This window comes from Rutilus rutilus, assembly GCF_951802725.1.
Source record: "Rutilus rutilus genome assembly, chromosome: 11".
Classification (NCBI taxonomy): Eukaryota; Metazoa; Chordata; class Actinopteri; order Cypriniformes; family Leuciscidae; genus Rutilus; species Rutilus rutilus.
The window spans coordinates 37,526,272-37,670,450 of record NC_140216.1 but is presented as its reverse complement, the minus strand read 5'-3'; the positions used below and the strand labels follow the sequence as shown (position 1 = coordinate 37,670,450).

At 37.6% G+C, this 144,179-nt stretch overlaps 9 protein-coding genes and 5 long non-coding RNA genes across 22 annotated transcripts in view; 6 read left to right on the top strand and 8 right to left on the bottom strand.

The window, feature by feature from the left end:
* LOC311299514 (uncharacterized protein) overlaps positions 1-2,747 on the bottom strand; it is a 15,579-nt gene extending 12,832 nt beyond the window's left edge. The window contains exon 1 of one of the 2 annotated variants that reach the window (XR_014629137.1): positions 2,537-2,747. The gene's annotated coding sequence lies outside the window, so the exon portion shown is untranslated. The other variant, XM_084423112.1, reaches the window with a different exon arrangement.
* Positions 2,748-5,185: 2,438 nt separating this feature from the next.
* LOC311299507 (zinc-alpha-2-glycoprotein-like) lies at positions 5,186-8,044 on the bottom strand. Of its 2 annotated transcripts, none has more exons than XM_084423104.1 (6): positions 7,872-8,044; positions 7,492-7,740; positions 6,714-6,968; positions 6,314-6,592; positions 5,747-5,849; positions 5,186-5,613 (listed from the first exon to the last, which is right to left on the bottom strand). In XM_084423104.1, exons 1-6 carry the CDS (start codon positions 7,912-7,914, stop codon positions 5,517-5,519), a joined length of 1,026 nt encoding a protein of 341 aa, XP_084279230.1. In that variant the 5' UTR covers positions 7,915-8,044; the 3' UTR covers positions 5,186-5,516. The 2 variants fall into 2 exon arrangements, with proteins under 2 accessions (XP_084279230.1, XP_084279229.1); XM_084423103.1 differs by having other exon boundaries at positions 5,478-5,613; positions 6,302-6,592.
* Positions 7,953-24,762, top strand: LOC311300155 (uncharacterized protein). Its single transcript, XM_084424288.1, has 17 exons — positions 7,953-8,057; positions 8,549-8,632; positions 9,172-9,761; positions 9,876-9,971; positions 10,288-10,521; positions 10,613-10,751; positions 11,562-11,597; positions 11,753-12,298; positions 17,171-17,390; positions 19,972-20,000; positions 20,743-20,826; positions 21,356-21,927; positions 22,040-22,135; positions 22,455-22,688; positions 22,780-22,918; positions 23,739-23,765; positions 23,921-24,762. Exons 2-17 carry the CDS (start codon positions 8,560-8,562, stop codon positions 24,466-24,468), a joined length of 3,663 nt encoding a protein of 1,220 aa, XP_084280414.1. The 5' UTR covers positions 7,953-8,057; positions 8,549-8,559; the 3' UTR covers positions 24,469-24,762.
* Positions 24,763-28,077: 3,315 nt separating this feature from the next.
* On the bottom strand, positions 28,078-41,094 carry LOC311299501 (zinc-alpha-2-glycoprotein-like). The gene is made up of 9 exons (XM_084423090.1): positions 40,923-41,094; positions 40,344-40,592; positions 39,563-39,817; positions 39,163-39,441; positions 38,849-38,980; positions 38,379-38,481; positions 38,185-38,243; positions 29,675-29,777; positions 28,078-29,226 (listed from the first exon to the last, which is right to left on the bottom strand). Exons 1-9 carry the CDS (start codon positions 40,963-40,965, stop codon positions 29,097-29,099), a joined length of 1,353 nt encoding a protein of 450 aa, XP_084279216.1. The 5' UTR covers positions 40,966-41,094; the 3' UTR covers positions 28,078-29,096.
* Positions 40,987-71,280, top strand: LOC311300154 (uncharacterized protein). Its single transcript, XM_084424287.1, has 21 exons — positions 40,987-41,108; positions 41,572-41,655; positions 42,198-42,769; positions 42,884-42,979; positions 43,298-43,531; positions 43,623-43,761; positions 44,583-44,609; positions 44,762-45,304; positions 46,911-47,005; positions 53,677-53,731; positions 54,372-54,718; positions 56,410-56,641; positions 61,519-61,736; positions 62,491-62,601; positions 62,982-63,246; positions 67,901-68,253; positions 68,368-68,463; positions 68,778-69,011; positions 69,103-69,263; positions 70,029-70,090; positions 70,246-71,280. Exons 2-21 carry the CDS (start codon positions 41,583-41,585, stop codon positions 70,791-70,793), a joined length of 4,461 nt encoding a protein of 1,486 aa, XP_084280413.1. The 5' UTR covers positions 40,987-41,108; positions 41,572-41,582; the 3' UTR covers positions 70,794-71,280.
* LOC311299506 (zinc-alpha-2-glycoprotein-like) lies at positions 47,259-58,790 on the bottom strand. 3 transcript variants are annotated; one of them, XR_014629136.1, is made up of 9 exons: positions 58,704-58,790; positions 57,594-57,842; positions 56,808-57,062; positions 56,382-56,660; positions 56,082-56,216; positions 55,609-55,711; positions 55,411-55,473; positions 50,277-50,379; positions 47,259-49,682 (listed from the first exon to the last, which is right to left on the bottom strand). XR_014629136.1 is itself a non-coding variant. In XM_084423101.1 (7 exons), exons 1-6 carry the CDS (start codon positions 58,771-58,773, stop codon positions 55,632-55,634), a joined length of 1,068 nt encoding a protein of 355 aa, XP_084279227.1. In that variant the 5' UTR covers positions 58,774-58,790; the 3' UTR covers positions 55,344-55,473; positions 55,609-55,631. The 3 variants fall into 3 exon arrangements, 2 of the variants coding, with proteins under 2 accessions (XP_084279227.1, XP_084279228.1); XM_084423101.1 differs by lacking the exons at positions 47,259-49,682; positions 50,277-50,379 and having other exon boundaries at positions 55,344-55,473; XM_084423102.1 differs by lacking the exons at positions 47,259-49,682; positions 50,277-50,379; positions 58,704-58,790 and adding an exon at positions 58,196-58,253 and having other exon boundaries at positions 55,416-55,473.
* A 5,450-nt stretch (positions 71,281-76,730) lies between the features above and the next one.
* Positions 76,731-115,088, top strand: LOC311299490 (E3 ubiquitin-protein ligase TRIM39-like). 3 transcript variants are annotated; one of them, XM_084423071.1, is made up of 8 exons: positions 76,731-77,025; positions 91,810-91,893; positions 110,438-111,009; positions 111,124-111,219; positions 111,538-111,771; positions 111,863-112,001; positions 112,825-112,851; positions 113,007-115,088. In XM_084423071.1, exons 1-8 carry the CDS (start codon positions 76,764-76,766, stop codon positions 113,552-113,554), a joined length of 1,962 nt encoding a protein of 653 aa, XP_084279197.1. In that variant the 5' UTR covers positions 76,731-76,763; the 3' UTR covers positions 113,555-115,088. The 3 variants fall into 3 exon arrangements, with proteins under 3 accessions (XP_084279197.1, XP_084279198.1, XP_084279199.1); XM_084423072.1 differs by lacking the exons at positions 76,731-77,025; positions 110,438-111,009; positions 111,124-111,219; ... (2 more) ...; positions 112,825-112,851; positions 113,007-115,088 and adding exons at positions 90,972-91,121; positions 92,425-92,996; positions 93,111-93,206; ... (2 more) ...; positions 96,381-96,407; positions 96,565-97,411; XM_084423073.1 differs by lacking the exons at positions 76,731-77,025; positions 91,810-91,893 and adding exons at positions 108,954-109,080; positions 109,822-109,905.
* On the top strand, positions 79,112-82,093 carry LOC311299524. Of its 3 annotated transcripts, none has more exons than XR_014629141.1 (5): positions 79,112-79,244; positions 79,918-80,019; positions 80,730-80,851; positions 81,009-81,121; positions 81,768-82,093. It is a non-coding gene; the product is annotated as an uncharacterized lncRNA (long non-coding RNA). The 3 variants fall into 3 exon arrangements; XR_014629142.1 differs by having other exon boundaries at positions 81,006-81,121; XR_014629143.1 differs by having other exon boundaries at positions 80,956-81,121.
* On the bottom strand, positions 83,724-86,642 carry LOC311300477. The gene is made up of 3 exons (XR_014629328.1): positions 85,976-86,642; positions 85,199-85,300; positions 83,724-84,562 (listed from the first exon to the last, which is right to left on the bottom strand). It is a non-coding gene; the product is annotated as an uncharacterized lncRNA (long non-coding RNA).
* On the top strand, positions 102,695-106,423 carry LOC311299517 (uncharacterized protein). Its single transcript, XM_084423115.1, has 2 exons — positions 102,695-104,390; positions 105,113-106,423. The coding sequence occupies exon 2, from the start codon at positions 105,160-105,162 to the stop codon at positions 105,481-105,483; it is 324 nt and encodes a 107-aa protein (XP_084279241.1). The 5' UTR covers positions 102,695-104,390; positions 105,113-105,159; the 3' UTR covers positions 105,484-106,423.
* Positions 107,310-108,434, bottom strand: LOC311299529. Its single transcript, XR_014629151.1, has 3 exons — positions 108,306-108,434; positions 107,725-107,777; positions 107,310-107,415 (listed from the first exon to the last, which is right to left on the bottom strand). It is a non-coding gene; the product is annotated as an uncharacterized lncRNA (long non-coding RNA).
* Positions 115,089-119,743: 4,655 nt separating the features above from the next.
* Positions 119,744-122,541, top strand: LOC311299527. Its single transcript, XR_014629149.1, has 4 exons — positions 119,744-119,865; positions 119,945-121,508; positions 121,794-121,892; positions 121,969-122,541. It is a non-coding gene; the product is annotated as an uncharacterized lncRNA (long non-coding RNA).
* A 13,057-nt stretch (positions 122,542-135,598) lies between these two features.
* LOC311300153 (uncharacterized protein) lies at positions 135,599-136,903 on the bottom strand (the record flags this gene model as incomplete). The annotated part of the gene is made up of 5 exons (XM_084424286.1): positions 136,821-136,903; positions 136,582-136,683; positions 136,133-136,365; positions 135,831-136,009; positions 135,599-135,704 (listed from the first exon to the last, which is right to left on the bottom strand). Exons 1-5 carry the CDS (start codon positions 136,888-136,890, stop codon positions 135,599-135,601), a joined length of 690 nt encoding a protein of 229 aa, XP_084280412.1. The 5' UTR covers positions 136,891-136,903.
* A 179-nt stretch (positions 136,904-137,082) lies between these two features.
* LOC311299530 lies at positions 137,083-138,384 on the bottom strand. The gene is made up of 3 exons (XR_014629152.1): positions 138,194-138,384; positions 137,449-137,529; positions 137,083-137,210 (listed from the first exon to the last, which is right to left on the bottom strand). It is a non-coding gene; the product is annotated as an uncharacterized lncRNA (long non-coding RNA).
* Between the last annotated feature and the right edge of the window lie 5,795 nt (positions 138,385-144,179).

Below are 144,179 nucleotides of genomic sequence, written 5' to 3'. Positions count from 1 at the left end.
CAGGCCACAAACAAAGACATTTCGGCCTCACAGGTGGGAAAACAGTAAATCCAGGGGGGAGGGCTAAACCCATTGTCTTCACAGCAGGCTGAGAGGTTATCTAGCTTTGACCTCATCGGTATATGAGGACAGTAAAAGTCCAGGAGGGGTTTATTTGAAGAACTTTATTTGTATTAACCAGCTAGATCTGGTTTACTAAGGGGTTCACATTTGCTGAAAGCCATCGCACAGGTGGGAAGATAAATGTTGGGAGGACATTGGGTTTAATTGTGTGTATTGTTTGTATTTTAAGTGTGCTAATAACAAGAATTGTTTTGACAGGAAACGCCGGAGCAGATGTGGCAGCACAGCAGACAAAAGAAAACTATGTGACAATAACCTCAACATTTGTTTTTCTTTACAGAAGATGCAGACTTTTGCGCATGGCATGAGCAAAGTGAAGAAACAGTGCCTAACCCTGTGTAATGCCTAACTTAAAATTTTCATTTTGCAGGATGTCAGGATGGATTGAACCAAACAGAACTGATTCTGTATTGTTTTGTTAACATGAGCAACGTGGGTTGAATGTTTTTTTCAGGGGACAAGGACCCTGAGTGCTATTCAATGAGCAAGAAATTATCCGGTGATATGTTTCAGGTTGAAAATTTCACAGGTCACACCAAAGGGACGACAAGACACGCGCTCACTAACAAAATCACTTAAGGCCTCCATTCGCAGGTGACAGTAGACAGTAAATGACTCATTCCAGTGGGGGTGCGATCGTGATCTAAGGGAAAATCTTGTAAGGATTTGAAAATGATTGAAGGATGTTAGACCTGGGTCCGAGCATCTGACCTAAAACTATACCAACCAACATCAACAACCTCACACGCCAGCGCAAAGAATAAAGTGGAAGATCAAGGATATGCGCTAGAACATACCTCTCCTGCCAACGTTGGAAAAAGACCATTTCAACAGCACACAAAGTGTCATATTGGTGAAGATGGAACGTCCATGAGGCAACGAGATGATCAACATATCTGGAGAAAATGTTGACCAATTAATGGTTGAAGAAAAGTTTTGCGATTTTATTTGATTGAATCAAATTAGGGCTTAGTATTGATATACATGCTTAAAGATTTAATAGTAAAATGGGTTTGATTGATTTTAGAAAATAGAAATGAATTTTTATTATTTTATTGGTTATCAGAGAATGATAAACAGGGGGGAGATGTTAATGAAAAATTCATTGTTCTTGTGTCCATTCATTTAAAACTTGTTGATTTCATTTGAGTGTGTGTAAAAGCATTTCTAACAGCTGAATTGGGGGTAGGAAAGAGCAGATGTAATAAACCAGATAGCCCGGGGAGATAACAAACACCTAGGCACGAGAAAGAATCTTAGTCGAAGAATACAGGATGTCATATAGTAGGGTCCCAGGCCCCCTCCTGAGGAAAGCAGGAGGTCATTTAGATTGTAAATGAAGGCCTTTTGGCTTCTCAGGGACAAAGAACAGCATGACCTGCCCAGGGGGGGTAGAACCAGTCCATACTAGCTTGAGATATAAGATGTCTTTAAGGAAATTTACTGAAACTGGGAAAGGAGGAGTCAAGAGTGTCAGAAACCTGTATAAAATGTCTCAGTTTTATTATGTCAGTAGGCTTTCTGTTTCACATCTGGGTGGCTGCGGTTGCGAAAAGATTCCTCAAAGAATAAAGGCCTTTTCTTCTTTATTACAATTTTGCCTTTTGAGTGTTCCTTAACCCTGTGATGCTGTTTTTCCCAGTGAGATAAAAAATTGCTATTACAAGAGATACAACCACGATCGGATGATAAGAGCAAATCATTTGTGACTCTAACGAGAGCTGTCTCAGTACTATGGTACGGTCTAAATCCTGACTGAAAATCCTCGCAGATATCATTTCTTTCTAAAAAGGAACATAGTTGTGAGGATACTGCCTTTTCTAATATCTTTGACAGAAAAGGTAGATTCGAGATCGGCCTGTAATTGACTAATTCTGTAGGATCAAGTTGTGGTTTTTTAACAAGCGGTTTAATCATAGCCAGCTTAAAGTTTTTTGGTACGTATCCTAATGATAAAGACGAATTAATGATATTAAGAAGAGGATCTATGACCTCTGGAAGCATCTCTTTCAGTAGCTTAGTCGGTATAGGGTCTAACATACATGTTGTCGATTTAGATGATTTAACGAGTTTAGTCAATTCTTCCTCTCCTATAGCAACGAATGAATCAAATTTTTCCTCAGGGAGACTACAATGCACTTCCTGATGCGATACTGTAGTAGACGGTTGCATAGTTATAATTTTGTCCCTGATATTATCAATCTTATAAGTGAAGAAGTTCATAAAGTCATTACTGCTGTGCTGCTTGGAAACTTCTGTGTTTGAAGCTTTCTTTTTCGTTAGTTTAGCCACTGTTTCAAATAAAAACCTTTTGTTTATTTTCTTCTAATAGGGTTGAAAAATAAGCAGATCTAGCAGCTTTTAAAGCCTCTCTGTATGCAATCGAGCTCTCTTTCCATGAAATGCGAAATACCTCTAGTTTTGATTTCTTCCAGTTGCGCTCCATTTTTCTGGCTGCTCTCTTAAGGGCCCGAGTGTGCTCGTTGTACCACGGCGTTGGATTATTTTCTTTAATCTTCTTTAAGCGCAAAGGAGCAACTGTGTCTAAAGTGCTGGAAAAGAGAGAGTTAAAAGTTTCTGTTGCAATATCAAGTTCTTCTAAGCTATCCGGGATGCTAAGGTGATGAAACTGATCAGGAAGATTATTAATAAAGCAATCTTTAATGGCAGAAGTGATAGGTCTAACATATTTGAAACACGGAGTCGGCTTTGCAGCCTTGGCTAAATGTAATTTACACGAGACTAGATAATGATCTGAGATGTCATCGCTCTGCTGCAGAATTTCAACGGCATCAACATCTATTCCATGTGATAATATTAGATCTAGAGTATGATTACGACGATGAGTAGGTCCTGACACGTGTTGTCTAACTCCAATTGAGTTTACAATGTCTTTAAATGCCAAACCCAATGCATCTTTTTCATTATCGATGTGTATATTAAAATCACCAACAATTAGTACTTTATCTGCAGCCAATACTAACTCTGATAAAAGTCCGCAAATTCTTTGATAAAGTCTGTATGGTGCCCTGGTGGCCTGTATACAGTAGCCAGCACAAATCTCAAACGTGATTTATCATTTATACTATATATTTTTACATTAAGTACTAACACTTCAAAAGAATTATATTTAAAACTTGATTTCTTAGTGGTTTTGAAAATATTACTATAAATTACAGCAACTCCTCCCCCTTTGCCTTTCAGACGAGGCTCATGTTTATAACAGTAGTCTTGCGGGGTGGACTCATTTAAAGTAATGTAATCGTTTGGTTTTAGCCAGGTTTCTGTCAAACACAGCACATCTAGGTTATTATCTGAAATCATATCATTAACAATGAGTGCTTTTGAAGTAAGCGATCGAATATTCAGCAACCCAAGCTTTAGCATTTGCTCATCTGTATTATAGCTGTTTTTTATTTGTTGAACATCAATAAAATTTTTAACCTTAGATGGGTTTAAACGTTTTTTGGATTTCCAAATTCGGGGAACCGACACTGTCTCTATATGATGATATCTAGGTGAAAGAGGCTCTATGTGATGGGATTTATCTGACCTGGGTGACGCGAGGCCGCTAGCAGACGGTCGGTTTAGCCAGTCTGTCTGCTTCCTGACCTGGTGCCCAATTTGTCACTACCAGTGCCCGACTAATGAGAGTCTGACTCAGTGCCTGAAGAAGGTCAAGGAGGAACATGGTAAGACCCTCACACACACAGCCTGCAGGGGGCAGAACACACACACACACACACACACACACACACACACACACACACACACACACACACACACACACACACACACACATCAGCATATGATGGAGAACTCATGCATTTCACAAAACACTTATTCATAATGGACCATTACAAATAGATTCTCTCTAGGATTAATATGATAATAAAAGTAGCGCATAAGGTTTATGTATTTTATTCATCATTCAGGATCCTGTTTTTGGATGCATGATATTTCACTGGTAATTTTGTATGTGTTACTATGGCTAATACCATGGTATTTTTTAGTACCCTGGAGTACCATATAAACTTTTTTGTTTGTTTAATCCAGTTTTACTTAATTTATGTATTGTATTAAATATTTATAATTTATAAATGACTTTTTATTTTATTTATTTTTTATTTTATTTAGAGATTTTTAGTATAGTTATGCATTGAATTATGTATTGTAGTTAGTCATTCAGAATACTCCTTTTATATAAAGTAAATATGATTTTGGTGTCTACATAACATATATGATATGTTAATCATAAATGATTTCATCATTCCTATACCGGACACTGAATCTATAACCTTAATTTATAAAGTGACGTCCTTCACTGTTGTTTCCTTTATTATCGAGTACCCTCTTCATTTGAGTCTCACTTCCCCCCCGTTAGGGAACTGCTACATCAGTCTGGAGGTTAAAGGATATGACTTCACTCTGATGGTGAGGTCAGAGGCCGAAATCCCCACCGACCTGAAGATGACGAAAGACAACATCACCGAGCTGAGCAAAGCCACCAAAGCCATCATATCCGTGGCCACTAAACTCCAAGAGATGATCGACTGGCTTCTGAAGAAGGAGGACTCCATGACCACACAGCTGGAATCTACAGATCACAGTCACCAAGACAAGAAAAGGCTGCTGGACAACCTGAAGGAAAACCTCCGAGAGGCACGGAGAGCGAAAGAAACGAGTCCGAAGTACAGGAAGGAGGCCGGGAATCTTCTCAACGAGGCCGCTGTGCTGTCCGGGATCACACCGTGAAATATAGGAAGTATTCTTGTGTACAATATGAAGAAACGGACACAAAATGTGACCCTGGATCACAAAACCAGTCTCGCACGGGTATATTTGTGGCAATAGCCAACACATTGTATGGGTCAAAATTGTCCATTTTTCTTTTATGCCAAAAATCATTAGGATATTAAATAAAGATCAACACCATGAAGATATTTTGTGAATTTCCTAGCGTAAATATATAAAACATTTATTTTTGTGAGTGAATGCAGCACAATCGTGAACATAAATGGACAACTTTAAAGGAGATTTTCTCAATGTTTCTCATTTTTTTGCACTCTCAGATTCCAGATTTTCAATAGTTGTATCTCAGCCAAATATTGTCCTATCATAACAAACCATACATCAATGAAACGCTTGTTTATGCAGATTTCATGTGATGTATAAATCTCAATTCTGAAAAATTGACCCATGTGACTGGTTTTGAGGTCAAGGGTCACATATATGGTTCTGGTCGGAGGCTTTTGTAAATATTTCAATGTACTTGTGCATTAAGCAGCTGGTGCAACCGGCTCCATATAAAAAATAAAAAACTAATTGTAATCTATATTGACCACTAAAGCTTACAAATTATTTGGCCTGATCAGAGCGGTGAAATGAAATTCTTATTTTGAAACCCTGAGATGTGTTTTCATGGAAGAACCTGTTGTAGGAAGATCCTCTTCTGGCTTCACTGCTGTACATGAGCACAGATTCTTCGGCCTGCAGGAAAAACCCTGCATTAATGCCTTCTTGGACTTAAACTCCAGTATCAAATTTTGATGAACACCACTAAAAGGTGATCCACTTTTTTGAGTCTGAAAAAACTGTTTGCTCAAACGAAGTCCAAACTGACCCGAGTAGCCACTGAAACCGGTTTCGCTCAACAGGCTTCGGTCGTTCTGGAGACCCTGAGATGACGTTCTCTCTTCTGCTGGAGCCATTATAGTTCATCTGGCCTAGAGATTATAAAATACACATTAGACAAATTTAAGCTTAGCTCATGCTGACTTCATAATTATTCAGTTTTGTGTTTCATAATTCATAAGCTTTTATGGCACTGAATTTTAAAGCAGTTTATCTGCATCACTTCAAAAAATTATTAAAACGTTTATTAAAGGAAAATTAGTTATTTTGAAGAATGTGTTTTTCTTTAGTCCACACAATGAAAGTCAAATGTTATTTTGCACCCCATTGACTTCATTGCAAGGACAAAAGAATAATTCAGTTCTGGAGAAAAACAGAAAGTCATACAGGTTTGAAACAACATGAGGATGTAATTTTTAGGTGAACTACTTTAAATAGTTTTAAAAAAAAAACTTTAGAGAAATTAGAGAAAATTAGACTGAAATTTGATCACAAATACAGGTAAAGAGGTCACAAATTAAAGTTAACTTCTGACAGGACATACTCTCATATTTACCCCATTGTGTTATAAGTGTCTGTGTCAGACTGCTATGAGAGACGTGACACTCATAACTCTCTTCTTCATCTCTGTGAATCTCCACACTGATTCTCATCTGAAAGCTCTCGTCATCATTGGGTCTGACTCCAGTAGAGCTGAAGGGTTCAACGCTAGCGTTGTTCAATGTGATCTTCATCTCGATGTGTTTGGGGTAGAAGCCAGTGGCCAGACAGCTCAGATTCAGCTTGCTTCGGTCATGAGGAGCTTCAGAGGCAAACGTGTGAACATCTGGTGCATCTGCAATAAGAAACATCTTGAGTAAAGAATATTACTACGTCTAAAAAAAGACACTTGATTCTGAATACAAAGACATGAAACACTAAGTTCAAAAGACTGAAGTCATCAGATCAACACATACTGCTTATTGAATTATTAAACGTGGAGATCCAGTCCATGCAGGTCCTGAGGTATGACTGGACGACCAGTCTGCAAACTCTTTGATTGTTCCACTTCATTTTGGTTTCTTTTGCCTTTGGATTTTTCTCCATCCACTGCATCGTGTCAGAATTCAAGGCAATAAAATCCTCTCCATCATATCCGTACTCATCAAACGCTTTTACATTCATCACTGGATCCAGCTCACAGCCGACTCTCCTCTGTAGTGTATGGAGGCCTAAAAATCACAGCATATATACAGCAGTTGTATACTGGATAATCATAATCAAACTTTCAGTTTGCCTTATGTAGCGCATAAATTGAAGGTGTGATACCATGTATAAATAAATGATAATCATTTACATCATTTAGATTTCAGATGTAGTTGGGTTTATGGTTCACATTATAAGTCTTGAATGTGACATACGTTGTAATAACGAATGGCCAACGTGGAGGTGCAAGTTTCTCAGGTGCTCTTGATGGCAGAATTCATCACATTATCACATAAGTCAGTGTACTGTTTGTCATCATTTTTGTCTATAAACATTAGATCTAACAATCCTCTTTTTGTCAAATGTTTACTTGAAAAGTGTGCTACCACTTTCGAAGAAACACATTACACTTGATATGATATGTCATGTTATAGCTTTCAGATATTTTATGTGTGACCTAAACGTCCAGTTATTTTGTGCGCCACAGTAAGTCCACACTCATATTACAGGTCTGATCACTGATAAAACAGCTGAACTCAGCAGACTCACCGTCACATTTGGATCTTGTGCAGTTTGCCAGAGTATAAACCAGATTTATAAACCAGTCTTTGGATTCATCTGGTTCTTCAGTGTCTCTCCAGATCTCTGAACTCTGGCGGTCTCTTTTCCAGGTTTGTTCTTCATTACTGTAGTGAGAGATCCGTCTGTCATCATACAGACCCACTGCACTGAACTCAGGACCGGAGGATCCAGCAGGTTTGGAGAGAGCGCTGTAAACATACTGGAGAAGATGTCTCTCTGAAGAAAAATAAAAGCAAGACAAATAATTCTGAAAAGATACTGACAGGCCACACTGATCACTAAGTTACATTGGGCTTGAAAAAAAAGTAGGCTTACATCATGCATACACATACACTGAAGTAACGTACGCAGACATGTTCGATGTTTTATCCACACGGACCGCTCTGACATCACTGTAGTTCAGAGAGATTCAGAGAAAGTGAAACTAACTTGATCAACAACAATATGGACTCCTGAAACGATCAACCTCTTTAAACTACAGAATATTTATTGATCCGTTCAAAGAGTCTTGTGGACACATCTGATCCTCACAGGTAAGAGATAGAAATATAAGAGAGATTGTGCTGAACAGGTTTCTAATGGAAGTGATCTTTAGTTGGGGTTATGTCAAACTGGAATAAGTTGAACAGAACCAGGTTTAAGCATATCAAATACTTAACTATTTTAGTTGTTCACTGCACCGAAATGGTATCAGAATTGTATTTAAATATGCCATTTGATTGTTTGCAAAGCAAAGTTTGGTGTTTCTGTCATTTTGTCACATGGCAGAAAGACTAAAGAAACAGGAAGTAAATGAGCTGCAGATTCACTGAATACAAACCTGCTAAACTGCAGATGAAAATCACTTTTATAATAAACTAGATCAAAACTAAACTTGACCATATAATGTATTTTGTGAAGAGATATGTATATATATATATATGTTTTGTTGGAAATTATATATACATTAGGAGCAAATATAGGCTTAGATGTTTCTTATAAGTTCTTTGATCATTCAATAACATTTCTATTCTTGAAAACGAAGAGGGAAGAACAATGGCAGAATCTTCACCAACATCAACACAAGCAAGACAAACCAGGAGACGGAGTATTGAGTCTATACCTCCATGTAAGTCAATGAACAAAAAACAAAAAAAACAAGAAGAATGATTTTTAGTGCATGAATAACTTTAACTCTTCTCATATAATATTTAATATGTAGTTTAGGAGTGTACAGCAGCAGATGATAATCATTTCAATCAAGATTTCAAATCAATATTGCTCCTTCGTGTATATATTTATTTGGTACAGTAAGTGTTTGTGTAATGAGCTTCACATTAGGGTTCTGATCAGCTTGTCTGGGTTCATTTAGCAGTAATGACCAGCTGACTGTACATGATCTCTAATATATTTGAGTTTCCTCAAAGACGTCACTCTTTGTCTCTAGACATTCTTTACATTCAACCAACTTCATGAGGTGCATCATGGGAGTCTTTATAAACAGTATTAAATGAGCCCATTTATAATAATAAGGCTAATAATAATAATAATAATAATTATTGTTATTTAAGTCCTTCAAGCAAAAGCCATTAAATCAAAAAGTCAAATGTGTTTCCAAACTTTAGACTATTAGTGAAGGTGATTTATCTTCTTCATTTCTCTCTCCAGTGATGTCTTCCTCCAGCGGTCCACTGACTGAGGAGCTTCAGTGCTCTATATGTCTGGACGTGTTCACTGATCCAGTCAGCACTCCATGTGGACACAACTTCTGCAAGACCTGTCTGAATAAGTGCTGGGACAACAGCCAGACCTGCAACTGTCCATATTGTAAAGAAACATTCAAGCACAGACCTGATCTCAAGATTAACACCACACTCCGAGAGATCGTAGATCACTGTAAAAAGAAAAGTCCTGAGAAAAAAGCTGAAGTTCTGAAAAAAGCTGAAGTTCTGAAAAAAGCTGAAGTTCTGTGTGACGTCTGTGAGGAAAGAAAGCTGAAAGCCCTGAAGTCGTGTCTGGTGTGTCAGAGCTCTTACTGTGAAACTCACCTGGAGCCTCATTCGAGAGTGGCAGGTTTAAAGAAACACAAACTGATCAATCCTGTGAGTAATCTGGAGGACTATATATGTCAGAAACATGAGAGACCTCTGGAGCTGTTCTGTAGAGATGATCAGACATGTGTGTGTACGATGTGTGCTTTGAAAGACCACCAGAACCACAACACTGTTTCCCTAGAAGAGGAGAGTGAAGAGAAGAAGGTAGAAGTTACTGACAAACTGATTTTAAATGGCTCTTATCATGAGGAATCACATGTTCTTTAATATAAATGAATCAGTTATGAAAACATATTGTGTGTTGTTCTCTGTCTATAGACTCAACTGATGAAGACACAGAAAGACACACAGCAGATGATCCAGGACAGAATCAAGAAGATTCAAGACGTCAAACACTCAGCAGAAGTCAGAAAAGTGAGTTTAAAATAATTAAATTAAATTAATTTTAATATCTATCATTGTTTATTGAATTGCTGTATAAAAGCAATTTCACACACAGTCACACTGCTGGTCTGAATATCGACACGTCTGTGATTCCCTGATCACTTAGTAAAGTAATAACACATCTCTCCTCAACAACACACATGATTTGAGGAATCATTCAGTGCAAACGAGGCAGAATGAGGGATTTTGAAAACCGCCTAAAAACACTGAAGTATGAGAAATAATAACACTGATTCTTCTCTTCACAAACGCCACTAACAATGTGTTGATTGTCCTGGTTGAGCAGAGAAACACAGAGAAGGAGAAAGCAGCCCGTGTGGAGCTCTTCACTGATCTCATCCGCTCCATTGAGAGATGTCAGACTGAACTGCTGGAGATGATGGAGGAGCAGCAGAAAGCAGCAGAGAAACAGGAGGAAGAGCTCATTGAAGAGCTGGAGCAGGAGATCACTGAGCTAAAGATGAGAAACACTGAGCTGGAGCAGCTCTCACACACTGAAGATCACCTCCACCTCCTACAGGTCAGTCAACATCTCTCTGATCAATGATAATGCAGTATATGACACCATAACACTCCCCATGCTGAAGGATTTCTCCTCTCTCCTGCTGTAGATTTACTCATCCCTGTGCAGCTCTAGAAACACCAGGAACTGGTCTGAGATCAGTGTGAAGACTGATGAGAGTCTGGAGACTCTGAGGAGAGCTCTGACTAAACTGCAGGACTCTCTACAGGAGAAACTCACGCTAACTGGTACAGCAATATCAAATACACCGTACAGATACATATATTTATCATCTTTTAATATCAGTAATGAAGAATGAGTCTGTTAAAGCTGAAATAAGAGAAGTGTGTGATCATGTGTGTGTGTCTCATTATCATCACAGTTCTTCTTGAAGAGAGCAGGTCATATTCATCTCTAATTTCAGGAAACATGCAGTAAATTCATATTGTACTAGAAGCTTCATCACTGTAACCAGAACCTTGAGGCTTTAGTAAATCTGTGAACACTTTTAGATGAGAAACAACAGAAAGAAACATTCATTTTCTGCCATTTTCAGTCTTTTCAGCGGTTTCATCTAAATGTTGTGATTATGTGTCGGATAAAATCAGTTTAGCAGAAGAAAATCAAATCATAGACATCATGAATTTAAGATGCAGATTTGTTCTTTTTTAGAGGAATATTTCTGACCTGTATCAAACAGCTTCGCAGTGCTGGGCTTCATTTTCACTTTCTCTAAGGTTATTTTTATAGTGTTGTCTTTGCTGAATAACCACAACACTAATACACTCCAAAACTGAGATGAATAATATTAGGCATAACAATATCTAAAATAAACATGTCATAAAATGTTCACAAAACATTCCCAAAGATGCTCTAAAAAGGAGGAATATTTCGAGCTCAAACACAATAGGAGTTCAGGGATTCTCTAAATATCAGCAGAGAAACATTGATCAGATAAAACATGATGTTGTTCACAATTCTTTAAATATATCCTTAAATCTTGTCTATAATTCACACATAAACATGTCAAAGATCTGATGGTGTTTTATTGTCATTAGTCTCTACAGAACTGAAGAGGAGACAGCAGTATGCAGGTACAGTGTGCTGTCTGCACTACACTAGATTACATTCAGATACTCACAGCTTCATCACTGACCGACAGTATGATTAAACACTGATTACATATTACACACATCATCACTAAATATCTGTATTGTGAATTTGTGATTTATATTCTCTGTTTTCTCAGTGGATGTGACTCTGGATCCTGATACAGCTCATCCTGAACTCATCCTGTCTGATGATGGAAAACAAGTGAGACATGGAGACATTAGACAGAAACTCCCAGACAAACCACAGAGATTTGATCAGTGTCCCTGTGTCCTGGGAAAGGAGGGATTCTCCTCAGGGAGATTTTATTTTGAGGTGCAGGTGAAGGGAAAGACTGACTGGGATTTAGGAGTGGCCAAAGATTCCATTAACAGGAAGGGACAGATCACACTGAGTCCCAGTAATGGATACTGGACTGTGCGGCTGATGAATGGGAATGAATATAAAGCCGGTGCTGATCCTGCTGTCTCTCTGTGTGTGAGAGTGAAGCCGCAGCGGGTCGGTGTGTTTGTGGATTATGAGGAGGGTCTGGTCTCCTTTTATGATGTGGAGTCCAGCTCTCATCTCTACTCTTTCACTGATCAGTCTTTCACTGGGAAACTCTATCCATATTTTTACCCGGGCCTTAATGATGGAGGTAAAAACTCAACTCCACTGATCATCACACCTGTCAAACACAATAAATGAATTTACAGCCCTAATATGAAATACACAATGAAAATGATTTCTATAATTAAAAATCTAATCATGTTTTGCTATTTTTTCATCATTTGTTTTTCATTGTTAAAATCTATAATTCTAGCTATAATTGCAAATTAAAAATATATTGCTGGTTTAACAATTTTATTTTCAATTTTTCATAATTATTCATGCCGTTGTTTTCTCCCATCTCAACGTGACAAAGTGAAAGTGTCTGTATTTTTGTTTTTTACATCAAAATCAACCATATTATGATAATATTAATAAATTATCAAAGCTGTGTCTAATTGCTGTGATAAAAGCTGTGATAATACTGTGGTAAATCAGATGGTAATACCTCAATATATATCAGAACTGTATGATTACCATATTCATACACTACACTATGGATCTTCAAAGTATACATAAAAAACACCATGATATTATGATCATGGTAATAACAAAAAAATTAAAAAGGAGAAGAAGAAGAAGAAGAAGAAGAAGACATTGTAGGTCTATTACCAAGTTACCATGTCTAATGTTTAACCATAACAATAGAATAGAATAATAGACACATTTCAACACACATCAGATTCATTTAAATGCTAATTTTTTATTGATACAGTTATATACATATTCAAATAAAATATAGGACTGTTAAATATCTGATGGTGCTGATATGAAGTAATAAAATAAGGTCATCGTTTTGAGGAAAAGGAATATAGAAAGCAAGTCACATATTCTGGTCTTTTCACATTGTTCTGTGTCCTGAGAGAAAGAGTAGAAAACTTTATCTCTTTAAAGTAAACCAGTCACAGTCAAGAAACTCATAAATGATGACAGAATTATTATTTCTGTGTGAACTATCACTTTAAGATTCTCTGAGGCCTCTGTGCTACAGCATTACTGTAGATTATGTTCACTAGGTGGCGCTATATAGTTTTAATTTAATTTGTTCAGTCATTTTGTTTTATTTAGTTTACTTGGTTAAAATGTGTTCTTTGTGAGTGCTATGTCTGGTAAATAATTTTTGATTGTGCATCTTTAGTCCTAATGATGATCAATAATGATGCCTGCACCACTCATTAATGGATGAATATATTGGATCCACATTTTAATGCACTGTTTGTGTATTGAGTGTGTGTTGCAGTATTTAACACATGATGGATTGAGTGATTGTTAAGTTCTGATGGTTTTAACAGAGACGGCAGGACAAATGTTCTGTCCACTGAGGTTTAGGACACAAGATGAAACCAAAGACCCCAGAGAACGGCTTTAATGGGACCCGGAGTCTCTCCTGGGACAAAGACACAATTTTCATATTTCCATAAACAGAGTCGACTGCATCTAACGGAAGAGTCATGAGCATTTCTTAAACCAATGGCTGCAGATTATGTTTATAAAGGGGTTTGGAAAGATTATTTCTGCAATGTGATGTTTTTAATCCTCATATTTTGTGTAAAGTAGGTCTATTTGTACATCAAATGTATATGGCTGTCATTAACAAAATGTCAAACCAATAAGCTGCATTATCATTAAACTTCATTATCACAGACCTTAGCTTTTAAGGAACTCAGTGTCTCCATCAGTCCATCTTTTCCACTGGATGTGTGTGTGTCTGATCACAGTGATTGTGTCGTTCTTCAAGTATTGGCCTGTTGGATTCAGCAAATCCACACTAAAGTTCCTGAACTTCCTGATCTTTGAGCTTCAACATCCTGCAGTGAGAAACCTGTAATTCTGCCATCAGTCATTACCAATTACATGTTCCATCGTCATCTTTTAGTTTTACATGCCTTTATTTAAGGTAAAAAAATAAAATAAAATAAACTGTCAGAAATTTGGCATCTGGTAAAAATGAGTAAATTAAAATTACAATTTAAAACCTTCACATGAAGGGTTTATTCATGATTAGAGATGTTAGGGTTGAGTTATATAGGATATGCAGGATTTCCATAACCTTATATTCTTATATTAAACTGCATATTTTATCAGACATTTTGTCTCAGAAATGTATATACATGTATAGTTAAAACAAATAGAAACATAATTTTACTGAACCTCAAATATTTGAAAGTTGTTGTTTATTATGTAACAAACATTTTATGAAAGGAAACACAGGAGCAGTTTTACAGAAGCCATTCATATGTAAAAATACATCAAACATTTAAAAACAAAGTTAAAAGTATTCTTTTGAAAGCAACAGGATAGGAAGCCATCTGTTAAATCATAATTAATATGTGAATATTTCATTTGAGAATTATTAAAATGAATGGATAAAACACTAATTCATGTGCATTAAAATAGTGCACTGTAAAATTCACTGTTTAATACAAACAACATTTTCTGTCCACATTCTAATGCATCATTACATGATTCAATCCTGTCTCGCTGAACACACACCTCACATATTAACACTCAGTGTGTGTTTTGTTCAGATGTAAGTTTCATTGAGGAATGTTGCTGTTGGAGGGAATTTAAAGGCCTGATGTTAATGCAAACACATGGAAAATTACTCAAACGTAAAATCAAAACTGAGTCACTTTGGCACGAAACACGTTCGCTTCAAATGATTTGAGTTTATCATTTAAACTGTGAAATACATTTACACAATCTAATGTGTTGTTCTAGTTTAGAGATTTTTAACATACAGATTTGGGAGAATGAAACACCTAAATGTATATCATGTATATCATACATGGTGTCAAACGTTTCATAAATGTGTGTCTATCACACAGCGCTCTGTTCTTCAGCACATCTACTGAAGCAGTTTTGAATTATTTGGCATTGCAGTTTTTGCAGATAATCTTTGTCCCGTCGGGGAAGAATCCAGCGCCGACCAGAGACACCGAACACTCAGAACACTTAAAACACGACTGATGCCACTGACGATCCTCAAACGACACTTCCCTTCTCCAAAACCTGACAAAAACATTGAGAGGAGTTTCATTTTGAGCAGCCGTTTCTAAAATCTCTATAACAACATTATCATCATTTCATATGAACATCATTTAAATTGTTAATAAACATTGATAAGGATGCACTCTAAGAAAAGTCTGTAAAAATATGGCACAATGTGTTAATGAAGGAATATTCCTTATCAATGTTTCACAGTGTTTTACCCGTGTTTTGAATTATGCATTGCATTGTGTTGTGATGTGTGGTTAACAGAAATGTCTGTAAACTTAACTGTAAACAGAACTTTTCTCTTTTTTATGGATTTTTTTACAGCGTTGTTCTGCTAAAGATGACTTACTCAATGTTGTTCCAAACTTATATTGCTTACTTCTGTGCAACAAAAGAAGTTCTTATAGACATAATGAAAGTGAATGGGGACGGGAAAACGTACAAATTCTACGAGGTGGCTTATTCGTACGAATTCATACGAACTGACTCGTACGAATTAGTAAGATTTTTGCAAAATCGAACATATTTTACGAATTGGCCAATTCGTATGAATTCATTCGAATGACCTACCCCTGACCCCGCCCCTAAACCTACCCATCACGTGGGTTTAGACAAATCGTACAAATTCGTACGAGTGAGGTCGTACGAATTAGCCAACTTTTTATCATTCGTACGAATTGGTCGTGAGATAGCGTTGGCTGTGGACCTTTTTATAAATGACAAAAAAACAACAACATGGTTTATGCAACTTGTATGTTATGTTTAAGTCATGTTTTGCTTGACTACTTTTTTAATTTTTTTATGTGTGGAGCTTGACAGCCCCAGTCTCCATTCACTTTCATTAAATGAAAAAGAGCAACATGGACATTCTGCGTAATATCTTCTTTTGATTTCCATAGAAGAAGTCATTGGGGTTTGGACCGACATGAGGATGAGAAAATCTAAATAAATTGATGTACTATATATATATATAAACTTTTTAAATGGACATTTTTTTGGGGGGGATATGTGCTTTTTTTATGTCATATTCGACACGATTTTATGTCTAATAGTATGATTAGTGAGAATATGAAGCTCATATAGTTGTTGGAAAAAAAAAACACCTCAATTTTATTCAAAGGTCCAAACTGAGGAAAAACATGCAATTTGTTGTTGCTGATATTTATATGCCCCATAAATGGATGAAATTCTGATTGTTTGTAATGTAAATCATTGAGATCTTTATAACAGTATAGCGGACTGCATGAAATGCATGTAAAAATCAGTTGTCACTCAATATCTCCCAGTAATGTCTTAGTTAGATGATATTTAAATGCTTAGTTTTATGATCAAATCTCTGTAGTTTTTATTGTGGGAGGCAAAACGTATAATGCAATACAATGATGACTGAGAGATGAACAAATAAATGTAACAAATAAAAGTTGCTTCAGTCCAGTTTATCTTGAAATATTAATAACAATATAAACATTATTCTTACATTTACTTATTCTTAGATTTCACAGCAAAAAGACGTAAATCACGACCTGAAGGGGGACGTTATAGTTAAATTTACACTAAAAGGCCTTTTACTTGCTAAAATGTATAAACTATCACTCATACAATAGATGATGTAATAGATTGTGTACAAGTTTTCAGCAAAGTTTTGATAATGTTTTAGAAATGTGCGTATCAAATATGATACACTAAGGTTAAAACATATAAACAGTGAGATATTTGATATTGATATTTGAGTTAGATATTATATTCTCATAGGTCATGACCCGGTGGATGAGAGACTCTTGAGTCCCCGATGAACAAGCAGAACTTTATTCACACACACTCAACAGCCTCCAAACACACGACCCTGTTTATGTGCCAACTGTCTCTTGTTTCTGACAGTGTTTCTGTTCTCAGCTGAAGGAACTGCTAATGAAGAGCGCTCTTGTTATAAGGACACATTAACACACACTGACCTGTGATGGGTTTGTCGCAGGCGGCACATGTTTGGGCGTACAGGTTACTGAAGCACTTCACACAGAACGGATCTTCACCCTGCGTTGTGAAAGGCTGTCCGGCCAGCTGGACTTTACAACCCGAACACAAGAAACATTCTTTATGCCAGGGCTCGTCTCTGTACGTAACGCCACCCTGAACCAAGATCTGGAAGAGACGAGACCAAACACACTGTCATTCACTGCGTACAACTTAACGAGGTTGGCAGTGAAATAAAGCAGAAATACTCAGTTTTAGATTAATCTTCAGATGTGTGTAGTTTACACTCTTAAAAGTAAAGTTTCCAAAGGGGGTTTTCACAGTGAAAAGAAGAACCTTTGCCAAAGAACATTTCAGTGAACAATTCTGAAAGACACATAAATAGGGTAAAATTTTAACAATAATAAATATCACCATACTTCCTGTGTTGACTGATTACATTAATAATTCCAAACATTTTTGTAAGTTTTTTTGAAATATTATGTTTAAATATGCAAATGAGGCGTTTTCTAATTAACTATGCACTCATTTGCATAAATTCCAAAACAAAAATCTGAATATTGGATGAAGTCAGGTGCAAAATTCTTGTTTCATTTTGTTGACATTAGAATTAAAGGTTTTTAGAGAGGGGATTTAGGATTTCTCTTTTTATCACTCCATAAATCAGCCAATACTGTCAATAAATACATTTTCACCATGTTTTTAGGAATAAATTGTTGTAACATATCAGACAAATGATATATGAACAAACCTCTCTGTAAAAACCTTCAGAATATAGATATGAATAAAACTGTAATGTTTGGTGTGTGTAAGTGCTGCTGAACTGGAGGAGAAACTCATTTTAAAAAAGCAAATTTTAAAGATATGAATTGTAATTGAAATCTAGAGATTTAAATAAAGTCTACAATTAAAAGTGTATTTTGGATGTTTTCTTTCCACCACCTGACAGAAGACGTGATCAAAAATATTTCACTATTGTAAGTTAATGTTAAATAGAGAAAAACATTTTACATTAAAATAACTTGTACCGTATTCTACTTGGATGGACCTCGATCGTTATTGAAACACAAAATAACTAATACAATCTCAAGCACCAGAAGCAGCCCATACTAATCATCTAAGTTCTCTTTATCTGGAAAGTATGCTCTTTTCATTTATTTATAGCCGCATGGTTGCAGAAACATTTAGGCCTAGTTTTTATTTTTTTTATTTTTTTGCTGTAATTTCATAATTTCAAAGACGTTCAGTTATTGTGCTTAATTTTATGCCATCTATGTATCTTCCTGACAAGAAAAAAAAAAATAACTTTTATGTTTATTGTTTTGAATAGAGGTTGATGAAATAGCAAAATCTGTTGGTGTTGCTATATATTGAAAATGGGGAAAATTCAACAATTTGAACATGGAGCCACATTATATCTATGGGATTGAACAATATAGGGCCTTTAAATTGAAGATTACAAGAGAAAATGTTATTAAGAATGAGAGTATAGAAGGATATTAAGATATATTTGTTACTTTTAGAGTTACAGGCACACAAACTATGGAAAAATACTATTTATGACACTCAGTAATGTTCAATTGTGTTGATAGAAAAAATAACAAGATACATTTCTAGTTTAATTTGTTCTTCAGAAAATGTGCGACCATTGAAAATGTGTACTAATTTACTCATGGAGCCACATTAACATCCCTATAAATTGGGACTTAAAATGAACCATATTTGGCCTTAAAAAGTAAGAAACCAAAATAAAAGTTGGTTAAGAATTAGAATCTAAAAGGATATTAAGATATTTTTAAAATGAGTTGCAGCAGGCATGTAAATTTTGGGCAAAAAACAAAAAGTAGTGCTTTTTCCCATTTTAAAAATGTCACCGTTGGCATATATAATGAAACAAAGATGGCTAAAGTCAACCGATTTAGCTAAATAGACCTACCAATCTCTGTGTAAAAGTAAAATAATGGTGGTTCTTAAGTCATTTTAACCCCCCTGTAATCTGGCTCCAAATCTCAGGTGAAAATGGTGGCTTTTGTGAAATATGAAATATTTGTGAAATATTGTGGCTTTCTTCTTCATTTATGTTTGTCTTTCTTCAAAACATTTTTTTTAACAAAATAAAAAATTTGAGCCTGGAAAGTTTCTGAAATGTGGTTGCTTTTTCCATGAAATTACCCAAATGTGTTTGTCTGAGAACCTTTAATACATCTTTTGTACACATAGGCTATTTAACTGCAAATTCTGAAATGATATGCACTGTGTGGTACAGTACAAATATTTTGAGTGTCCCTTATTCCGTCCCTTATTTTCCTATAATTACCACGATTGTCCCTTATTTTCCTTTCCATAAATTGGCAGCCCTAAAACTGCTCAGTATTAAAGCTTACAATATGACTTTTTGTAAAGCTGCTTTGAAACGATGTGAAATGATGCGCTTTACAAGTAAATTTTGACAGTAACTTAATCTAACTTGATTCGTGTAAATTCATCAAAACATTATCCACTTGATCGTTACTGAAATCGCCATGGTTATCACTTAATATTTCTGTAGCTAAACAGCATAGTAGATAATTCATAAATTCGTACATAAAGGAATGCGCATGCTCATGCCTCAAGCGTCTACGCCAATAAGATTGCTGTATTATAAGCCAATACAATCGGGTGTGGGCGGGGCACTCAGAGCTCTGACATCACTGTAGTTCAGAGAGATTCAGAGAAAGTGAAACTAACTTGATCAACAACAATATGGACTCCTGAAACGATCAACCTCTTTAAACTACAGAATATTTATTGATCCGTTCAAAGAGTCTTGTGGACACATCTGATCCTCACAGGTAAGAGATAGAAATATAAGAGAGATTGTGCTGAACAGGTTTCTAATGGAAGTGAACTGGTTTAGTAGGTTATGTCGAACTGGAATAAGTTGAACAGAACCAGGTTTAAGCATATCAAATACTCAACTATTTTAGTTGTTCACTGCACTGAAATGGTATCAGAATTGTATTTAAATATGTCATTTGATTGTTTGTAAAGCAAAGTTTGGTGTTTCTGTCATTTTGTCACATGGCAGAAAGACTAAAGAAACAGGAAGTAAATGACCTGCAGATTCACTGAACACAAACCTGCTAAACTGCAGATGAAAATCACTTTTATAATAAACTAGATCAAAACTACACTTGACTATATAATGTATTTTGTGAAGAGATGTGTATATATATAGTTTTGTTGGAAAATATATCACTTGTACTTTGTACTTTAGTTTACTTAAAAAAAAGAAGTTATCAAAAGAGCAGGTCAAAGTTCAGTTCTGTAAGTTTATGGGTTTCTTACTGAATTTAAAATGAATTATTGTGTTTCCCTCACTATAAATTCTTACATTCATTTTAACCAGTTTGATATAAATTATAAATTTGACTTGAAATAATATTATGATGAATAAGTAAAACTAAGCCGGACTCGAGGTAAGATTTCATTTAAACCTCAGTGACTAAATACACATTAGGGGCAAATATAGGCTTAGATGTTTCTTATAAGTTCATTGATCATTCAATAACATTTCTATTCTTGAAAACGAAGAGGGAAGAACAATGGCAGAATCTTCACCAACATCAACACAAGCAAGAAAAACCAGGAGACGGAGTATTGAGGAAACACGTCCATGTAAGTCAATAAACAAAAAATTAAAAAAACAAGAAGAATGAATTAGTGCATGAATAACTTTCACTCTTCTCATAATATTTAATATGTAGTTCAGGAGTGTACAGCAGCAGATAATAAAATCATTTACAATCAAGATTTCAAATCAATATTGCTCCTTCGTGTATTTATATATTTGGTACAGTAAGTGTTCGTGTAATGAGCTTCACATTAGGGTTCTGATCAGCTTGTCTGGGTTCATTTAGCAGTAATGACCAGCTGACTGTACATGATCTCTAATATATTTGAGTTTCCTCAAAGACGTCACTCTTTGTCTCTAGACATTCTTTACATTCAACCAACTTCATGAGGTGCATCATGGGATTCTTTATAAACAGTATTAAATGAGTCCATTTATAATAAGGCTAATAATAATAATAATTATTGTTATTTAAGTCCTTCAAGCAAAAGTCATTAAATCAGAAAGTCAAATGTGTTTCCAAACTTTAGACTAGTAGTGCAGGTGATTTATCTTCATCATTTCTCTCTCCAGCGATGTCTTCCTCCAGCGGTCCACTGACTGAGGAGCTTCAGTGCTCTATATGTCTGGACGTGTTCACTGATCCAGTCACCACTTCATGTGGACACAACTTCTGCAAGACCTGTCTGAATAAGTGCTGGGACAACAGCCAGACCTGCAACTGTCCATATTGTAAAGAAACATTCAAGCACAGACCTGATCTCAAGATTAACACCACACTCCGAGAGCTCGTAGTTCACTATAAAAAGAAAAGTCCTGAGAAAAAACCCGAAGTTCTGAAAAAAGCTGAAGTTCTGTGTGACTTCTGTGAGGAAAGAAAGCTGAAAGCCCTGAAGTCGTGTCTGGTGTGTCAGAGCTCTTACTGTGAAACTCACCTGGAGCCTCATTCGAGAGTGGCAGGTTTAAAGAAACACAAACTGATCAATCCTGTGAGTAATCTGGAGGACTATATATGTCAGAAACATGAGAGACCTCTGGAGCTGTTCTGTAGAGATGATCAGACATGTGTGTGTCTGTCCTGCACTGACGGAGATCACAAAAACCACAACACTGTTTCTTTAGAAGAGGAGAGTGAAGAGAAGAAGGTAGAAGTTACTGACAAACTGATTTTAAATGGCTCTTATCATGAGGAATCACGTTCTTTAATATAAATGAATCAGTCATGAAAACATATTGTGTGTTGTTCTCTGTCTATAGACTCAACTGATGAAGACACAGAAAGACACACAGCAGATGATCCAGGACAGAATCAAGAAGATTCAAGACGTCAAACACTCAGCAGAAGTCAGAAAAGTGAGTTTAAAATAATTAAATTAATTTTTATTTTAATATCTATCATTGTTTATTGAATTGTTGTATAAAAGCAATTTCACACTCACAGTCACACTGCTGGTCTGAATATCGACACGTCTGTGATTCCCTGATCACTTAGTAAAGTAATAACACATCTCTCCTCAACAACACACATGATTTGAGGAATCATTCAGTGCAAACGGGGCAGAATGAGGGATTTTGAAAACCGCCTAAAAACACTGAAGTATGAGAAATAATAACACTGATTCTTCTCTTAACAAACGCCACTAATAATGTGTTGATTGTCCTGGTTGAGCAGAGAAACACAGAGAAGGAGAAAGCAGCCCGTGTGGAGCTCTTCACTGATCTCATCCGCTCCATTGAGAGATGTCAGACTGAACTGCTGGAGATGATGGAGGAGCAGCAGAAAGCAGCAGAGAAACAGGAGGAAGAGCTCATTGAAGAGCTGGAGCAGGAGATCACTGAGCTAAAGATGAGAAACACTGAGCTGGAGCAGCTCTCACACACTGAAGATCACCTCCACCTCCTACAGGTCAGTCAACATCTCTCTGATCAATGATAATGCAGTATATGACACCATAACACTCCCCATGCTGAAGGATTTCTCCTCTCTCCTGCTGTAGATTTACTCATCCCTGTGCAGCTCTAGAAACACCAGGAACTGGTCTGAGATCAGTGTGAAGACTGATGAGAGTCTGGAGACTCTGAGGAGAGCTCTGACTAAACTGCAGGACTCTCTACAGGAGAAACTCACGCTAACTGGTACAGCAATATCAAATACACCGTACAGATACATATATTTATCATCTTTTAATATCAGTAATGAAGAATGAGTCTGTTAAAGCTGAAATAAGAGAAGTGTGTGATCGTGTGTGTGTGTCTCATTATCATCACAGTTCTTCTTGAAGAGAGCAGGTCATATTCATCTCTAATTTCAGGAAACATGCAGTAAATTCATCTTGTACTAGAAGCTTCATCACTGTAACCAGAACCTTGAGGCTTTAGTAAATCTGTGAACACTTTTAGATGAGAAACTACAGAAAGAAACATTCATTTTCTGCCATTTTCAGTCTTTTCAGCTGTTTCATCTAAATGTTGTGATTATGTGTCAGATAAAATCAGTTTAGCAGAAGAAAATCAAATCATAGACATCATGAATTTAAGATGCAGATTTGTTCTTTTTTAGAGGAATATTTCTGACCTGTATCAAACAGCTTCGCAGTGCTGGGCTTCATTTTCACTTTCTCTAAGGTTATTTTTATAGTGTTGTCTTTGCTGAATAACCACAACACTAATACACTCCAAAACTGAGATGAATAACATTAGGCATAACAATATCTAAAATAAAAATGTCATAAAATGTTTCACAAAACATTCCCAAAGATGTTCTGAAAAGGAGGAATATTTCGAGCTCAAACACAATAGGAGTTCAGGGATTCTCTAAATATCAGCAGAGAAACATTGATCAGATAAAACATGATGTTGTTCACAATTCTTTAAATATAACCTTAAATCTTGTCTATAATTCACACATAAACATGTCAAAGATCTGATGGTGTTTTATTGTCATGTGTCTCTACAGAACTGAAGAGGATACAGCAGTATGCAGGTACAGTGTGCTGTCTGCACTACACTAGATTACATTCAGATACTCACAGCTTCATCACTGACCGACAGTATGATTAAACACTGATTACATATTACAAACATCATCACTAAATATCTGTATTGTAAATTTGTGATTCATATTCTCTGTTTTCTCAGTGGATGTGACTCTGGATCCTGATACAGCTCATCCTAAACTCATCCTGTCTGATGATGGAAAACAAGTGAGACATGGAGACATTAGACAGAAACTCCCAGACAAACCAGAGAGATTTGATAAATATGCAATTGTCCTGGGAAAGGAGGGATTCTCCTCAGGGAGATTTTATTTTGAGGTGCAGGTGAAGGGAAAGACTGACTGGACTTTAGGAGTGGCCAGAGAATCCATTAACAGGAAGGGAGAGATCACACTGACTCCCAGTAATGGATGCTGGACTGTGTGGCTGAGGAATGAGAATGAATATAAAGCCTGTGAGGATCCTCTTGTCTCTCTGTGTGTGAGAGTGAAGCCGCAGCGGGTCGGTGTGTTTGTGGATTATGAGGAGGGTCTGGTCTCCTTTTATGATGTGGAGTCCAGCTCTCATCTCTACTCTTTCACTGATCAGTCTTTCACTGGGAAACTCTATCCATATTTTAGCCCGTGCCTTAATGATGGAGGAAAAAACTCAACTCCACTGATCATCACTCCTGTCAAACACAATAAATGAATTTACAGCCCTAATATGAAATACACAATGAAAATGATTTCTATAATTAAAAATCTAATCATGTTTTGCTATTTTTTTCATCATTTGTTTTTCATTGTTAAAATCTATATTTCTAGCTATAATTGCAAATTAAAAATATAATGCTGGTTTAACAATTTTATTTTCAATTTTTCATAATTATTCATGCCATTGTTTTCTCCATCTCAACCTGACAAAGTGAAAGTGTCTGTATTTTTTTTTTTATCAAAATCAGCCATATTATGATAATATTAATAAATTATCAAAGCTGTGTCTAATTGCTGTGATAAAAGCTGTGATAATACTGTGGTAAATCAGATGATAATACCTCAATATATATCAGAACTGTATGATTACCATATTCATACACTACACTATGGATCTTCAAAGTATACATAAAAAACACCATGATATTATGATCATGGTAATAACAAAATAATTAAAAAAGGAGAAGAAGAAGAAAACATCGTAGGTCTATTACCAAGTTACCATGTCTAATGTTTAACCATAACAATATAATAGAATAATAGACAAATTTCAACACACATCAGATTCATTTAAATGCTAATTTTTTATTGATACAGTTATATACATCTTCAAATAAAATATAGGACTGTTTAATATCTGATGATGCTGATATGAAGTAATAAAATAAGGTCATCGTTTTGAGGAAAAGGAATAAAGAAAGCTAGTCACATATTCTGGTCTTTTCACATTGTTCTGTGTCCTGAGAGAAAGAGGAGAAAACTTTATCTCTTTAAAGTAAACCAGTCACAGTCAAGAAACTCATAAATGATGACAGAATTATTATTTCTGTGTGAACTATCACTTTAAGATTCCCTGAGGCCTCTGTGCTACAGCATTACTGTAGATAATGTTCACTAGGTGGCGCTATATAGTTTTAATTTAATTTGTTTAGTCATTTGTTTGTAGTTTACTTGGTTAAAATGTGTTCTTTGTGAGTGCTATGTCTGGTAAATAATTTTTGATTGTGCATCTTTAGTCCTAATGATGATTAATAATGATGCCTGCACCACTCATTAATGGATGAATATATTGGATCCACATTTTAATGCACTGTTTGTGTATTGAGTGTGTGTTGCAGTATTTAACACATGATGGATTGAGTGATTGTTAAGTTCTGATGGTTTTAACAGAGACGGCAGGACAAATGTTCTGTCCACTGAGGTTTAGGACACAAGATGAAACCAAAGACCCCAGAGAACGGCTTTAATGGGACCCGGAGTCTCTCCTGGGACAAAGACACAATTTTCATATTTCCATAAACAGAGTCGACTGCATCTAACGGAAGAGTCATGAGCATTTCTTAAACCAATGGCTGCAGATTATGTTTATAAAGGGGTTTGGAAAGATTATTTCTGCTTTGTGATGTTTTTAATCCTCATATTTTATGTAAAGTAGGTCTATTTGTACTTCAAATGTATATGGCTGTCATTAACAAAATGTCAAACCAATAAGCTGCATTATCATTACACTTCATTATCACAGACCTATAGCTTTTAAGGAACTCAGTGTCTCCATCAGTCCATCTTTTCCACTGGATGTGTGTGTGTCTGATCACAGTGATTGTGTGGTTCTTCAAGTATTGGCCTGTTGGATTCAGCAAATCCACACTAAAGTTCCTGAACTTCCTGATCTTTGAGCTTCAACATCCTGCAGTGAGAAACCTGTAATTCTGCCATCAGTCATTACCAATTACATGTTCCATCGTCATCTTTTAGTTTTACATGCCTTTATTTAAGCTAAAAAAAATAAAAAACTCTCCGAAATTTGGCATCTGGTAAAAATGAGTAAATTAAAATTAAAATTTAAAAACTTCACATGAAGGGTTTATTCATGATTAGAGATGTTAGGGGTGAGTTATATATGCAGGATTTCCATAACCTTATATTCTTATATTAAACTGCATATTTTATCAGACATTTTGTCTCAGAAATGTATATGTACATGTTTAGTTAAAAAAAAATAGAAAACATAATTTTACTGAACCTCAAATATTTGAAAGTTGTTGTTTATTATGTAACAAACATTTTATGAAAGGAAACACTGGCTTCTGTAAAACTGCTCCTTTCATATGTAAAAATACATCAAACATTTAAAAACAAAGTTAAAAGTATTCTTTTGAAAGCAACAGGATAGGAAGCCATCTATTAAATCATAATTAATATGTGAATATTTCATTTGAGAATTATTAAAATGAATGGATAAAACACTAATTCATGTGCATTAAAATAGTGCACTGTAAAATTCACTGTTTAATACAAACAACATTTTCTGTCCACATTCTAATACATCATTACATGATTCAATCCTGTCTCGCTGAACACACACCTCACATATTAACACTCAGTGTGTGTTTTGTTCAGATGTAAGTTTCATTGAGGAATGCTGATGTTGGAGGGAATTTAAAGGCCTGATGTTAATGCAAACACATGGAAAATTACTCAAACGTAAAATCAAAACTGAGTCACTTTGGCACGAAACACGTTCGGTTCAAATGATTTGAGTTTATCATTTAAACTGTGAAATACATTTACACAATCTAATGTGTTGTTCTAGTTTAGAGATTTTTAACATACAGATTTGGGAGAATGTAACGCCTAAATGTATATCATACATGTATAAATGATATCAAAGTTTCATAAATGTGTGTCTATTACACAGCGCTCTGTTCTTCAGCACATCTACTGAAGCAGTTTTGAATTATTTGGCATTGCAGTTTTTGCAGAGAATCTTTGTCCCGTCGGGGAAGAATCCAGCGCCGACCAGAGACACCGAACACTCAGAACACTTAAAACACGACTGATGCCACTGACGATCCTCAAACGACACACACTTCCCTTCTCCAAAACCTGACAAAAACATTGAGAGGAGTTTCATTTTGAGCAGCCGTTTCTAAAATCTCTATAACAACATTATCATCATTTCATATGAACATCATTTAAATTGTTAATAAACATTGATAAGGATGCACTCTAAGAAAAGTGTGTAAAAATATGGCACAATGTGTTAATGAAGGAATATTCCGTATTGATGTTTCAGTGTTTTACCCGTATTTTGAATTATGCATTGCATTGTGTTGTGATATATGGTTAATATAAATGTTTGTAAACTTAACTTTTCTGTTTTTTATGGATTTTTTTTTACAGTGTTGTTCTGCTAAAGATGATTTACTCAATGTTGTTCCAAACTTATATTGCTTACTTCTGTGCAACAAAAGAAGTTCTTCTAGACATAATGAAAGTGAATGGGGACTGGGGCTGTTGAGCTTTTTATAAATGACAAAAAAACCAACATGGTTTATGCAACTTGTATGTTATGTTTAAGTCATGTTTTGCTGGACTACTTTTGTCATTTTTTATGTGTGGAGCTTGACAGCCCCAGTCTACATTCACTTTCATTAAATGGAAAAGAGCAACATGGACATTCTGCGTAATATCTTCTTTTGTTTTCCATAGAAGAAGTCATTGGGGTTTGGACCGACATGAGGATGAGAAAATCTAAATAAATTGATGTACTATATATATATATATATATATAGGCTATATAAACTTTTTAAATGGACATTTTTTTGGGGGGGATATGTGCTTTTTTTTATGTCATATTCGACACGATTTTATGTCTAATAGTATGATTAGTGAGAATATGAAGCTCATATAGTTGGAGGGAAAAAAACACCTCAATTTTATTCAAAGGTCCAAACTGAGGAAAAACATGCAATTTGTTGTTGCTGATATTTATATGCCCCATAAATGGATGAAATTCTGATTGTTTGTAATGTAAATCATTGAGATCTTTATAACAGTATAGCGGACTGCATGAAATGCATGTAAAAATCAGTTGTCACTCAATATCTCCCAATAATGTCTTAGTTAGATGATATTTAAATGCTTAGTTTTATGATCAAATCTCTGTAGTTTTTATTGTGGGAGGCAAAACGTATAATGCAATACAATGATGACTGAGAGATGAACAAATAAATGTAACAAATAAAAGTTGCTTCAGTCCAGTTTATCTTGAAATATTAATAACAATATAAACATTATTCTTACATTTACTTAAAAAAATCAAGATTTCACAGCAAAAAGACACGAGAATCACGACCTGAAGGGGGACGTTATAGTTAAATTTACACTAAAAGGCCTTTTACTTGCTAAAATGTATAAACTATCACTCATACAATAGATGATGTAGTAGATTGTGTACAAGTTTTCAGCAAAGTTTTGATAATGTTTTAGAAATGTGCGTATCAAATATGATACACTAAGGTTAAAACATATAAACAGTGAGATATTTGATATTGATATTTGAGTTAGATATTATATTCTCATAGGTCATGACCCGGTGGATGAGAGACTCTTGAGTCCCGATGAACAAGCAGAACTTTATTCACACACACTCAACAGCCTCCAAACACACGACCCTGTTTATGTGCCAACTGTCTCTTGTTTCTGACAGTGTTTCTGTTCTCAGCTGAAGGAACTGCTAATGAAGAGCGCTCTTGTTATAAGGACACATTAACACACACTGACCTGTGATGGGTTTGTCGCAGGCGGCACATGTTTGGGCGTACAGGTTACTGAAGCACTTCACACAGAACGGATCTTCACCCTGCGTTGTGAAAGGCTGTCCGGCCAGCTGGACTTTACAACCCGAACACAAGAAACATTCTTTATGCCAGGGCTCGTCTCTGTACGTAACGCCACCCTGAACCAAGATCTGGAAGAGACGAGACCAAACACACTGTCATTCACTGTGTACAACTTAACGAGGTTAGCAGTGAAATAAAAGCAAAAAATACTCAGTTTTAGATTAATCTTCAGATGTGTATAGTTTACACTCATTTTTTTGCACTCTCAGATTCCAGATTTACAATAGTTGTATCTCGACCAAATATTGTCTTATCCTAACAAACCATACAGAAATGAAACGCTTGTTTATGCAGCTTTCATGAGATGTATACATCTCAATTCTGAAAAATTGACCCATGTGACTGGTTTTGAGGTCAAGGGTCAAGAGCAGATTCTTCGGCCTGCAGGAAAAACCCTGCATTAATGCCTTCTTGGACTTAAACTCCAGTATCAAATTTTGATGAACACCACTAAAAGGTGATCCACTTTTTTGAGTCTGAAAAAACTGAGTTTGCTCAAACGAAGCCCAAACTGACCCGAGTAGCCACTGAAACCGGTTTCGTTCAACAGGCTTCGGTCGTTCTGGAGACCCTGAGATGACGTTCTCTCTTCTGCTGGAGCCATTATAGTTCATCTGGCCTAGAGATTATAAAATACAATACATTAGAAAACTTTAGCATTAAGCTTAGCTCATACTGACTTTGTAATTATTCAGTTTTGTGTTTCATAATTCATAAGCTTTTATGGCACTGAATACTCACTAAGTATACTTAAAAAATATAGCTACTTGAACTTTACTTATTTTTTGTAAGGGGTGTTTATTTCTTTTTATAATTTGTCCGTGTCTAATTTATATATTCCATGTAACAGAGGTTTCTTAATGTAAAAGTCTTGATGCCATCATATAAGTTTGTCTTTAAGTTATGTACTGCATGTGTTCTCATTATTTATTTATTTATTTATTTATTTATTGTTTTAATGTCGTTTTTCCATAACTTACAGAGCGAACCTTTGCTCCAGTCAAACAGTAAAACACAAACAGAATCTGCAAGACAATCACATCCAGCAGCTAATGGTCAGTTTTATCTATCTATCTATCTATCTATCTATCTATCTATCTATCTATCTATCTATCTATCTATCTATCTATCTATCTATCTGTCTGTCTGTCTATAATCTCTCTATCTTATGTCAGGTGCAGATCAGAAGACCGGCAGGTTTACGGCCCGACATGTTGGAGTGAATGACCTCGATGAGCGCTTCAATGACGTTGCCGAAACGTTCAACAAACAGCAGGAACACTATGAAACTATGAAGAACATCCTTCAGACTGTTGCAAATCGCTAGTCAAGTCAAGTCAAGTCATCTTCATTTATATAGCGCTTTTACAGTTTTTCTCAGTCGCTTTGGTGCATTTCTCACATCACTATTTACATTTGCACAACAGTTAATGCAGTTCTCAAAACAATTAGTACAAACTGCAAAACCTAGTTGATAACCTGCAAAAGCGTGTCACTTGCTCAAAATGGATAGCTCATTCCTCAAAAGCAAGTATTCATGTCAATGAAAGTGTCAGTGTCATCAAGATGAAAAGTCCTGACACCATTGTTTATGAAAAAAGTCAGATCTTGGTGACACTACCTACAAAATGCTCAAGACAGCACTATATACTATTTGCACAGCCATTTGAAAAATACAGTAAAGTTACACATTACTGTATTTAGTGAGGTAACTGAGTATGTATGTTTCACATTTTTACTGCATATGCTCTTTGCAATTCTAATTTGTTCACAGCATTGTGCAAAAGAAAAAAAATACACCCTTATTTACAACAAGCATAAACTCCGTTTGCGTAGAGCTGTGCACAACTGTAAACAATATTGCAGTACTTATTGGAACATACAACATACATAGTACTGTAATCATTCATGCACATCCAGATGTTCCTCATCAGTGAAAGCTGAGATTCACCTGAGAGAAATTGTTCAATTTAAGAGACATTTTCAGAAAAAAAAAGATTTTAAAAGTTTTGTAAAATTTGCTTGACAGATTTTGACAACTAGTTCAACATTTTTGTATGTAATGACTCAAGCAATGAAATGAGGACTATTAGTTTTATATGGAGTGACTATTCAGCATTCACAAGTATAGTTAATTTTGACTGACATGACATAAGCAAATGATAATGTTATAAAACAGCAGAGAGTTGTATGAAAGCAATTGATGCATGTCCAAAAGCATTTGCAGTTTGTTGTAAGGAATGAGAAACTGCTACTATGATGTGCACAAATGACTAAATGTTGTGGAGGTTGAACTAACTGTTGTGCAAATGTAAATAGTGATGTGAGAAATGCACCAAAGCGACTGAGAAAAACTGTAACAATGTAGATTGTTTCAAAGCAGCTTTACAGAGATAAACGTATAATTTAAGGTAACAGAGAATGTTTTGGCTTTATAGCGGTTCTTTAATAAAGTTATTTTACAACTAAAGTTAGTTTTGATTGATTCGCTTCCGTCGCAACGATCATATGTTATTAAATTAGGGGCCGCCAAGACGACACCATTCTCTCTACACAAACTTTAAACGCGATCCTGTGAGAAACGCTGATGGAGTTCATGTGCGCATTAAGAATTGGTTCTATAGTTATGTGCGTTTGAATACATGTGTGCAGGTTTGTAATTCCCTACAAACCAAGCCTAAACAAATTACTGGTGTTTCCTTATAGTTTTGATTCAGAATTTTATTTTATTTTATCAATTCGGGGTAGATACGCAAATTGAGTTTTCCCGACGACGCTTTATCTGTAGAGTGGGAAAGGGATCCTCCATAGGGAGAGACTAGTTGGCACTTCAGCACTGCGTTGTCATCGGGTCCAGGCCAAGGGTCTTCATCACATCTGGATACGGCCTGGATCCGGCAGGCTGCGGGAAAACCTCGGGATAAACAAAGACACTAAAATTAGCGTAGATGCCATTCTTCTCATGATGTAACAAGTACATCAGGATTTATGGGAAGTGTTCCCGGTTCCATCTGACCTAATCTATGCAGCCTAACACTGACTTATAGAAGTCTATAATGTATTATGTGAATGCTATGTCAAAGAGATGTGTCTTTAATCTAGCTTTGAACTGACAGAGTGCCTCTGCTTCCCGGACAATGTTAGGAAGATTGTTCCAAAGTTTTGGTGCTAAATAGGAAAAGGATCTACCGCCAGCAGTCGATTTTGATATTCTAGGTATTATCAACTGGCCGGAATTTTGAGATCGCAATAGACGTGAAGGACTATAATGCGTTAAGAGCTCGCTCAAGAACTGCGGAGCTAAACCATTTAGTGCTTTGTAAGTAATCAGCAATATTTTAAAATTGATGCGATGTTTAATAGGGAGCCAGTGCAGTTTTGACAGAACCGGGCTAATATGGTCATACTTCCTGGTTCTGGTAAGAACTCGAGCTGCTGCGTTTTGAACCAGCTGTAGTTTGTTTATTAAGCGTGCAGGGCAACCACCCAGTAGAGCATTACAATAATCTAGCCTTGATGTCATGAACGCATGAACTAATTGTTCCGCATTTGTCAATGAGAGCATATGACGTAATTTAGATATATTTTTAAGATGGAAAAATGCGGTTTTACAGATACTAGACACGTGACTTTCAAATGAAAGATTGGTATCAAAGAGCACACCCAGGTTCCTAACCGACGACGAAGACTTAAAGGGGCATTCCACCCATTTGAACATTGTTTTTTATTTAAAGTGGGTCATATATGTAGTCGAAATGTAAAATAAATTTTGAATTTGGTGCCTTCGTGACCGAGGAAAGACAAAAAGTAACTTCAGGACGCATTTGTATGAAAGACAACAACTCCCACAATGCACCACATTGCACAGCTCCGCAAGCCACTCCCACTAATCCAGAAAGCGCATATCTGCCTAAAAGAGAAATCACTCTTCCGTCTACAAGGCTCGCTACCACCAGAGCTAGAAATTCATTTCACATTCACACAAAATGTCTAGTTAGTTGGCGAACTCATTACTCCTCGTTTGTATTTCTTTCGAAAAGGTGAATTATTGCATGGTACCTGGATGTTCAGTCAGAACATATGCGGTGCGAAACTAGGATAGTTCTCAACACAAACGTCCGTGTCCTCGTCTGATTCAGAGATTTCGTCCAGGAGAAATCGTTATCGTTGAAATTCTTTGCCGCAGACGGACTCTATCTCTGTGTTCGTAGTTGCATCTTACAGTCTATGAGTTGCATAGTGAGATCACCGGCGCCACCAGTCCGCCCTAACTCGAGCCAGTCCGGGCTCCTCGTCCGCGGCAGGCAGGTCTTCTGCCTCGGCTGCTCTTCGCTATAATGCGGCTTGTAAAGGTAGCCACAAACACCTGATTCAAGCATCAGACTTCCGAAATCCTCTTCTTCTATATCATATTGAGCACTCTCCTCCGCTATTGTCATAACTTTACATCTGTCTCCACAGCGCCTGTTAGCTTAGCTTCAAACAAGATGGAGGATATTGCTTTCAGTTTCAGAGAGTAAAGTCCCACCCACTGATCTGTAATAGGTCTGTAGCGTGAGCGGGTCCCGCCCCCTGGGAAAGATGAGGAACTAGTGCTTGTAGTCTCAACAGAAATCCCCCCCTCTTACACTTCCTCCTACAATGACGCAAAATGACGATTTTTGCGTCATTGTAGGAGGAAGTGTAAAAGGTAAATAACGGATTTCTCCCGTCTCAGGGGAAAATGAGAGAGTGTTGCACGACCATTCAATAGTATGACTGGGTTTCTAACAATGCAAAGCTTAATGCAAATGGGTGAAGTGTCCCTTTAACAGAGCAGCCATCAAGTGTTAGACAGTATTCTAGGTTATTACGTGAGGAATTTAGAAGTAGGAAATTACGAGTCATCCAATTTTTTATATCAGCTATGCATTCTGTTAATTTAGTGAATTGGTTGTTTTCGTTAGGTTTTGAAGAAATATAGAGCTGAGTATCGTCGGCATAACAGTGGAAGCTAATTCCATGTTTCCTAATGATATCTCCTAATGGTAGCATGTACAGAGTGAACAGCAGCGGTCCTAGTACTGAGCCTTGTGGTACGCCATACTGAACTTGTGATCGATGAGACATCTCTTCATTTACTGCTACAAATTCATAACGGTCAGATAAGTATGATTTAAACCATGCTAGTGCAATTCCACTAATGCCAACATAGTTTTCTAGTCTATTTAAAAAAATGTTGTGGTCAATGGTGTCAAACGCAGCACTAAGATCGAGTAACACTAATAGAGAGATACAACCACGATCGGATGATAAGAGCAAATCATTTGTGACTCTAACGAGAGCTGTCTCAGTACTATGGTACGGTCTAAATCCTGACTGAAAATCCTCGCAGATATCATTTCTTTCTAAAAAGGAACATAGTTGTGAGGATATTGCCTTTTCTAATATCTTTGACAGAAAAGGTAGATTCGAGATCGGCCTGTAATTGACTAATTCTGTAGGATCAAGTTGCGTTTTTTTAACAAGCGGTTTAATCATAGCCAGCTTAAAGTTTTTTGGTACGTATCCTAATGATAAAGACGAATTAATGATATTAAGAAGAGGATCTATGACCTCTGGAAGCATCTCTTTCAGTAGCTTAGTCGGTATAGGGTCTAACATACATGTTGTCGATTTAGATGATTTAACGAGTTTAGTAAATTCTTCCTCTCCTATAGCAACGAATGAATCAAATTTTTCCTCAGGGAGACTACAATGCACTGCCTGATGCGATACTGTAGTAGACGGTTGCATAGTTATAATTTTGTCCCTGATATTATCAATCTTATAAGTGAAGAAGTTCATAAAGTCATTACTGCTGTGCTGCTTGGAAACTTCTGTGTTTGAAGCTTTCTTTTTCGTTAGTTTAGCCACTGTTTCAAATAAAAACCTAGGATTATGTTTATTTTCTTCTAATAGGGTTGAAAAATAAGCAGATCTAGCAGCTTTTAAAGCCTCTCTGTATGCAATCGAGCTCTCTTTCCATGAAATGCGAAATACCTCTAGTTTTGATTTCTTCCAGTTGCGTTCCATTTTTCTGGCTGCTCTCTTAAGGGCCCGAGTGTGCTCGTTGTACCACGGCGTTGGATTATTTTCGTTAATCTTCTTTAAGCGCAAAGGAGCAACTGTGTCTAAAGTGCTGGAAAAGAGAGAGTTAAAAGTTTCTGTTGCAATATCAAGTTCTTCTAAGCTATCCGGGATGCTAAGGTGATGAAACTGATCAGGAAGATTATTAATAAAGCAATCTTTAGTGGCAGAAGTGATAGGTCTAACATATTTGAAACACGGAGTCGGCTTTGCAGCCTTGGCTAAATGTAATTTACACGAGACTAGATAATGATCTGAGATGTCATCGCTCTGCTGCAGAATTTCAACGGCATCAACATCTATTCCATGTGATAATATTAGATCTAGAGTATGATTACGACGATGAGTAGGTCCTGACACGTGTTGTCTAACTCCAATTGAGTTTACAATGTCTTTAAATGCCAAACCCAATGCATCTTTTTCATTATCGATGTGTATATTAAAATCACCAACAATTAGTACTTTATCTGCAGCCAATACTAACTCTGATAGAAAGTCCGCAAATTCTTTGATAAAGTCTGTATGGTGCCCTGGTGGCCTGTATACAGTAGCCAGCACAAATCTCAAACGTGATTTATCATTTATACTATATATTTTTACATTAAGTACTAACACTTCAAAAGAATTATATTTAAAACTTGATTTCTTAGTGGTTTTGAAAATATTACTATAAATTACAGCAACTCCTCCCCCTTTGCGTTTCAGATAAGGCTCATGTTTATAACAGTAATCTTGCGGGGTGGACTCATTTAAAGTAATGTAATCGTTTGGTTTTAGCCAGGTTTCTGTCAAACACAGCACATCTAGGTGATTATCTGAAATCATATCATTAACAATGAGTGCTTTTGAAGTAAGCGATCGAATATTCAGCAACCCAAGCGTTAGCATTTGCTCATCTGTATTATAGCTGTTTTTTATTTGTTGAACATCAATTAAATTTTTAACCTTAGATGGGTTTAAAAGTTTTTTGGATTTCCAAATTCGTGGAACAGACACTGTCTCTATATGATGATATCTAGGTGAAAGAGGCTCTATGTGATGGGATTTATCTGACCTGGGTGACGCGAGGCCGCTAGCAGACGGTCGGTTTAGCCAGTCTGTCTGCTTCCTGACCTGGTGCCCAATTTGTCACTACCAGTGCCCGACTAATGACAGTCTGACTCAGTGCCTGAAGAAGGTCAAGGAGGAACATGGTAAGACCCTCACACACACAGCCTGCAGGGGGCAGAGCACACACACACACACACACACACACACACACACACACACACACACACACACACACACACACACATCAGCATATGATGGAGAACTCATGCATTTCACAAAACACTTATTCATAATGGACCATTACAAATAGATTCTCTCTAGGATTAATATGATAATAAAAGTAGCGCATAAGGTTTATGTATTTTATTCATCATTCAGGATCCTGTTTTTGGATGCATGATATTTCACTGGTAATTTTATATGTGTTACTATGGCTAATACCATGGTATTCTTTAAAGTACCCTGGAGTACCATAGAAACTTTTTTGTTTGTTTAATCCAGTTTTACTTAATTTATGTATTGTATTAAATATTTATAATTTATAAATGACTTTTTATTTGATTTATTTTTTATTTTATTTAGAGATTTTTAGTATAGTTATGCATTGAATTATGTATTGTAGTTAGTCATTCAGAATACTCCTTTTATATAAAGTAAATATGATTTTGGTGTCTACATAACATATATGATATGTTAATCAGAAATGATTTCATCATTCCTATACCGGACACTGAATCTGTAACCTTAATTTATAAAGTGACGTCCTTTACTGTTGTTTCCTTTATTATCGAGTACCCTCTTCATTTGAGTCTCACTTCCCCCCCGTTAGGGAACTGCTACATCAGTCTGGAGGTTAAAGGATATGACTTCACTCTGATGGTGAGGTCAGAGGCCGAAATCCCCACCGACCTGAAGATGACGAAAGACAACATCACAGAGCTGAGCAAAGCCACCAAAGCCATCATATCCGTGGCCACTAAACTCCAAGAGATGATCGACTGGCTTCTGAAGAAGGAGGACTCCATGACCACACAGCTGGAATCTACAGATCACAGTCACCAAGACAAGACAAGGCTGCTGGACAACCTGAAGGAAAACCTCCGAGAGGCACGGAGAGCGAAAGAAACGAGTCCGAAGTACAGGAAGGAGGCCGGGAATCTTCTCAACGAGGCCGCTGTGCTGTCCGGGATCACACCGTGAAATATAGGAAGTATTCTTGTGTACAATATGAAGAAACGGACACAATATGTGACCCTGGATCACAAAACCAGTCTCGCACGGGTATATTTGTGGCAATAGCCAACACATTGTATGGGTCAAAATTATCCATTTTTCTTTTATGCCAAAAATCATTAGGATATTACATAAAGATCATGTTCCATGAAGATATAGTAAATTTCCTAGCGTAAATATCTAAAACATTTATTTTTGTGAGTGAATGCAGCACAATCGTGAACATAAATGGACAACTTTAAAGGAGATTTTCTCAATGTTTAGATTTTTTTGCACTCTCAGATTCCAGATTTTCAATAGTTGTATCTCGGCCAAATATTGTCCTATCATAACAAACCATACATCAATGAAATGCTTGTTTATGCAGATTTCATGTGATGTATAAATCTCAATTCTGAAAAATTGTGACTGGTTTTGTGGTCCAGGGTCACATATATGGTTCTGGTCGGAGGCTTTTGTAAATATTTCAATGTACTTGTACATTAAGCAGCTGGTGCAACCGGCTCCATATAAAAAATAAAAAAACTAATTGTAATCTGTATTGACCACTAAAGCTTACAAATTATTTAACCTGATCAGAACGGTGAAATGAAATTCTTATTTTGAAACCCTGAGATGTGTTTTCATGGAAGAACCTGTTGTAGGAAGATCCTCTTCTGGCTTCACTGCTGTACATGAGCACAGATTCTTCGGCCTACAGGAAAAACCCTGCATTAATGCCTTCTTGGACTTAAACTCCAGTATCAAATTTTGATGAACACCACTAAAAGGTGATCCACTTTTTTGAGTCTGAAAAAACTGAGTTTGCTCAAACGAAGTCCAAACTGACCCGAGTAGCCACTGAAACCGGTTTCGCTCAACAGGCTTCGGTCGTTCTGGAGACCCTGAGATGACGTTCTCTCTTCTGCTGGAGCCATTATAGTTCATCTGGCCTAGAGATTATAAAATACACATTAGACAAATTTAAGCTTAGCTCATGCTGACTTCATAATTATTCAGTTTTGTGTTTCATAATTCATAAGCTTTTATGGCACTGAATTTTAAAGCAGTTTATCTGCATCACTTCAAAAAATTATTAAAACGTTTATTAAAGGAAAATTAGTTATTTTGAAGAATGTGTTTTTCTTTAGTCCACACAATGAAAGTCAAATGTTATTTTGCACCCCATTGACTTCATTGCAAGGACAAAAGAATAATTCAGTTCTGTAGAAAAACAGAAAGTCATACAGGTTTGAAACAACATGAGGATGTAATTTTTAGGTGAACTACTTTAAATAGTTTTAAACATTTTGAACTTGCCATTTAACTCTTTGTGTGCCGTTCCTGCGCAGAAACACCATAAAAACACATTTAAAACTACCAGTGCAAATACAGCAGTTACTGCCAAATCATGCCTTCTAGATTCTTCACTGCTATTAGTGCGCTTTTCATCTGTAGGAAAACAACAACAGTCTTTTTACAATTTTTATAAATTAATAACAACATGCAAAGACCAAAAAAAAAAAAATCTCCAAATTTAATTTGAGAAAATCTGACTGAGCTGCAATCTCAAATACAGGTAAAGAGGTCACAAATTAAAGTTAACTTCTGACAGGACATACTCTCATATTTACCCCACTGTGTTATAAGTGTCTGTGTCAGACTGCTATGAGAGACGTGACACTCATAACTCTCTTCTTCATCTCTGTGAATCTCCACACTGATTCTCATCTGAAAGCTCTCGTCATCATTGGGTCTGACTCCAGTAGAGCTGAAGGGTTCAACACTAGCGTTGTTCAATGTGATCTTCATCTCGATGTGTTTGGGGTAGAAGCCAGTGGCCAGACAGCTCAGATTCAGCTTGCTTCGGTCATGAGGAGCTTCAGAGGCAAACGTGTGAACATCTGGTGCATCTGCAATAAGAAACATCTTGAGTAAAGAATATTACTACATCTAAAAAAAGACACTTGATTCTGAATACAAAGACATGAAACACTAAGTTCAAAAGACTGAAGTCATCAGATCAACACATACTGCTTATTGAATTATTAAACGTGGAGATCCAGTCCATGCAGGTCCTGAGGTATGACTGGACGACCAGTCTGCGAACTCTGTGATTGCTCCACTTCATTTTGGTTTCTTTTGCCTTTGGATTTTTCTCCATCCACTGCATCGTGTCAGAATTAAAGGCACTAAAATCCTCTCCATCATATCCGTACTCATCAAACGCTTCTACATTCATCACTGGATCCAGCTCACAGCCGACTCTCCTCTGTAGTGTATGGAGGCCTAAAAATCACAGCATATAAAGCAGTTGTATACTGGATAATCATAATCAAACTTTCACAATTTGCCTTATGTAGCACATAAATGTAGGTGTGATACCATGTATAAATAAATTATAATCATTTACATCATTTAGATTTCAGATGTAGTTGGGTTTATGGTTCACATTATAATTCTTGAATGTGACATACGTTGTAATAACGAATGGCCAACGTGGAGGTGCAAGTTTCCCAGGTGCTCTTGATGCCAGAATTCATCACATTAACTAACAAACAAAGTCAGTGTACTGTTTGTCATCATTTATGTCTATAAACATTAGATCTAACAATCCTCTTTTTGTCAAATGTTTACTTGAAAGTGTGCTACCACTTTCGAAGAAACACATTACACTTGATATGATATTTCATGTTATAGCTTTCAGATATTTTATGTGTGACCTAAACGTCCAGTTATTTTGTGCGCCACAGTAAGTCCACACTCATATTACAGGTCTGATCACTGATAAAACAGCTGAACTCAGCAGACTCACCGTCACATTTGGATCTTGTGCAGTTTGCCAGAGTATAAACCAGATGTATAAACCAGTCTTTGGATTCATCTGGTTCTTCAGTGTCTCTCCAGATCTCTGAACTCTGGCGGCCTCTTTTCCAGGTTTGTTCTTCATTACTGTAGTGAGAGATCCGTCTGTCATCATACAGACCCACTGCATTGAACTCAGGACCGGAGGATCCAGCAGGTTTGGAGAGAGCGCTGTAAACATACTGGAGAAGATGTCTCTCTGGAGGAAAATAAAAGCAAGACAAATTATTCTGAAAAGATACTGACAAGCCACATTGATCACTAAGTTACATTGGGCTAAGTTCCCAACCACATTCCTGAAAAAAATATAGCACAGAAAGATAAAGTCGTATCAAACCCTAACGGATCTTCTCCTTCTTCTGTTTATTTTACGGTCCAATCCAGTTTCTCGTAGAAAATTAAACAGAAATGTTCTACCTTTTTCTCTATCTGTACATACCATAGACTGTAAAAAGATTAAAAAAAAAAAAGAAAAAGAAAAAAAGTAGGCTATGTACATCATGCATACACATACACTGAAGTAACGAACGCAGACATGTTCGATGTTTTATCCACACGGACCGCTCTGACATCACTGTAGTTCAGAGAGATTCAGAGAAAGTGAAACTAACTTGATCAACAACAATATGGACTCCTGAAACGATCAACCTCTTTAAACTACAGAATATTTATTGATCCGTTCAAAGAGTCTTGTGGACACATCTGATCCTCACAGGTAAGAGATAGAAATATAAGAGAGATTGTGCTGAACAGGTTTCTAATGGAAGTGAACTGGTTTAGTAGGTTTATGTCGAACTGGAATAAGTTCAGAACCAGGTTTAAGCATATATAATACTTAACTATTTTAGTTGTTCACTGCACTGAAATGGTATCAGAATTGTATTTAAATATGTCATTTGATTGTTTTTAAAGCAAAGTTTGACGTTTCTGTCATTTTGTCACATGGCAGAAAGACTAAAGAAACAGGAAGTAAATGACCTGCAGATTCACTGAACACAAACCTGCTAAACTGCAGATGAAAATCACTTTTATAATAAACTAGATCAAAACTAAACTTGACTATATAATTTATTTTGTGAAAAGATATGTATATATATATGTTTTGTTGGAAAATGGACTTAGATGTTTCTTATAAGTTCTTTGATCATTCAATAACATTTCTATTCTTGAAAACGAAGAGGGAAGAACAATGGCAGAATCTTCACCAACATCAACACAAGCAAGACAAACCAGGAGACGGAGTATTGAGGAAACACCTCCATGTAAGTCAATAAACAAAAAATAAAAAAACAAGAAGAATGAATTAGTGCATGAATAACTTTCACTCTTCTCATATAATATTTAATATGTAGTTCAGGAGTGTACAGCAGCAGATAATAATCATTTCAAATCAAGATTTCAAATCAATATTGCTCCTTCGTGTATTTATTTATTTGGTACAGTAAGTGTTCGTGTAATGAGCTTCACATTAGGGTTCTGATCAGCTTGTCTGGGTTCATTTTGCAGTAATGACCAGCTGACTGTACATGATCTCTAATATATTTGAGTTTCCTCAAAGACGTCACTCTTTGTCTCTAGACATTCTTTACATTCAACCAACTTCATGAGGTGCATCATGGGATTCTTTATAAACAGTATTAAATGAGCCCATTTATAATAATAAGGCTAATAATAATAATAATAATTATTGTTATTTAAGTCCTTCAAGCAAAAGCCATTAAATCAAAAAGTAAAATGTGTTTCCAAACTTTAGACTAGTAGTGTAGGTGATTTATCTTCTTCATTTCTCCAATGCTTACTCCAGCGATGTCTTCCTCCAGCGGTCCACTGACTGAGGAGCTTCAGTGCTCTATATGTCTGGACGTGTTCACTGATCCAGTCAGCACTCCATGTGGACACAACTTCTGCAAGACCTGTCTGAATAAGTTCTGGGACAACAGCCAGACCTGCAACTGTCCATATTGTAAAGAAACATTCAAGCACAGACCTGATCTCAAGATTAACACCACACTCCGAGAAGTTGTAGATCACTATAAAAAGAAAAGTCCTGAGAAAAAAGCTGAAGTTCTGAAAAAAGCTGAAGTTCTGTGTGACTTCTGTGAGGAAAGAAAGCTGAAAGCCCTGAAGTCGTGTCTGGTGTGTCAGAGCTCTTACTGTGAAACTCACCTGGCGCCTCATTCGAGAGTGGCAGGTTTAAAGAAACACAAACTGATCAATCCTGTGAGTAATCTGGAGGACTATATATGTCAGAAACATGAGAGACCTCTGGAGCTGTTCTGTAGAGATGATCAGACATGTGTGTGTCCGATGTGTGCTTTGAAAGACCACCAGAACCACAACACTGTTTCTTTCGAAGAGGAGAGTGAAGAGAAGAAGGTAGAAGTTACTGACAAACTGATTTTAAATGGCTCTTATCACGAGGAATCACATGTTCTTTAATATAAATGAATCAGTTATGAAAACATATTGTGTGTTGTTCTCTGTCTATAGACTCAACTGATGAAGACACAGAAAGACACACAGCAGATGATCCAGGACAGAATCAAGAAGATTCAAGACGTCAAACACTCAGCAGAAGTCAGAAAAGTGAGTTTAAAATTATTAAATTAAATAAATTTTAATATCTATCATTGTTTATTGAATTGTTGTATAAAAGCAATTTCACACTCACAGTCACACTGCTGGTCTGAATATCGACACGTCTGTGATTCCCTGATCACTTAGTTAAGTAATAACACATCTCTCCTCAACAACACACATGATCTGAGGAATCATTCAGTGCAAACGGGGCAGAATGAGGGATTTTGAAAACCGCCTAAAAACACTGAAGTATGAGAAATAATAACACTGATTCTTCTCTTAACAAACGCCACTAATAATGTGTTGATTGTCCTGGTTGAGCAGAGAAACACAGAGAAGGAGAAAGCAGCCCGTGTGGAGCTCTTCACTGATCTCATCCGCTCCATTGAGAGATGTCAGACTGAACTGCTGGAGATGATGGAGGAGCAGCAGAAAGCAGCAGAGAAACAGGAGGAAGAGCTCATTGAAGAGCTGGAGCAGGAGATCACTGAGCTAAAGATGAGAAACACTGAGCTGGAGCAGCTCTCACACACTGAAGATCACCTCCACCTCCTACAGGTCAGTCAACATCTCTCTGATCAATGATAATGCAGTATATGACACCATAACACTCCCCATGCTGAAGGATTTCTCCTCTCTCCTGCTGTAGATTTACTCATCCCTGTGCAGCTCTAGAAACACCAGGAACTGGTCTGAGATCAGTGTGAAGACTGATGAGAGTCTGGAGACTCTGAGGAGAGCTCTGACTAAACTGCAGGACTCTCTACAGGAGAAACTCACGCTAACTGGTACAGCAATATCAAATACACCGTACAGATACATATATTTATCATCTTTTAATATCAGTAATGAAGAATGAGTCTGTTAAAGCTGAAATAAGAGAAGTGTGTGATCATGTGTTTGTGTCTCATTATCATCACAGTTCTTCTTGAAGAGAGCAGGTCATATTCATCTCTAATTTCAGGAAACATGCAGTAAATTCATCTTGTACTAGAAGCTTCATCACTGTAACCAGAACCTTGAGGCTTTAGTAAATCTGTGAACACTTTTAGATGAGAAACTACAGAAAGAAACATTCATTTTCTGCCATTTTCAGTCTTTTCAGCGGTTTCATCTAAATGTTGTGATTATGTGTCAGATAAAATCAGTTTAGCAGAAGAAAATCAAATCGATAGACATCATGAATTTAAGATGCAGATTTGTTCATTTTTAGAGGAATATTTCTGACCTGTATCAAACAGCTTCGCAGTGCTGGGCTTCATTTTCACTTTCTCTAAGGTTATTTTTTATAGTGTTGTCTTTGCTGAATAACCACAACACTAATACACTCCAAAACTGAGATGAATAACATTAGGCATAACAATATCTAAAATAAACATGTCATAAAATGTTCACAAAACATTCCCAAAGATGCTCTAAAAAGGAGGAATATTTCGAGCTCAAACACAATAGGAGTTCAGGGATTCTCTAAATATCAGCAGAGAAACATTGATCAGATAAAACATGATGTTGTTCACAATTCTTTAAATATAACCTTAAATCTTGTCTATAATTCACACATAAAGATGTCAAAGATCTGATGGTGTTTTATTGTCATGTGTCTCTACAGAACTGAAGAGGAGACAGCAGTATGCAGGTACAGTGTGCTGTCTGCACTACACTAGATTACATTCAGATACTCACAGCTTCATCACTGACCGACAGTATGATTAAACACTGATTACATATTACACACATCATCACTAAATATCTGTATTAAGTTGTGATTTATATTCTCTGTTTTCTCAGTGGATGTGACTCTGGATCCTGATACAGCTCAACCTAAACTCATCCTGTCTGATGATGGAAAACAAGTGAGAGATGGAGACATTGAGCAGAAACTCCCAGACAAACCAGAGAGATTTGATACATTTGTATGTGTCCTGGGAAAGGAGGGATTCTCCTCAGGGAGATTTTATTTTGAGGTGCAGGTGAAGGGAAAGACTAAATGGGCTTTAGGAGTGGTCAGAGAATCCATTAACAGGAAGGGAGCGATCACATCGAGTCCCAGTAATGGATACTGGACTGTGGGTCTGAGGAATGGGAATGAATATAAAGCCTGTGCTGATCCTCCTGTCTCTCTGTGTGTGAGAGTGAAGCCGCAGCGGGTCGGTGTGTTTGTGGATTATGAGGAGGGTCTGGTCTCCTTTTATGATGTGGAGTCCAGCTCTCATCTCTACTCTTTCACTGATCAGTCTTTCACTGGGAAACTCTATCCATATTTTAGCCCGTGCCTTAATGATGGAGGTAAAAACTCAACTCCACTGATCATCACACCTGTCAAACACAATAAATGAATTTACAGCCTTAATATGAAATACACAATGAAAATGATTTATATAATTAAAAATCTAAACATGTTTTGCTATTTTTTCATCTTTTGTTTTTCATTGTTAAAATCTATATTTCTAGCTATAATTGCAAATTAAAAATATAATGCTGGTTTAACAATTTTATTTTCAATTTTTCATAATTATTCATGCCGTTGTTTTCTCCCATCTCAACCCGACAAAGTGAAAGTGTCTGTATTTTTGTTTTTTTCATCAAAATCAGCCATATTATGATAATATTAATAAATTATCAAAGCTGTGTCTAATTGCTGTGATAAAAGCTGTGATAATACTGTGGTAAATCAGATGGTAATACCTCAATATATATCAGAACTGTATGATTACCATATTCATACACTACACTATGGATCTTCAAAGTATACATAAAAAGCACCATGATATTATGATCATGGTAATAACAACAAATTGAAAAAGGAGAAGAAGAAGACATTGTAGGTCTATTACCAAGTTACCATGTCTAATGTTTAACCATAACAATAGAATAGAATAATAGACAAATTTCAACACACATCAGATTTATTTAAATGCTCATTTTTTATTGATACAGTTATATACATCTTCAAATAAAATATAGGACTGTTTAATATCTGATGGTGCTGATATGAAGTAATAAAATAAGGTCATCGTTTTGAGGAAAAGGAATATAGAAAGCTAGTCACATATTCTGGTCTTTTCACATTGTTCTGTGTCCTGAGAGAAAGAGTAGAAAACTTTATCTCTTTAAAGTAAACCAGTCACAGTCAAGAAACTCATAAATGATGACAGAATTATTATTTCTGTGTGAACTATCACTTTAAGATTCCCTGAGGCCTCTGTGCTACAGCATTATAGATGATGTTCACTAGGTGGCGCTATATAGTTTTAATTTAATTTGTTTAGTGATTTTGTTTTATTTAGTTTACTTGGTTAAAATGTGTTCTTTGTGAGTGCTCTGTCTGGTAAATAATTTTTGATTGTGCATCTTTAGTCCTAATGATGATTAATAATGATGCCTGCACCACTCATTAATGGATGAATATATTTGATCCACATTTTAATGCACTGTTTGTGTATTGAGTGTGTGTTGCAGTATTTAACACATGATGGATTGAGTGATTGTTTAGTTCTGATGGTTTTAACAGAGACGGCAGGACAAATGTTCTGTCCACTGAGGTTTAGGACACAAGATGAAACCAGAGACCCCAGAGAACGGCTTTAATGGGACCCGGAGTCTCTCCTGGGACAAAGACACAATTTTCATATTTCCATAAACAGAGTCGACTGCATCTAACGGAAGAGTCATGAGAATTTCTTAAACCAATGGCTGCAGATTATGTTTATAAAGGGGTTTGGAAAGATTATTTCTGCTTTGTGATGTTTTTAATCCTCATATTTTATGTAAAGTAGGTCTATTTGTACTTCAAATGTATATGGCTGTCATTAACAAAATGTCAAACCAATAAGCTGCATTATCATTACACTTCATTATCACAGACCTTATCTTTTAAGGAACTCAGTGTCTCCATCAGTCCATCTTTTCCACTGGATGTGTGTGTGTCTGATCACAGTGATTGTGTCGTTCTTCAAGTATTGGCCTGTTGGATTCAGCAAATCCACACTAAAGTTCCTGAACTTCCTGATCTTTGAGCTTCAACATCCTGCAGTGAGAAACCTGTAATTCTGCCATCAGTCATTACCAATTACATGTTCCATCGTCATCTTTTAGTTTTACATGCCTTTATTTAAGCAAAAAAAAATAAAAAACTCCGAAATTTGCCATCTGGTAAAACCGAGTAAATTTAAATTACAATTTAAAAACTTCACATGAAGGGTTTATTCATGATTAGAGATGTTAGGGTTGAGTTATATAGGCTATGCAGGATTTCCATAACCTTATATTCGTATATTAAACTGCATATTTTATCAGACATTTTGTCTCAGAAATGTATATGTACATGTATAGTTAAAAAAAATTAGAAAACATAATTTTACTGAACCTCAAATATTTGAAAGTTGTTGTTTATTATGTAACAAACATTTTATGAAAGGAAACACAGGAGCAGTTTTACAGAAGCCATTCATATGTAAAAATACATCAAACATTTAAAAACAAAGTTAAAAGTATTCTTTTGAAAGCAACACAAATAGGAAGCCATCTGTTAAATCATAATTAATATGTGAATATTTCATTTGAGAATTATTAAAATGAATGGATAAAACACTAATTCATGAGCATTAAAATAGTGCACTGTAAAATTCACTGTTTAATACAAACAACATTTTCTGTCCAGATTCTAATGCATCATTACATGATTCAATCCTGTCTCGCTGAACACACACCTCACATATTAACACTCAGTGTGTGTTTTGTTCAGATGTAAGTTTCATTGAGGAATGTTGCTGTTGGAGGGAATTTAAAGGCCTGATGTTAATGCAAACACATGGAAAATTACTCAAACGTAAAATCAAAACTGAGTCACTTTGGCACGAAACACGTTCGCTTCAAATGATTTGAGTTTATCATTTAAACTGTGAAATACATTTACACAATCTAATGTGTTGTTCTAGTTTACAGATTTTTAACATACAGATTTGGGAGAATGTAACACCTAAATGTATATCATGTATATCATACATGAAGGAATATTCCGTATTGATGTTTCACATGTTTTACCCGTATTTTGAGTTATGCATTGTGTTGTGTTGTGATGGTTAACAGAAAAGTCTGTAAACTTAACTGTAAACAGAACTTTTCTGTTTTTTTATGGATTTTTTTAGTGTTGTTCTGCTAAAGATGATTTACTCAATGTTGTTCCAGACTTATATTGCTTACTTCTGTGCAACAAAAGAAGTTCTTATAGACATAATGAAAGTGAATGGGGACTGGGGCTGTTCAGCTTTTTATAAATGACAAAAAAACCCAACATGGTTTATGCAACTTGTATGTGATGTTTAAGTCATGTTTTGCTTGACTACTTTTGTCATTTTTTATGTGTGGAGCTTGACAGCCCCAGTCTCCATTCACTTTCATTAAATGAAAAAGAGCAACATGGACATTCTGCGTAATATCTTCTTTTGTTTTCCATAGAAGAAGTCATTGGGGTTTGGACCGACATGAGGATGAGAAAATCTAAATAAATTGATGTACTATATATATATATATATATATAGGCTATATAAACTTTTTAAATGGACATTTTTTGGGGATATGTGCTTTTTTTTATGTCATATTCGACACAATTTTATGGCTAATAGTATGATTAGTGAGAATATGAAGCTCATATAGTTGTTGGAAAAAAAACTTTTATGCAAAGGTCCAAACTGAGGAAAAACATGCAATTTGTTGTTGCTGATATTTATATGCCCCATAAATTGATGAAATTCTGATTGTTTATAATGTAAATCATTGAGATCTTTATAACAGTATAGCGGACTGCATGAAATGCATGTAAAAATCAGTTGTCACTCAATATCTCCCAGTAATGTCTTAGTTAGATGATATTTAAATGCTTAGTTTTATGATCAAATCTCTGTAGTTTTTATTGTGGGAGGCAAAACGTATAATGCAATACAATGATGACTGAGAGATGAACAAATAAATGTAACAAATAAAAGTTGCTTCAGTCCAGTTTATCTTGAAATATTAATAACAATATAAACGTTATTCTTACTTTTACTTAAAAAAAAATCAAGATTTCACAGCAAAAAGACACGTGAATCACGACCTGAAGGGGGACGTTACAGTTAAATTTACACTAAAAGGCCTTTTACTTGCTAAAATGTATAAACTATCACTCATACAATAGATGATGTAGTAGATTGTGTACAAGTTTTCAGCAAAGTTTTGATAATGTTTTAGAAATGTGCGTATCAAATATGATACACTAAGGTTAAAACATATAAACAGTGAGATATTTGATATTGATATTTGAGTCAGATATTATATTCTCATAGGTCATGACCCGGTGGATGAGAGACTCTTGAGTCCCGATGAACAAGCAGAACTTTATTCACACACACTCAACAGCCTCCAAACACACGACCCTGTTTATGTGCCAACTGTCTCTTGTTTCTGACAGTGTTTCTGTTATCAGCTGAAGGAACTGCTAATGAAGAGCGCTCTTGTTATAAGGACACATTAACACACACTGACCTGTGATGGGTTTGTCGCAGGCGGCACATGTTTGGGCGTACAGGTTACTGAAGCACTTCACACAGAACGGATCTTCACCCTGCGTTGTGAAAGGCTGTCCGGCCAGCTGGACTTTACAACCCGAACACAAGAAACATTCTTTATGCCAGGGCTCGTCTCTGTACGTAACACCACCCTGAACCAAGATCTGGAAGAGACGAGACCAAACACACTGTCATTCACTGCGAACAACTTAACGAGGTTAGCAGTGAAATAAAAGCAAAAAATACTCAGTTTTAGATTAATCTTCAGATGTGTGTAGTTTACACTCTTAAAAGTAAAGTTTCCAAAGGGGGGTTTCACAGTTTCATATGTGACCCTGGATCACAAAACCAGTCTCGCACGGGTATATTTGTGGCAATAGCCAACAATACATTGTATGGGTCAAAATTGTCCATTTTTCTTTTATGCCAAAAATCATTAGGATATTACGTAAAGATCAACACCATGAAGATATTTCGTAAATTTCCTAGCGTAAATATATCAAACATTTATTTGTGTGAGTGAATGCAGCACAATCGTGAACATAAATGTATACATCTCAATTCTGAAAAATTGACCCATGTGACTGGTTTTGAGGTCAAGGGTCAAGAGCAGATTCTTCGGCCTGCAGGAAAAACCCTGCATTAATGCCTTCTTGGACTTAAACTCCAGTATCAAATTTTGATGAACACCACTAAAAGGTGATCCACTTTTTTGAGTGTGAAAAAACTGAGTTTGCTCAAACGAAGCCCAAACTGACCCGAGTAGCCACTGAAACCGGTTTCGCTCAACAGGCTTCGGTCGTTCTGGAGACCCTGAGATGACGTTCTCTCTTCTGCTGGAGCCATTATAGTTCATCTGGCCTAGAGATTATAAAATACAATACATTAGACAAATTTAGCATTAAGCTTAGCTCATACTGACTTTGTAATTATTCAGTTTTGTGTTTCATAATTTATAAGCTTTTATGGCACTGAATACTCACTAAGTATACTTAAAAAATATAGCTACTTGAACTTTACTTATACTTATTTTTTGTAAGGGGTGTTTATTTCTTTTTATAATTTGTCCGTGTCTAATTTATATATTCCATGTAACAGAGGTTTCTTAATGTAAAAGTCTTGATGCCATCATATAAGTCTGTCTTTAAGTTATGTACTGCATGTGTTCTCATTATTTATTTATTTATTGTTTTAATGTCGTTTTTCCATAACTTACAGAGCGAACCTTTGCTCCAGTCGATTTTTGCGTCATTGTAGGAGGAAGTGTAAAAGGTAAATAACGGATTTCTCCCGTCTCAGGGGAAAATGAGAGAGTGTTGCACGACCATTCAATAGTATGACTGGGTTTCTAACAATGCAAAGCTTAATGCAAATGGGTGAAGTGTCCCTTTAACAGAGCAGCCATCAAGTGTTAGACAGTATTCTAGGTTATTACGTGAGGAAGTTTTTTGTCCAATAATTAGAATCTCTGTTTTTTCAGAATTTAGAAGTAGGAAATTACGAGTCATCCAATTTTTTATATCAGCTATGCATTCTGTTAATTTAGTGAATTGGTAAGTTTCGTCAGGTTTTGAAGAAATATAGAGCTGAGTATCGTCGGCATAACAGTGGAAGCTAATTCCATGTTTCCTAATGATATCTCCTAATGGTAGCATGTACAGAGTGAACAGCAGCGGTCCTAGTACTGAGCCTTGTGGTACGCCATACTGAACTTGTGATCGATGAGACATCTCTTCATTTACTGCTACAAATTGATAACGGTCAGATAAGTATGATTTAAACCATGCTAGTGCAATTCCACTAATGCCAACATAGTTTTCTAGTCTATTTAAAAAAATGTTGTGGTCAATGGTGTCAAACGCAGCACTAAGATCGAGTAACACTAATAGAGAGATACAACCACGATCGGATGATAAGAGCAAATAATTTGTGACTCTAACGAGAGCTGTCTCAGTACTATGGTACGGTCTAAATCCTGACTGGAAATCCTCGCAGATATCATTTCTTTCTAAAAAGGAACATAGTTGTGAGGATATTGCCTTTTCTAATATCTTTGACAGAAAAGGTAGATTCGAGATCGGCCTGTAATTGACTAATTCTGTAGGATCAAGTTGCGGTTTTTTAACAAGCGGTTTAATCATAGCCAGCTTAAAGTTTTTTGGTACGTATCCTAATGATAAAGACGAATTAATGATATTAAGAAGAGGATCTATGACCTTTGGAAGCATCTCTTTCAGTAGCTTAGTCGGTATAGGGTCTAACATACATGTTGTCGACTTAGATGATTTAACGAGTTTAGTAAATTCTTCCTCTCCTATAGCAACGAATGAATCAAATTTTTCCTCAGGGAGACTACAATGCACTGCCTGATGCGATACTGTAGTAGACGGTTGCATAGTTATAATTTTGTCCCTGATATTATCAATCTTATAAGTGAAGAAGTTCATAAAGTCATTACTGCTGTGCTGCTTGGAAACTTCTGTGTTTGAAGCTTTCTTTTTCGTTAGTTTAGCCACTGTTTCAAATAAAAACCTAGGATTATGTTTATTTTCTTCTAATAGGGTTGAAAAATAAGCAGATCTAGCAGCTTTTAAAGCCTCTCTGTATGCAATCGAGCTCTCTTTCCATGAAATGCAAAATACCTCTAGTTTTGATTTCTTCCAGTTGCGCTCCATTTTTCTGGCTGCTCTCTTAAGGGCCCGAGTGTGCTCGTTGTACCACGGCGTTGGATTATTTTCTTTAATCTTCTTTAAGCGCAAAGGAGCAACTGTGTCTAAAGTGCTGGAAAAGAGAGAGTTAAAAGTTTCTGTTGCAATATCAAGTTCTTCTAAGCTATCCGGGATGCTGAGATGATGAAACTGATCAGGAAGATCATTAATAAAGCAATCTTTAGTGGCAGAAGTGATAGGTCTAACATATTTGAAACACAGAGTCGGCTTTGCAGCCTTGGCTAAATGTAATTTACACGAGACTAGATAATGATCTGAGATGTCATCGCTCTGCTGCAGAATTTCAACGGCATCAACATCTATTCCGTGTGATAATATTAGATCTAGAGTATGATTACGACGATGAGTAGGTCCTGACACGTGTTGTCTAATTCCAATAGAGTTTACAATGTCTTTAAATGCCAAACCCAATGCATCTTTTTCATTATTGATGTGTATATTAAAATCACCAACAATTAGTACTTTATCTGCAGCCAATACTAACTCTGATAGAAAGTCCGCAAATTCTTTGATAAAGTCTGTATGGTGCCCTGGTGGCCTGTATAGAGATCGCTAAGACATGTGACCAAATGGGCGGCAACCTCTTCAGAACGCAAAGAATTATGGGTATGTTTGGCCAGGCTGGCATAGCAGGCAAGTGTTCTGGCATGAAAATAATGAAAAATTAGCGTGAAAAACAGAATATAATCCTACAAAATGCAGGCATCTTGAACACTGCGTTCTTCCCTCCATGCAATGAAGTTTGGCGCCTTATGTTTGTGCCGCGGATTCCCAAAATGCTTTGCGTTCACCACTGGGAATACGTCATGATGACGTCACATTAGCAATCCTTATACAGTAGCCAGCACAAATCTCAAACGTGATTTATCATTTATACTATATATTTTTACATTAAGTACTAACACTTCAAAATAATTATATTTAAAACTTGATTTCTTAGTGGTTTTGAAAATATATACTATAAATTACAGCAACTCCTCCCCCTTTGCCTTTCAGACGAGGCTCATGTTTATAACAGTAATCTTGCGGGGTGGACTCATTTAAAGTAATGTAATCGTTTGGTTTTAGCCAGGTTTCTGTCAAACACAGCACATCTAGGTTATTATCTGAAATCATATCATTAACAATGAGTGCTTTTGAAGTAAGCGATCGAATATTCAGCAACCCAAGCGTTAGCATTTGCTCATCTGTATTATAGCTGTTTTTTATTTGTTGAACATCAATTAAATTTTTAACCTTAGATGGGTTTAAACGTTTTTTGGATTTCCAAATTCGGGGAACAGACACTGTCTCTATATGATGATATCTAGGTGAAAGAGGCTCTATGTGATGGGATTTATCTGACCTGGGTGACGCGAGGCCGCTAGCAGACGGTCGGTTTAGCCAGTCTGTCTGCTTCCTGACCTGGTGCCCAATTTGTCACTACCAGTGCCCGACTAATGACAGTCTGACTCAGTGCCTGAAGAAGGTCAAGGAGGAACATGGTAAGACCCTCACACACACAGCCTGCAGGGGGCAGAACACACACACACACACACATCAGCATATGATGGAGAACTCATGCATTTCACAAAACACTTATTCATAATGGACCATTACAAATAGATTCTCTCTAGGATTAATATGATAATAAAAGTAGCGCATAAGGTTTATGTATTTTATTCATCATTCAGGATCCTGTTTTTGGATGCATGATATTTCACTGGTAATTTTGTATGTGTTACTATGGCTAATACCATGGTATTCTTTAAAGTACCCTGGAGTACCATATAAACTTTTTTGTTTGTTTAATCCAGTTTTACTTAATTTATGTATTGTATTAAATATTTATAATTTATAAATGACTTTTTATTTTATTTATTTTTTATTTTATTTAGAGATTTTTAGTATAGTTATGCATTGAATTATGTATTGTAGTTAGTCATTCAGAATACTCCTTTTATATAAAGTAAATATGATTTTGGTGTCTACATAACATATATGATATGTTAATCATAAATGATTTCATCATTCCTATACCGGACACTGAATCTATAACCTTAATTTATAAAGTGACGTCCTTCACTGTTGTTTCCTTTATTATCGAGTACGCTCTTCATTTGAGTCTCACTTCCCCCCCGTTAGGGAACTGCTACATCAGTCTGGAGGTTAAAGGATATGACTTCACTCTGATGGTGAGGTCAGAGGCCGAAATCCCCACCGACCTGAAGATGACGAAAGACAACATCACCGAGCTGAGCAAAGCCACCAAAGCCATCATATCCGTGGCCACTAAACTCCAAGAGATGATCGACTGGCTTCTGAAGAAGGAGGACTCCATGACCACACAGCTGGAATCTACAGATCACAGTCACCAAGACAAGACAAGGCTGCTGGACAACCTGAAGGAAAACCTCCGAGAGGCACGGAGAGCGAAAGAAACGAGTCCGAAGTACAGGAAGGAGGCCGGGAATCTTCTCAACGAGGCCGCTGTGCTATCCGGGATCACACCGTGAAATATAGGAAGTATTCTTGTATACAATATGAAGAAACGGACACAATATGTGACCCTGGATCACAAAACCAGTCTCGCACGGGTATATTTGTGGCAATAGCCAACACATTGTAAGGGTCAAAATTATCCATTTTTCTTTTATGCCAAAAATCATTAGGATATTACGTAAAGATCATGTTCCATGAAGATATAGTAAATTTCCTAGCGTAAATATCGAAAACATTTATTTGTGTGAGTGAATGCAGCACAATCGTGAACATAAATGAACAACTTTAAAGGAGATTTTCTCAATGTTTAGATTTTTTTGCACTCTCAGATTCCAGATCTTCAATAGTTGTATCTCGGCCAAATATTGTCCTATCCTAACAAACCATACATCAATGAAACGCTTGTTTATGCAGCTTTCATGTGATATATAAATCTCAATTCTGAAAAATTGACCCATGTGACTGGTTTTGTGGTCCAGGGTCACATATATGGTCGGAGGCTTTTGTAAATATTTCAATGTACTTGTGCATTAAGCAGCTGGTGCAACCGGCTCCATATAAAAAATAAAAAACTAATTGTAATCTGTATTGACCACTAAAGCTTACAAATTATTTAACCTGATCAGAGCGGTGAAATGAAATTCTAATTTTGAAACCCTGAGATGTGTTTTCATGAAAGAACCTCATGAATGTAGGAAGATCCTCTTCTGGCTTCACTGCTGTACATGAGCACAGATTCTTCGGCCTGCAGGAAAAACCCTGCATTAATGCCTTCATGGACTTAAACTCCAGTATCAAATTTTGATGAACACCACTAAAAGGTGATCCACTTTTTTGAGTCTGAAAAAACTGAGTTTGCTCAAACGAAGCCCAAACTGACCTGAGTAGCCACTGAAACCGGTTTCACTCAACAGGCTTCGGTCGTTCTGGAGACCCTGAGATGACGTTCTCTCTTCTGCTGGAGCCATTATAGTTCATCTGGCCTAGAGATTATAAAATACAATACATTAGACAAATTTAAGCTTAGCTCATGCTGACTTCATAATTATTCAGTTTTGTGTTTCATAATTCATAAGCTTTAATGGGACTGAATTTTAAAGCAGTTTATCTGCATCACTTCAAAAAATTATTAAAACGTTTATTAAAGGAAAATTTGTTATTTTGAAAAATGTGTTTTTCTTTAGTCCACACAATGAAAGTCAAATGTTATTTTGCACCCCATTGACTTCATTGCAAGGACAAAAGAATAATTCAGTTCTGTAGAAAAACAGAAAGTCATACAGGTTCGAAACAACATGAGGGTGTAATTTTTAGGTGAACTACTTTAAATAGTTTTAAACATTTTGAACTTGCCATTTAACTCTTTGTGTGCCGTTCCTGCGCAGAAACACCATAAAAACACATTTAAAACTACCAGTGCAAATACAGCTGCAGTTACTGCCAAATCATGCCTTCTAGATTCTTCACTGCTATTAGTGCGCTTTTCATCTGTAGGAAAACAACAACAGTCTTTTTACAATTTTTATGAATTCATAACAACATGCAATGACAAAAAAAAAATCTGAGAAAATCTGACTGAGCTGCAATCACAAATACAGGTAAAGAGGTCACAAATTAAAGTTAACTTCTGACAGGACATACTCTCATATTTACCCCATTGTGTTATAAGTGTCTGTGTCAGACTGCTATGAGAGACGTGACACTCATAACTCTCTTCTTCATCTCTGTGAATCTCCACACTGATTCTCATCTGAAAGCTCTCGTCATCATTGGGTCTGACTCCAGTAGAGCTGAAGGGTTCAACACTAGCGTTGTTCAATGTGATCTTCATCTCGATGTGTTTGGGGTAGAAGCCAGTGGCCAGACAGCTCAGATTCAGCTTGCTTCGGTCATGAGGAGCTTCAGAGGCAAACGTGTGAACATCTGGTGCATCTGCAATAAGAAACAGGAATAAATCAAATTGCAACAATACTCCATATTATTTCTACACAAAAGACAAATCAAACACAAACCACCATAAACGTAGTGAATATTGAAAATGATATAGAAAGACACTGAAGTCATCAGAACAACACATACTGCTTATTGAATCATTAAATGTGGAGATCCAGTCCTTGCACATCTTGAGGAATGACTGGAGATACAGATTATGAAATTTGTCAGCGTCCCACTTCATTTTGGTTTCTTTTGCCTTTGGATTTTTCTCCATCCACTGCATCGTGTCAGAATTAAAGGCAATAAAATCCTCTCCATCATATCCGTACTCATCAAACGCTTTTACATTCATCACTGGATCCAGCTCACAGCCGACTCTCCTCTGTAGTGTATGGAGGCCTAAAAATCACAGCATATATACAGCAGTTGTATATTGGATAATCATTATCAAACTTTCACAGTTTGCCTTATGTAGCACATAAATTGAAGGTGTGATACCATGTATAAATAAATGATAATCATTTACATCATTTAGATTTCAGATGTAGTTGGGTTTATGGTTCACATTATAATTCTTGAATGTGACATACGTTGTAATAACGAATGGCCAACGTGGAGGTGCAAGTTTCCCAGGTGCTCTTGATGGCAGAATTCATCACATTAACTAACAAACAAAGTCATTGTTCTGTTTGTCATCATTTTTGTCTATAAACATTAGATCTAACAATCCTCTTTTTGTCAAATGTTTACTTGAAAGTGTGCTACCGCTTTCGAAGAAACACATTACACTTGCTATGATATTTCATGTTATAGCATTCAGATATTTTATGTGTGACCTAAACGTCCAGTTATTTTGAGGGCCACAGTAAGTCCACACTCATATTTTACAGGTCTGATCACTGATAAAACAGCTGAACTCAGCAGACTCACCGTCACATCTGGATCTTGTGCAGTTTGCCAGAGTATAAACCAGATTTATAAACCAGTCTTTAGATTCATCAGGTTCTTCAGTGTCTCTCCAGATCTCTGAACTCTGGCGGTCTCTTTTCCAGGTTTGTTCTTCATTACTGTAGTGAGAGATCCGTCTGTCATCATACAGACCCACTGCACTGAACTCAGGACCGGAGGATCCAGCAGGTTTGGAGAGAGCGCTGTAAACATACTGGAGAAGATGTCTCTCTGGAGGAAAATAAAAGCAAGACAAATTATTCTGAAAAGATACTGACAAGCCACATTGATCACTAAGTTACATTGGGCTAAGTTCCCAACCACATTCCTGAAAAAAATATAGCACAGAAAGATAAAGTCGTATCAAACCCTAACGGATCTTCTCCTTCTTCGTTGGTGTTTTATGGCAGTAACAGAATGTTTATTTTACGGTCCAATCCAGTTTCTCGTAGAAAATTAAACAGAAATGTTCTACCTTTTTCCTCTATCTGTACATACCATAGACTGTAAAAAGATTTAAAAAAAAAAAAAAAAAAAAAGTAGGCTATGTACATCATGCATACACATACACTGAAGTAACGAACGCAGACATGTTCGATGTTTTATCCACACGGACCGCTCTGACATCACTGTAGTTCAGAGAGATTCAGAGAAAGTGAAACTAACTTGATCAACAACAATATGGACTCCTGAAACGATCAACCTCTTTAAACTACAGAATATTTATTGATCCGTTCAAAGAGTCTTGTGGACACATCTGATCCTCACAGGTAAGAGATAGAAATATAAGAGAGATTGTGCTAACAGGTTTCTAATGGAAGTGATCTGGTTTAGTAGGTTTATGTCGAACTGGAATAAGTAGAACAGAACCAGGTTTAAGCGTATCAAATACTTAACTATTTTAGTTGTTTACTGCACTGAAATGGTATCAGAATTGTATTTAAATATGTCATTTAAATGGTTGTAAAGCAAAGTTTGGCGTTTCTGTCATTTTGTCACATGGCAGAAAGCAGTGGCGGATACAGAACGTCATTAATAGGTGGGCCTGGTGAATATACGGAGGGGCCTCGGTTTTTTTAAGCTTATACACACCTGATTCCCGGGCCCAGCTTTCACACTGCGCGCGGATGCGGTCTGGCGATGCGTTCCAGTTGCGGTGCATATATAGCAGTGCAGAGATCGTTTCCGCACCGAGTCTATTTCTTCTGTGCTGCACGCGCTTAATTAAAGTGACAGCGCATGGTTCGTGGTCAAAATGAACACAGATTGACATGAAAATATAATAATCTCACCATAAATGCGTTTAATTTAATTATACTCTTTTTCACAGTCATCTTTTTTAGGCTACTTTAAGACCGGGGTAAAGCAAGGAAAACTACAATTTACCTCAACAAGACGACATAATGAACAACCTCGTCTCATTCGTGGAGGTGAAAAAGCAAGTTATTTGTGACATGCAAGATTTATTGTATTAAAACTTAAATGCAAAAGAAAAGGCATGAGAGTAGGCTGTTTTTGTCAATTTTAAGTTTTAATTTAAAATCTTTGCGATTTTAATATAGGCTAGCTAAGTACTACTACATGGTTAAATATTTTACCACTTGCTTGAGCAACTTAATATATCTATAGAAGTAGCACTGAATAATACGTTGTTTAAATTGTGTTAAAAAACGTTTATTAAAGAGTGTATGCGTACAAAGAGAATCGCAATGCTGACAAAACTTTTTTTAAATAGGCTATAAGTTGCTGTATAACTTCTGGATTTGAACAGTGGTGGAGTAAGTAGCCTATCTCAGTATACTTAAGTAAAAGTACAAATAACCAGAGACATATTTACTTCAGTAAAAGTAGAAGTACCACAATGAAAACCCTACTTAAGTAAAAAGTACCTGATTTTAAATGTAGGCTACTTTAAGTATTAAAAGTAAAAGTACTTGCATTAGATTAGCCTACAATTTATTCTCTTAATGTCTATATTCTAATAATTAGGGCTGTAACAATATGAAACCGAAATCGCGACACACACCCAATTTGAACTTAACATTAGCCTATACAATACCTACACCACAAATCTAGTTGAGGATAAATTCTTTAAAATTGGGCAATCCCAGCATTATGGACGTGACATTTGCAGTAAAAACTTGAAATATAAATCCTCAGAAAAAGCATTTAATACATATTAAAACTGTTTATATATCCATACTCCCTTAATAAAGGAGTCCAGACATTAGAAAAATATCAGTCCACAAACACATGCGTTTTATATTTATGAAATAGGCTACACATGCCATAACGGTCGTGACACACACAAAAAAGTAATAAGTAATACTACAAACCGGATGAAGAAGGGTTGGCTCTCCACAGAACATAAAATATTAATTTTATTTTTCATGTTCGCATTTATGAGAAAATAAGCCACTAACGTTAAGTGTCTCACGATCCTCCTCCTCCTCAGGTATGACATGGTCCAGAAGTATATCATCATCTAGACGTGGTTTTTTTTTTAAGTGTGTCAATGATAGCTGTTTAGCCATAGCTCAGTTAGGTTGCCGCGGCGACGGAAAACTTTTGGTCCGAAACGCGCCCGCGGTGTTGCGTGATAGCATCACTGGACTGACACGTGATATGTCGACATAATATTTTTATTTTGTAGCTATTTTTCTACGTATCTACTGTACATAAATGTCCTGATTGTCCTCAGGAGACTATTAAAATGAAATTACTTATTAATTATTAAAATTAAAAATTGTAATTGTTTTTATTAATCTGATTGGGTGGGCCACCGATCAATCTGGGTGGGCACGTGCCCACCCAGGCCCACCCATAAATCCGCGCCTGGCAGAAAGACTAAAGAAACAGGAAGTAAATGACCTGCAGATTCACTGAACACAAACCTGCTAAACTGCAGATGAAAATCACTTTTATAATAAACTAGATCAAAACTAAACTTGACTATATAATGTATTTTGTGAAAAGATATGTATATATATATATGTTTTGTTGGAAAATATATCACTTGTAGTTAGGGTCAAAAGATCAGTTGAGTTCTCAAAATAAAAGTTATCAAAAGAGCAGGTCACAGTTCAGTTCTGTAAGTTAACAAACCAATTTGATATAAATTATACATTTGACTTGAAATAATATTATGATGAATAAGTAAAATTAAGCCGGACTCGAGGTAAGATTTAATTTAAACCTCAGTGACTAAATACACATTAGGAGCAAATATAGGCTTAGATGTTTCTTATAAGTTCTTTGATCATTCAATAACATTTCTATTCTTGAAAACGAAGAGGGAAGAACAATGGCAGAATCTTCACCAACATCAACACAAGCAAGAAAAACCAGGAGACGGAGTATTGGGCATACACCTCCATGTAAGTCAATAAACAAAAAACAAAAAAACAAGAAGAATGAATTAGTGCATGAATAACTTTCACTCTTCTCATATAATATTTAATATGTAGTTCAGGAGTGTACAGCAGCAGATAATAAAATCATTTCAAATCAAGATTTCAAATCAATATTGCTCCTTCGTGTATTTATATATTTGGTACAGTAAGTGTTCGTGTAATGAGCTTCACATTAGGGTTCTGATCAGCTTGTCTGGGTTCATTTAGCAGTAATGACCAGCTGACTGTACATGATCTCTAATATATTTGAGTTTCCTCAAAGACGTCACTCTTTGTCTCTAGACATTCTTTACATTCAACCAACTTCATGAGGTGCATCATGGGATTCTTTATAAACAGTATTAAATGAGCCCATTTATAATAATAAGGCTAATAATAATAATTATTGTTATTTAAGTCCTTCAAGCAAAAGCCATTAGATCAAAAAGTCAAATGTGTTTCCAAACTTTAGACTAGTAGTGAAGGTGATTTATCTTCATCATTTCTCTCTCCAGCGATGTCTTCCTCCAGCGGTCCACTGACTGAGGAGCTTCAGTGCTCTATATGTCTGGACGTGTTCACTGATCCAGTCAGCACTCCATGTGGACACAACTTCTGCAAGACCTGTCTGAATAAGTGCTGGGACAACAGCCAGACCTGCAACTGTCCATATTGTAAAGAAACATTCAAGCACAGACCTGATCTCAAGATTAACACCACACTCCGAGAAGTTGTAGTTCCCTTTCGTGGTCACTCCGAGTTACGTCGGATGACGACGATTGGGGTTTCGCTTAGAAGCCTATCACCTTCGAGTATTAGAAAACGAGCCAATGGCAATGAAATGCCATGGGTCTGCGGAATTTGCATAGCGTAACTCCGCCCGCCGCAGGGGGTATATAAGGAAGTACGCTGCACAATGCAGACATGCTTTCGCTTCGGAGCCGAGAACTTCTCCACTCCTGCAAGCCAAATATTCTGAGTTAGTCTTCTCTTACCTTCGAGACGAGCGAACTCTCCGGTGTTGGTGTGACGGCGATTTCAGCGAGTGCTCACTACCCTGCTGGTCTGTTCAGTGATCTGACAGTTAGTGTGTTTCTCCCTGTTCGCTTCAGCATCCGCGGAGTTTATCCTCTCACAAAAAGAGCATTGCACGTGGCACGTCTTTTTAAAGATGCCTCGCCCGTGCACTTCTGGTTGCGGTCGCGACATATTTTTCTCTGATGGGCACGATCTCTGCTTAGCGTGTTTGGGCGTTGATCACGCTAAAGCAGCGTTCGTGGATGACTCATGTTCCCACTGCGGGAACATGACCATCTCTATGCTGCGGTCGAGACTCAATGAGCTCACTAGAGCGAGAGTCCCCCTACCCACACCCCGATCTACTGGTCCCGAGAGGGCTAGTACTTCGGCTGGTGGCCGGGGTGACCTGAGGGTGACTGTGTGGGACATACCGCCGACACGTCCACGGTCCACACACCCCTCTCCAGCATCAGCACCCGCGAGTGTCCAAACTGAGACCGCTGGTTCCTCTTCGGAGCCCCAGCGCATCTCGTTTGGAGCTCCAGAGGAAGATACGATGTCGATCGCTGCATCACAAGGTGGGCGCGAGTCCTCGGGAAGTGAGGATTCGGCTGTGTTGCCGCCCTCGGGCGCGCCAGCATTGCCCGAGTCTGATCCCGAGCTGACCGCCATGCTTTCCCGGGCAGCCGCGGCCATTGGTATTGAGTGGTCCCCGCCACCTGATCCAGTGCGCTCGCGGCTGGATGATTGGTTTTTGGGAGCGGCCGCTGACACTCGTCGCCGCCCAACCCCAATACCATTCTTCCCGGAAGTGCATGAGGAAGTCACGCGGTCCTGGAAGGCTCCCATGTCTTCCCGCGATCGTTCGTCGGCTTTCTCCGCCTTTCCTCCCCTCGATAGAGCTGATGCTTGTGGGTACACTGGGATTCCCACGGTTGAACGTTCTGTCGCGATGCAGCTGTGTCCGGCAAGCGCTTCATCACGTGGTGATCCAAAGCACCCGTCCAAAGCCTGTAGATTTTCGTCATCCATGGTGGCGAAGTCTTACAGAGCGGCGGGACAGGCAGCTGCTTCTCTGCATGCCATGGCCATCTTGCAGGTCTACCAGGCCAAGATGCTCCGTGACATGCACGAGGGTAGGACAGACCCAGGGCTCTTTGATGAGCTGCGCGCCGCCACTGACCTCGCTCTCCGGGCGACGAAAGTGACCGCGCGCTCCCTGGGTTTGGTGATGTCCACAGCTGTGGTCCAGGAGAGACATCTCTGGCTGAACCTGGCTGATATGCGTGAGCCCGAGCGGACTCGTCTGCTTGACGCTCCCATATCCCAGGCCGGCCTTTTCGGCGGTGCGGTCGAGGATTTTGCCCAAAAGTTCTCGACTGCCCAGAAGCAGACTGAGGCGATCAAGCACATTCTGCCCCGACGCGCTGCTGCTGCTCAGCCGCCGGTACAGAATCCTCAGCCTGCTCGCCGCCGAGGGCGCCCTCCCACGGCTCCCGCCCCTCCCGCACGGCCCCAGCAGCAGCCTTCACCGGCGCCGCGTCGCGGAGGAAGCCGTAGGAAGGCGCCACAGCCCTCTCCAGCCCCGCGGCCCGCTAAACGCCAGGCTAAGCGGCGCTCCTGAGACGGGCAGCTCAGGATTGGCTTTCTTTTCTCTACAGGAGGTGGTAGCAGGGCCACTCCTTCCCCCGGTGGAGGGCCGGGGGAGAATCTTTTGTTCTCCACTCCCCGCTGCTCGTCCCATGACGGGCAGCACCCTAATGTGGTTAAAGAAAGAATCGAAATCCCCAATCCTGAGCCCACAGAGCCAGAGGGCCGCAGTGCGCGCCACCCTCGGGTCCCGCCACTGCCGCCCTCCTCTGTCCCAGAGGTGTGGGATGACAGCACGCGCCGCCCACGGGCCACGCTCCTCTCATCCCCCTCTGTCGCCAGACCCCTGCCAGAGCACGCCCCCGTGGGACGCGCGCCCTCCCCTGGCCTCCTCTGGCAGGACGCGGTTAATGACCGTGCCCCCGCTCAGGGCCGCTATGCCACCCTCGCCGGTGCCGGTCATTCCGCCTCGCTGCCCCACCGACGGTACGTCTGTGGTTCGTATGACCCCGCTGGTGCACTTTCTGGAGGCCTGGCTAGAGCTTCCCAGACTGTCCCGCTGGGTCGCGAGAACCATCAGGCTCGGCTACGCGATTCAGTTCGCGAGATCTCCTCCCCGCTTCAGGGGAGTCCGCTTCACTATGGTCGGTGGCAATGCCCCTGTCATGAGAGCGGAGGTCGCCACCCTGCTGGCGAAGGGTGCGATCGAGATTGTCCCTCCAGCCGAAATGAAGTCCGGCTTCTACAGCCCTTACTTCATTGTACCCAAGAAGTCCGGTGGGTTACGGCCAGTCCTCGACCTGCGCGTCTTGAACCGCTCCCTTCACAGGCTGCCATTCAAGATGCTCACGGCCAAACACATCCTCCAGTGTGTGCGGCCGCAGGATTGGTTTGCAGCGATCGACCTGAAGGACGCCTACTTCCATGTCTCCATTTTACCTCGACACAGACCGTTTCTACGGTTTGCTTTCGAGGGGCAGGCATACCAGTACGCGGTTCTCCCTTTCGGGCTAGCCCTGTCCCCTCGCGTCTTTACGAAGGTCGTCGAGGCAGCCCTTGTTCCCCTCCGGGAACACGGGGTTCGCATCCTGAACTATCTCGACGACTGGCTGATCCTAGCTCACTCTCGAGACCAGGTTTGCGAACACAGGGACCTAGTGCTCCGGCACCTAGTCCGTCTGGGCCTTCGGGTCAACTGGGAGAAGAGCAAACTCTGCCCCGTGCAGAGGATCTCTTTTCTCGGTATGGAGATCGACTCGGTCGCCATGTGCGCGCAGCTTACGAGCGAGCGCGCGCAGTCACTGCTGACTTGTCTTCGTCAGTTCGAGGGCAAGAGTGTGGTTCCACTGAAACTTTTTCAGAGGCTCCTGGGGCATATGGCATCCGCAGCCGCAGTAACGCCGCTGGGATTGCTTCATATGAGACCGCTTCAGCTTTGGCTTCGCGATCGAGTCCCGAGGTGGGCATGGCAACACGGCACGCTCCAAGTCCCAGTGACTCCAGCCTGCCGTCAGACCTTCACCCCGTGGGCGAACCTCAGTTTTCTACGGGCCGGAGTGCCCTTAGAACGAGTTTCCCGGCATGTTGTTGTATCAACAGATGCCTCCAACACGGGCTGGGGCGCCATGTGCAATGGTCATGCTGCCGCGGGCTCCTGGACAGGACCCCAGCGCCTTTGGCATGTCAATTGCCTCGAGTTGCTGGCTGTACGTCTCGCCCTGCACCGCTTCCATGCGCTGCTCAGGGGTCAGCACGTACTAGTCCGATCAGACAATACCGCAACAGTAGCGTACATCAACCATCAAGGTGGTCTACGCTCCCGCCGTATGTCGCAACTCGCTCGCCACCTCCTCATATGGAGTCAGAAGCATCTGAGGTCGCTTCGAGCCATTTATATCCCGGGACACCTGAACCAGGCGGCCGACGAGCTGTCTCGAGTTCGGCCTCTCGCTGGAGAATGGCGACTCCATCCCCGGACGGTTCAGCTGATTTGGGATCAGTTCGGCGACGCACAGGTAGACCTGTTTGCCTCCCACGACTCGTCCCATTGCGACCTGTTTTATTCCCTGACCGAGGGCACGCTCGGCACGGATGCACTGGCGCACAGCTGGCCGCGGGGCCTACGCAAGTATGCGTTTCCCCCAGTGAGCCTTCTTGCGCAGACCTTGCGCAAGATCAGGGAGGACGAGGAGCAGGTCATTTTGGTTGCCCCGTATTGGCCCAACCGGACCTGGTTCTCCGAACTAGTACTCCTCGCGACAGCACCTCCCTGGCCAATTCCTCTGAGGAAGGACCTCCTTTCTCAGGGACGGGGCACCTTATGGCACCCTCGTCCCGATCTTTGGAACCTCCACGTGTGGCTCCTGGACGGGACGAGGCAGGTTTGAGTACCCTACCACCTGCGGTGGTGGCTACCATCACTTCCGCTAGAGCATCGTCCACGAGACATGCCTATGCGTTGAAGTGGAACCTCTTCGTCAACTGGTGTTCTTCTAAACATCAAGAACCCACGAAATGCCCGATCAGTGTCGTGCTTTCCTTCCTGCAAGAAGGGTTGGAGCGAAGGCTGTCTCCCTCCACCCTGAAAGTGTATGTTGCCGCCATTGCCGCACATCACGAAGCAGTTGAAGGTAAGTCTCTGGGAAAGCACGACCTGATCGTCAGGTTCCTGAGGGGAGCGAGGAGACTAAATCCTCCTCGTCCTCCCCTCGTTCCCTCTTGGGACCTCTCAGTGGTTCTAACTGCCCTGCAGAGTGCTCCCTTTGAGCCTTTGCAATCAGTGGAGCTTAAGTTCCTGTCAATGAAGACAGCGCTCCTGGTTGCATTGGCCTCCATCAAGAGGGTAGGGGACCTGCAGGCATTTTCGGTTGACGAAGCGTGCCTGGAATTCGGGCCGGCTGACTCTCACGTGATCCTGAGACCCCGGCTTGGATATGTGCCCAAGGTTCCTACCACACCCTTTCGAGACCAGGTAGTGAACCTGCAAGCGCTGCCCTTGGAGGAGGCAGACCCAGCCTTGGCACTGCTCTGTCCAGTACGCGCCCTCCGTGCTTACGTAGACAGAACGCGGTGTTTCAGGACCTCAGACCAGCTCTTTGTCTGTCATGGTGGGAAGCTGAAGGGAAAGGCTCTCTCAAAGCAAAGGTTATCTCACTGGATAGTGGATACCATTGCTTTGGCATACCAGCAGCAAGGTCGTCCGTGCCCCCTTGGTGTGAAAGCCCACTCCACACGTAGTGTCGCTTCCTCTTGGGCTCTAGCGCATGGCGCCTCGCTAACAGACATTTGTAGAGCTGCAGGCTGGGCGACACCCAACACATTCGCGAGATTCTATAATCTCCGCGTAGAGCCAGTTTCTTCTCATGTACTCGCTTCAACCAGCCGGTGCTAGATTCTGCTCAGGTGTCTTCGCTTGCTCGCCATTCCTCTCCACGGACGGGATACGTGCGATTTTCTTCTCAGGTGAGTCTGATAAGCTCTGAGTTTCCTCCAGCACTGGTGACGTCAACGCCTGAGTTATGCCAATCTGCCATAACGCAGCTTTTGCGCTTGACTAGGTGCCTCCATGTGCATGGTCCCCCCTCTGGGCGACCCCCACATGTGTATTCCACTGTAAGTCTCCTTGTGAGCGTGTGTCTTTCCCTTGGCAAGCCACCTTGCCACCCCTGGGGTTTAAAATTCCACCTGCGGCTGGACACCCCAGTGATTCTCCATATGCATCCCTCTGGGTCATATGTGTATTCTAAGTCCCCCCCATCAATGGCTGGGCATGATTGCATATTTCTCTCTGGAGATATGCTTCCCAGTGTACCTTGGTATCCCTGTGTTAAGTAGGACTCCTTCGTTCGTGCTAGTCTCACAACAGGGAGCTCAGACTTACGCAGGGCACTGGAAGACAGCCGAGGTGGCGTGATTAGACTGGAACCCCAATCGTCGTCATCCGACGTAACTCGGAGTGACCACGAAAGGGAACGTCTCGGTTACGGATGTAACCTTCGTTCCCTGAGTGGGAACGGAGACGTTACGTCTTCCTGCCACTTCCGCTGTACCGCTGAAAAACGCCTGGGGCCAGTCTCGGCTCCTCAGCGAAGGCATGTCTGCATTGTGCAGCGTACTTCCTTATATACCCCCTGCGGCGGGCGGAGTTACGCTATGCAAATTCCGCAGACCCATGGCATTTCATTGCCATTGGCTCGTTTTCTAATACTCGAAGGTGATAGGCTTCTAAGCGAAACCCCAATCGTCGTCATCCGACGTAACGTCTCCGTTCCCACTCAGGGAACGAAGGTTACATCCGTAACCGAGACGATCACTATAAAAAGAAAAGTCCTGAGAAAAAAGCTGAAGTTCTGTGTGACGTCTGTGAGGAAAGAAAGCTGAAAGCCCTGAAGTCGTGTCTGGTGTGTCAGAGCTCTTACTGTGAAACTCACCTGGAGCCTCATTCGAGAGTGGCAGGTTTAAAGAAACACAAACTGATCAATCCTGTGAGTAATCTGGAGGACTATATATGTCAGAAACATGAGAGACCTCTGGAGCTGTTCTGTAGAGATGATCAGACATGTGTGTGTCTGTCCTGCACTGACGGAGATCACAAGAACCACAACACTGTTTCTTTAGAAGAGGAGAGTGAAGAGAAGAAGGTAGAAGTTACTGACAAACTGATTTTAAATGGCTCTTATCATGAGGAATCACATGTTCTTTAATATAAATGAATCAGTTATGAAAACATATTGTGTGTTGTTCTCTGTCTATAGACTCAACTGATGAAGACACAGAAAGACACACAGCAGATGATCCAGGACAGAATCAAGAAGATTCAAGACGTCAAACACTCAGCAGAAGTCAGAAAAGTGAGTTTAAAATAATTAAATTAAATTAATTTTAATATCATTGTTTATTGAATTGTTGTATAAAATCAATTTCACACTCACAGTCACACTGCTGGTCTGAATATCGACACGTCTGTGATTCCCTGATCACTTAGTAAAGTAATAACACATCTCTCCTCAACAACACACATGATTTGAGGAATCATTCAGTGCAAACGGGGCAGAATGAGGGATTTTGAAAACCGCCTAAAAACACTGAAGTATGAGAAATAATAACACTGATTCTTCTCTTAACAAACGCCACTAATAATGTGTTGATTGTCCTGGTTGAGCAGAGAAACACAGAGAAGGAGAAAGCAGCCCGTGTGGAGCTCTTCACTGATCTCATCCGCTCCATTGAGAGATGTCAGACTGAACTGCTGGAGATGATGGAGGAGCAGCAGAAAGCAGCAGAGAAACAGGAGGAAGAGCTCATTGAAGAGCTGGAGCAGGAGATCACTGAGCTAAAGATGAGAAACACTGAGCTGGAGCAGCTCTCACACACTGAAGATCACCTCCACCTCCTACAGGTCAGTCAACATCTCTCTGATCAATGATAATGCAGTATATGACACCATAACACTCCCCATGCTGAAGGATTTCTCCTCTCTCCTGCTGTAGATTTACTCATCCCTGTGCAGCTCTAGAAACACCAGGAACTGGTCTGAGATCAGTGTGAAGACTGATGAGAGTCTGGAGACTCTGAGGAGAGCTCTGACTAAACTGCAGGACTCTCTACAGGAGAAACTCACGCTAACTGGTACAGCAATATCAAACACACCGTACAGATACATATATTTATAATCTTTTAATATCAGTAATGAAGAATGAGTCTGTTAAAGCTGAAATAAGAGAAGTGTGTGATCATGTGTTTGTGTCTCATTATCATCACAGTTCTTCTTGAAGAGAGCAGGTCATATTCATCTCTAATTTCAGGAAACATGCAGTAAATTCATCTTGTACTAGAAGCTTCATCACTGTAACCAGAACCTTGAGGCTTTAGTAAATCTGTGAACACTTTTAGATGAGAAACTACAGAAAGAAACATTCATTTTCTGCCATTTTCAGTCTTTTCAGCGGTTTCATCTAAATGTTGTGATTATGTGTCAGATAAAATCAGTTTAGCAGAAGAAAATCAAATCGATAGACATCATGAATTTAAGATGCAGATTTGTTCATTTTTAGAGGAATATTTCTGACCTGTATCAAACAGCTTCGCAGTGCTGGGCTTCATTTTCACTTTCTCTAAGGTTATTTTTTATAGTGTTGTCTTTGCTGAATAACCACAACACTAATACACTCCAAAACTGAGATGAATAACATTAGCCATAACAATATCTAAAATAAAAATGTCCTAAAAATGTTCACAAAACATTCCCAAAGATGTTCTAAAAAGGAGGAATATTTCGAGCTCAAACACAATAGGAGTTCAGGGATTCTCTAAATATCAGCAGAGAAACATTGATCAGATAAAACATGATGTTGTTCACAATTCTTTAAATATAACCTTAAATCTTGTCTATAATTCACACATAAACATGTCAAAGATCTGATGGTGTTTTATTGTCATGTGTCTCTACAGAACTGAAGAGGATACAGCAGTATGCAGGTACAGTGTGCTGTCTGCACTACACTAGATTACATTCAGATACTCACAGCTTCATCACTGACCGACAGTATGATTAAACACTGATTACATATTACACACATCATCACTGAATATCTGTATTGTGAATTTGTGATTTATATTCTCTGTTTTCTCAGTGGATGTGACTCTGGATCCTGATACAGCTCATCCTAATCTCATCCTGTCTGATGATGGAAAACAAGTGAGATATGGAGACATTAGACAGAAACTCCCAGACAAACCAGAGAGATTTGATAGATGTGTAAATGTCCTGGGAAAGGAGGGATTCTCCTCAGGGAGATTTTATTTTGAGGTGCAGGTGAAGGGAAAGACTAAATGGACTTTAGGAGTGGCCAGAGAATCCATTAACAGGAAGGGAGTGATCACAGCGAGTCCCAGTAATGGATACTGGACTGTGGTTCTGATGAATGAGAATGAATATAAAGCCTGTGCTAGTCCTGCTGTCTCTCTGTGTGTGAGAGTGAAGCCGCAGCGGGTCGGTGTGTTTGTGGATTATGAGGAGGGTCTGGTCTCCTTTTATGATGTGGAGTCCAGCTCTCATCTCTACTCTTACACTGATCAGTCTTTCACTGGGAAACTCTATCCATATTTTAACCCGTGCTTTAATGATGGAGGTAAAAACTCAACTCCACTGATCATCACACCTGTCAAACAAAATAAATGAATTTTCTGCCGTAATATGAAATACACAATGAAAATGATTTCTATAAAAAAAATCTAATCATGTTTTGCTATTTTTTCATCATTTGGTTTTCATTGTTAAAATCTATAATTCTAGCTATAATTGCAAATTAAAAATATAATGCTTGTTTAACAATTTTATTTTAAATTTTTCATAATTATTCATGCCGTTGTTTTCTCCCATCTCAACCTGACAAAGTGAAAGTGTCTGTATTTTTTTTTTTTTACATCAAAATCAGCCATATTATGATAATATTAATAAATTATCAAAGCTGTGTCTAATTGCTGTGATAAAAGCTGTGATAATACTGTGGTAAATCAGATGGTAATACCTCAATATATATCAGAACTGTATGATTACCATATTCATACACTACACTATGGATCTTCAAAGTATACATAAAAAACACCATGATATTATGATCATGGTAATAACAACAAATTGAAAAAGGAGAAGAAGAAGAAGAAGAAGAAGAAGAAGAAGAAGAAGAAGAAGAAGACATTGTAGGTCTATTACCAAGTTACCATGTCTAATGTTTAACCATAACAATATAATAGAATAATAGACAAATTTCAACACACATCAGATTTATTTAAATGCTCATTTTTTATTGATACAGTTATATACATCTTCAAATAAAATATAGGACTGTTTAATATCTGATGGTGCTGATATGAAGTAATAAAATAAGGTCATCGTTTTGAGGAAAAGGAATATAGAAAGCAAGTCACATATTCTGGTCTTTTCACATTGTTCTGTGTCCTGAGAGAAAGAGTAGAAAACTTTATCTCTTTAAAGTAAACCAGTCACAGTCAAGAAACTCATAAATGATGACAGAATTATTATTTTTGTGTGAACTATCACTTTAAGATTCTCTGAGGCCTCTGTGCTACAGCATTACTGTAGATAATGTTCACTAGGTGGCGCTATATAGTTTTCATTTCATTTGTTTAGTGATTTTGTTTTATTTAGTTTACTTGGTTAAAATTTGTTCTTTGTGAGTGCTATGTCTGGTCTATATCTTTAGTCCTAATGATGATTAATAATGATGCCTGCACCACTCATTAATGGATGAATATATTGGATCCACATTTTAATGCACTGTTTGTGTATTGAGTGTGTGTTGCAGTATTTAATGATGGATTGAGTGATTGTTAAGTTCTGATGGTTTTAACAGAGACGGCAGGACAAATGTTCTGTCCACTGAGGTTTAGGACACAAGATGAAACCAAAGACCCCAGAGAACGGCTTTAATGGGACCCGGAGTCTCTCCTGGGACAAAGACACAATTTTCATATTTCCATAAACAGAGTCGACTGCATCTAACGGAAGAGTCATGAGCATTTCTTAAACCAATGGCTGCAGATTATGTTTATAAAGGGGTTTGGAAAGATTATTTCTGCTTTGTGATGTTTTTAATCCTCATATTTTATGTAAAGTAGGTCTATTTGTACTTCAAATGTATATGGCTGTCATTAACAAAATGTCAAACCAATAAGCTGCATTATCATTACACTTCATTATCACAGACCTTAGCTTTTAAGGAACTCAGTGTCTCCATCAGTCCATCTTTTCCACTGGATGTGTGTGTGTCTGATCACAGTGATTGTGTCGTTCTTCAAGTATTGGCCTGTTGGATTCAGCAAATCCACACTAAAGTTCCTGAACTTCCTGATCTTTGAGCTTCAACATCCTGCAGTGAGAAACCTGGAATTCTGCCATCAGTCATTACCAATTACATGTTCCATCGTCATCTTTTAGTTTTACATGCCTTTATTTAAGGTAAAAAAATAAAAAACTGTCCGAAATTTGGCATCTGGTAAAAATGAGTAAATTAAAATTACAATTTAAAACCTTCACATGAAGGGTTTATTCATGATTATAGATGTTAGGGTTGAGTTATATAGGATATGCAGGATTTCCATAACCTTATATTCTTATATTAAACTGCATATTTTATCAGACATTTTGTCTCAGAAATGCATATGTACATGTTTAGTTAAAAAAAATAGAAAACATAATTTTACTGAACCTCAAATATTTGAAAGTTGTTGTTTATTATGTAACAAACATTTTATGAAAGGAAACACAGGAGCAGTTTTACAGAAGCCATTCATATGTAAAAATACATCAAACATTTAAAAACAAAGTTAAAAGTATTCTTTTGAAAGCAACACAAATAGGAAGCCATCTATTAAATCATAATTAATATGTGAATATTTCATTTGAGAATTATTAAAATGAATGGATAAAACACTAATTCATGTGCATTAAAATAGTGCACTGTAAAATTCACTGTTTAATACAAACAACATTTTCTGTCCACATTCTAATGCATCATTACATGATTCAATCCTGTCTCGCTGAACACACACCTCACATATTAACACTCAGTGTGTGTTTTGATCAGATGTAAGTTTCATTGAGGAATGTTGCTGTTGGAGGGAATTTAAAGGCCTGATGTTAATGCAAACACATGGAAAATTACTCAAACGTAAAATCAAAACTGAGTCACTTTGGCACGAAACACGTTCGGTTCAAATGATTTGAGTTTATCATTTAAACTGTGAAATACATTTACACAATCTAATGTGTTGTTCTAGTTTAGAGATTTTTAACATACAGATTTGGGAGAATGTAACACCTAAATGTATATCATGTATATCATACATGAAGGAATATTCCGTATTGATGTTTCACATGTTTTACCCGTATTCTGAATTATGCATTGCATTGTGTTGTGATGTATGGTTAACAGAAATGTCTGTAAACTTAACTGTAAACAGAACTTTTCTGTTTTTTTATGGATTTTTTTAGTGTTGTTCTGCTAAAGATGATTTACTCAATGTTGTTTCAGACTTATATTGCTTACTTCTGTGCAACAAAAGAAGTTCTTCTAGACATAATGAAAGTGAATGGGGACTGGGGCTGTTGAGCTTGTTTTAAATGACAAAAAACCCAACATGGTTTATGCAACTTGTATGTTATGTTTAAGTCATGTTTTGCTGGACTACTTTTGTAATTTTTTTATGTGTGGAGCTTGACAGCCCCAGTCTCCATTCACTTTCATTAAATGGAAAAGAGCAACATGGACATTCTGCGTAATATCTTCTTTTGTTTTCCATAGAAGAAGTCAGTGGGGTTTGGACCAACATGAGGATGAGAAAGTCAAAATAAATTGATGTACTATATATATATAGGCTATATAAACTTTTTAAATGGACATTTTTGGGGGGGATATGTGCTTTTTTTATGTCATATTCGACACGATTTTATGTCTAATAGTATGATTAGTGAGAATATGAAGCTCATATAGTTGTTGGGAAAAAAAAAACTCAATTTTATTCAAAGGTCCAAACTGAGGAAAAACATGCAATTTGTTGTTGCTGATATTTATATGCCCCATAAATGGATGAAATTCTGATTGTTTGTAATGTAAATCATTGAGATCTTTATAACAGTATAGCGGACTGCATGAAATGCATGTAAAAATCAGTTGTCACTCAATATCTCCCAGTAATGTCTTAGTTAGATGATATTTAAATGCTTAGTTTTATGAACAAATCTCTGTAGTTTTTATTGTGGGAGGCAAAACGTATAATGCAATACAATGATGACTGAGAGATGAACAAATAAATGTATCAAATAAAAGTTGCTTCAGTCCAGTTTATCTTGAAATATTAATAACAATATAAACGTTATTCTTACTTTTACTTTAAAAAAAAATCAAGATTCCACAGCAAAAAGACACGAGAATCACGACCTGAAGGGGGACGTTACAGTTAAACTTACACTAAAAGGCCTTTTACTTGCTAAAATGTATAAACTATCACTCATACAATAGATGATGTAGTAGATTGTGTACAAGTTTTCAGCAAAGTTTTGATAATGTTTTAGAAATGTGCGTATCAAATATGATACACTAAGGTTAAAACATATAAACAGTGAGATATTTGATATTGATATTTGAGTTAGATATTATATTCTCATAGGTCATGACCCGGTGGATGAGAGACTCTTGAGTCCCCGATGAACAAGCAGAACTTTATTCAAACACACTCAACAGCCTCCAAACACACGACCCTGTTTATGTGCCAACTGTCTCTTGTTTCTGACAGTGTTTCTGTTATCAGCTGAAGGAACTGCTAATGAAGAGCGCTCTTGTTATAAGGACACATTAACACACACTGACCTGTGATGGGTTTGTCGCAGGCGGCACATGTTTGGGTGTACAGGTTACTGAAGCACTTCACACAGAACGGATCTTCACCCTGCGTTGTGAAAGGCTGTCCGGCCAGCTGGACTTTACAACCCGAACACAAGAAACATTCTTTATGCCAGGGCTCGTCTCTGTACGTAACACCACCCTGAACCAAGATCTGGAAGAGACGAGACCAAACACACTGTCATTCACTGCGTACAACTTAACGAGGTCGGCAGTGAAATAAAAGCAAAAAATACTCAGTTTTAGATTAATCTTCAGATGTGTGTAGTTTACACTCTTAAAAGTAAAGTTTCCAAAGGGGGTTTCACAGTTTCATATGTGACCCTGGATCACAAAACCAGTCTCGCACGGGTATATCTGTGGCAATAGCCAACAATACATGGTATAGGTCAAAATTGTCCATTTTTCTTTTATGCCAAAAATCATTAGGATATTACGTAAAGATCAACACCATGAAGATATTTTGTAAATTTCCTAGCGTAAATATCTAAAACATTTATTTGTGTGAGTGAATGCAGCACAATCGTGAACATAAATGAACAACTTTAAAGGAGATTTTCTCAATGTTTTGATTTTTTTGCACTCTCATATTCCAGATTTTCAATAGTTGTATCTCGACCAAATATTGTCTTATCCTAACAAACCATACAGAAATGAAACGCTTGTTTATGCAGCTTTCATGAGATGTATAAATCTCAATTCTGAAAAATTGACCCATGTGACTGGTTTTGAGGTCAAGGGTCAAGAGCAGATTCTTCGGCCTGCAGGAAAAAAACCCTGCATTAATGCCTTCTTGGACTTAAACTCCAGTATCATATTTTGATGAACACCACTAAAAGGTGATCCATTTTTTTGAGTCTGAAAAAACTGAGTTTGCTCAAACGAAGCCCAAACTGACCCGAGTAGCCACTGAAACCGGTTTCGCTCAACAGGCTTCAGTCGTTCTGGAGACCCTGAGATGACGTTCTCTCTTCTGCTGGAGCCATTATAGTTCATCTGGCCTAGAGATTATAAAATACAATACATTAGACAAATTTAGCATTAAGCTTAGCTTAAGCTGACTTAGTAATTATTCAGTTTTGTGCTTCATAATTCATAAGCTTTTATGGCACTGAATTTTAAAGCAGTTTATCTGCATCACTTCAAAAAATTATTAAAACGTTTATTAAAGGAAAATTAGTTATTTTGAAGAATGTGTTTTTCTTTAGTCCACACAATGAAAGTCAAATGTTATTTTGCACCCCATTGACTTCATTGCAACGACAAAAGAATAATTCAGTTCTGTAGAAAAACAGAAAGTCATACAGGTTTGAAACAACATGAGGGTGTAATTTTTAGGTGAACTACTTTAAATAGTTTTAAACATTTTGAACTTGCCATTTAACTCTTTGTGTGCCGTTCCTGTGCAGAAACACCATAAAAACACATTTAAAACTACCAGTGCAAATACAGCTGCAGTTACTGCCAAATCATGCCTTCTAGATTCTTCACTGCTATTAGTGCGCTTTTCATCTGTAGGAAAACAACAACAGTCTTTTTACTATTTTTATGAATTCATAACAACATGCAAAGACAAAAAAAAAAAAATCTCCAAATTTAATTTGAGAAAATCTGACTGAGCTGCAATCACAAATACAGGTAAAGAGGTCACAAATTAAAGTTAACTTCTGACAGGACATACTCTCATATTTACCCCATTGTGTTATAAGTGTCTGTGTCAGACTGCTATGAGAGACGTGACACTCATAACTCTCTTCTTCATCTCTGTGAATCTCCACACTGATTCTCATCTGAAAGCTCTCGTCATCATTGGGTCTGACTCCAGTAGAGCTGAAGGGTTCAACACTAGCGTTGTTCAATGTGATCTTCATCTCGATGTGTTTGGGGTAGAAGCCAGTGGCCAGACAGCTCAGATTCAGCTTGCTTCGGTCATGAGGAGCTTCAGAGGCAAACGTGTGAACATCTGGTGCATCTGCAATAAGAAACATCGTGAGTAAAGAATATTACTACATCTAAAAAAAGACACTTGATTCTGAATACAAAGACATGAAACACTAAGTTCAAAAGACTGAAGTCATCAGATCAACACATACTGCTTATTGAATTATTAAACGTGGAGATCCAGTCCATGCAGGTCCTGAGGTATGACTGGACGACCAGTCTGCGAACTCTTTGATTGTTCCACTTCATTTTGGTTTCTTTTGCCTTTGGATTTTTCTCCATCCACTGCATCGTGTCAGAATTCCAGGCAATAAAATCCTCTCCATCATATCCGTACTCATCAAACGCTTTTACATTCATCACTGGATCCAGCTCACAGTCGACTCTCCTCTGTAGTGTATGGAGGCCTAAAAATCACAGCATATATACAGCAGTTGTATACTGGATAATCATAATCAAACTTTCACAGTTTGCCTTATGTAGCACATAAATGTAGGTGTGATACCATGTATAAATAAATGATAATCATTTACATCATTTAGATTTCAGATGTAGTTGGGTTTATGGTTCACATTATAATTCTTGAATGTGACATACGTTGTAATAACGAATGGCCAACGTGGAGGTGCAAGTTTCCCAGGTGCTCTTGATGGCAGAATTCATCACATTAACTAACAAACAAAGTCATTGTTCTGTTTGTCATCATTTTTGTCTATCAACATTAGATCTAACAATCTTCTTTTTGTCAAATGTTTACTTGAAAGTGTGCTGACACTTTTGAAGAAACACATTACAATTGATATGATATTTCATGTTATAGCATTCAGATATTTTATGTGTGACCTAAACGTCCCACAGGATTCCGTGAAATGTCCACGTGCCCTTAACTCAAAAATCCGTGGAGCCATCACGGAATCGCCCCAAATTCCGTGATGCGGCCACGGATATTACTCCAATGCAAGTCAATGACACTGATCTTCCGTGGTCCACACACGGATACCCGTTTCAATGACGGAGTACAGATCTCACTCAATCGACGTGCTTTCTCATTTGGAAACGCAACATTTGAAGTATTTGTGAACTTTTCCAACATCAAATGCCATAATGACGTTAACCTGACTGTTATTGAAGCTATTGCATTGTCCTGTCATCATAAAATTTCGGTTTGTTTCAGTTAGCCTAACCAAAGTCCCGTGATGGCACCACGGACCTCAACAACCTGACCTCACTCATGAACGTTGTAATGTTGCTGGCTTGTTTAGGAACTTATAAGCTTTAGGTCGACTGTGTTGCAATGGCATGTAATTAACTTGACATTTTGTCTCGTCCTGTCATCATAAAATCCAGTTTGATGGCGTTTTACACCTATTGCTCGCTTGGCTATAGTCAGATCTAAAATCTGTGATAGGAGCACGGAGTGAGTCTGTGGTGAGAGCACGGATAACTCCAACGCGCAAGTCAATGGCACTCATCTTCCGTGGTCCACACACGGATACCCGTTTCAATGACAGAGAACAGATCTCACTCAATGGACGTGCTTTCTCATTTGGAAACACAACATTTTAAGTATTTATTTATTTTCCAACACCAAATACCATAAAGACTTTAACCTCTGTTATTGTAGCTATTGCATTGTCCAGCCATCATAAAAATTCAGTCTGATTCTGTTAGCCAAACTGAAGTCCCGTGATGGCACCACGGACCTCAACAACCTGACCTCACTCACTGGATGGTGTGATGTTGCTCACTTGTTTAGACACTTGAAAGCTTTATGTCGACTGTGTTGCAATTTTGTCTTGTCCTGTCATCGTAAAATCCAGTTTGATGGCGTTTTACACCTATTGCTCGCTTGGCTATATAGTCAGATCTAAAATCTGTGATAGGAGCACGGATTGAGTCTGTGGTGAGACCACGGATAACTCCAACGTTCGTGATATGGTCACGTAATTTAATCTATTGATTCGTGCCACGGACACGTTTATTTCGTAATTTTTCGTCTTTTGTGATTACAGCTCGATTATTTCTGCCTGTCGGCTGCAGCAGAGAAGCTGTTTAATCAACATTTATTCACGAGATCTTATCGTGGTTTATGTGTGTGTGTTTTTTTTTAATGTTATTATTTCGGTCTTATTGCCAGGGAAGCTGGATTGTTTTGCTGTTTATTGATCTTTTTAAAATGATATTTTATTAGTAGGAAATCGCGCTGAAGAAGTCTCGTTCCGAACACATCGCGATATTTGGCATCAGTTCACGTGTGTCAGCTGTTGGTAAGTAGCCTAGTAAATAAATACATAAATACGCTACCCTAATAATGTGTGATATAATGTCTTTTCTGTTTGTCGATATTAATCTGCCAAATATATCTGCCATTTCCACGGAGACTTTGCGTTTCATTGCTTTCTAATTCAAAATATATGATTAAACACTGCCTGTCACGTGACGTGCTATAGGCTTAGATATTCATATCAGATTAAAAATAGTACAATTAGTTCCAAAGTTGTATTTGTAGTAGAAGCACAGTAAAACAACACTTACCATGCTTTTACCACAGTAACATTAGTTTTACTGTGATAAGTGTAGTAAAAAGACAGTAATCACAAAACTTACCATGCTTTTACCACACTATTGGTAGTTTTAGTGTGATACTTATTGTAAATGCACAGTAACCACAACACTTACCATGCTTTTTCCACAGTAACCCTAGTTTTACTGTGATAGGGTGTGGTAAAAGGACAGTAACCACAAAACTTACCATGCTTTTACCTCTGTATTGATAGTTTTAAAGTGATATTTGATGTAAATGCATATTAACCACAACACTTGCCATGCGTTTAACGCTTTATAATGTAACATCCAATATTTGTAAGGTAAATCAGTACTTTTTCCTTTAAATAATCCTATATATTATACATAATTATATTTTCTTTTCTCTTTTTCCAGCTGAAAAGACCAAAAGGGCCTTTCGGACTCAGTCAGCCCATTATTGTTTGAGGAGAAGTAAACGGAGGAGACGGAAAGCTGCAAAGGCAAATATTCACAATGGTATGTATGTGTTGGGTTTTAACCCTAAATCAAACATTTTATCAAGCATTTGTTGTTTCTTAAAACTTTTCTCACAAAACCCATATCCCAATTAGTACAAACATAGTCTGAAAGTCTTAATAATTCACAAGATTTAACAAGTTGTCAAATTCGTACGATACTCGTACATATTTGTATACTCGTACACAATCCTGCAGCTTTTACTCCTAGTGCTGTCATTGGCTACTGCCTCAATTCCTGTACATATTTATCGCGATATTTGTAAATCAGTTGCGCCACTTCTTGGAAAGTTGTCGGATATCACACACACTGTCAGAAAGTTTATATTAATTGCAAATTGGTCCCCGTCTGTTCATGTTCCAGTGATACATGATGTCTCTCCACACCTCATAACCTACCTCTGTTTGCAAGAGTGGAAAAGCTTATCTGACTTGTCACATGACATCAGATACTCGATTATTTTGTCATAATCAGAATGTTACACTGCTGATAACTGTCCCGTTTGCATGTAAATCATTTTCATATGATTATTGCTTGCTATTAAAGACATACTTTTATTCATAGAAATGCCCACATATCAGTGAACTTATAACATAAAAATGCTTTTAACATTTAATAATGCAACACTCTTTACAGAAAACATATCATACAGTTATAAACTGACTATTTGCAAGTAATGTATTAAAATGACCTTCCTTTCTGTTTTGCAGGATTACTTAGTCCTTTTTTTTAAAGCTCTACAATATCAAACTCAACAGCTCTTTTAGGAGCCAACCATTACAAGAGCTACTAGTGAGTCGCAGCGAATCTTGCCGTGATCAGCCCTTCCCAGGTGAAGTTTCTAGAATATTGCAATCAGTATTTACTCATCAAATGTTCTCTCCTGAATCATATGGTAAATTAACTTATTTAATACTGTCTTAATTTATGTTTCAGGAACAATAGTAATTGCACATAGAGTAAGTCGAGACTATCTTGTTTTACAGCAGAGAAGGAAGACCAGTCCTTATATCAACGCAAGCTAATCGAATAAGTCCTTTGTTTCGGGTGAGGAAGGAACATCTGGTGCCCAAAGAAGACAGAAAAGTGAGCGAGTCCATTGGTATGTCTTGAATTGAAACAATGCTGTAAAATGTAGTACATAATTTGATGTTGACAATTTTACATTGTACAGGTTTTCACTTGGTTTTTGATCATGTGAAGCTCTTGAAACAAGTGACAGAAGAGTATGTTGTCTGGAAAGAAATCAAGCATCACTGGCAAAGGCTCAAAAGAGACAATGCCTTTCTTAAAAATCTTTTAAAATAGGTTGCTGTTGATATTGGTAAAACAGTTTTTGTTCAGTACTTAGCTTATATTATGTGCTCCAATATATATATATATATATATATATATATATATATATAATAAATACTTCAATGTGTATATTATATAATGTACTGACTGCTGCTTTGTAAATTTATGTAAGGAACAGGCAACTCTGGCCCTTTGCATTCTACTTTTTGAGGTTAGTTAAGAGTTAACCTCCAACCCTAATCGAGCACATCTGAAATTTTTAACCAAAGTCTTCAGGTTTATTTCTAGACAATAGGCAGGAGGGTTTGAGGTCGGAGCTAAATCTGCAGGACAGTGGACGCTGAGGGCCAGAGTAAACCATCACTGCTTTAAATAACGCAGAACATAAGCTGACCCGACTGTCCATTAAACAACTTCATTTGAATGTTTTCTGTTTTCTGTTTTACTTTCAGACCAGGACTGGAGAACGCCTGACAATGGGATGTTGAGACTTCTTCTTCTGGTTGAGAAAAAGCGACACCACATCAGTGATCACATCTTCTGTTCTTCAACTGAACAAACTGTTTAGACGAGGAAGAAGAACACGAACATGATAGAGACGTACAGGGAAGAGCAAGAAACCAGTTTAGCTGTGATAATGAATCATTATTTTCCAACACAATATCAAATCTGTTTTCTGTAGGTGACTGAATATGATTCTCTGGCACTAATTTTATGGCTTCAGCAGCTGTGAATGGACTATTATGATGTTAATGTATTTTTGAAGACACATTTTTATTTATCTTGAGTCTCATTTGTCTTTATGCTACTTTATTAACTTTATTCTGTGTCCTCCAATAAAGTGTTGTTTAATAAAGTATGGTGTATTGAAAGTGGTGTTTGGTACAGTAAATAGACATTTTTATTTGAGAAATTTTAATTTCTTATTTCTTTAGTTTAATTAATTAAAAAATAACTAGGCCTACATATAATTAATAACTTATAAATTACTACATATAATTAATGACCATGATTCTTTTACTTGGGACATAAAAAATGTAGATCTGGTTAATGATATTTGGGACAACAATGCAACAAAAGTTGCACATACTTGCATGTATGCCAGTTTGCAGTGAAATAAAAGGAAGCTATGTGAATAACAAGAGGCTACAGTGGGCTATCTTGCTATAAATACTTAATGCTTAATTGAAGATGATCCATGTTGATCATTCTAGCACATCTACAACTGCTTTTTGAATGAAAGCATATATCACTGATGTCAGGCATATAAGCAGCAATCAGGGGGTGAAAAGGAAATGTTGGCACTGTTTTTTTGTTGTTTTACTGAATGGTGCATTACCCTTGTGTAATAGTAATAGTGTAGATCTGTGTAGATTGTATGGCCCAGCAATGGCCCCCAGAAGAGCAAACAAATGCACATTTCAAATGGCTGTAACTCGAAGTCCGGTTAGTGTATCAAAGAGAAAATCGGCAGGACGACTGCTTATGCTATTGTATAATAAATAATGTTGGCCACAGTTTTCAGATATATATGGAAAGCTGGCATAAAGGTTATTTTTAAAGTGCTCACAGTAAAATATCAAATTTCAGCCTGTCCCTCATATATGTCATAAAGTTTTGCGCAATGAAGATATCCAGTTGTCCATTAAATATATAATTTATTTAACATTTATTGTTTTATTACTAAACGTTTTATACTACATTACCCACATATCTCTGTCATTCTATCAGTGGAACCAGAAGCATTGTGCTGTAGTTCATTGAAATGTGCAGACATGCTTAGGGTTAGGGTTAGGATCTCTGTAAAGTAGTAATTTCTCACATTATAGAGACACTTTATAGTTAGCTTAATGTATAACTAATGTAATAATAACACCAAACCATACTTTGTAACATGAAGCGCCAGTTTATATGGGTTAAACGATTGTCCAATCACAGCGAGTTCTGCGATAAAGTCACGGCCAATACAAACCCAGCTGAATAAATGCGTCACACTTACATGCCCATTTATGGTAAATGATGACAGATCTCTTCTGGTTCCGGCTGCAGGGATAGATACCTTAAATATTTAATTAAGGCTGTTAAACATGTATTATTTCTAATTAAATTATAACACTCATATTTAAAAACAAAAGACTCTTTGTGTGGTTACTGTCCAAAAACGAGTTCACATGATCAATGACACAAATTTGCTTATTTGATTAGACTGATGCATAAATACATTTGAAAGAGAAACTTTTTTCTAAGCAAAGGCCTACAGCAGGAGTAGTTTTGCAGTATTTTAATTAAAGATAATTGCATGTAGGTCTACTAAAGTGCTTCTAACATTTACAGTGTATGTATAGTCAAAGATATATCAATTATATTCAAATAAATGTAACAAAAGCACAATGAATGGACACAATTTTGAAAGCTTATTCCAATATTTAATGTCAAACTGTTTAAAGACAAATGTAGCGCCAAAACTACTGCACAACAGTATAAAAATCAGTTAATTTAAAATATCCAGATACAGGAGCAATCTATTATAGTGACACATACATTAACGTTCAAAAAATTGCTATGATGAAGTTATATATTTACAAACCAAAAGATGAGATTCAACTTTGTTATGTGAAAATACATTTGTTTCGTCGCTTTAAAGAACAAATAGGCAAAAACATAAGCACAACATTTTACATTCTCAACTTTCATTCTATATCCTTGTGATTATTGGTCACTTTTATTGTAACTATGCAATGAATATGTCCTTTAGCAAAACACCTGATGAGCACTGACCCTTTTTTATAAAGGCATTAGGCAGAAATCAAGTACAGTTTATGAAGCTGAAAAGAGAAAACAAAATGCTTTAACAATATGGAAAAAGATAAATCACTATATTCAGTATTGGTTCTGCATATATCAAAGAGATCCTGAGGAGGAGTGGGACTCCACATGAGGACTTTCAGAAACTGAGACAGAGCAAAGGGTGCACCTCGCTGGACACATCCTACGCATGCCCAAACAACAACACCCAAACACAGTGATGAAGTGGACACCACCAGGAGGATGCAGGAGACAGGGAAGACCAAGGAAGACACAGAGACAGATGTTTCATGAAGACCTGAAGAATGTCAGTGTCCCATGGGAAGATGTGGAGAACTTGGCCACGGATCGAATACGTTGGAGGACACTTGTTGCCCAATGTGCCCAGCACAGCACTTGATGATGACGTTGTGAGTTTATCCATAACCGTGGGATATGTTTTCTGTAAAGAGTGTTGCATAATTAAATGTTAAAAGCATTTTTATGTTATAAGTTCACTGATATGTGGGCATTTCTATGAATAAAAGTATGTCTTTAATAGCAAGCAATAATCATATGAAAATGATTTACATGCAAACGGGACAGTTATCAGCAGTGTAACATTCTGATTATGACAAAATAATCGAGTATCTGATGTCATGTGACAAGTCAGATAAGCTTTTCCACTCTTGCAAACAGAGGTAGGTTATGAGGTGTGGAGAGACATCATGTATCACTGGAACATGAACAGACGGGGACCAATTTGCAATTAATATAAACTTTCTGACAGTGTGTGTGATATCCGACAACTTTCCAAGAAGTGGCGCAACTGATTTACAAATATCGCGATAAATATGTACAGGAATTGAGGCAGTAGCCAATGACAGCACTAGGAGTAAAAGCTGCAGGATTGTGTACGAGTATACAAATATGTACGAGTATCGTACGAATTTGACAACTTGTTAAATCTTGTGAATTATTAAGACTTTCAGACTATGTTTGTACTGATTGGGATATGGGTTTTGTGAGAAAAGTTTTAAGAAACAACAAATGCTTGATAAAATGTTTGATTTAGGGTTAAAACCCAACACATACATACCATTGTGAATATTTGCCTTTGCAGCTTTCCGTCTCCTCCGTTTACTTCTCCTCAAACAATAATGGGCTGACTGAGTCCGAAAGGCCCTTTTGGTCTTTTCAGCTGGAAAAAGAGAAAAGAAAATATAATTATGTATAATATATAGGATTATTTAAAGGAAAAAGTACTGATTTACCTTACAAATATTGGATGTTACATTATAAAGCGTTAAAAGCATGGCAAGTGTTGTGGTTAATATGCATTTACATCAAATATCACTTTAAAACTATCAATACAGAGGTAAAAGCATGGTAAGTTTTGTGGTTACTGTCCTTTTACCACACCCTATCACAGTAAAACTAGGGTTACTGTGGTAAAAGCATGGTAAGTGTTGTGGTTACTGTGCATTTACAATAAGTATCACATTAAAACTACCAATAGTGTGGTAAAAGCATGGTAAGTTTTGTGGTTACTGTCCTTTTACCACACCCTATCACAGTAAAACTAATGTTACTGTGGTAAAAGCATGGTAAGTGTTGTTTTTACTGTGCTTCTACTACAAATACAACTTTGGAACTAATTGTACTATTTTTAATCTGATATGAATATCTAAGCCTATAGCACGTCACGTGACAGGCAGTGTTTAATCATATATTTTGAATTAGAAAGCAATGAAACGCAAAGTCTCCGTGGAAATGGCAGATATATTTGGCAGATTAATATCGACAAACAGAAAAGACATTATATCACACATTATTAGGACAGCGTATTTATGTATTTATTTACTAGGCTACTTACCAACAGCTGACACACGTGAACTGATGCCAAATATCGCGATGTGTTCGGAACGAGACTTCTTCAGCGCGATTTCCTACTAATAAAATATCATTTTAAAAAGATCAATAAACAGCAAAACAATCCAGCTTCCCTGGCAATAAGACCGAAATAATAACATAAAAAAAACACGTAAACCACGATAAGATCTCGTGAATAAATGTTGATTAAACAGCTTCTCTGCTGCAGCCGACAGGCAGAAATAATCGAGCTGTAATCACAAAAGACGAAAAATTACGAAATAAACGTGTCCGTGGCACGAATCAATAGATTAAATTACGTGACCATATCACGAACGTTGGAGTTATCCGTGGTCTCACCACAGACTCAATCCGTGCTCCTATCACAGATTTTAGATCTGACTATATAGCCAAGCGAGCAATAGGTGTAAAACGCCATCAAACTGGATTTTATGATGACAGGACAAGACAAAATTGCAACACAGTCGACATAAAGCTTTCAAGTGTCTAAACAAGTGAGCAACATCACACCATCCAGTGAGTGAGGTCAGGTTGTTGAGGTCCGTGGTGCCATCACGGGACTTCAGTTTGGCTAACAGAATCAGACTGAATTTTTATGATGGCTGGACAATGCAATAGCTACAATAACAGAGAGGTTACAGTCTTTATGGTATTTGGTGTTGGAAAATAAATAAATACTTAAAATGTTGTGTTTCCAAATGAGAAAGCACGTCCATTGAGTGAGATCTGTTCTCTGTCATTGAAACGGGTATCCGTGTGTGGACCACGGAAGATGAGTGCCATTGACTTGCGCGTTGGAGTTATCCGTGCTCTCACCACAGACTCACTCCGTGCTCCTATCACAGATTTTAGATCTGACTATAGCCAAGCGAGCAATAATAGGTGTAAAACGCCATCAAACTGGATTTTATGATGACAGGACGAGACAAAATGTCAAGTTAATTACATGCCATTGCAACACAGTCGACCTAAAGCTTATAAGTTCCTAAACAAGCCAGCAACATTACAACGTTCATGAGTGAGGTCAGGTTGTTGAGGTCCGTGGTGCCATCACGGGACTTTGGTTAGGCTAACTGAAACAAACCGAAATTTTATGATGACAGGACAATGCAATAGCTTCAATAACAGTCAGGTTAACGTCATTATGGCATTTGATGTTGGAAAAGTTCACAAATACTTCAAATGTTGCGTTTCCAAATGAGAAAGCACGTCGATTGAGTGAGATCTGTACTCCGTCATTGAAACGGGTATCCGTGTGTGGACCACGGAAGATCAGTGTCATTGACTTGCATTGGAGTAATATCCGTGGCCGCATCACGGAATTTGGGGCGATTCCGTGATGGCTCCACGGATTTTGAGTTAAGGGCACGTGGACATTTCACGGAATCCTGTGAGACCAGGTTGAACGTCCAGCAAAGAGTATAGAAGCCCAAGAGGCGAAACTCAATAGAACGCCCCATAGCAACAGTTGCCCCCATGACGTGACGGCGCGGCCGCCATTATGGACTGAAAACTGAAGGAAAACGCCGAAAAATAAAGGGAGTCAATGGCACTGAAAAACTTAAAATAACAAAAACTTAACATAGCTTAATTTTTTCTGGCCGTCATATCTAAATATGAAAACAATTTAAAATACATTAATGAGGATGACCGACGTTAAATGACGTTAAATGACAGAAAATATACGTATATGTGTTGGTTAGGAAAATAGTATTTTGGGACAAAATATTACAATAGAAGTACTATAAGACTACTATAGAAATACTATAGCGGCTCTAGGATATTATAGAGGTATTACAGAACATAACATACTTCTGTGATGTTCTGTATAGCCTCTCTATAATATTTTTAAGCTGCTATAGTAGTCTTATCGTACTTATGTAGTATGTCCCAAATTACTATAGTATTCCTATAAGATTACTATAATATTTTGTCCCAAAATACTATAAATATGAAAACAATAATAATAAAAAACATTTATTTTGTCCCAAAATACTATAAGATTCCTTAGTACTTTTTAGTAAGGGTATCCCCACCGAATCGGCTTCATTAGCCTACCACTTACGGTTTGCAAAGATACAATTATAAAATTACTGCAAAACTTTAATCTATCAATATTTATGTTCTATTATGCATTTTCCTTGTTATATGACTAACAGAAATTCATGAAATAATATATGTTCGCTTGTCTATAGGCAGATACACAGTAATTAGATATAAGTAATAAGATATTTATTCAAATGTTGATTTTGAAATTAGTAAACATCACCATATATATGATTTGGAAATTTTTTTTTATAAATGAACATTTCTAAAGACAGTTAATATTTTACACAGTGAACGTTTCAATGGCAAGAAAAAAAAAAAACTATGAATGTCCTATTACAGGCGGAAAGGTACAAAAAAGATGTGCAATCTAGCAGTGCACACATGAACTATTAACACATAATAAAATGGATTTTGCCATTGACTGGCGCTAACGATTCCAGCAGCTTTCAGTCCATAATGGCGGATTCGCCTCCGCAGCGCCATCTACAGACTGTTACCCATAACACAACAGAGTTTCGCCTCTTGGGCTTCTATACTCTTTGCGTCCAGTTATTTTCAACATTATGAAGCTGCAGACTCGGAGCCTGCATCTACAGTCCCGCACCCAGAGTCCCGCATTCTCAGACCCCTCGTTTTTTGAGACAGCGCCTCCCGCTGTCCAAAAGATCGTATAACACCCTTATCCAAATGCCATTGAAAACAATAGGATGCAATACGGTCTTGTTTTATTTAAAGTTATCCAAATAAATATTTGCGTTCCCTGCTTAATGCATGTGCCAAAAAAACTCATTGTGTTCTCTGACTAACAAATTACCCAGTAGTTATTTTTTGAGCGTGGGTGTAATTGAAAGAAAATTACTGACTGATGGAAGGGATACAATTACAGATTGAACTATCTTCTGAAAAATATTATGTGATATTATATTGCAACAATGTTTTGTTTTTTTATTATTCAAATTCCTATTTTCTTTCAGTTCAACCTATAATGGTCTAATTAACATTATAGTATACCATGCTAACATTAAAAAAAAAAACTAATTTATAAGTCGTTTTGGATAAAAGCGTCTGCTAAATGAATAAATGTAAAATAAAATGTAAATGCATAAGTAATAAGTAATAAGTAATAATACTTTCTGGTAGGCGAATGTTCCTTCTTTTTTCATTCTTTTTGCAATCGCTGTCAAATTCCTCAACGTCACAAATAAAAGATGAATGCCGATGAATGCAGATGAATGAAAGTAATTTTAATACTTACGTTTTATAAGAACTAATTTAAGTAGTCTACATAAATTATATAGGCCTAAAGTAAAATAATTACTCCGACATTAATTAGGCTAATTCAATTTATAGTTTAAAAAAAGGTCAAACGGTAAATCTGATTAAATAATTAGATGACATTCTTTGATATTAACACACTTAATGTATTTAATTGGTCTACTTTAATGTCAACTAATTTTAATAAAATTTTTACAACATGCTTGTCTACAAAAAGTCCAAGGTTAAAGGATAACTTTCAAAATATTTTCAGGGAAAAAAGGCGAAAAAACATACATTAACGGCTCAAATTTAACTATCTTTACAAATATGAAATGGACTATACGTTGGTGTATCGATGAGCTATGAAGTAGTTTGATTAAAAAAGAAATCGAATGAGTATGATTCGCTAAATAAAATAAAATTTGATAGGAGGCGCTGTCTCGAAAAACAAGGGGTCTGAGAATGCGGGACTCTGGGTGCGGGACTGTAGATGCAGGCTCCGAGTCTGCAGCTTCATACTACTCGTTATTTTGTGCGCCACAGTAAGTCCACACTCATATTACAGGTCTGATCACTGATAAAACAGCTGAACTCAGCAGACTCACCGTCACATTTGGATCTTGTGCAGTTTGCCAGAGTATAAAGATGTATAAACCAGTCTTTAGATTCATCTGGTTCTTCAGTGTCTCTCCAGATCTCTGAACTCTGGCGGTCTCTTTTCCAGGTTTGTTCTTCATTACTGTAGTGAGAGATCCGTCTGTCATCATACAGACCCACTGCACTGAACTCAGGACCGGAGGATCCAGCAGGTTTGGAGAGAGCGCTGTAAACATACTGGAGAAGATGTCTCTCTGGAGGAAAATAAAAGCAAGACAAATTATTCTGAAAAGATACTGACAAGCCACATTGATCACTGAGTTACATTGGGCTAAGTTCCCAACCACATTCCTGAAAAAAATATAGCACAGAAAGATAAAGTCGTATCAAACCCTAACGGATCTTCTCCTTCTTCTGTTTATTTTACGGTCCAATCCAGTTTCTCGTAGAAAATTAAACAGAAATGTTCTACCTTTTTCGCTATCTGTACATACCATAGACTGTAAAAAAAAAAAAAAAAAAAGTAGGCTATGTACATCATGCATACACATACACGATATTATACCATGGTCTGGGTGAATACTCGATTCTGATTGGCTGCAGGGTGTCCATTAAAAAGTGATAATGTACACCTAGGAAAGGCGTCCCGTCAATTTGCCTGATGACAGTTCTAAATGATTGCGCTGGCTCAAACTCACTGATCAACTGCTGCGGTCGGGTCGCTGTGGCCACGTTGCTTGGCAACGCCTGTATACGGGAGATATTAAATAGTGCGCTCGACTTAATAAATAAAAACCCTCACGATTTTTACTCTAAAACACATTAAAGTATTATTAATTGATTAAATATTTCTTTCTTTCGTAAGTGACCATGGTATTAGCGGGATAATGCCCTTCGAGGTGTCCATTAACAGAAATTAATGGACTTCGCGAAATTAATGAAATTAATGACCTCCGCTTCGCGTAGGACGGTTCACGCCTCCGCGTCGTTAATTTCTGTTAATAGACACCTCGAAGGGCATTATCCCTTACGTAACGTACGCAAACATGTTCAATGTTTTATCCACACGGACCGCTCTGACATCACTGTAGTTCAGAGAGATTCAGAGAAAGTGAAACTAACTTGATCAACAACAATATGGACTCCTGAAACGATCAACCTCTTTAAACTACAGAATATTTATTGATCCGTTCAAAGAGTCTTGTGGACACATCTGATCCTCACAGGTAAGAGATAGAAATATAAGAGAGATTGTGCTGAACAGGTTTCTAATGGAAGTGATCTTTAGTTGGGGTTATGTCGAACTGGAATAAGTTCAGAACCAGGTTTAAGCGTATCAAATACTTAACTATTTTAGTTGTTCACTGCACTGAAATGGTATCAGAATCGTATTTAAATATGCCATTTGATTGTTTGTAAAGCAAAGTTTGACGTTTCTGTCATTTTGTCACATGGCAGAAAGACTAAAGAAACAGGAAGTAAATGACCTGCAGATTCACTGAACACAAACCTGCTAAACTGCAGATGAAAATCACTTTTATAATAAACTAGATCAAAACTAAACTTGACTATATAATGTATTTTGTGAAGAGTGTATATATATATATATATATATGTTTTGTTGGAAAATAAATCACTTGTAGTTAGGGTCAAAAGTTCAGTTGAGTTCTCAAAATAAAAGTTGTCAAAAGAGCAGGTCAAAGTTCAGTTCTGTAAGTTAACAAACCAATTTGATATAAATTATAAATTTGACTTGAAATAATATTATGATGAATAAGTAAAACTAAGCCGGACTCGAGGTAAGATTTCATTTAATCCTCAGTGACTAAATACACATTAGGAGCAAATATAGGCTTAGATGTTTCTTATAAGTTCTTTGATCATTCAATAACATTTCTATTCTTGAAAACGAAGAGGGAAGAACAATGGCAGAATCTTCACCAACATCAACACAAGCAAGAAAAACCAGGAGACGGAGTATTGAGGCTATACCTCCATGTAAGTCAATGAACAAAAATAGAAAAACAAGAAGAATGAATGAAATTAGTGCATGAATAACTTTCACTCTTCTCATATATTTAATATGTAGTTCAGGAGTGTACAGCAGCAGATAATAAAATCATTTAAAATCAAGATTTCAAATCAATATTGCTCCTAGTGTATTTATTTATTTGGTACAGTAAGTGTTCGTGTAATGAGCTTCACATTAGGGTTCTGATCAGCTTGTCTGGGTTCATTTAGCAGTAATGACCAGCTGACTGTACATGATCTCTAATATATTTGAGTTTCCTCAAAGACGTCACTCTTTGTCTCTAGACATCCTTTACATTCAACCAACTTCATGAGGTGCATCATGGGATTCTTTATAAACAGTATTAAATTAGCCCATTTATAATAATAAGGCTAATAATAATAATTATTATTGTTATTTAAGTCCTTCAAGCAAAAGCCATTAAATCATTAAATCTAAAGTTTCCAAACTTTAGACTAGTAGTGCAGGTGATTTATCTTCATCATTTCTCTCTCCAGCGATGTCTTCCTCCAGCGGTCCACTGACTGAGGAGCTTCAGTGCTCTATATGTCTGGACGTGTTCACTGATCCAGTCAGCACTCCATGTGGACACAACTTCTGCAAGACCTGTCTGAATAAGTGCTGGGACAACAGCCAGACCTGCAACTGTCCATATTGTAAAGAAACATTCAAGCACAGACCTGATCTCAAGATTAACACCACACTCCGAGAGCTCGTAGATCACTATAAAAAGAAAAGTCCTGAGAAAAAAGCTGAAGTTCTGAAAAAAGCTGAAGTTCTGTGTGACGTCTGTGAGGAAAGAAAGCTGAAAGCCCTGAAGTCGTGTCTGGTGTGTCAGAGCTCTTACTGTGAAACTCACCTGGAGCCTCATTCGAGAGTGGCAGGTTTAAAGAAACACAAACTGATCAATCCTGTGAGTAATCTGGAGGACTATATATGTCAGAAACATGAGAGACCTCTGGAGCTGTTCTGTAGAGATGATCAGACGTGTGTGTGTCCGATGTGTGACGTGACAGACCACAAGAACCACAACACTGTTTCTTTAGAAGAGGAGAGTGAAGAGAAGAAGGTAGAAGTTACTGACAAACTGATTTTAAATGGCTCTTATCATGAGGAATCACATGTTCTTTAATATAAATGAATCAGTTATGAAAACATATTGTGTGTTGTTCTCTGTCTATAGACTCAACTGATGAAGACACAGAAAGACACACAGCAGATGATCCAGGACAGAATCAAGAAGATTCAAGACGTCAAACACTCAGCAGAAGTCAGAAAAGTGAGTTTAAAATAATTAAATTCAATTCATTTTAATATCTATCATTGTTTATTGAATTGTTGTATAAAAGCAATGTCACACTCACAGTCACACTGCTGGTCTGAATATCGACACGTCTGTGATTCCCTGATCACTTAGTAAAGTAATAACACATCTCTCCTCAACAACACACATGATTTGAGGAATCATTCAGTGCAAACGGGGCAGAATGAGGGATTTTGAAAACCGCCTAAAAACACTGAAGTATGAGAAATAATAACACTGATTCTTCTCTTCACAAACGCCACTAATAATGTGTTGATTGTCCTGGTTGAGCAGAGAAACACAGAGAAGGAGAAAGCAGCCCGTGTGGAGCTCTTCACTGATCTCATCCGCTCCATTGAGAGATGTCAGACTGAACTGCTGGAGATGATGGAGGAGCAGCAGAAAGCAGCAGAGAAACAGGAGGAAGAGCTCATTGAAGAGCTGGAGCAGGAGATCACTGAGCTAAAGATGAGAAACACTGAGCTGGAGCAGCTCTCACACACTGAAGATCACCTCCACCTCCTACAGGTCAGTCAACATCTCTCTGATCAATGATAATGCAGTATATGACACCATAACACTCCCCATGCTGAAGGATTTCTCCTCTCTCCTGCTGTAGATTTACTCATCCCTGTGCAGCTCTAGAAACACCAGGAACTGGTCTGAGATCAGTGTGAAGACTGATGAGAGTCTGGAGACTCTCAGGAGAGCTCTGACTAAACTGCAGGACTCTCTACAGGAGAAACTCACGCTAACTGGTACAGCAATATCAAACACACCGTACAGATACATATATTTATCATCTTTTAATATCAGTAATGAAGAATGAGTCTGTTAAAGCTGAAATAAGAGAAGTGTGTGATCATGTGTTTGTGTGTCATTATCATCACAGTTCTTCTTGAAGAGAGCAGGTCATATTCATCTCTAATTTCAGGAAACATGCAGTAAATTCATCTTGTACTAGAAGCTTCATCACTGTAACCAGAACCTTGAGGCTTTAGTAAATCTGTGAACACTTTTAGATGAGAAACAACAGAAAGAAACATTCATTTTCTGCCATTTTCAGTCTTTTCAGCTGTTTCATCTAAATGTTGTGATTATGTGTCAGATAAAATCAGTTTAGCAGAAGAAAATCAAATCATAGACATTATGAGTTTAAGATGCAGATTTGTTCTTTTTTAGAGGAATATTTCTGACCTGTATCAAACAGCTTCGCAGTGCTGGGCTTCATTTTCACTTTCTCTAAGGTTATTTTTTATAGTGTTGTCTTTGCTGAATAACCACAACACTAATACACTCCAAAACTGAGATTAATAACATTAGGCATAACCAGGGCTTGACATTAACTTTTTTGCTCACTAGCCAATGTGGCTAGTGACTTTCCAAAGTTACTAGCCACACAGCATTTTTACTAGCCACATTTTTTGTTGTTGTGAAATTACCTGATAAAAGTTGACTATAGCGTGCTAAAATTTACTTGAACTATATTTACAACCCTTTTAAATGTAAAACCACTGTACACACCCAAATCAAGACTAGCCTACCTACATACATATAACAATACAGGTCATTATCATTAGCTCTGATAAGATTGTGTGTAAAGCTCCTTTTTTAAAATAAAACCATGTATTATGTATTATATGTCGCCACATAGCTCCACCGGCATACGACGTAACTCCAGCAGGGCAGCTAGCTGCCTCTTCGTTTCTGTGTTGTCGGTTACTAGCGCGCAAGCGCAAGGCAACACTGTGTGCATGTAATACTCATTAGGGCTGTCAAAATTGCTCAAAAATTACGTTCGAATGTTCCCATCTAAAAAAACAAAACAAAACATATAGCCTACATTCGAACTATTCAAACATTTTGTCAATGACGCGCATTACGTCAATTACAGGACAAATTAATACAAAGAGACATAACTACTTGTATAGGTAGTTTATTTAAATTGAAACATATTTGACAACGTATTACCTAAAAACAAGTAAATCAACTAATGGCCAAGACGCAGACCTCGCTCTCGCTCGCTCGCTCACTCGCACTCGCAGGCACTCTTTATCTCTCTCTCTCGCCCTCATCCTCATGCTGCGTTCACACCAAACACGAAAAGAGCGTCTGGCGCGAGTGATTTCAATGTTAAGTCAATGTAAAGAGAAAGACGCGTTTACGCGCGTCTGGAGGTCTTGCGGCGCGAATGGCGTCACGCTCTCTGCGCATAACGGTTTAAAAGAACAACAACAATGTTGAGTGCTGATCAAGAGTTTTGTGCAAGCAATTTAAGGTCGCGACTCTTATATAGCAGGCTTCATTCAGTGATTGAAACAAATATTATTAACATTAATTTAAGTTTTACAGTATACCGACATTGAACGCTCCGAGCGAGCTGTGCTGTGGTAAACATGGAACTTTTCTTTGACATGAAACGGTAAATAATCAAACCAGTGGAAGCCTGCAGTGTATGAAACTGCTGTATCTAACCTACCTTATTCATGCAATATCTATGCAGGCAGTACAGTAGCCTACACTTTAGAAATGTTTCTGTTTAACGTTAAATAAAATGACCTGTCCCTGAGACCCGCCCATTCTCAAAGCAGACAGCCGCGCCTCTGCTACCGCGGGCGTTTTTCCACATTCGAATATTCATTTTCAGTTTTCACCTTCGAAATTCTGTTTTTTAAAAACTATTCGAATATATATTCGAATTTAGAATATTCATTGACAGCCCTAATACTCGTGGGAGTTGTAGTGTCGTAGTGTCACACTTATTTCAGATGCCTTTTGAAAAGACTACAATTATTCAACCCGCCAAAGTGGCTAGTTGGAGTGACTATGTTACCCGCCACGAGCAAAATCCACCCGCATTTGGCGGGTTGGCGGGTGTTAATGTCAAGCCCTGGGCATAACAATATCTAAAATAAAAATGTAATAAAATGTTCACAAAACATTCCCAAAGATGTTCTAAAAAGGAGGAATATTTCGAGCTCAAACACAATAGGAGTTCAGGGATTCTCTAAATATCAGCAGAGAAACATTGATCAGATAAAACATGATGTTGTTCACAATTCTTTAAATATAACCTTAAATCTTGTCTATAATTCCACACATAAACATGTCAAAGATCTGATGGTGTTTTATTGTCATGTGTCTCTACAGAACTGAAGAGGAGACAGCAGTATGCAGGTACAGTGTGCTGTCTGCACTACACTAGATTACATTCAGATACTCACAGCTTCATCACTGACCGACAGTATGATTAAACACTGATTACATATTACACACATCATCACTAAATATCTGTATTGTGAATTTGTGATTTATATATTCTCTGTTTTCTCAGTGGATGTGACTCTGGATCCTGATACAGCTCATCCTAAACTCATCCTGTCTGATGATGGAAAACAAGTGAGACATGGAGACATTAGACAGAAACTCCCAGACAAACCAGAGAGATTTGATCAGTGTCCCTGTGTCCTGGGAAAGGAGGGATTCTCCTCAGGGAGATTTTATTTTGAGGTGCAGGTGAAGGGAAAGACTGACTGGGATTTAGGAGTGGTCAGAGAATCCATTAACAGGAAGGGAGATATCACACTGACTCCCAGTGATGGATACTGGACTGTGGTTCTGAGGAATGAGAATGAATATGAAGCCTGTGCTGATTCTCCTGTCTCTCTGTGTGTGAGAGTGAAGCCGCAGCGGGTCGGTGTGTTTGTGGATTATGAGGAGGGTCTGGTCTCCTTTTATGATGTGGAGTCCAGCTCTCATCTCTACTCTTTCACTGATCAGTCTTTCACTGGGAAACTCTATCCATATTTTTACCCGGGCCTTAATGCTGGAGGTAAAAACTCAACTCCACTGATCATCACACCTGAATGCACAATAAATGAATTTACAGCCCTAATATGAAATACACAATGAAAATGATTTCTATAATTAAAAATCTAATCATGTTTTGCTATTTTTTCATCATTTGTTTTTCATTGTTAAAATCTATAATTCTAGCTATAATTGCAAATTAAAAATATAATGCTTGTTTAACAATTTTATTTTTAATTTTTCATAATTATTCATGCCGTTGTTTTCTCCCATCTCAACCTGACAAAGTGAAAGTGTCTGTATTTTATTTTTTTTACATCAAAATCAACCATATTATGATAATATTAATAAATGATCAAAGCTGTGTCTAATTGCTGTGATAAAAGCTGTGATAATACTGTGGTAAATCAGATGATAATACCTCAATATATATCAGAACTGTATGATTACCATATTCATACACTACACTATGGATCTTCAAAGTATACATAAAAAACACCATGATATTATGATCATGGTAATAACAAAAAATTGAAAAAGGAGAAGAAGAAGAAGAAGAAAACATTGTAGGTCTATTACCAAGTTACCATGTCTAATGTTTAACCATAACAATAGAATAGAATAATAGACAAATTTCAACACACATCAGATTCATTTAAATGCTCATTTTTTATCGATACAGTTATATACATCTTCAAATAAAATATAGGACTGTTAAATATCTGATGGTGCTGATATGAAGTAATAAAATAAGGTCATCGTTTTGAGGAAAAGGAATATAGAAAGCTAGTCACATATTCTGGTCTTTTCACATTGTTCTGTGTCCTGAGAGAAAGAGGAGAAAACTTTATCTCTTTAAAGTAAACCAGTCACAGTCAAGAAACTCATAAATGATGACAGAATTATTATTTCTGTGTGAACCATCACTTTAAGATTCTCTGAGGCCTCTGTGCTACAGCATTACTGTAGATAATGTTCACTAGGTGGCGCTATATAGTTTTAATTTAATTTAATTTGTTTAGTGATTTTGTTTTATTTAGTTTACTTGGTTAATATTTGTTCTTTGTGAGTGCTATGTCTGGTCTATATCTTTAGTCGTAATGATGATAATAATGATGCCTGCACCACTCATTAATGGATGAATATATTGGATTCACATTTTACAGTTTTTTTCAATTGCTTAAGCACAATTTTGAAAACAGGGCCCGGTTTTTCAAAACCCTTCACACAATTAGCACAACACTACACCAAAGTAGCACAACACCTCAGATCATTTGCAAAATGAAACACTTTTGTCAAAACTATACAATGTCTTATAAAAACCTTATTTTGTTGTCATAACATAAACACAACCATCTTATGGTCTGACTCTGTTTGAATCAGTTTAACACTCCTGTGCTCAACCTAAAACACTTTTAGCATTTACACAGAAAGTGTAAAAATAAATTCACCAACACCACATGACACCAATTGTGCAGACTGATGAAAATAATTTATTTTCATGTACTCAAGTCAGTCAATACTGAACAAATATTCATAAAACATTTTCCAGTTTTCATATATTATTACTGAACATACCATTGTACTCTAAGCTTACAGTAATACTGTAACAAATTACATATCCAGTTCAGTACCGAAAAAAAAAAAAAAAAAAAAAAAAAAAAAAAAAACTAAACATCTCTCCGCCTAGCTGGATCTGGCCACAGGGCTTCGTCAACATCACAGGCTATATTTTCATTTGCAAGGCAACGTGGGAAGAATCTTTTTGAGTGACGAATCCACCCTTGTATGGATGCTGGTTCAATTTGATCACATGCTTCCTCCATAGCTTGAATGAGGGGCATCTGGACATAGGGCCGGAGATCATAAACCTTCCACCGCCATGTTGAGAAGAACTCCTCGATGGGGTTCAGGAAGGGGGAGTATGGTGGTAGGTATTGAACTGTGAATTGTGGGTGTTGTTGAAACCAGTTTTGGACCAGAGCAGAACGATGGAAAGCTACATTGTCCCAGATGACAATGTATTGCATCTGGTCCCTTTGGTTTGCTGCTGTGATGATATTGTGTAATCTGTCTAAAAATGTAAGAATGAGTTCAGTGTTGTAAGGACCCAAGTTGGCATGGCGGTGGAGGACCCCATTCTGTGTAATGGCAGCACAAAGGGTAATGTTACCCCCACGTTGCCCTGGTACATTGACAATAGCCCTGTGGCCGATGATGTTTCTTCCCCTTCTTCGTACTGTTGTCAGGTTAAATCCAGCCTCATCAATGTAAATAAACTCATGTGGGACTTCCTCCGCATCCATTTGCAAAACTCTCTGAAATACAGCAAAAGATCACATTGTGTAGATCAGTATACTGTAGGTCTGCTATACAGTAAAATTACATGTACAGTAAAAAGGTTATGTGTGCAGTACACAATACTACAGTCAGTGAACAAAACGTACCACCACATATTCACGCCGCAGGACTTTCACCCTGTCTGAATTTCTTTCAAATGGCACTTTATACAGTTGTTTCATCACAACTTGGTGTTTTTTAAGGATACGGGCTATTGTTGACAGAGAGACCTGTTGGACATTATTGAAAATTAGGTGATCATTGACAATATGGGCTTGAATTTCTCGAAGTCTGATTGCATTATTGGCCAAAACGAGGTTTATGATCTCTCTCTCTTGCTCCTGTGTGAATATGGGGCCCCTTCCTCCTTGGTGTTCACGACGTTCAATCCTATGTTGGCCAAACAAAATACACAGCTTACTGTAAAATGATACACAGGAATATATACAGTACCAAAATATAGAGTACATATACAGTACTGTTGATATAGTACATGCAGTAAGCAATGGATTTTCTGTTGACTGAAGAGAAGTTTCTCACCTGTGCTCTTGACGAAATGTCCGAACTATTGATGCCACTGTGTACCTGCTTAGGTTAGGCTGTACTCTCAATCCAGCCTCCCTCAGTGTTAGTCCGTGGTTTATTACATGGTCCACAATTGTAGCACGAATTTCATTACACAGATTTGGTTGTCTTCTTCTTTGTGCATGTCCTACCCCTCCTCCAGGTCTTCCTCTCCCTCTTCCTCTTCCTCTTCCTCTCCCTCTCCCTCTCCCTCTTCCTCTTCCTCTTCCTCTTCCTTGGCCTCTTCCTCCACCTGGTACTCTCTGGATTCCCCCTCTCATCCGCACTCTCCCTCTTCCTCTGACACCATCCATTTTTGTTGAAGACAGGTGAACTTACCTGTTGCCTTTTTATAGTGCTTTAACCTGATTGGTGTGTCTACAATTAAGCACCAGTGTGTGTGCACACCTGGTGCCTGTGTTTAACCAATTGGTTCATGGGTGTGCTCATTTGAAAGCCTTTGCTTTGAAATTGCAAGGAAATGACATCATGATAAATTTCTGTGTCAAATGCATACAAGTGTGTTTAGTGTTTTGCAAATCACTGTGTGTAATGTTTTGCAAAAAGTGTGAAGTTGACAATGTGCTTACAGTTGTGCAAATCTAGGCCGGTGTTTTGCTCCTTGAGTGTAAAGTTTTGCTAATTGTGGGAAAGTTCTAATTTTAGTGTGTAAGCAATTGAAAAAAACTGTAATGCACTGTTTGTGTATTGAGTGTGTGTTGCAGTATTTAACACATGATGGATTGAGTGATTGTTAAGTTCTGATGGTTTTAACAGAGACGGCAGGACAAATGTTCTGTCCACTGAGGTTTAGGACACAAGATGAAACCAAAGACCCCAGAGAACGGCTTTAATGGGACCCGGAGTCTCTCCTGGGACAAAGACACAATTTTCATATTTCCATAAACAGAGTCGACTGCATCTAACGGAAGAGTCATGAGCATTTCTTAAACCAATGGCTGCAGATTATGTTTATAAAGGGGTTTGGAAAGATTATTTCTGCTTTGTGATGTTTTTAATCCTCATATTTTATGTAAAGTAGGTCTATTTGTACTTCAAATGTATATGGCTGTCATTAACAAACTGTCAAACCAATAAGCTGCATTATCATTAAACTTCATTATCACAGACCTTAGCTTTTAAGGAACTCAGTGTCTCCATCAGTCCATCTTTTCCACTGGATGTGTGTGTGTGTCTGATCACAGTGATTGTGTCGTTCTTCAAGTATTGGCCTGTTGGATTCAGCAAATCCACACTAAAGTTCCTGAACTTCCTGATCTTTGAGCTTCAACATCCTGCAGTGAGAAACCTGTAATTCTGCCATCAGTCATTACCAATTACATGTTCCATCGTCATCTTTTAGTTTTACGTGCCTTTATTTAAGGTAAAAAATAAAATAAAATAAACTGTCAGAAATTTGGCATCTGGTAAAAACAAGTAAATTAAAATTACAATTTAAAACCTTCACATGAAGAGTTTATTCATGATTAGAGATGTTACGGTTGAGTTATATATGCAGGATTTCCATAACCTTATATTCTTATATTAAACTGCATATTTTATCAGACATTTTGTCTCAGAAATGTATATGTACATGTTTAGTTAAAGGAACACTCCACCGTTTTTTGAAATAGGGCTTATTCACCTTTTTTCCTACATTTAGATAGGTGGGCAAATGCATTTTTGTCTCAGTGCATGCATTGTTTTAGTTTGACAGGGTCGGCGCTAGCTTAGCTTAGCATAATGAATGGAATCCTTTGTTGCCAGCTAGCATGTCCTGAGTAAAAGTGATATAAAAAAAAACAAAAACACCTAATTACTTCTTGTGGCCTGCGTATTCACAACAAGTACAAATAGTGATGCAGATTAACACTAGGCGATTTCCTATGCAGATATTACAACCGACGACAAAGACTTAACGGAGCAGCCATCAAGTGTTAGACAGTATTCTAGGTTATTACGTGAGGAAGTTTTTTGTCCAATAATTAGAATCTCTGTTTTTTCAGAATTTAGAAGTAGGAAATTACGAGTCATCCAATTTTTTATATCAGCTATGCATTCTGTTAATTTAGTGAATTGGTAAGTTTCGTCAGGTTTTGAAGAAATATAGAGCTGAGTATCGTCGGCATAACAGTGGAAGCTAATTCCATGTTTCCTAATGATATCTCCTAATGGTAGCATGTACAGAGTGAACAGCAGCGGTCCTAGTACTGAGCCCTGTGGTACACCATACTGAACTTGTGATCGATGAGACATCTCTTCATTTACTGCTACAAATTGATAACGGTCAGATAAGTATGATTTAAACCATGCTAGTGCAATTCCACTAATGCCAACATAGTTTTCTAGTCTATTTAAAAAAATGTTGTGGTCAATGGTGTCAAACGCAGCACTAAGATCGAGTAACACTAATAGAGAGATACAACCACGATCGGATGATAAGAGCAAATCATTTGTGACTCTAACGAGAGCTGTCTCGGTACTATGGTACGGTCTAAATCCTGACTGGAAATCCTCGCAGATATCATTTCTTTCTAAAAAGGAACATAGTTGTGAGGATATTGCCTTTTCTAATATCTTTGACAGAAAAGGTAGATTCGAGATCGGCCTGTAATTGACTAATTCTGTAGGATCAAGTTGTGGTTTTTTAACAAGCGGTTTAATCATAGCCAGCTTAAAGTTTTTTGATACGTATCCTAATGATAAAGACGAATTAATGATATTAAGAAGAGGATCTATGACCTCTGGAAGCATCTCTTTCAGTAGCTTAGTCGGTATAGGGTCTAACATACAGGTTGTCGATTTAGATGATTTAACGAGTTTAGTAAATTCTTCCTCTCCTATAGCAACGAATGAATCAAATTTTTCCTCAGGGAGACTACAATGCACTGCCTGATGCGATACTGTAGTAGACGGTTGCATAGTTATAATTTTGTCCCTGATATTATCAATCTTATAAGTGAAGAAGTTCATAAAGTCATTACTGCTGTGCTGCTTGGAAACTTCTGTGTTTGAAGCTTTCTTTTTTGTTAGTTTAGCCACTGTTTCAAATAAAAACCTTATTATGTTTATTTTCTTCTAATAGGGTTGAAAAATAAGCAGATCTAGCAGCTTTTAAAGCCTCTCTGTAAGCAATCGAGCTCTCCTTCCATGAAATGCGAAATACCTCTAGTTTTGATTTCTTCCAGTTGCGTTCCATTTTTCTGGCTGCTCTCTTAAGGGCCCGAGTGTGCTCGTTGTACCACGGCGTTGGATTATTTTCTTTAATCTTCTTTAAGCGCAAAGGAGCAACTGTGTCTAAAGTGCTGGAAAAGAGAGAGTTAAAAGTTTCTGTTGCAATATCAAGTTCTTCTAAGCTATCCGGGATGCTAAGATGATGAAACTGATCAGGAAGATTATTAATAAAGCAATCTTTAGTGGCAGAAGTGATAGGTCTAACATATTTGAAACACGGAGTCGGCTTTGCAGCCTTGGCTAAATGTAATTTACACGAGACTAGATAATGATCTGAGATGTCATCGCTCTGCTGCCGAATTTCAACGGCATCAACATCTATTCCATGTGATAATATTAGATCTAGAGTATGATTACGACGATGAGTAAGTCCTGACACGTGTTGTCTAACTCCAACTGAGTTTACAATGTCTTTAAATGCCAAACCCAATGCATCTTTTTCATTATCGATGTGTATATTAAAATCACCAACAATTAGTACTTTATCTGCAGCCAATACTAACTCTGATAGAAAGTCCGCAAATTCTTTGATAAAGTCTGTATGGTGCCCTGGTGGCCTGTATACAGTAGCCAGCACAAATCTCAAACGTGATTTATCATTTATACTATATATTTTTACATTAAGTACTAACACTTCAAAAGAATTATATTTTAAACTTGATTTCTTAGTGGTTTTGAAAATATTACTATAAATTACAGCAACTCCTCCCCCTTTGCCTTTCAGACGAGGTTCATGTTTATAACAGTAATCTTGCGGGGTGGACTCATTTAAAGTAATGTAATCGTTTGGTTTTAGCCAGGTTTCTGTCAAACACAGCACATCTAGGTTATTATCTGAAATCATATCATTAACAATGAGTGCTTTTGAAGTAAGCGATCGAATATTCAGCAACCCAAGCTTTAGCATTTGCTCATCTGTATTATAGCTGTTTTTTATTTGTTGAACATCAATTAAATTTTTAACCTTAGATGGGTTTAAACGTTTTTTGGATTTCCAAATTCGGGGAACCGACACTGTCTCTATATGATGATATCTAGGTGAAAGAGGCTCTATGTGATGGGATTTATCTGACCTGGGTGACGCGAGGCCGCTAGCAGACGGTCGGTTTAGCCAGTCTGTCTGCTTCCTGCCCTGGTGCCCAATTTGTCACTACCAGTGCCCGACTAATGACAGTCTGACTCAGTGCCTGAAGAAGGTCAAGGAGGAACATGGTAAGACCCTCACACACACAGCCTGCAGGGGGCAGAGCACACACACACACACACACACACACACACACACACACACACACACACACACACACACACACACACACACACACACACACACACACACACACACACACACACATCAGCATATGATGGAGAACTCATGCATTTCACAAAACACTTATTCATAATGGACCATTACAAATAGATTCTCTCTAGGATTAATATGATAATAAAAGTAGTGCATAAGGTTTATGTATTTTATTCATCATTCAGGATCCTGTTTTTGGAGGCATGATATTTCACTGGTAATTTTGTATGTGTTACTATGGCTAATACCATGGTATTTTTTTGTACCCTGGAGGACCATATAAACTTTTTTGTTTGTTTAATCCAGTTTTACTTAATTTATGTATTGTATTAAATATTTATAATTTATAAATGACTTTTTATTTTTTTTATTTTTTATTTTATTTAGAGATTTTTAGTATAGTTATGCATTGAATTATGTATTGTAGTTAGTCATTCAGAATACTCCTTTTATATAAAGTAAATATGATTTTGGTGTCTACATAACATATATGATATGTTAATCATAAATGATTTCATCATTCCTATACCGGACACTGAATCTATAACCTTAATTTATAAAGTGACGTCCTTCACTGTTCTTTCCTTTATTATCGAGTACCCTCTTCATTTGAGTCTCACTTCCCCCCCGTTAGGGAACTGCTACATCAGTCTGGAGGTTAAAGGATATGACTTCACTCTGATGGTGAGGTCAGAGGCCGAAATCCCCACCGACCTGAAGATGACGAAAGACAACATCACCGAGCTGAGCAAAGCCACCAAAGCCATCATATCCGTGGCCACTAAACTCCAAGAGATGATCGACTGGCTTCTGAAGAAGGAGGACTCCATGACCACACAGCTGGAATCTACAGATCACAGTCACCAAGACAAGACAAGGCTGCTGGACAACCTGAAGGAAAACCTCCGAGAGGCACGGAGAGCGAAAGAAACGAGTCCGAAGTACAGGAAGGAGGCCGGGAATCTTCTCAACGAGGCCGCTGTGCTGTCCGGGATCACACCGTGAAATATAGGAAGTATTCTTGTATACAATATGAAGAAACGGACACAATATGTGACCCTGGATCACAAAACCAGTCTCGCACGGGTATATTTGTGGCAATAGCCAACACATTGTATGGGTCAAAATTATCCATTTTTCTTTTATGCCAAAAATCATTAGGATATTAAATAAAGATCAACACCATGAAGATATTTTGTGAATTTCCTAGCGTAAATATATAAAACATTTATTTTTGTGAGTGAATGCAGCACAATCACGAACATAAATGAACAACTTTAAAGGAGATTTTCTCAATGTTTCTCATTTTTTTGCACTCTCAGATTCCAGATTTTCAATAGTTGTATCTCGGCCAAATATTGTCCTATCCTAACAAACCATACATCAATGGAACACTTGTTTATGCAGCTTTCATGTGATGTATAAATCTCAATTCGGAAAAATTGACCCATGTGACTGGTTTTGTGGTCCAGGGTCACATATATGGTCGGAGGCTTTTGTAAATATTTCAATGTACTTGTGCACTAAGCAGCTGGTGCAACCGGCTCCATATAAAAAATAAAAAACTAATTGTAATGTGTATTGACCACTAAAGCTTACAAATTATTTGGCCTGATCAGAGCGGTGAAATTAAATTCTTATTTTGAAACCCTGAGATGTGTTTTCATGGAAGAACCTCATGAATGTAGGAAGATCCTCTTCTGGCTTCACTGCTGTACATGAGCACAGATTCTTCGGCCTGCAGGAAAAACCCTGCATTAATGCCTTCTTGGACTTAAACTCCAGTATCAAATTTTGATGAACACCACTGAAAGGTGATCCACTTTTTTGAGTCTGAAAAAACTGAGTTTGCTCAAACGAAGCCCAAACTGACCCGAGTAGCCACTGAAACCGGTTTCGCTCAACAGGCTTCGGTCGTTCTGGAGACCCTGAGATGACGTTCTCTCTTCTGCTGGAGCCATTACAGTTCATCTGGCCTAGAGATTATAAAATACAATACATTAGACAAATTTAAGCTTAGCTCATGCTGACTTCATAATTATTCAGTTTTGTGTTTCATAATTCATAAGCTTTTATGGCACTGAATTTTAAAGCAGTTTATCTGCATCACTTCAAAAAATTATTAAAACGTTTATTAAAGGAAAATTTGTTATTTTGAAGAATGTGTTTTTCTTTAGTCCACACAATGAAAGTCAAATGTTATTTTGCACCCCATTGACTTCATTGCAAGGACAAAAGAATAATTAAGTTCTGTAGAAAAACAGAAAGTCATACAGGTTTGAAACAACATGAGGGTGTAATTTTTAGGTGAACTACTTTAAATAGTTTTAAACATTTTGAACTTGCCATTTAACTCTTTGTGTGCCGTTCCTGCGCAGAAACACCATAAAAACACATTTAAAACTACCAGTGCAAATACAGCTGCAGTTACTGCCAAATCATGCCTTCTAGATTCTTCACTGCTATTAGTGCGCTTTTCATCTGTAGGAAAACAACAACAGTCTTTTTACAATTTTTATGAATTAATAACAACATACAATGACAAAAAAAAATCTCCACATTTAATTTGAGAAAATCTGACTGAGATTTGATCACAAATACAGGTAAAGAGGTCACATATTAAAGTTAACTTCTGACAGGACATACTCTCATATTTACCCCATTGTGTTATAAGTGTCTGTGTCAGACTGCTATGAGAGACGTGACACTCATAACTCTCTTCTTCATCTCTGTGAATCTCCACACTGATTCTCATCTGAAAGCTCTCGTCATCATTGGGTCTGACTCCAGTAGAGCTGAAGGGTTCAACGCTAGCGTTGTTCAATGTGATCTTCATCTCGATGTGTTTGGGGTAGAAGCCAGTGGCCAGACAGCTCAGATTCAGCTTGCTTCGGTCATGAGGAGCTTCAGAGGCAAACGTGTGAACATCTGGTGCATCTGCAATAAGAAACATCGTGAGTAAAGAATATTACTACATCTAAAAAAAGACACTTGATTCTGAATACAAAGACATGAAACACTAAGTTCAAAAGACTGAAGTCATCAGATCAACACATACTGCTTATTGAATTATTAGTCCATGCAGGCCCTGAGGTATGACTGGACGACCAGTCTGCAAACTCTTTGATTGTTCCACTTCATTTTGGTTTCTTTTGCCTTTGGATTTTTCTCCATCCACTGCATCGTGTCAGAATTAAAGGCACTAAAATCCTCTCCATCATATCCGTACTCATCAAACGCTTTTACATTCATCACTGGATCCAGCTCACAGCCGACTCTCCTCTGTAGTGTATGGAGGCCTAAAAATCACAGCATATATACAGCAGTTGTATACTGGATAATCATAATCAAACTTTCACAGTTTGCCTTATGTAGCACATAAATGTAGGTGTGATACCATGTATAAATAAATGATAATCATTTACATCATTTAGATTTCAGATGTAGTTGGGTTTATGGTTCACATTATAATTCTTGAATGTGACATACGTTGTAATAACGAATGGCCAACGTGGAGGTGCAAGTTTCTCAGGTGCTCTTGATGGCAGAATTCATCACATTAACTAACAAACAAAGTCAGTGTACTGTTTGTCATCATTTTTGTCTATAAACATTAGATCTAACAATCCTCTTTTTGTCAAATGTTTACTTGAAAGTGTGCTAACACTTTCGAAGAAACACATTACACTTGATATGATATTTCATGTTATAGCATTCAGATATTTTATGTGTGACCTAAACGTCCAGTTATTTTGAGGGCCACAGTAAGTCCACACTCATATTACAGGTCTGATCACTGATAAAACAGCTGAACTCAGCAGACTCACCGTCACATTTGGATCTTGTGCAGTTTGCCAGAGTATAAACCAGATGTATAAACCAGTCTTTGGATTCATCAGGTTCTTCAGTGTCTCTCCAGATCTCTGAACTCTGACGGTCTCTTTTCCAGGTTTGTTCTTCATTACTGTAGTGAGAGATCCGTCTGTCATCATACAGACCCACTGCACTGAACTCAGGACCGGAGGATCCAGCAGGTTTGGAGAGAGCGCTGTAAACATACTGGAGAAGATGTCTCTCTGGAGGAAAATAAAAGCAAGACAAATTATTCTGAAAAGATACTGACAAGCCACACTGATCACTAAGTTACATTGGGCTAAGTTCCCAACCACATTCCTGAAAAAAATACAGCACAGAAAGATAAAGTCGTATCAAACCCTAACGGATCTTTTCCTTCTTCGTTGGTGTTTTATGGCAGTAACAGAATGTTTATTTTACGGTCCAATCCAGTTTCTCGTAGAGAATTAAACAGAAATGTTTTACCTTTTTCGCTATCTGTACATACCATAGACTGTAAAAAAAAAAAAAAAAAAAGTAGGCTATGTACATCATGCATACACATACACTGAAGTAACGTACGCAGACAGGTTCGATGTTTTATCCACACGGACCGCTCTGACATCACTGTAGTTCAGAGAGATTCAGAGAAAGTGAAACTAACTTGATCAACAACAATATGGACTCCTGAAACGATCAACCTCTTTAAACTACAGAATATTTATTGATCCGTTCAAAGAGTCTTGTGGACACATCTGATCCTCACAGGTAAGAGATAGAAATATAAGAGAGATTGTGCTGAACAGGTTTCTAATGGAAGTGATCTGGTTTAGTAGGTTTATGTCGAACTGGAATAAGTTCAGAACCAGGTTTAAGCATATCAAATACTTAACTATTTTAGTTGTTCACTGCACTGAAATGGCATCAGAATTGTATTTAAATATGTCATTTGATTGTTTTTAAAGCAAAGTTTGGTGTTTCTGTCATTTTGTCACATGGCAGAAAGACTAAAGAAACAGGAAGTAAATGAGCTGCAGATTCACTGAACACAAACCTGCTAAACTGCAGATCAAAATCACTTTTATAATAAACTAGATCAAAACTACACTTGACTATATAATGTATTTTGTGAAGAGATATGTATATATATATATATATATGTTTTGTTGGAAAATATATCACTTGTACTTTAGTTTACTTTAAAAAAAAAGTTATCAAAAGAGCAGGTCAAAGTTCAGTTCTGTAAGTTTATGAGTTTCTTACTGAATTTAAAATGAATTATTGTGTTTCCCTCACTATAAATTCTTACATTCATTTTAAACAGTTTGATATAAATTATAAATTTGACTTGAAATAATATTATGATGAATAAGTAAAACTAAGCCGGACTCGAGGTAAGATTTCATTTAATCCTCAGTGACTAAATACACATTAGGAGCAAATATAGGCTTAGATGTTTCTTATAAGTTCTTTGATCATTCAATAACATTTCTATTCTTGAAAACGAAGAGGGAAGAACAATGGCAGAATCTTCACCAACATCAACACAAGCAAGAAAAACCAGGAGATGGAGTATTGAGGAAACACCTCCATGTAAGTCAATAAACAAAAAATAAAAACAAGAAGAATGAATTAGTGCATGAATAACTTTCACTCTTCTCATATAATATTTATTATATGTAGTTCAGGAGTGTACAGCAGCAGATAATAAAATCATTTAAAATCAAGATTTCAAATCAATATTGCTCCTAGTGTATTTATTTATTTGGTACAGTAAGTGTTCGTGTAATGAGCTTCACATTAGGGTTCTGATCAGCTTGTCTGGGTTCATTTAGCAGTAATGACCAGCTGACTGTACATGATCTCTAATATATTTGAGTTTCCTCAAAGACGTCACTCTTTGTCTCTAGACATTCTTTACATTCAACCAACTTCATGAGGTGCATCATGGGATTCTTTATAAACAGTATTAAATGAGCCCATTTATAATAATAAGGCTAATAATAATAATAATTATTGTTATTTAAGTCCTTCAAGCAAAAGCCATTAAATCAAAAAGTCAAATGTGTTTCCAAACTTTAGACTAGTAGTGCAGGTGATTTATCTTCATCATTTCTCTCTCCAGTGATGTCTTCCTCCAGCGGTCCACTGACTGAGGAGCTTCAGTGCTCTATATGTCTGGACGTGTTCACTGATCCAGTCAGCACTCCATGTGGACACAACTTCTGCAAGACCTGTCTGAATAAGTGCTGGGACAACAGCCAGACCTGCAACTGTCCATATTGTAAAGAAACATTCAAGCACAGACCTGATCTCAAGATTAACACCACACTCCGAGAGCTCGTAGATCACTATAATAAGAAAAGTCCTGAGAAAAAAGCTGAAGTTCTGAAAAAAGCTGAAGTTCTGTGTGACGTCTGTGAGGAAAGAAAGCTGAAAGCCCTGAAGTCGTGTCTGGTGTGTCAGAGCTCTTACTGTGAAACTCACCTGGCGCCTCATTCGAGAGTGGCAGGTTTAAAGAAACACAAACTGATCAATCCTGTGAGTAATCTGGAGGACTATATATGTCAGAAACATGAGAGACCTCTGGAGCTGTTCTGTAGAGATGATCAGACATGTGTGTGTCTGTCCTGCACTGACGGAGATCACAAGAACCACAACACTGTTTCTTTAGAAGAGGAGAGTGAAGAGAAGAAGGTAGAAGTTACTGACAAACTGATTTTAAATGGCTCTTATCACGAGGAATCACATGTTCTTTAATATAAATGAATCAGTTATGAAAACATATTGTGTGTTGTTCTCTGTCTATAGACTCAACTGATGAAGACACAGAAAGACACACAGCAGATGATCCAGGACAGAATCAAGAAGATTCAAGACGTCAAACACTCAGCAGAAGTCAGAAAAGTGAGTTTAAAATAATTAAATTAAATTAATTTTAATATCTATCATTGTTTATTGAATTGTTGTATAAAAGCAATTTCACACTCACAGTCACACTGCTGGTCTGAATATCGACACGTCTGTGATTCCCTGATCACTTAGTAAAGTAATAACACATCTCTCCTCAACAACACACATGATTTGAGGAATCATTCAGTGCAAACGGGGCAGAATGAGGGATTTTGAAAACCGGCTAAAAACACTGAAGTATGAGAAATAATAACACTGATTCTTCTCTTAACAAACGCCACTAATAATGTGTTGATTGTCCTGGTTGAGCAGAGAAACACAGAGAAGGAGAAAGCAGCCCGTGTGGAGCTCTTCACTGATCTCATCCGCTCCATTGAGAGATGTCAGACTGAACTGCTGGAGATGATGGAGGAGCAGCAGAAAGCAGCAGAGAAACAGGAGGAAGAGCTCATTGAAGAGCTGGAGCAGGAGATCACTGAGCTAAAGATGAGAAACACTGAGCTGGAGCAGCTCTCACACACTGAAGATCACCTCCACCTCCTACAGGTCAGTCAACATCTCTCTGATCAATGATAATGCAGTATATGACACCATAACACTCCCCATGCTGAAGGATTTCTCCTCTCTCCTGCTGTAGATTTACTCATCCCTGTGCAGCTCTAGAAACACCAGGAACTGGTCTGAGATCAGTGTGAAGACTGATGAGAGTCTGGAGACTCTGAGGAGAGCTCTGACTAAACTGCAGGACTCTCTACAGGAGAAACTCACACTAACTGGTACAGCAATATCAAATACACCGTACAGATACATATATTTATCATCTTTTAATATCAGTAATGAAGAATGAGTCTGTTAAAGCTGAAATAAGAGAAGTGTGTGATCATGTGTTTGTGCCTCATTATCATCACAGTTCTTCTTGAAGAGAGCAGGTCATATTCATCTCTAATTTAAGGAAACATGCAGTAAATTCATCTTGTACTAGAAGCTTCATCACTGTAACCAGAACCTTGAGGCTTTAGTAAATCTGTGAACACTTTTAGATGAGAAACAACAGAAAGAAACATTCATTTTCTGCCATTTTCAGTCTTTTCAGCGGTTTCATCTAAATGTTGTGATTATGTGTCAGATAAAATCAGTTTAGCAGAAGAAAATCAAATCGATAGACATCATTAATGTCTATTCATGCAGGTTTGTTATTTTTTAGAGGAATATTTCTGACCTGTATCAAACAGCTTCGCAGTGCTGGGCTTCATTTTCACTTTCTCTAAGGTTATTTTTATAGTGTTGTCTTTGCTGAATAACCACAACACTAATACACTCCAAAACTGAGATGAATAACATTAGCCATAACAATATCTAAAATAAAAATTTCATAAAATGTTCACAAAACATTCCCAAAGATGTTCTAAAAAGGAGGAATATTTCGAGCTCAAACACAATAGGAGTTCAGGGATTCTCTAAATATCAGCAGAGAAACATTGATCAGATAAAACATGATGTTGTTCACAATTCTTTAAATATAACCTTAAATCTTGTCTATAATTCACACATAAACATGTCAAAGATCTGATGGTGTTTTATTGTCATGTGTCTCTACAGAACTGAAGAGGAGACAGCAGTATGCAGGTACAGTGTGCTGTCTGCACTACACTAGATTACATTCAGATACTCACAGCTTCATCACTGACCGACAGTATGATTAAACACTGATTACATATTACACACATCATCACTGAATATCTGTATTGTGAATTTGTGATTTATATTCTCTGTTTTCTCAGTGGATGTGACTCTGGATCCTGATACAGCTCATCCTAAACTCATCCTGTCTGATGATGGAAAACAAGTGAGACATGGAGACATTAGACAGAAACTCCCAGACAAACCAGAGAGATTTGATACATGTGCAAATGTCCTGGGAAAGGAGGGATTCTCCTCAGGGAGATTTTATTTTGAGGTGCAGGTGAAGGGAAAGACTGACTGGGATTTAGGAGTGGCCAGAGAATCCATTGACAGGAAGGGAAAGATCACACTGACTCCCAGTAATGGATACTGGACTGTGTGGCTGAAGAATGGGAATGACTATAAAGCCTGTGAGGATCCTCTTGTCTCTCTGTGTGTGAGAGTGAAGCCGCAGCGGGTCGGTGTGTTTGTGGATTATGAGGAGGGTCTGGTCTCCTTTTATGATGTGGAGTCCAGCTCTCATCTCTACTCTTTCACTGATCAGTCTTTCACTGGGAAACTCTATCCATTTTGTAGCCCGTGCCGTAATGATGGAGGTAAAAACTCAACTCCACTGATCATCACACCTGTCAAACACAATAAATGAATTTACAGCCCTAATATGAAATACACAATGAAAATGATTTCTATAATTAAAAATCTAATCATGTTTTGCTATTTCTTCATCATTTGTTTTTCATTGTTAAAATCTATAATTCTAGCTATAATTGCAAATTAAAAATATAATGCTTGTTTAACAATTTTATTTTCAATTTTTCATAATTATTCATGCCGTTGTTTTCTCCCATCTCAACCTGACAAAGTGAAAGTGTCTGTATTTTTTTTTTTTTACATCAAAATCAACCATATTATGATAATATTAATAAATTATCAAAGCTGTGTCTAATTGCTGTGATAAAAGCTGTGATAATACTGTGGTAAATCAGATGGTAATACCTCAATATATATCAGAACTGATTACCATATTCATACACTACACTATGGATCTTTAAAGTATACATAAAAAACACCATGATATTATGATCATGGTAATAACAAAAAATGAAAAAAGGAGAAGAAGAAGAAGAAGAAGAAGAAGACATGTAGGTCTATTATCAAGTTACCATGTCTAATGTTTAACCATAACAATAGAATAGAATAATAGACAAATTTCAACACATCAGATTTATTTAAATGCTCATTTTTTATTGATACAGTTATATACATCTTCAAATAAAATATAGGACTGTTTAATATCTGATGGTGCTGATATGAAGTAATAAAATAAGGTCATTGTTTTGAGGAAAAGGAATATAGAAAGCAAGTCACATATTCTGGTCTTTTCACATTGTTCTGTGTCCTGAGAGAAAGAGTAGAAAACTTTATCTCTTTAAAGTAAACCAGTCACAGTCAAGAAACTCATAAATGATGACAGAATTATTATTTTTGTGTGAACTATCACTTTAAGATTCTCTGAGGCCTCTGTGCTATAGCATTACTGTAGATAATGTTCACTAGGTGGCGCTATATAGTTTTAATTTAATTTAATTTGTTTAGTGATTTTGTTTTATTTAGTTTACTTGGTTAAAATGTGTTCTTTGTGAGTGCTATGTCTGGTCTATATCTTTAGTCCTAATGATGATAATAATGATGCCTGCACCACTCATTAATGGATGATTATATTGGATCCACATTTTAATGCACTGTTTGTGTATTGAGTGTGTGTTGCAGTATTTAACACATGATGGATTGAGTGATTGTTTAGTTCTGATGGTTTTAACAGAGACGGCAGGACAAATGTTCTGTCCACTGAGGTTTAGGACACAAGATGAAACCAAAGACCCCAGAGAACGGCTTTAATGGGACCCGGAGTCTCTCCTGGGACAAAGACACAATTTTCATATTTCCATAAACAGAGTCGACTGCATCTAACGGAAGAGTCATGAGCATTTCTTAAAGCAATGGCTGCAGATTATGTTTATAAAGGGGTTTGGAAAGATTATTTCTGCTTTGTGATGTTTTTAATCCTCATATTTTATGTAAAGTAGGTCTATTTGTACTTAAAATGTATATGGCTGTCATTAACAAAATGTCAAACCAATAAGCTGCATTATTATTAAACTTCATTATCACAGACCTTAGCTTTTAAAGAACTCAGTGTCTCCATCAGTCCATCTTTTCCACTGGATGTGTGTGTGTCTGATCACAGTGATTGTGTCGTTCTTCAAGTATTGGCCTGTTGGATTCAGCAAATCCACACTAAAGTAGGGAGACCGGGGACAGTTGCAACACTTTTTGCATTTCTCTCAGTTACTCAGAGACTATTTGGACTAGACCAATCAAATTTGTATATATTAAACTTGCATCTGTCTGCTAATTACCCATACCATTTAAAGATGATTATATATGACATATCGTTCACAGTATTTATTTGAATGGAAGAAGTCAGATGTTGCAACTGACCCCGACCCAGGGACGGTTGCAACACGTTAAAAATACCTTCAATTTCATTAATTAACTTAAGCTTTTTGTCTCAATGAGCATAGAATTATGAAAATATTAACTGTTTTAGGCCTATAATATTATAGTATTATTTATTTCAATAATATTATTGTAGCCTATTATTTATTTATTTAGTCATATTCATCAAATAACAGTTATTGAGTTTTGTTTGTTCATGTGTAGAACATAGGCCTACATAGACTCAGTGTGCAGGCGTTACAGATGATATTCAATCTCTCCATATTTCAGTGTCAGACAGGAAGAATTGAACAATTTACAATGCAACAAACTTTTATTAAACATGCAATTTATAACTTGTTGCAACCGTCCCCAACCCTATCAGCCATACGCCTGCTAGACACACTGACTTTGACACATGCTAACCATGTCACTTAGAAGTCAACAAAACAATAATTCAAACTAAGTAAGTTTTGATTCATTCATACAAAATTTCAGGACAGTATGACAAAAAATATATCTCATGAAAAAAAAATACTTTCATACCTCCAAAACAAGTTTTGTTCAATAAATGCAGCAGCAGATGTTGAATATGTCTACTGTCTTTTTGGTGGGGGGAGGGTCTAACTGTGCATGTACAGTATGAGTGTCATCACTCTAGCTTGTTTCTGATTGGAGAACAATGACATGTTGCAACCATCCCCTGTTACAACTGTCCCTGGTCTCCCCCTTCCTGAACTTCCTGATCTTTGAGCTTCAACATCCTGCAGTGAGAAACCTGTAATTCTGCCATCAGTCATTACCAATTACATGTTCCATCGTCATCTTTTAGTTTTACATGCCTTTATTTAAGGTAAAAAAAATAAAATAAAATAAACTGTCCGAAATTTGGCGTCTGGTAAAAACGAGTAAATTAAAATAAAAATTTAAAAACTTCACATGAAGGGTTTATTCATGATTACAGATGTTAGGGTTGAGTTATATATGCAGGATTTCCATAACCTTATATTCTTATATTAAACTGCATATTTGATCAGACATTTTGTCTCAGAAATCTATATGTACATGTATAGTTAGAAAAAATAGAAAACATAATTTTAGTGATCTAATGAAATTTTGTGCACTTATGATATTTTACAGTGGCAAAACCTGGGATGACACATGGGAGCCTGCCAGTGAATTCCTACATGTTATGCCTAAGTCCCCAGATCCCAACCAGCTTTCAGCATGACAGCCTAGTCACCTGGACTCTCACCTGGAAGTTTATTTTTTAGGGTTTTTCTTTTTCTTTTTTTCTTGCTTTTGTTCATTAAAGTTTTTTGCACAATACCCAGTCTCTTTTTGTGTTTATTTTTATTGTTTAAAAAAAAAAGAAAAAACTTTTGCATTTTTCATGAAATGAAAGCTTTAGCGCAAGTTCTGCCGAGAAGACTCAATTGTCACGTCACTTATTACCTTCTCATCTATCCAATCGTGTTCTAAAACTTGTAGTAAAAAAAATCTGTACTTACACACGTCTGAGTTCGCAGATGCTGACGCCTACATTCCCCTTCATCCTCCCCACCACCACCAGGATGGTCCCTCCCCATAGCTCACAGGGGGTCGGCTGCGCCCCTGCCTTCGTCTTCAGGCAGGAAATGCAGATTCCGTTCCGCTCGGATTGCGAGCTACGCATGGGGCCTACGCCAAAGAACTTTATATCTCAATACTTGCTTGCTGGGCTGTTAATAAATGCATGCTTGTTACGTTATTTTGCCTCCCGAGTCTTTCTGGTAGAACTGCACAACAGTCAGGAAGTGTGAGAGATCATAAGAGTGCTGTTTGTCATAATGGCTTTCCAAAAGGCATTATTTTTACATATTTTTGTTTTAGTATAAGTAAGTCTACTTGAACTATTGGTCTGGTATGCCAGCCATGAATAAATACTACAGAATACTACTAAAGCTATTAAAATGTCACTTAAATGTTGTAGTCCTGTTTGAAATGTTCAATTACAATATTATACATTGATTCCTTTAACATTTATAATTATAATTGTCATTAACTATTTATATTTGCCTTGCATTTATTCACAGCAAAATAATTTAAAATGAATCATGTAAATATATATATTATTTTTTATTTTGGGGGGCAATGTGTTCTTCAAAGGGAAGAAAATAATGTATTTTCTGGTGGCTCCTGGTTTGTTTGTTTTTTAAAAAGGAAAAGAAAAATTAAAGTCTTTAAATAGTTTGGCATATCAATACATTTTGGGAAATTAGTACAAAGTGTGTGCAATCATCTTTAAATGTTACAGACGCATTTTATTTGATTAAGAGATTAACTTACATCTGTTTAAAACAAAATACTGCATGCTAGAATAACTATAAAGAGTAGGCTACTTTTGTAATTATATCTATGTAGGGTTACATCCTATCTTCAGCTGGAAGAGCCTGTTTTTTTATTATTTATTTAATTATTTATTAACTTATACATACATGATCAGGGAAATTAAGCGTTGTTGTATTTCTTTCCGTGAAAAATAACAACAACAACAAAAAAAATATATATATATAAATATCCTGGATTTGCGTACATCAAAAGTCGGAAGAGCCTGTAAATACCATATATGGACAAGTGTGACGAGGCTTTGACGTTTCCATGGCGCCAGAAGGACAAGCTGTGGTTGGACTAACGTTTAGGTCAGAATAAAAAGCGCTCCATATCGCAAACTATGTTTTGCTGTCGTTATGGCGTCAGTAATACTGTCAGTTAACAATGAGGTATTGCTATATTGAAAGAAATTACACGTTTACCGAGATCCTAACCCTAACCCTATAGTGTAACTACACACTTCAATGAACTACAATTTACAGCGCCCGTCCCATCGACACAGCGATAGAGGCTTATGGGTAATGTAGTTTAAAAACGTCTAGTAATATAATTAAATAAATACAATCTTTAATGAACAAAGGGACATCCAGATATGTTCAGTATACAAACCTCTTTGGCATATTTGAGAGCCAGACTGAAATTTGGTATTTTACTGTGGGCACTATTTAAAATGTTTTTATAACACCTTTCCATGTATGCCAAATATCTCTGTCCAACATTATGTATTAAACATAACCTAAATAATTGTCCTACCAATTTTAACTTTGATACACTTATCAGACTTTGCAGAATGTGCATTTTTATGCTCTTCCAGGGGTGCTACGGGACCCCTGGGGGAGGAAGGGCAGTAAAACCTACACAGATGTACTCTCTTCATCATGGACAACAAACTGTATTGAGGCACATTTATATCTGAACATTTTTTTTATTTCCCCCCTTTTCTATATTTACATCATGCTTGTGTTAGGTTTTGATTATATTGCAAGACTCTGAACTCGAAATACAAAACTACAGTAATATTTTACAAACGTTGTAAAATACACTTTTTCTGACTTGCTAAAACACTAAACACCCCAAATTCTCAATAGCCTAATCTAATTTGTCGAACTGTACATAATACAAGTCAGTTCAGAGTGCCAAAATTGACTCAAAATGTTGCACTGAATGTTGATACCAGCAATGAATGGAAAATATATACGGTAAGAGGGAGAGGAGGAAGAGTATGTGTGTAAGAGATGGTGAACAAGGAGGAATATGAGAAAGAGCAAGTGTGGAGAATGTTGTCAAGGCTGGATCTGCTTTAGGGTTTTTGATATTAGAGGGTTTTTGATATATTAGATGATATTGTCTGTGATGTGAATAAAGTCCTCAGTCTGAACCCAACATGAAGACATGAAGCTGAAGCAGAAAAATCTCTCACACTGACCTTGATTCTGCAGTTGCACATCTCTTCTGAGTGACTATAATGCTTTTCATTTAGAGTTTTTTACTGTAACCTTTTTGGCTTTTGCAGTTGGGTCACTGTATTTTCACAGTATGCAAGTGCTGAATATACAGACATTCAATACTATACTTGCAGTGCATACAGTATTCAAGTTATTCACCTTACTACGGTAAGCTGTATGTAGCGCGTGGCTCGTTTTCTAGATCTTATAAATTCCGATTATGGACCAGATTCAGAAGATTTTCGGGTCGACTCACTGAAGCAAAACTAGCAAAATATATATTAATAACAAATTCAAATGAACAAAATCACTCAAGACTACTGGACTGCAATTAATTATATAAGAGGTAAGTATATTTTTTCTCTTTGTTGGTTATCGGAATGATTTTAGAAATGAAATAAAATAAAACAATTAAATGACAGAAATATACAGTATTTCAATTAAATGACATGTACCAGAGAAACACAATCAGAATTTCCCAATGTCACTCTTCTAAATCTCAACCTCAATATTTCAATTTCAGATTCAACAGTTGTTGTCTCAATTGCAAAAATAAGAAATTAGAATGTTCATCAAAATGGAAACAGTTCAGTCCATGAAGAAGAAAAAAACTTGAATTCTTGTCTTCAGGAAAATCCAGGTAAATTGGAAAAATATACAATGTGTGTAGTTCTGTCCTACCCACTCAGAAACTTTGTTTCTCACAACACTTTTTACAGGTTTCCAGGGACGAAGTGATGGGATGGCTCGCCAGTCCAACCAAGGATAGGAAATCCACAGCAGGACAGAAATCACGGAATCGGAATCGGAACCTCAGCAGCAATTCAGGAACTCTCAACAGAGAATTAGATCAAAGAAAAGAAAAAAATATACCAAAGCAAAAAACCCGGCCTTGAAAAACAAAGCCAAACACAATTATTAGATCTCATTCAAATAAACCTTTTTAAACAATCAATATGACTCTCTTCAATCATTTAAATACATATGCATGCTAATCACCATGTGCTCGATTAACACATTAATCTATATACAGAGCTAGCAAGCTAGCACCGCATGGCACACACTTCCCAATAGAGAAAAATACACAATCTCAACAAATAATACGTCTCTGCATTATTTAACGTAACTACATACAATCACATAGTATATTATAAAACATTTTCAACATTTTTTCATATTATTACCCACTTTACCAATGCATTGTTCACATTACTATCAAAAACAATATTCTCATTAGTCAAACACACTTCTCATAAAGAAAACAGTACTCACCAAGGAGAAATATGGATCAAGGAACAAAAGAAAAGCAATTTCCCAAAGGAAAGATTCGAAAATTTCTCCTCTCTCTTCAGTAACTTATAGTTTCTGCACGGCGCGCTCAATTTTCACGAGGCACTTTACACACGCGAGCTCTCTAAAGAACCAGTAACTCATAAATCTACTGTGCTTGTTAATAACTTACTGCTAAATTATCACAGTTTATTCTTTCTTAACTCACTCAATTGATTTAATATCACTCGTATCGTTCACAATCTCTTATCTCCGGTCGCGTCTCAGCTTGATACCGATCTTTCTATGGAAACTTTTTCTCAACTGAGGGCGGAGCTAACCTTTCACCTCACCAATCAAATTAATTCAGAAACATTTTTCTATTCTTTGAATTATTTATAATAAAATAAATACAATTTATTTATTATTCTTCTCTTACTATTAGTTTCATAGCGATATGAATAAAATAATACTAATTATAATTACTAGTGACCCAAATTAATGTACTGGGTTACACTCTCCCTTCCTGAATATATGCAGGTCCCTCTGCATACTCACACTAAGATAATTTCTATCAGAGTCACTTCAAAGGGTCTTCCAAATTGGTAGTAATCGCAGTACTCAGACTTGAAAGCAGGGATTGGATAACTAAACTAAGAGGGTTACCCAGTTGCGGGTACTGAAGTCTTTTGGGGGGTTCACATTGTCTCCTTGAGCGTCTAAGACCTCCTCCAGTTTCAGTTAATTCACTCTGGTTATGTTGAGAGTCACAAGGAGTGGCACTTTCTGTTTGAGGGGAAAGGATACTTCCTTCTCTGTGCGCATTTCCAGATGATTGTTCACCCTCAGCATCCAATTTCTCACAATTCCTCATCGGTTCATTTTCATTTCCGGATCTATCAACCGAACTTTCATCAAGAACTTCAACTTCAGGCAGATCTGATGGGTCCCCTTCCATCAATTCCTCTGAAGTAGGATGATCAGCCTTCTGCACGTTGGAGAATTCCATATCAGGTAAGTTTCCATGTTCAGCGGGTTCTTTCGGGCTAGGACATCCTTTATCCTTTTCCATCGCAGGTTCAGCACCAGGTAAGTGGACGGTCCTTCTACTTCCAGTGGAAGAAACAGGTTTTGGGTTCGACAGAATTCTGGTTTCAATCTCGAAGGACCTTTCAGGAGCATAATGGTCAACTGGATCATAGTCTGACTCTGAACACTCGCTCACACTCTCAAACTCCTTAGGTTCCTCAGCACATCTGGCTCTGGTTCTGGGTTTACGAATTACTTTCCTCTCAACAGGCTCATCAGGTGTCGACAGGAATCCACAGGGCAACAGCAGATCCCTGTGCAGAGTCCTCAGAGGTCCATTCTTTCTTTCTGGAGTCACCGTGTAAACAGGTAAATCTCCTGCCTTCTTGATTACAATGTAAACGTCAGGCTCCCACTTGTCTGCTAACTTGTGTTTTCCTCTCAGGCGGACGTTTTTCACCAATACACGATCACCAACTTCAAGGGTAGAGACAGTAACACGCTTGTCATACCTCCTCTTGTTTCGTCCTGCTACCTTTTCAGCATTTGTCATTGCAACCTTGTAACTTTCTTCAAGTCGCTTCTTGAGACCTTGTACGTACTGAGAATGGGATTCAGATGGACCATCAACTGGCAACCCAAACGCCAGGTCAACCGGTAGTCGTGGTTGTCTCCCAAACATTAGTTCGTACGGGGAGAATCCAGTCACATCACTCTTAGTGCAATTATAAGCATGGACAAGTGGTTTGACATAATCTTTCCATTTTGACTTTTCTTTGTTGCTCAAAGTTCCCAACATTTGTAGCAGCGTCCGATTGAAACGTTCAACTGGATTGCCTCTCGGGTGATATGGAGTAGTTCTAGTCTTGGATATCCCAGCACATTTACACAGTTCCTTAATTGTGCGAGACTCAAAATCAGTGCCTTGATCACTGTGAAGCTTTTCTGGGAACCCGTAATGCACCAGAAAATTGTCCCATAGACACTTGGCTACTGTCTGAGCTTTCTGGTTCCGCGTTGGCACAGCAACAGCATATTTAGTGAAATGGTCAGTGATCACCAGGATATCTTTTGTGTTACTCAGGTCAGGTTCTACCGAAAGGAAATCCATGCAAACTAGCTCTAACGGTCTGCTAGTCTTGATGTTCACCAATGGTGCAGCTTTTTCTGGCAGAGTCTTTCGTCGAACACAACGCTCACAGGTTTTGACCTTCTTTTCTACTGCTGCGGCCATTTTAGGCCAGAAGAACCTTGATCGTACAAGATCGAGAGTCCGTTCGATTCCCATATGACCCATTTCATTGTGGAGCTCTCTTAAGACAGTGGAACGAAAATAAGCAGGTAATGCTAGCTGGTACGACAAAGCTCCTTGCTTTTGAATTCTCCTGAAGAGTACTCCATTTCTCAACTCCAACCGGCTCCACTCTTTGAACCATGGAATTAACTCAGGTGGACTGGTCTTGAAACAGGGCTTGTCATTTAATTCCAACTGTCTGATAACTACTCCAATTTCCGAATCCATTCTCTGTCTTCTTTTCAGTTCTTCTTCAGACAAATGGGAAATCTCTGTACGTTGGTAATTATCCTCTTGTTGGAAAGCTTGTGGTAAAGCATCCACATCTATAGCAAGGGATTCTACTAAAGTCACTGGAAGATGACAGGATTCAGGCTGACCATTCAATTGACCAAGATGATGACGTTCACAGATAGCTTCTATGGCTTCGGCAGAAACGACCTGCGAGGTGTCTTCGGTTAGGTGTTGGTGAGTAAATTGTCTAATCCTTTCCATTTCTTTTTGTGTTTCCAGGTCATCTGGAACTTCCTCCTGTGGTCTTCGGGATAACCCATCTGCATCCTGGTTTCTACTCCCAGCTCGGTACTGTATCTTAAATGTGAATGTTGACAGACTTGACAACCACCTATAACTGGTGGCATCTAACTTGGCGGAAGACAAGATATAAGTCAATGGGTTGCTGTCGGTTATCACAGTAAAAGTAGCCCCATACAAATAGTCATTGAATTTAGTGGTCACCGCCCATTTCAATGCCAGGAACTCCAATTTGTGGGCGGGGTACCTTACTTCACTCCTGGTAAGTCCTCGACTTGCATATGCGATGACTCTCATCTGTCCGTCTTGCTCTTGGTATAATGCTGCACCAAGCCCGGTGGTACTGGCGTCCGTGTGCAACACAAACGGGAATTTGGGGTCGGCAAATCCCAATACTGGAGCAGAAGTGAGTTTCGTAATGACATCATCAAAGGCTCTTTGACATTCTGGCGTCCATCTTTCACCAAACTGTTCCTTCGGACTGAAATACTGTTTTGCTTCGTCTGTCTTTTTCTTGCGGCCTTTCTGTAATGGAGGATACCCAGCAGTGAGATCATTAAGAGGCTTCACTATTTTCGAATAATCTTGCACAAACCTTCGGTAATAACCAGAGAATCCGAGAAAAGCTCTGAGCTCCTTAAGCGTTTTCGGCCTTGGCCAGGTTTTGAGGGCTTCCACTTTCGCTGGATCAGTCTCAACTCCACTCTGCGAAACTATGTGGCCTAAGTACTTGACAGAGGTTTGGCAGAACTTGCACTTCTCAGGTGAAAGCTTTAGCTTGAACTCCCGCAACCTTTTGAGCACTTCTTTCAGACGAGCTTCATGTTCTTCCAGAGTTCTTGAGAAGACTATCAGATCGTCAATGAACACAAGCACTTCCTTCCGATTGAGATCTCCCATACAACGTTCCATCAACCGTTGAAACGTGCTAGGTGCGTTCGTGATTCCTTGTGGCATCCTATTAAATTCCCAGAAACCTAATGGGCATACGAAAGCGGTCTTCTGCTTATCAGACTCTTCCATTTCAATTTGATAGTAGCCCGACTTAAGGTCGAGGACTGAAAACCATCTTGATCCGGTCAAGACTGAGAAAGCTTCTTCCAGGTTAGGAAGGGCGTATGCATCCTTGATTGTCTGAGAGTTTAATTTCCTGAAATCTATACATAATCGCACAGAGTTGTTCTTTTTTCGTACCACAACTATAGGAGATGAGAATGGAGACTCTGACTCTCTGATAACTCCAGCTTCAAGAAGCTCTTGGAGATGCTGCCTGACTGCATCCACGTCTTGGGGGTGAATTGGTCTGGCTCTGTGCTTGAATGGTGTGTCATCACTAAGCTTTATCCGATGTTTCACTTGGTCAGTGTGTCCGTAGTCCAGATCATGTAACGCAAACACATCAGGCATGGAATTCAACAGTGATGTTATTCTCTCTTTCCAATCTGACGATAGTGGAGAATCTCCAAAGTCAATTGAAATCTTTGACAGACTTGGCTCCATCTTTTCACTTCCAGCATCCACTTTGGAAAACTCTTTTTCCATCACTCGCTGGACTGCATGGACTTCAGCGATCACAGTCTTCGGGGGAATCACTAGGTCAGTTTGAGTGTCATTCCTCACTACTACTGGTAACTGAGCAAAGCGTTGCCTTGAAGGTAGACTGTGCAGACAGCTTGCCACCAAAAGACCACCAGGTAAGGGAGACGTTGTAGGTGGCTCCACTGACACCCATTTTTCAAAGAGAGGGCCTTTCACATGAATTAGTCCATCCAGAACTACAGTGCACCCTGCCGGTACAACCTCTTGTTGATTCCCTTTCAACTTCACACATCCCACAGTTCCACTGGAAGCATGCAATTTCCTCTTCTTCAGCACATTTATAACAGCTTGATAGCCATAACAAAGTGACTTGATAGCACGCGTGCCCCTTTGAGTGCAATCGGCATATAACACATCAAGCGAGTTGGTACCAATTAGAATCTGTGGAATGTTTGTCAGGTCTGGGACTATTAGAGCTAGCGTCGGGACCTCGGCTTCCACCCCCAGGAAACTTTCGGGAAACTTTAAGTTGAGCTCGACATAACCCAAATAGGGTACGGCTTGTCCGTTGGCTCCCTCTACTTCAAGAAGATGCTCCAATGATTTCATGGGGTGCTTGCACAGATATTTAGCATAGTATGACTTAGGAATGGTTGTCACCTGCGACCCGGTATCTAGAAGGCAGTTCACTTCTCTCCCTTCAATTTGGATTCTGGCGGTGCACCTGGTCCCTACTAATCCAGTAGGTAATTCACGACGTGGAGATTCATGAACATGCTGATGCAACAGATATTCATTCCTCTTAGGGCATTGTTCTCTTCTTCCCGTCTCTGTCCGCCCCGCAACTGAGACGGATTTCAGTTTAAATGCTTAGTGTTGGAGACGTTCTGCAGATCCCATTTGATTTGTCGCTCTCTTAACTCATGGCGTTTCTCTTCAACCTTGCGAGGGTTTGGGTCATTTTCGCAGTTAACAGCGAGATGTCCATCCTCTCCACAATGGAAACAATAACCAGGACGGGGTCTGCTGTGCGGTTGCCAGGTGGGTCTTGCATCCTTGTTCACCTCAGGTTCCATTGGCTTGGGTCGGTATTTTGCAGGGAAGGTGCTCAAAGCTGGAGACTCTTGATACTCCCCTTGAACTCTTGGGACGAGATGAGCTTGAAGCTCAGCTATCTTCTGCCTTAATTCAGAGAATTCTTCCACAGTAGGACTGGTCTTTTCTTTACGAACTAGCTCTGGTTTCATTGCGGAGATCTGGGCTTGGAGTTTTGCAACCTCCTTCTTCAGGGTTTCGACTTCAGACTTTTCAGCTTTGCTTTTGGACTTGGCTGACTTCGGCTTTTCACTTGACTGGCCTGGCACCTCGTCAGTGGAATCTTCAGATACATCGCTGCAGTACACAAACTGTTGGTGAGTCGCTGTCCGTAACTTAAGTGGAATAGGAGCTTGTCTGTTTAATCCGAGATGCTTTCTCATCCTTTCTTCTTTTAGGGTCTGCTTGTCTTCTGCAGTACGGATGAGAACCACAAGTTCAGCGAAAGAAGGGGATGTGACTCTCTTTCCTTCCAGCTGCAAATCCGTGATTAAGCTGTTGTCCCAGCAACCTCTGCAAAATTGCTTGAGGAGACAACGGTTCCGTTCAGCTGCAGCAACACCACCTCGTCTGATCGCAGCACTCAGCATCACATGAAGACGGTGAAGGTAAGTGGAGGGTTTTTCTCCTTGATTTTGCAGGGCACCAATGAACTTTGCAAACAATTCATCTCCGTCCTCCACTGAGCCATATACAGATTCCAACAGCTCCAAACACTCTGATGGCAAGGCATATGGACCGATGTGCTTGACGACATCCGAGGCTGGAGGCAGCAGACTGTCGAGAATCTTCCCAGTCTTGTGTAAATCAGAGATAGACTTATCGTTCAATAGGAAATCCACACTCGCACGCCAGGTGTCGAAATCTGGTTCATGGCTTGGACGAGGGCTTCTTCCTGAAAAGGCTTTGAGACGAAAGGCAACATGTGGAGACGACAGGGAATCACTGGTCCTTACTACATGCTCCATCACTACTCGTTGAATTCCAGGTGGATTCAAAGCACTGGTAGGTATGTTCAAAGACATGGTCTCAGCAACACTGGCATTAGGGCTCCTCATATGGTAAGGTGACTTTACCGGTGTGCTCTCCTTGGCTGGGTTTTCATGTCCTTGGGTTGGAACACTCAGTAATGGTGAGATCTCTGGTGAGGACATTACTGTTGTTTCTGCTTGCCCCTGTTGCACATTAGCAGATGGTTGGTGTTCTTGATTCAAGTGTGGAGGGGTACTCACATGCATACCGCTGTCATTTGCAGGCTGTTCTTTTTCTGGAAACATCAACGCAGATATCTTCTGCAGCTCGCACTGAAGCACTTCCTGCACAGTTCTTCCACTGCCTCTGGCGATGGCCTTCAATTCTTCCAGGTACTCTTCAGTGATGTTTCCACCCATTTCAGAAGTGTACACACTACTCAGGCTACGTACCTGGAACACAACATTAGCATCTAGTGTGCTTCTGATAGTCAAAGGCAGTGAGGATTCTAAATTATGCATGGCAGACTCGTGTGAGAATTCCACAATAGCACTGTGGTGATACTCTGACTTGGGATCGTCAATGATTACGTTGCGTTTGATGGACCCATATTTCATCAGGCAGTCTTCTATTTCTAAATCTGGGTCAGAAAGTGTTAAGCCACTTACAATGACTGCTTTCTGGACGGTAATGTTCTCACGTTTCACTATTTCCATATCTGCCTGTTTAACTGATTTCCTATAGAGCGAGGGGGGTTATTTTTCTTACTTTTCACTTAAGCTCTTTATTGTCTATTTGTGATTATCAAGTTTGAACTTTTACACTTTGCTGCAATTTTGCTCCTGGCTGGCTCGCCAAGTTTTGTATGTAGCGCGTGGCTCGTTTTCTAGATCTTATAAATTCCGATTATGGACCAGATTCAGAAGATTTTCGGGTCGACTCACTGAAGCAAAACTAGCAAAATATATATTAATAACAAATTCAAATGAACAAAATCACTCAAGACTACTGGACTGCAATTAATTATATAAGAGGTAAGTATATTTTTTCTCTTTGTTGGTTATCGGAATGATTTTAGAAATGAAATAAAATAAAACAATTAAATGACAGAAATATACAGTATTTCAATTAAATGACATGTACCAGAGAAACACAATCAGAATTTCCCAATGTCACTCTTCTAAATCTCAACCTCAATATTTCAATTTCAGATTCAACAGTTGTTGTCTCAATTGCAAAAATAAGAAATTAGAATGTTCATCAAAATGGAAACAGTTCAGTCCATGAAGAAGAAAAAAACTTGAATTCTTGTCTTCAGGAAAATCCAGGTAAATTGGAAAAATATACAATGTGTGTAGTTCTGTCCTACCCACTCAGAAACTTTGTTTCTCACAACACTTTTTACAGGTTTCCAGGGACGAAGTGATGGGATGGCTCGCCAGTCCAACCAAGGATAGGAAATCCACAGCAGGACAGAAATCACGGAATCGGAATCAGAACCTCAGCAGCAATTCAGGAACTCTCAACAGAGAATTAGATCAAAGAAAAGAAAAAAATATACCAAAGCAAAAAACCCGGCCTTGAAAAACAAAGCCAAACACAATTATTAGATCTCATTCAAATAAACCTTTTTAAACAATCAATATGACTCTCTTCAATCATTTAAATACATATGCATGCTAATCACCATGTGCTCGATTAACACATTAATCTACAGATGGTGGACAACCAAAATGCCTATTACCGCCGCGCCAGCTGCCGCGGCGAAATCACCGCGGCGAAAATAAACCAGCCGCATTTCAAAGTCGTTCCCGAAATGACCGCCAGGTGGCGCAAAGGGACATTGTGCAAAACAGCAGCAATTGCCGCATTTTAAAATGTAAGTGGGTTAAATAAAAAACCCTAAGCCTAATAGGCATATTTTTCATACAGGCTATATAAATAGGCCTATTAGGCTACAACAGGATAGAACCAAAGATAGAATAAATTTTAGAACTGAAAAAATAGAATCAAAAGTTAAAAATAGAGGCGATATTAGGAGCAATGACGCGGAATATTGTTACTATTCTATTGAGGAATTAGATAAATGAAGAGCTCTCGTGAGCGATACAATTAGCATAGTAATTTATAGTGATTTCAAAAGCAGTCCTTAAAAAAAAAATACATGGAGTAGTGTGGCATAATTTTTGAGAGATTACTCGGAACGCGTTTTAGTTAAGATCCTGGTTTCAATGCCCTTAATCTATATAGGCTAGGCTACTGCTTTAAAAAAAAATGTCACAACGCGTTTTGAGATTGTTTTGAATTAAACATTGAAGTTTAAAATGTAGTGTTTTGGCACACCAGGCCGAGTGGCGTTACGCATTGTTCAAAAATCAGGTTTTATTCTGGCATGTTGAATTGGCGTTAGATTTTTTTTTTTTAGATTTATTAGATTTAGATTTTAGATTTCGTTAGATTTATTTTTCTCATAACAGCTAAAATAACTAATATAGGCTATGCCTTGTCTTAATATGACCTACTTAATATAGGCAATAGGCATATAATAGCCTATATAATAAATTAGCAAAACTTGGCCACTAAATATTTAATTTTCAATTATTTTAATTATCACAATTAAAGTTTTAATTTTATTAAATTGAACAAGCGCAACAATCAGCATTTAATCAAATATTCTAAAAGATGTATTAATAATAATAATGTTATTTCGTTTTTTCGACATGTGTGCGTGCAAAAAGCAAGATGTGTATTTGTAAATCCGGTGATGCGTGCATTGATTTTTATCAATAAACTAGTGTTTTCTGACAGTGTCGACTGCAAAGATGAAGTTGACGATCGCCATATTTGTAGTGAACGCACCTAGAGAGAAATGCACATAAAGACATAATCAGAGAGTAGCCTTTTTCATTTCGTTTTGAATTATTTCGTTTGAAGACATTTCAAGCTTTGTGTATTTGATGTATTTATCATGTCTGTGTGAGGCATACGCTGAGTTTCGTTAAATTAGGATGAGATGCGCTCCAACTGACGTGCAATGCAAGTGACCGCGCGGGCGCCTCCATGATTAGTGTCTGTTATATTTGCTTCTCTTACTTATTTAAATCCAGGCAATTGGTTGATAAAAAATTGATTAAAATTAAGATACAATTTATAGAAAACGAAATTCACTTAAAAGAAAGGTTTTCTACTAACCAAAACTTAATGAAGTGGTCAAAATCATGTCTGACCCACTCCATATCCATTTCTCGATATAATGCATCCTATCTTACTCGTGCTGTTCACTTTTCATATTCAACATAGATGGAAAAAAATAACATTATAATATTTTAACAAATATGATACTAAATTAGATTAGTTAATGGCCACAACAGTAGGCTATAGTAGGCCTATAGGCTTTTTTTTTTAGAATAGAATTTTGCTGTGCACTTGCATATTAGTGTCAGCTGGGAAGGAAATATAGAGACCAGACCTCTTGGAACTTTAATTGAATACATAGCGTTGGTAAAGCATACTGAAATTAGCAAAGCAAAGTAGCCTAAATGTTAAGACTGTAAGCCCTTTGCTTTTTTACGTAGCCTATAAAGGACTCTTATAGCCGACTTTGTGTTAATTTAATTTGTAGAGGATTTTTTTAACTCAAACATTAACACTGAAATAAATTAAACTAAATTATTGTAAATTTTTTGGCACACCACGACGAGTGGCGCTATGCATTGTTCTAAAGCCAGGTTTTATTCTGGCATGTTAGTGTTCGACAAACGCGGCGGCGCGTTCTTTTAAATGAAGAGCGTTTGAGCGAACACACACTGGAACGTTAGGCCATGTCGCAACGAGTGAATCGTGGCCGAGTGGTTGAACTTACGTCACGATCATTTAGATGACACGGGTTCGAATCCCGAGCTAACTTGGACTACTGATATTTTTAAATTAGCCTATTAATGCATTTTATAGTCTATTGTTGATGCAGAGAGATTTGTCTAGTTCTAAAACATAGTTTTTTGCTTATAGCCTATTTACAAAATAAAATCACCATGCATTTCCATTTTACACTAAGGAACAAATATTATCCAATGACTTTACTTCTGTAGCCTATAATAATTCCAATCGTAATTTCAAAAGCAGTTCTGTTAATATATATATATATATATATATATATATATATATATATATATATATATATATATATATATATATAGCCTATGACGTTTAAACGACAAACAATAAAATCAGAACCAGTATTCTGTTGCGTTCCAGTGGCAGTAATGCATCCACGGCTTTTCAAAATGTCACAAAGCGTTTTGAGATTGTTTTGAATGAAATATTGAAGTTTATAATTAAGTGTTTTGGCACACCATGACGAGTGGCGAACTCTTTGTTTTGTTTTGCAAACTCCGCTAGCCTGTGGGGGGTTTGGAGAAGGCAATAGTTGCTTTATCGTGGGGGTGCAGGACAGAGGTGTTAATGTTCCGTCTTTCATATGGAGAGTGTCGGAGCCAGCCTGATGAGCAGGCAAAGGCAACATTCTTTTAAGGATTAATCTCAAAATCTCCAAAAGTCCATAGCCTATGGACCCCTAAGTAGGCCCTATATCTTATTAAATTATATATTGTAGTTTTATTGATTGTATTTAAAGGTTTTCCACACACAATTTCAATTTAGCATACAGAGCTCTTTAATTCGCGACCCACCTCGTTTTATTGTAAGGTGAATTCAGCAAGGCATGCTTTATCTATGAAGGAACAAAAGCTATTTGTTACAGTTTTTTCTTTCGTGATTTGTGTGGATGACACACAGCGACATATACAGTATTATCAGCTGTATTATTAATGCTTAATTTCGAGAAAGACCCGCCGCGCGCAGTGAGGGAGACCAAACTTAGTAAAAAAATATCCAGCGCGAGAGAGGCAAAGAAAAACGCCTGTTCTTAATTTGTTGCTTTGAACTTTTTTCGTTTTGTACCGTTTTAATTTTTTAATTTAGCTGGAATTTCTTTGACAATAGACATTTAAAATGTTGCAAGAATAAGATTGTGTTTCTTATTTTGCATCACAAAGGGAATAAACTCTATCGATGCAACCCTGTTTAAATAAATAAACTGTCCCGACACTTTATTCATACCTTGAAATGTGCGATGGGTTTTCAAACTTAATTAATTTTCTTTTTCTTTTACATTTTCATTGTTTATTTTTTAATTGAAAGTAATACTGTATTGAAAGTATTTTTCTGATTTGTTCGATCTGTTTTGAAAAACAGAATTGAATTCTCGTGAATGATTCACACACACAAAAAATAATAATTTAGCAGATTAAAGACGAGCTTCATCATCTTCATTTTCTGGTGCAATCGGCTGACTGTCTTCCTTCATCAGATTCATCAGTGTCGTCTTTGCAGCGGCACAACTGGAATGTTGCAAATGTATGTTGTAATGTACAATTGATAATTAAACAAGATGATTGGCTTTAATAAACAGATGCATATTTAAGCATCAAGAACGGAAAAACATAAACACTGCCAGCTACACTGAGATTCGATCTCAGATCGTTTGAAGCTCCGAGAGGCTATTGTTAATGCACTGATCACAGAGCTATCGTCTGAATAGCCTAGGTCTACTACTGTTTGTTCGGTATTTGAACCGATTTGAATTCGTTTTTTTTCGGATTTGTTTTGTTTTATTTTGTTTTAAATGTATTTTTACATATTTTGCTTTCGTTAATGTTAACCAATTCTGTTGTAGCATAATAGGCCTATATTTTTTTCCCTAAAAGTTTGTTTTATTCTCTGATTGAATATGTAAAAATATAAACAAACAAAGCAGTCTCATTTTTGTTCAAATAATGAAAAAAGTTTTTTTTTTTTTTTTTTTTTTTAAATAAACAGATAGGAAACGTACCTTTTAAAATGCCGCAGTTGCTGCTGTTTTGCCCTGTCACTTGCGCCACCTGGTATAGCCTAGTCATTTCGCGAACGACTTTGAAATTCGACTGGTTTATTTTTGCTGCGGCAGTAATAGGCATTGTGGTTGATTATTTATTAAATAATTCAATTGATAATCATAACAACATGTAAGCCTGAATATAACAAAGAATGCTTAAACCGACTAACATCGGTTAGTAGGCTAACTTCAAGTCCTGAAAATGTTTTAATTTTATGTAAGTAAATGACAAGTAACCTATTGACATAGCCTTTCTAAATTATAGAAAAACTGGGCACACAATTTTAACGTGTCTACTTTGTTTAAATTTAATTAATTTGAATTCGTTTAACCACAATATTTATCTTGAATTTATCTGTGACCTCAGCTCAGATTACTGCCGCGGCAGATTACGTCATAAAGAGAATAAACGGACACTTTTCAAAGTCTGTGATTACAGCGCCACTCAGCGGTAAAAGGCAGCAAATACACATCCCAATTTTGCCGCCGCGGGAACGGCGGCGGTAAAAGTCTCATTCTGGTTGTCCACCATCTGTATATACAGAGCTAGCAAGCTAGCACCGCATGGCACACACTTCCCAATAGAGAAAAATACACAATCTCAACAAATAATACGTCTCTGCATTATTTAACGTAACTACATACAATCACATAGTATATTATAAAACATTTTCAACATTTTTTCATATTATTACCCACTTTACCAATGCATTGTTCACATTACTATCAAAAACAATATTCTCATTAGTCAAACACACTTCTCATAAAGAAAACAGTACTCACCAAGGAGAAATATGGATCAAGGAACAAAAGAAAAGCAATTTCCCAAAGGAAAGATTCGAAAATTTCTCCTCTCTCTTCAGTAACTTATAGTTTCTGCACGGCGCGCTCAATTTTCACGAGGCACTTTACACACGCGAGCTCTCTAAAGAACCAGTAACTCATAAATCTACTGTGCTTGTTAATAACTTACTGCTAAATTATCACAGTTTATTCTTTCTTAACTCACTCAATTGATTTAATATCACTCGTATCGTTCACAATCTCTTATCTCCGGTCGCGTCTCAGCTTGATACCGATCTTTCTATGGAAACTTTTTCTCAACTGAGGGCGGAGCTAACCTTTCACCTCACCAATCAAATTAATTCAGAAACATTTTTCTATTCTTTGAATTATTTATAATAAAATAAATACAATTTATTTATTATTCTTCTCTTACTATTAGTTTCATAGCGATATGAATAAAATAATACTAATTATAATTACTAGTGACCCAAATTAATGTACTGGGTTACATGTAATTACTATACTTTTGCTATATGTATTTGCAAAATTTGTTTACTTAGTTATGATACACTTTTTTTCGGTAACTGCGTGCTTTGGATTCTGTGTTCTTCATTTTTTGATGTACTGTAGTGTCTAACGAATGATCTGTAGTGTTTATAATATTGACTCATTGTGTGTATGATTGAGAGCATTGTTTAATTTATGGTTTTGAGGCAATTGTTTGATTTTGCAGAAGAGTCAGAGGTTTTCTGAATGTGGTTTGAAAATTTGGTTTTGTGTTTAAGGTTTTGAGAATGTGAGTGATGGTTTCAAGAAATGTGTTTTAGCAATTCAGAAAAACTGTAACATTATACTGTTAATCAGGTCACAGCTGATGAATCTACAAAATTGAGTGGTGAAATGTTTTGAGTACCACAGAATCACATCAGTTGACTGTGAAACCTGTACTAGATTATACAGAAAGCACATTGAATATTATGTTGGGGAGAAAATGATTCCTCCCCATTATTATGGTTTTCTTTCTCATAATCTGCTTCTTCCATGTCTCTAAACAGGTTTCAATTGTCATACCCTAGAGTTCAACAAAAGTACCCCACACAGTACAGTACTTTAATTAATGCAATTTATTTCCACCACTGACTGGTTGTAGAGGCATGCATGCACACATTTCTATATATGTGAAAGAAGAGGTAACACTTTGGTTATATTGGTAACACTTTACAATAAGGTTCATTAGTTAACATTAGTTAACTACATAAGTTAGCATAAACTAATGAAAATGTCCATGAGCAAGACACCTAAGCCCAGCTGCTCCCGACGAGCTGGATGGCGCCTTGCATGGCTGACACCGCCGTCGGTGTATGAATGAGTGAATGAATGGGTGAATGTGAGGCAATATGTAAAGCACTTTGGTGGCAATGGGTCTGTTAAAACACTATATAAATGCAGTCCATTTACCATTTATCACATAGCAACATTTCCTTACCTCGCATTTAAAATCATGGGCTTTGGCATGAAATACCGAAAGAAATGGCTTCATGTTAAGAAGGTGCTGGAGCTCTGGACAGCTTTTTGCAATTCTTTGGAGGTAAGGCCAATATTTGCAGGTCACATCCATACAAAAAAAAGTGATTTGCCTACTGGCCAGCTTTTCTTGCAGGTACAGGGGATAGGCAAAATTTTCCCCCCTATACATATTTAAGGCAGAGAGCAGGACTCCGTGCCGACACACCGCAAGCTCCAATCCCTTCCTTGTCTACCTTGCTGGCAGATCTTTAGGAGGTCTCTCTGGCTGCTGACCACTCCCCTCCACAAACACCTCTTCCACTGACCTACAATATGGAAAATGGTTGATGAAAATAAGACTCTCCTAAACAAACTCTTCAGAAAGAGGTTATTATAGTGCTGTAGTCTAATTATCATCTAGAATTTGACATGTTTGGTTGTGTTGTGAATGTGGTCCACAAATCTTTTCACGTCTTCGTCCTTGGCTATGAAGACGCCTTCAAAGATGGCCTGTTCCTCAGATCTAAAAAACAACAAAAAACAACAATTGATGATTGACAACAATTTATGATAACTTATAATCTGAGATTACTTGGTTCACAGCTATGTTTTCTTATTAATACAAACACTGTGATACAGTTTGGTGTACCTAGCAGCATTCTTGAAACGGTAATGCTTGCGGTTTCCATCAACCGAAACTGCAAGCATATCTGGGGTGCATGCAGGACAGTTGAAGGGCTCTTCCTTGCATATGTTGTCCACCTCAAATCGCACAGCCTCCCACTCAAAAAAACTTTTCTGAAAACTGTCTGCTGAGATCTTGCCAGTCTATTAAAAGTAAGGAAACCAACAGCTATTAATGTACAACAAATACATAAGCATCAAACAGCTCATCAATCCACAACTCAAAGATATCAACAACACTGCAGGATAGATAAATTCAATACTCACACGACCAAAGCGGACAGTTCGCTGATTCAGCATTCTTAGAAATGCTTGGCAGGACAGTCCTGGTGCCGCCATCTTCATTTCTTCAAATGAAAAAAAGATATCTGTGGCATAAACTGTGGCAAACTGAAGGGTTGCAGGCCAGTAGTCACTTCGGTTTAGGTCAGCGACTCCAGCAGTCCAAGTGGCTTGGCATGCCTCACAAATTAACTCTGGCATGCTTAGATCATGTCGTCCTGGAAATATCAAAAACACATCCACTGTAATGTAAACCTTAGCTGATTAATCAGGGTTTGGGTTCTTTGTACAATTTAATCATTTATTTGTATACTTCATATATATATTTTTAAGTTTTATATCTATGTCAAACGTGTAGGGAATCGCGTATGGATAGATATTTATTTTTAAGATGCTTCTCAAACAGGACAAAATAAAGTTCTTCACATTCTTACCATTCATTGTGACCACAGCAACAATCTTTCCTGGACTAACCCTCAGTGACTCTGGTGAACAACCACAGACTTTGTCAGGCATCTCCACAGGTACAAGCCGGACTGAAAACACAGAGTATCCACATACATTCAAGATAAAACAATAAGAGACAAAAAGGCATAATTTAAATAGTAAAGCTTATGAGCTTAACTATTCTAAGAATGAGATATATGTTGTACACACACAAACCAGAACTTACCACAATGGGAAAGAGCCTTATCCACCACGAAAGTTGTTGGAGGCAATGGCTGGAAGAATCCAGCAGTCATGGCATCTCTGTTGTGGAGGAGGACATGTCTGGTGTGCATGCTGACGTCACAATCAGCACAGAGGAAGGGACGTGGTCGACAGTCACAACACCGGACAGCAGCTGGATTTCTCCCACACTGTTGGCAGATGTGTGTTGCCACATCTTCTTGTGCCACAGCAGTGTTCACCAGACGGGGTCTCTCTGCCCTCCACCTCTCTGAAAAGAGACTTAGCCGTGTGCTCCAGTTCGAGGAAGCCAGAAGTTTTGGGGTTTCAAGAGATGATGCCTCATCACCTGAGGATTCGCTTAGTGAGTGCTGGAGATCTTGTAGAAAACACTCTGTAAATGGTAAGGAATATTAAAAAACAATAATTTCCTTCTATGTACATATATATTTTTACAAAATTAAAGTGTACTCCCATTATTTGTCTGCGAAAGGATCAGTATTCTAGCAAATTTTAAAATAGAAACATTTATTTACATTCTAACCCAGTCATATATATATATATATATATATATATATAGACACACACACACACAGATACAAGGGCTAATGGAAACACAATGAAGTACACACCAACAGTCTCTGGAGTAAAGGCCACTTCACAGTTAGTGTCAGGAGCAATGAAGGGAGGATCAGTCTTCCGAATGTGATCAGCTGTAGAGGATAAAAACAACACAAATCAACATTTATAACATTCAAATTTCCAACTTGTCCGAAGGCTACCAGCCTAAATTGGTGCAAGGACACTGTTTAACATAGAGCTAGAGAGAAATACTAGTACACTTTTTATTTCCCAAACCCTAACAGAGACAGTCCAATTACTGTCGGTTATCTGCATACAAGGTGTCACTAGATGATGACAGCAAATAGGAATGCTTATATAGAAGCAAGCTGGCTGGCCATTGACAACACACTCTGAAGAACAAACTGTTTCAAACACAGCCTTGCCAAGACCAATAACTTGCAAGAGATTTAGTGCAAGCTAGCTCATTTGACATCATAACCATTGACAAGATTTTCTGACAATGTCAATAAAACCCACAATAAAACTAATTTTTATGCGCTAATTTGCTAGTTTATACTGCTTTACACAATAATATACAATATATGCCTTAATCTGTCTCTTTCACTTAATCCAAGACTAGTGACATATTTAATAAATCTACTTTTTATGTAAAAAATCAAATGATTGGTTCTGGTTTGATTGTTTTCCTGACATATCAAGCTATACATACATTCCTTGATTTTATACACTCATACAGTAAGTGCCTAAACAATGTAAATCTTCAAAATATCTTGAATGAAAAACAATACTGACCCTTATTTGACTGATTCCTGCTTGATCTTGGCCTCGCATAGACAATATTTCCAGTAATGTCTCTTTTTCTCCATTCCACCCTCGGCTCAGGTGTCTTCACTGGTGCTGCTGCCTCCTCTTCTTGCAGCTCACCAAGAAGGTCATCAAGACTTTAGAGCTCATCCTTCAGTTCTTGGTCATCAACCAGGTTATCCAAGATCATGAGTTGTTCTTGGATTTCTGAATCACTCTTGGATATTGTGATGGATAGAAACACAAACAGACAGAAAGACTCACAACGAAGAGATGGACAGATAAAACAAAGATGTAAACAGAGAGAGAGAGAGAGAGAGAGATAGCTACAGAGAGACTGATGAGTACAGGTTAACAAGACGGACGTGGCTCTTAAAAGTGCCTTTGTTTGTGTGTGTGTGTGTGTGTGTGTGTGTGTGTGTGTGTGTGTGTGTGTGTGTGTGTGTGTGTGTGTGTGTGTGTGTGTATGTATGTGGTGAGGGGTTAGAATAAAACGAAATTGAAGCTGCCAAATTTGAAGGACCTAAAGGAAAAAAAAAAACAGATTTGAACATTTACACCAGTATTCTCTTCATCGGTGTTGCCAGAATGGGATAGTGATATTGATTTTATACAGTTCAATAAACAAGAAGTTAATATTGTTAATTACATTTTAGACCAAAAAAATGAATAATGTAAATTTTGCTCTATTTCGCCAAAAAAAGCCAAAGCCACAGCAGAACTTTTAAATGTATATATATACATATCAGTCAAAAAGTTATGACAGCATTACTTATTACAATTACTGGGCTGTAAAACAAACCAATCTGGCAACAGCATTCTTCATCTGAACATTTATAATGTTGGATAATAGTTGTGGGCTAATGTAATACTGGAAATCTTACATTCCCCTAATTGTACCTTGCATGATTATATGCGACAAAAGTTAACTTTCAGTATTTGATTAGCTAACTTTGCTAGCCTGCACATGTGGTGTAGCAAGCTATATGTTTTAATAATGTCTTATCATTGATGTCTTCAATATCATTTACCGTCATGAGAAAAAATTGCCACCTTACACGTCTAAAGGTTCTAAACACAACTTATTGTCCTGATTCAAAAGTTTTTGATGTGTATATTTAAGAATAGTATCCATCTCTATTAATTAACTCTTCTACTTACCGAGTGGAAATGCAATGGACCTTGGGATCGCCCCATACAGTGACGTCAGCTTTATTAATTAAGAGGATTTAATAAATATAAATAAATAAATAAATAAACAAAACTTGATTAATTGAACACAATCGTACCGTCCCTTACGAAAAAGAAGTTTATTCAAGTGTTCTATTAGTATACTTCTTTTAAACTAAAAATAAGAAAGTATACTTTCAGTCTACTTTTTATATACTTCTCAGAAATATACTTTATGTTCTTCTCAGAAATATACTTCAAATTGCACTTAAGTATACTTGACTTATACTGACAGAAAAGTCTAAGTATATTTAGCCTATACTTGTTGATCAAGATATAATTAAAAGTATAATTAAGTATTCTAAGTATTTTTGGCTTGTACTTGTGTTTACTATTTTTAATGAGGAGCTTATTAAATACTTTTTTAAAAACATAATATTACACACCGTCTTATAAACTAACATGTTCAGCTTTATATAGTAACAAAGTTTCGGGTGGAATAGCTTATAGAGTAAATAAAATGAGCATGGAAAATAAGTTTATTCAAGTGTTAGTATACTTCTTTTAAACTAAAAAGAAGAAAGCATACTTTTAGTCTACATTTTACATACTTCTCAAAAATATATTAAATACACTTAAGTGTACTTGACTTATACTGAGAGAAAAGTCCAAGTAGCCTATACTTGTACTCAATCTTTTGATCAAGATATACTTAAAATTTTAATTATTCAAAGTATACTTGGCTTGTAGTTGTGTTAACTCTTTTGATCGAGTAGCCTATTAAATATACTTTTTTTACATCGTTTTTCATATACAGTCTTATGAAACTTTGTTTGAAAATATTGATTAAAGTGTTGCTATAAAACAGATATGTAAAACATAAAACAGAATCTCTGGATCAAAACACAGGAGAAGAAGAAGCTGAAACATGTGATAGAAGATTGCTCACTCAAATGTAAAATAATGTGACATCAAACATTAAACAGCTTGTAAATCAAAACTGCTTAATGTTTCCAAATGAAATGAAGTGTAGGCCTAACCCATGAAGAGAAAACGACTGTGAAGCTTTGGGGGTGTTGGACTCGATCTACTCCACCTGTGTTTTGATCATCGTTCTTGATCTGATCAAGGCGTAGTCTTTGACAAAAATGTGATTTTTCTCAACTATTTTCTCAACATTTTAACAAAATGTTCCCTTTCTTTATGAAACTTACTGACATTTAAGTGTTGATAAAAAAGGATGAAGCTAATAAAATGTTTTTAAAATTAAAGTAGAATTAAAGGTATTTTTCAAGTATAAAAAATAACATTTGAACATAGTAGTGTACTGCAGGCCTACTGCAAGTGCAAAAATTGTATATAAATAGTAAACTGTAAGTATAATGTTAAGTTCACTTAAAGAAAACTTATAGAATAAAACTACTAAACTAGTAGTTTACTGAGAGTACATTAAAAGTAAACTTGTAGAATAAAACTACTAAACTAGTAGTTTACTGAGAGTACACTAAAAGAGTAAAAATAATATATAAATGGTAGCCTGGTTAACACCAGACCCTTCTCAGTTGAAACTGAGTGTAGGGTCTGGAGAAGCTACCGTAGCTCAAATTCCTCTGGGCGCAATTGGATAGTCTTAAAAACAATCAGAACGATGAAGCACTGTAAACCCAGATTTTGTTTCTAATTAAACTTACGAGTAATCATTACTTATTCTTTTATGTTTAGTAAAAACCTGCTATCATTACTAAACAACATTAGTTGTTTGTACTATTTAGCTGAAAGATTCATTGCACTAATCATGTTAAGCTGAGATAATGTTAAGCTTCTGTAAGGGAGGGGCGTGGCCTATTTAAACAGGTGACAGTGCGCAGAGTGTGCCATTGCAAGTTTGAATCGAAGACGAACATTACCAGCTTAACTTATTACTAAACAGACTGACTTTATTTCTATCAGACGTCTACAAAATATCTTGTTGAGAATCAACAGAGGTTTAGATGTTGATTATTTATCGTTTCATTTGTAGTCACCATGATGGGGTGTTGGCTTTAGTTGGGCTCTAGCCTTTGATATTTAAACATTATATTTTCTCTGGCTGCTATAACTGTGAGTTTAAAAGGCACAATAGTTATAGAAAAAAGCTAAGAGTAATGTGATCTATAAATCTCCTTCAGCATTGCTGCACTGTCGGCATCATGTTAATCCCTCCTCAAACATTTGTGATTGGTATCCCGGAAGTATATATACATGGTAAACTATAAGTAAACTATAAGTATGATGTTAAGTTCATAACATTCATAACAACAGAATACTACTAGTTTAGTAGTTTTATACTACAAGTTTTCTTTTAATGTACTCTCAGTAAACTACTAGTTTAGTAGTTTTATACTACAAGTTTTCTTTAAGTGAACTTAACATTATACTTATAGTTTACCATTTATATATTATTTTTACTCTTTTAGTGTACTCTAAGTAAACTTGTAGTATAAAACTAATAAACTAATAGTTTACTGAGAGTACACTAAAAGAGTAAAAATAATATAGAAATGGTAAACTATAAGTATAATGTTAAGTTCACTTAAAGAAAACTTGTAGTATAAAACTACTAACCTAGTAGTTTACTGAGAGTACATTAAAAGAAAACTAGTTGTGCACTTAAAGTTTACTACTGTTACACTTATAGTACACTTAAACATATACTTTTATATACTTCAAGTGGGCCAATTTAGTCCCAAGCGGTATTAAAATAGTACACTTACAAGTTTACTACTAGTACATATTGACATTAGTATACTTACTACATAAAGTATACTTAAAAATATACTTGAACATTACTCAAGTATACTTCATAAAATGAACTTGAAGTATACTTTTTTTTCGTAAGGGGTATTATATATATTTATTAACATCAACAAACCTCCGATAAAAATACGTTATCCAGCATGCTCTAGTTAAAAGCAGTGTAACTTAAAGGGATAGTTCACTTTGAAATTAATTTTTGATATGTTTTAGCCAAGCGGCAACCTCCCCGTCTCTCTCTTGAAACCAACACGGAAGTGAGTTAAACTGCAATTCGTTGACTGGCCGCTTGAGGCTGTTGTCAGAAGTGAGTCAAATCTGTATCTCCCCCATGTTAAAATGCCAAATTTTACAGCAGAAAAAAAGGTGTTTAAAGCCTGGTGTCTGTATGTGGATTTGGTCTATACAGCTAATTTTGCCCTTCATAACAACTGTGAGGGGGGTGAATTATTTTATAACTCGTCCGTTTAGTTGATTAATATTTAAATTTAAGGGTGTGGCCAAGCCACTTGAGTGACAGATGGATTGCCGCTGTCAGTGCTAGCCATTTGTCTGCTGTTACTAGCCGTCACCTATGGCCGTCACTTCACCTCAGCAATGTTAGCTGCTGAACTTGCCATCTCTGCAGTGTTTGTGCTTTTTTTCGGGATTATTATTTCATACAATTTAATACTTGGGTAACGTTACAAAGCCCACGTCTTTGGATTCCGTCGTTATCGTTCGAGAGAACAACCAGCGCTGTATTTCAGTTGTTTTCCTCTGTGAACATGCACTAATGGATGTCTGACAATTTCGTTGCTTTTTGGGGTTTTCAAATTTAAAACGTCAATAAATGCTCGTTCGTTCGGCTCCCATGGAACAGATGGATTATAATATGCTTATGTACCGTCAGATGAAATCATGCGGGCGTCGGCGCTTTCTCCGTCCGTGAATGAGCGCGGATTTTCTAGCGCATTTACTTGCACTTCAAAGGCAATATATCTATGGTTTAACGGTTAAACCATAACCCATTTGAGAGACGGCCAACATCAGAATTTAAAATGGACTGAATAAGCTCTCTACGAACTTGAGCGATGCCGCGCTGACGGACCATGAAAGAGTGACGGACATGTATGCACATAAATCACTGTCACACACAAACACTCTCGAAGTAATACACAGTCTCACTTGTAGCCATGTCTTTTAACTATTATAATATTTCGAAGGGCAAAAATAGGAACGTTTAATTGGCTTTACATCATCAGCTAACTCGATCACGTCGAGCTAGGTGATTTCAGATAGCCAGGCTCTGCAGCTGGATACTATTGGGCTCCTCAGCTCCACTCACTCGCCTGTTTGTCTATTTTCTGTTATCAGGGAGTGACGCAAGGCCAAGATGGCGACGGCCGGCTCCGCCCACTTTAGGCTTCAAAAATGCTCTTCAGAAACCTACGGGTGACGTCACGCACACTACGTCCATATTTTTTTACAGTCTATGGTTTTAGCTTACCTCAAGGGCATCCGATATGTAGGTGTCTTTGTTTCCGCAGTAGTTTCAATTTTGATATTTTTAGGTCAAATAACCGTTCTTGTCAGTCAGTCATATAATGCATGTCGATGGTCACTGGCTCAAAACACAAGCACAGAGTCCAAATTAAAACAATTCCCCATCGTCCAAATGAAACAATTCCCCATCATAAGTACACATTGATGGCCTAAGACACGAAACGAGCGGTTTGTGTGAGAAAACGAACAGTATTTATATCGTTGTTATCTCTTGAAAACAGCACACGTCCAAATGATCTGACGACGGCGCGGGCGGGTATAGATATATACATAGATGTCGCCTTGGCTACTGCAGTTCATTGGAACGAAACCGTAGCCAAGCGACTTCTAGTGTATACATCTATACCCGCCCGCTGGCGGGTATTGATGTATACACTAGATGTCGCCTTCGCTACTGCAGTTCATTGGAACGAAACCGTAGCCAAGCTATGTATATCTATAACCGCCCGCGCCGTCAGATCATTTG

Coding starts and splice junctions, on each gene's coding strand:
- LOC311299507 (XM_084423103.1), bottom strand. CDS start 7,914: ATGTCAGAGCGGTCCGTGTGGATAAAACATCGAACATGTCTGC. Junction 7,741..7,871: donor AAAACATCGAACATGTCTGC/GTACGTTACTTC, acceptor ATTTTTCTTCAG/AGAGACATCTTCTCCAGTAT. Junction 5,614..5,746: donor CGGTTTCAGTGGCTACTCGG/GTCAGTTTGGAC, acceptor TTTTTCCTGCAG/GCCGAAGAATCTGTGCTCAT.
- LOC311300155 (XM_084424288.1), top strand. CDS start 8,560: ATGGCAGAATCTTCACCAACATCAACACAAGCAAGACAAACCAGGAGA. Junction 12,299..17,170: donor ACCTGTCAAACACAATAAAT/GAATTTACAGCC, acceptor GGTTTGTCGCAG/GCGGCACATGTTTGGGCGTA. Junction 22,689..22,779: donor ATCACCTCCACCTCCTACAG/GTCAGTCAACAT, acceptor CTCCTGCTGTAG/ATTTACTCATCCCTGTGCAG.
- LOC311299501 (XM_084423090.1), bottom strand. CDS start 40,965: ATGTCAGAGCGGTCCGTGTGGATAAAACATCGAACATGTCTGC. Junction 40,593..40,922: donor AAAACATCGAACATGTCTGC/GTTCGTTACTTC, acceptor ATTTTCCTCCAG/AGAGACATCTTCTCCAGTAT. Junction 38,981..39,162: donor GACACTTATAACACAGTGGG/GTAAATATGAGA, acceptor GTTTTCCTACAG/ATGAAAAGCGCACTAATAGC.
- LOC311300154 (XM_084424287.1), top strand. CDS start 41,583: ATGGCAGAATCTTCACCAACATCAACACAAGCAAGACAAACCAGGAGA. Junction 43,762..44,582: donor GGAGAAACTCACGCTAACTG/GTACAGCAATAT, acceptor GTGTCTCTACAG/AACTGAAGAGGAGACAGCAG. Junction 54,719..56,409: donor ATCTTCTCAACGAGGCCGCT/GTGCTATCCGGG, acceptor TGTCTGTGTCAG/ACTGCTATGAGAGACGTGAC.
- LOC311299506 (XM_084423101.1), bottom strand. CDS start 58,773: ATGCACCGCAACTGGAACGCATCGCCAGACCGCATCCGCGCGCAGTGT. Junction 57,843..58,703: donor AAGCTGGGCCCGGGAATCAG/GTGTGTATAAGC, acceptor ATTTTCCTCCAG/AGAGACATCTTCTCCAGTAT. Junction 56,661..56,807: donor ATTTAATGATTCAATAAGCA/GTATGTGTTGTT, acceptor TTCTTATTGCAG/ATGCACCAGATGTTCACACG.
- LOC311299490 (XM_084423071.1), top strand. CDS start 76,764: ATGAGAGACGTGACACTCATAACTCTCTTCTTCATCTCTGTGAATCTC. Junction 111,772..111,862: donor ATCACCTCCACCTCCTACAG/GTCAGTCAACAT, acceptor CTCCTGCTGTAG/ATTTACTCATCCCTGTGCAG. Junction 112,852..113,006: donor GAGGAGACAGCAGTATGCAG/GTACAGTGTGCT, acceptor CTGTTTTCTCAG/TGGATGTGACTCTGGATCCT.
- LOC311299517 (XM_084423115.1), top strand. CDS start 105,160: ATGGTGAGGTCAGAGGCCGAAATCCCCACCGACCTGAAGATGACGAAA.